This window comes from Martes martes, assembly GCF_963455335.1.
Source record: "Martes martes genome assembly, chromosome: 2".
NCBI classification, from domain to species: Eukaryota; Metazoa; Chordata; class Mammalia; order Carnivora; family Mustelidae; genus Martes; species Martes martes.
In genome coordinates, this window is record NC_137889.1 from 59,100,844 (window position 1) to 59,245,022 (window position 144,179).

The 144,179-nt window shown below is 47.9% G+C and overlaps 1 protein-coding gene across 2 annotated transcripts; it reads left to right on the forward strand.

Moving 5' to 3' along the window:
• Positions 1-3,211: 3,211 nt before the first annotated feature.
• SCARA5 (scavenger receptor class A member 5) lies at positions 3,212-121,053 on the forward strand (the record flags this gene model as incomplete). Of its 2 annotated transcripts, none has more annotated exons than XM_080797598.1 (8): positions 3,212-3,335; positions 28,798-28,926; positions 70,940-71,614; positions 81,986-82,066; positions 84,143-84,241; positions 86,263-86,319; positions 110,201-110,395; positions 118,907-121,053. In XM_080797598.1, 8 exons carry the CDS (start codon positions 3,224-3,226, stop codon positions 119,041-119,043), a joined length of 1,485 nt encoding a protein of 494 aa, XP_080653724.1. In that variant the 3' UTR covers positions 119,044-121,053. The 2 variants fall into 2 exon arrangements, with proteins under 2 accessions (XP_080653724.1, XP_080653723.1); XM_080797597.1 differs by having other exon boundaries at positions 3,224-3,335; positions 110,198-110,395; positions 118,907-121,045.
• Positions 121,054-144,179: the final 23,126 nt, after the last annotated feature.

A 144,179-nucleotide genomic window follows, 5' to 3' on the forward strand; every position in this document is an offset into this window, starting at 1 on the left:
AGGCTGGAAATAACTGAGTGGCTGGCAGATGCGCTTCTCCCCTTCACAGAGGTGATGACCTGAGGCTGAACGAGTTCAGCGGATTGGGCCAGGTTCCCAAGGAGTAGGAAGTGACTCCAGGACAGGACCCCGTGTCCTCTGAGCACCCCGCCCACCCCGCCCAGACCTGCCTGGGGTGAAGCTATGGATGTCTATGTAGCATCAAGACATCCCTAAGAGGACAGTAAGGTGTCCCGTTCCTGGGGGAGGAAGGCCCCATCCTTTGACTTGAAACACAAAAGTCCAAGCTCCTCGAGATTTCTCCTTATGTCACTTTGGCATCCACACCCTGCTCATGTTTCTACTGTCCTGGTCCCCTCCCTTCCTACTCTCAGATCCTTTCCTTGGCCCCAGGGCTCCCACTGACCCTCTTCACTGCCTGGTTTCGAACCCCTAAAGGTGGTTCCTGAGAGGGACGGATACATGCTTTCTGGACGAAACAGCCCTGTGGCTGGGTCCGTGCCCTGGGTGGGACGCCTTTCCCTGGTGCCTCACCCTTGCCTGACATCATTGCCTCTGGCCTCTTGGGGCCTGCATTGGCTTATCTTTAAAGCGGGAGCAACACACTGATGCTCCCTGACCCCCTCACAGTGGTCCTGGTGGGGCAGAGAGATCCCAGATGACAATGGGGCATGAGGACACGCAAGGCATACACATCATCTCTATTATCACCACACTTGGCAGTGAGTTTGCACCTTGCTTGAGAGCACAAACTTGGCCCCAAAGGCAGTAAGACCAATGATCGAAGGGTTCAAATTCCTGCCCCTCATTTCCCAAGAAAGAAAAATAGTTCAAAATAAAACCTGGGGCAGACAGAACATTCTTAGGTTTCCTTCCCAAGTAACAAACATTAGCAGAGCTGGCCGAACACTTCCAATCTCATCTCACTCACATCTGGCCTCTGCTCGGCCCGGGGCCTCTCTTCTCAACAGGCTCCCCAGGGCTCCTGCTCCAGCAGCCCAGGGGTGGGGAGAGGGGTAGAGAAGGGGCCGCCCTATAGACACATTCCAGATAAGGAGCCATGCATTCCAGCTGTGGCCCAGGGGCTGATCAGCAGAGGGGAAGGTGGAAATGAAGATGGGGCTAACTGCCTGGCCCAAGCTCATCTCCACACCCCCACCGCCAGCATGGCAGCACCCCACTGAGCAGACCTCTGGGCAGCAGCGCCTGTTGCCTTTGGCAGAGAGAGGATTATCGCTTGCAGAAGAGACACTGGCCTCCTGCTTTGCAGCTCCCCAGGCCAGAGGGAGGGGTGCAGCACTTAGTGCTTGTGAAACAAGGGAGGGTCCCCTGCAGCTTAGCAGCAGCAGAGTCGCTCGGGGGCCCCACCTAGAGGCTCACAGTGGGTGGAGAACTTGGATGGAGCACGGGTGTTGGGAGGTTAACAAACCGGACATAACTGCAGCACAGAGAAGTTGAGTGGGAGAGGTTTGGAGGCTCCAGGGAACCCCTGGGGCAGGGAGGGGAGATCCTGGCAGAGCTGCGAGCTCCTGCTGCCCTCATCTCCCGCAGGCTGAAAAAAAGGCCCGCAGAGGCTGTGAACACCCTGCCCGCCCATGCATGCGTGCATGTGTGCATGTGCGCATGTGCGCACCCTGTGCAAACCGTGCGGCATCTCCTTACTTGAAGAAGCCCCTGTCCGTCCTTCCTGGGCCATTGGAAGGACAGTTGTATGGCAGCTGGCCCGGTCTGACCTCTTCTCAGCCCTGAAGTCAGAGGTCTCTGGAGACAAACGTCAAGCCATGAAAATAGGGGTTTAGGTTTGACTCTGCCTGCCAGAGCGGTTCAGCCAGGCTCCTCTTTGATTATCCCTGTTTACTGACACAATGCCAATGCCTCCTCTCCCAGTGCCTAAAAAGAGGAACTGATTGGCTGCTCCCTTCAGGCATTGTGCCCCCCCCCCCCCCATGCCACCTGCTAGGTCCCTGTCATCTTTCTCAAGCGATAGACCCCTGGCTCTGCTCTCTGGGCCTCAGAGTTGAATTTGCTCCACACCAGTCCTGGGACCCATTCATCCTCCCAGCAGCTTTTATCTTCCAAAGAATTTGCTCTTAAAAATGGATTTTTGGTTCAATATCCAGAGAGTCCAAGAGTATCAGGACCAAAGGTCAAGCTAAACTTATGGCTGGAACGGAGCTGACATTAGAAAGTAATTTGTCAAATCACTGAGCATATATGAAAAAAAAAGAGAGTAACAAGTGTTTTATGTTAAATAAACACTTTTTAATTTGGCTTCCAAAGTAGGTTTTTCTTATTACACAAAGAATGCAAACACGTTGTAGAAAACCCAGAATATCCAGCAAACAAAAATAAGCACAAAATCCCCACAATCCCCACCAGAGTCTTCTGATACAGAACAACCCGGAACATCTCCAGATATAATCTTTCTTGTCACGTACTCAGGACACGTGTGTATATTACAAAATGGGATGGCATTGTATACACTCCGGAAATGGTGCTGGTTTACTTCAAATAGAATGCCATTTTCCCAAGTCAATGGGTACATTCCTAGAACACCATGGGGTAGACTCTGAGCCCCAGTGACCTAGCTTCAGGAGCCCATGCAGATTCTGGCCCCTCCCCTGGTCTCAGGCTGCCCAGGTCTTAGTGTCCGGGGGACTTCACCAAGGCTGCCTGCTCCTCGGGCTTGCCTGGGAGATGAATCCCTACTGCAGTCCCACTGCAGCAGCTCCAGCACCCCAAAGTGGGAGCAGCACCCCAGCTCCTTTGGAACATGCCACCTGGTCAGCACATTTGCAACACAAGAGCAGGAGCCTAAGTCTCTCTAATGTGCGCAAATCTCCAGAGGCTAGGAGATCACTCCACTGGGGTCAAGAGGCCCCTCCAGGCCCTACCGAGCATGGCCCTCAGGGCCTCTCTGGCTCAGGTTCTGGCCCCAACCAAGGGCTGTTGAGACGAATGGACGGATCCAGTGATCAGAAAGGTCCACAGGGCCTCGGCCTTCCCAAGCACCGAGGAAGTTGGGCGGAGACTTGGGATCCTGAGGACCTGGTAGATGGTACCCGTCCATGAGGGACTACTGGTGTTCAGGCTCAGAATCTTGGGGATGGGTGCCTTGTTCGGTGCGTTCATTTCTGTCTGCCTATAGTTTATTCTCTCTCCCCGCCCCCTTCCTCCCTTTTCTCTCCCCTCGCTATCCTTCCTGCTGCTGCTGCAGATCAGAATGGAGAACAAAGCCATGTACCTGCACACGGTGAGCGACCGGGACACCAGCTCCATCTTTGAGGAGCCCTTTGACGGCAGGAGCCTGTCCAAGCTGAACCTGTGTGAGGATGGTGAGTGTCTCTGGCTTCATCTTACACTGCAAGCCCTGCCCTGCCCCCCATACCCAAACCTGTCATTGCCCCAGGGCAGCAGTGACTCCCCCCCCCACCCCAAGTCTAATACTTCCTATATGGAACTTCATGCTTTGAAAGGTCTTTTAATTGACACATCTCTACATATCTATGTGACCTGCAAGATGTGTATCCATTTCACAGGTGAGCTGGTGGGGCTGGTGTTTAAGGATCGTACAGCCCGTCTGTCACGGAGGCATTCCAGCACTGAGTCTCCTGACTCCTAGGGCAGGCTTTTTGCCTCTTTACCTTCCTCTCCTCTGAGTAGGTCAGGTGGGGTCAGGCAGAGGCATCTGAGCTAGCGAGCCCAGACCTCAGGTGAAGAGCCCCCAATCCATTTCCCAAAGTATCTGTGAGGAGAGAGCATACCTTGTCAAGGTGCTCAACCTCCCTCTAGGTCTGAGGCTCCAGATCAGGCCTGCAGTAGGGAGTTCCCCATGCAGTGACCCACTGCATCTGTGGGAAATGGTTATTTGCTAAAACTGAAAATTCAACAGATGCTTCCTCCAAAGGAGCCCAAAGCACCTTGCTAACAGACGGAATCCTGTATACCCAGGACCAGCTCGACACTTAGTAGGTGCTTAATAAATGCTTGCTACATGAATAGACACACTCCTTTTTGCAGTGAGCACAGGGGAGGACAGTATTGTTCCCACTTCAAAGCTGAATAGAATGAAGGTTACAGAAGAGTCTCATAAAGACTTATGGCCAATTAGGTAGAGACAAGCTGTCATAGAGTTCTCCAGAGAAACGGAACCAAGGGGATATATATGTATATACAAAGTTTTATTATGAGGAATTTGCTTACATGATTATGGAAGCTGAGGAGCGTCACAATCTCCAACTTCAGACTGGAGACCCAGGAAAGTGGGCAGTATAATTTGATCTGTGTCAGAAGGCCCAAGAACCAGAGGAGCCAATGGTGTAAACTGCAGTTTGAGGGCTGGAGAAGATGAGAGGCTATGTCCCAACTCTGTGGGCAGGCAGGAGGCAAGAAGCAAATTGCTCTGCCTTTTGCTCTCTACATGCCCTCAACTGATTGGATGCGGCCCACTCCCACTGGGGAGGGCAATCTGCTCTACTGAGCCCACCAAGTCAAATGCTGATCTCATCTGGAAACACCCAGAAATGATGTTTCACCTGTTTGTAACCAGTCGAGCTGACAGGAATTAACCACTACGCAGGCCTTTATTCAAGGCTCTTTCAAACACCATGTTTTCTCTCCACTCTGCTAGCTGCCTTTGTCTCAAAATTACTCAAAGACAGAAACACCTCCCCATCCTGCTGTAACTGTGTCTCTCCTCCTACAAGGTGCCAAGTGCTGGAAGGGCAGTTGGGTAGCTCAGAGATGCAGGGATCGGGGACAGTCTCAGCAGGGAGAGGAGACAAGCTTTGGGCTCCTGACCAATAAGCCCCCACAGCCTGCCCCAGTAAACTGCCCACCACTGTAGCTCTTCTTCTGAATTCCATTCAACAAACATAATTGAGGATCTTCAATGTGTCAAGCCACGGGAGGGGTGCCAAGGATGCTCCAAAGAGAACTTGAACCATCCTTGCCCTCCAAGGGCTATGATCTCAGCCGAAGGGACTGGCCTGGGGATAACTACCCATAACATAAAGTAGGCAAAAACATGTGTCAGCATGGTAGTCTCCCCTTTATCTGTGGTTTTGCTTTCCACAGTCTGTTCTCCACACCAAACTGTGGTCTGGAAGCAGATGACCCTCCTTCTGACCTATTATCAGAAGGCCAATCACAGCCTAATGCCATTACAGTGTCTTGTGTCATTCACCTCACTTCATCTCATCACATAGCCATTTTAGCCTCATCACAAGAAGATGGGTGAGTGTGTATAATAAGATACACTGATGGAGAGAGAGAGACCACATTCACATAACTTATTACAGCATACTGTTATGAATGTTCTATTTGTTATTTGTTATTGTTGTGAATCTCTTACTATGCCTGATCTGGAAATTAAACTTTATCACAGCGTATGTATATAGGAAAAAAACAGAGTACATACTGGGTTTGGTACTCTCGGTGGTTTCAGGCATCCACTGGGAGTCTCGGGAGTATCCCCTATGGATAAGGAGGGGACTTGGGTACTGAAGTTAGGAGAAGTATTTCCAGAAAAGGCTTTAAAGACTGAACACAATTTTGTAACAGAAGAGGAGGGTGGGGAAGGGAGCCACCAGCTGTGTCACATCAAGCCAGGTCAGTGTTTCTGTCAGGTTCCTGTCTCCTGGGAAGACTGGGTTGCTGGCCAGTGCTCAGCACTCCCCCATCCACATAGACCAAGCTGGCTTTCGTATCCTTGATCCCGCCTACTCCCTACCATCCCCTCAGGAAAGAGGACTGGCTTGGCAAGGAAGAACTGGGGTACAGCACAGTGGGGGAGTCTGGAGGACTATTAGGGCCAGCCTGGGGTGCCAGCTGGGGCAGGGCAGGGACCCCAGGGCAGGGAGAGGCCAAGGGTTAGAAGCATCACCAGGCCTCATACCCCTTACATCATCTTGCTGTCTTTTTCTGCACCCGAGATTTAAAAAGACCATTTGGACCAGAAGGACTGAAAATAATAGTAGTCTCAGTGACTGTGCCTTCCAGCCCCCCAGCAGGGCAGGGATCCCATCAGAGAACAGTTTTAGAGCCCTGCCAGTAAGAATCCTCAGGGGTCTCCTGAGGCCCGGCCCTCCTGAAATATGGACACAAGTGGGAAGATGAGAGGTGGAGGCTGACTCACCCCTCCAGAGCCATGTGACCTGACTGGGTCACATCCCTCTCTGGACCTCAGTGTCCTCATCTGCCAAATGGGGGCAGGGCAGAGGGGAGGTCTCTGTGAGGTTCTGTCCAGTTCTAGAATTGTGTGTGTGGAAACAGATCGGGTCATTGCATTCAGGGTGTGGTCCTTTGAAAACTTAAATTGGAACATGAGGCTGCCCTGAGAAAGCTCACAAAACATCCCCCCTCAATGAGAGTAATAACCCAGGTGCTAACAGTAGCCAGGGAGGCTGCGGACATTCACCTTGACCCTGCTGGCATACTCACCTGGGGCCTGTGCTCCCCGGAAGGTTGCTCTTCCACCTCCTTCCAGTCTTTGCTCAAATACCACCTTCCCCATCAGGCTTCCTGTCCCCCTGCACTCCCGGCCCTTGCTTCTCTTTTTCCTTTCTCCCACAGTCCTATTCCCCCCAACACATTATGTAATTCTTATTTTATTATGTTTATATTCATTGTCTGTTCCTTGAGGGAAGAATATAGGCTCGACAAAAGCAGGCACCTCTGTTTTGTTCACGGATGGCTCTTAAGCCTGGCACATAGTAGGTGCTTACTAATTCTTTATTGGGTGAATGAATGGCTGAATGAATGGACATTGGGTCCTTGAAATCTAAAGGTGGCAAAACAAATACATCCTAAGCCTGATCTCTAAATTGTCTGGTCTCCCCCACTCTTCAGTGACCTGGCCTCCAGGCATGGGGGTGGGGGGTCGGTGTGAGGAACCCAGAGAGACCCCAGTGTTGAGATGAAATCAGCCACCTAAGCTCATGGGTTTCTGGTTTGACTTTCCCCACCTTCCCTTTCATTTCTAAGAGGAAACCAGTAAGCTCTGACTTGGGGAAATTCAAGCCAGATTTGATCTGTTTCCCCAGGATTTTGTTCTTTGATCCTCATCTCTGGAGAGTGTAACTGGAGAGGGAGAGGAAGGGTTGTGGGGGGAGAGGGAGGCTGATTGGAAAGCAGAGGGGGGACAGAGATGGGGAAAGGGAGGGAGGCGGGAGCTGCCTCATGGGCCCTGGGTAGATTTAAACAGTATCGTCTGGTAGGTCTTGCAGGGCTCTGAGTCCCTTCCAGGATTTTCCCCTTAAAGGAAAGTAGATGGGGAGGAGAGGTAAGTGTCTCCTCTTAGCCCTGGGGTTATTAGGATCTGCAGAAGCCAAGTAGCAAAAATTCAGCCCAGATATTAAGGTGTGACTCAGACTTGAACGCAGGGGGGACTTTAAAGACATTAGGGCCTCAACTTGTTATTTCAGGGGTAATACACTGAGAAGCCCCCTCCCCTCCTCTCCCTCCTCCCTTTCCTAACTTGTCTTCTCTTTCCCTCCCACCCTGTCTTTATCTCTCCCCTTCTTTCCCTGTAGCCTGTGAGAAGAGAAGGGGAGGGGCTGTTACCTGCGTTGGTTCCTCTGTCCCCTCCCTAAGAGGCCGTCTGGCCCAGTTTCCGAACTGTGCATTGCTACACCCTTCAGGCCCACAGTCCCTGCTTCCCCATGTCTAGGGACTTCTCCCCACTCTGCACCCCTTGTTGGGCCATGTCTCAGGACCCCGCCTGCTCCCTTGGGTCTGAGCTGTCAGCCTCCCCATCGGAGCTGCCCTGTTGACAGGCAGGCCCCAAGGGCAGGGCAGCCCCCTCTCTGTGCCACCCCAGGGGAATAGCTTCCCTTCCACCCGTCTCCCTGGAATTGCATGGAAGGGCTGATGGCAGAATGCGACCTCCAGGGTCCCCGCGCCCAGCTTCCCGTGACCTCCACGACCACTTCTACCTCCTGTGAACAGAAACCCAAAAGGGGGCCTTTTGGCAAGCAGCTGGACCTGCTTGCCCCTCTCCGCTCTTCCCTCCACTCTCACCTTCCCGGGTGGTGCGGCCTTTCCTTTCCTGCCTGCGTAGCTGTGGTCTCCTCTCCTCTGTCTGGCGCCGGGAGGCGGAGAAGGCGGAGGGCGCGTGTGGGTGGTGTTTGGCCAGGCCTGGCTCCTCCACGGCCCTTCCTGAGGGCCAGAGAGAGGTGTTAGTGTCAGAAAAATATTGTAGTCATGCTCACCCCGTGGCCTCAGACACTCCACCACGCTCGCGGCGTCATCCGGCGGCCACAAATGGGAGGCTCGCGGGGGTAATGAGTTACACATGCTCCTGGCCTCGCCCCGACGCCTGCAGCCAGGCTGCTCGCGGAGTGGAGGGCCCGAGGCCCCCGTGCCGGCGTTCCTTCCCCCATGAAATTCAATTATTCTCCTCGGGGAACCCCCTCATCTGCCTTCTCATCAATCAGAACACCCTGGTTCATCTTGGCGCAGCTTAGCGCTGCCGGGAAGCCGCCCAGGGGCAGGGGTGGGTTTCCTGGGCGGGTCTGGCAAGGGCCCCCGCTGCGGAGGGTCACCGCCCTCTACAGGTTGGACAGTCCTGCCGTGGAGCGGGAGGAGAGCCGAGGTATTAACTGGTGCAGCGACTCGGGGTTTTATCCATCCATGTTCCCCAGGGGGCGGCCAGGCCGGGTCTGGATGCTGGGTCTCTCTTGCCCGAACGGGCTGTCCCTCTGTAAGACGGGGAACGGCCTGGGGAGGTGACCGGCGTGTGGACATTGCAGTTTGGCCGGTCTGGGCTCAGTGCAAGAGTGTCTTGTGTTTTGCGCCCCACTCCTTCATTCCCCTAGGCCACCATCCACCCGGCCCTCTGCCTCGCTGGGTTGGCCATTGGGGAGCAGCCCTGGCAGGAGATGGAAGGATGGAAGGCAGGGAGGGCGGAAGATTTATTCCCCCAGGTCCTGCCTTAAGGGGTCATCTTGGGCGGCCAATGTCCTTCCACCAAGGTCACTGCCCCTTATCAGCCACCCTCTCCACCCGGTTTTCTCCTTCCAGGGTCCAGCAGCTCTTCCCCTCCTTGACCGTGGGGGCTGGGGTGGTCGCATCCAGAGGGCACGGCTCTAGCCGTGGTGGGCATTTCACACCCTGGCCACACTTTGCACACATTCCTTGATTAAATCCTGGGCCATCTGTTTCACTGGGGCCTTGACTTTCTAATCCTCAGTGTCCCCATCTACAGAATGGGAATGATGTTACCTCATGAGAGCCGTGGGAGAATCAATTGACATAACCCACGTAAAGCACCTTGTGCACAGTAGACTCAAGATACACATTTCACTTCCCTGCCCTTTGGGGAGTCCCCTGTAAATCCTGGGGAAGTGAGGAGGAAGGAGAGCGAAAGAGGAGGTCAGGAGAAACTGTGGTCTCCCCACCCCAGGGTCTCCCGGAGACACCCATATCACTTCTTAGGGTGTCTTAAGGCTGGTTCTTACCTTCTGCTGAAGAAACCAGAGTTTTGGTTAGGGGAATCCCTCGTGAAGCCTAGATTTTCGGGAAAATCAAACAAAGTCTTTTCATCCTGGTCCCCAGCTAGTAGAATTGGTAGGTGATTTTCTGGACCCTGAGGGCTGCTGGTTCTGGGGCATGTGTGAGTCTATCCATTCCCCACCCTGATCAGAGGCAGGAGGCTCCCAAGGGCCTTCCTGAGGTTTGCCACCAGAAGAATGAAGGGATGAGTTCCATTGTCCCTGGGTGGAGGCTGGTGTCTTGTGGAGGGAAGAGTGGGAGGAGCCCAGAGGCCCCAAGGGCTCCTTCCAATATAAGGGGGCACAAAGGGACCCTCTCCTCCCTTCCCTCACCCAAGCCCCCAGCCCCTAACCGTGGCATGCCATGCAGCGTTACTCTAGGGAGTGAGGGCAGGGAGGTTGGCTCTGAGGGGAATGGTGCTGACCTGACCCCTGGCCTGACACACTCCAGAGTGGGGGTGCCGGGAGGAGGGCTGCGTGTCAGCAGCACCACATGTGGGAAGGAAGCTGCACAATGTACCCTGAGTAAGGGTGCTGACCGGGCATGGCTATTCCTCATCACATCACCCACTTCTCCCCACCCAGAGACCCTGCTCAGATGGTTCTTGGCCTTCATTCCCTTGCTCATTCATTCATTCACTCATTCTTTTTTTTTTTTTTTTTTTTTTTTGGTCCTCATCTTTCAATAAGAAAGGTGCTTTGCAGGCCCCCTACAAGGGCTTTGTCCTGGCCACATGCAGGGAGAGGGGCCAGGAGGCATGAGACATGGTCCTGTCCTGTGTCATTGCACTGTCACTGTGGTTAGTCCGTCCCCTGCTCCCCCCGCCCCCTGCCCCCATGGTAGACCAGCAAGACATCGATCCATAAGCAAAGTTTACTTACCTAGAGATGATCCAGTGGGAAAGACACTCAGAGTTTGGACCACGTGGTTGATACAGAGCAGATACAGCCTCACTCGTCCCAGGCACCCTAGTCCAAACTTAACATCCTTAATGGTCTTGTCTTTGCGGGGATGGCATTGCATGGTGGTGAAACCCCACAGCCCAAATCCACAGGGTGAATTCCAACCCTAGCTCTGCTGCGTGCTGGCTGGGAAACCCCAAGCCTGTCCTTAGCCTCAGCTTCCCCTCCTCTAAACCGTGAGATAATAGCCCCCAACCCAGGGTTATTGTAAGGGCTACCTGAGTAACTCCACATCAAGTCCTTTCAACAATACCTGATATATACGGAGCCCTCCATCCATGTTTGATCATAGGAGAAGTATGGTTGCATCCCTCTATTTTTCTGCTTCTGCCCTGGGGTCTTCCCAAGGCACCCTCCTTCCTCCACATTCTGTGTTCTCAGTCTCTAGGACAGTCAGCTTCATTCCCACCTTGTTCCCAAGTTTATCTGGTATTGCTTCCTGGTGTCAGACAATAAACAACATGACTGCTGCCCCTTGAGTCTAGAAGCCCCAGCTTCTCTCTTTCTCTTTCCCAGGCCCCCATGGTCCTTGTCAGCCCCTCCATTCACACTATGCTGCAGCTGTGTCCATTTGAGTCCTTCTGGACCATAAGCCCCTTGAGTGCAAATGCTGTCTGCTTTGAATTCATCTTAATATGCCCAACACAAACACCTAGACACAAGACACCATAGACACAAGATGCCCAGCACTGTGTCTTGCGTATGGCAGGTACTATTGCTTGTTGAATGAATGTATGCATCCCTGTTCACCAAATCCATAAGTACCAGGTGAAGGAATGCTTAAAGAGGTGAGTTTAAGACAAAAGCAACAGTGACTTCATTCATCCTAAGATGGCAGGTTTTATGGTACTGCTGGTGCATGCGGAAATAAAAGGTCATGGTTCCTGCCCTCAAGTGGCTTAAAGTCCCCTGAAGACACAGACAGGTAGACCAGTACTGCATTATAATTTGATTCATGCTGTAATGGAATTGGGTGCAAAGTATAGACAGAGGGGAGAAGAAGGGGCCCTAAGTCGGCCTGGGGGAGAAAGGAAAGCGTCCTGCAGAGATAGCTGCTGGAGTGAAATATGGAAGGGCAGAGAGCAGTATGCCTGCTAGAAAGGGCAGAGGAGGGTTCCCCAGTCAAGGGAGGTAGCACAGAGCTCAGGCTGAGGAGGGAAAGTGGTGGGAGGTCCTGGACATTCACTTTTTTGAGCTCTGCTAGGCCAGGCACAGCTCTGAGCGTTTGACAGGTATGAGCTCATCTGATCCTTATGCCAACCAGTGAGATGAGTCCATTATTATAGCCAAGTGATACATGAGGAAAGCAAGGCTCAGAGACCTGGTAACTTGCCTGAGCTCACAGTTAGGAGGGACTGGTGTCTTTGTTCACTTGGGCTGCCTTGGCAGTCCCACAGACTGGGTGGCCTATGAACCACACACATTTGTTTCTCACAGTTCTGAATGTGAGATGTCCAAGTTGAAGGCACAGGCAGATTCCGTGTCTGGTGAAGACCCTCTTAGATGGTCTCTACATAGATGACCATCTTCTTATTGTCCTCACGTAGTGGGCGAGGAGAGGGAGCCCTTTGGGGTCTGTTCTATAAGAGCCCTGATCCCATTCATTGAGGACTGGACCCTCATGACCTGATACCCTCCCACAGGCCTTTCCTCCAAGTATCATCATGTTGGCTGCAACAGATGAATGTGGGGGGATACAAACATTCAATGTATAACGACTGGAATCAGAATTAACTGAATCTACCACCCACACTCTTAATTGTATTGAATCTAAAGCCATGGGAGGTCTTTTGTCACTTCCATAGGAATTTGGGTCTCTAGAGGCAATAGGAGGCCAGCAAAGGGTTTCAAAAAAATGAAAGGGGAAGGTCTCATTTCCATTTTTAAATGGCCACTCTGGCTGCAGGAGGACATTCGATTTTTCCAGCGTTACCTCTGCTGAGCCATTTCGGTGGGTGGGGGGAGAAGCCAAGGTCCAGTGGATTAAGTCTGGCTTGAAAGAGAGAGTGAAGACCCAATGCAGACTCTGTTTTCCCAGTGCCTGGTCGGGAGGTGGGGGAAAGACTCAGCCGGGTGGTAGCGGGGAGTGTCAGGTAGAGTCGGGTCAGATAATCTAGGTGAGAAATTCTGTGCCTCCATAGTGGTGAAAGCAGTGGAGGAGGGGAGAGGCCACACAGTGTTTAGATTAGTGCTAATGGGTGGACAGTGTGCGGGAAAGGAGAGGAGGTCCAGGGAAGGGGCTCTGCTGAGAGCCATGCTGAAAGGCCTAAGAGCTCAGGAGATGAGGGGGCAGCAAAGGAGGCTGAAAAGGAACAGCTAATGAAAGAATCACATGAGTGTTGAGCCCTGGAAACGCAACCAAGTAGAAGTGTGACCAACGGTGCCAGTGTTGCTGAAAGGTCAAATTGGAGGAGCACTGAGCATTGGCCGTCAGACTGAGCCACTGGAGATCCATGGTGACCTGACGTATTAGTCAGCTTGGGCCACGTAACAAATGGCCACAGACTGCATGGCTTTAACAACAGCCATTGATTTTCTCACGGTTCTGAGCACTAGAAGTCTAAGATCTTGGTACAGGCAGGGTCAGTTCCTCCTGGAGCCTCTCTCCTTGACTTGCAGTTGTCTCCCTTGTTGGTGTGTCCTCTTGTGGTCTTTTCTCTGTGCACACATGCCCCTGGTGTCTCTTTGTGTGTCTGCCTTTCTTCTTATGAGAACACCCGTCAAATTGGATTGGGGCCCAATCTAACAGCCTCATTTTAACATAATCTCTTTAAAGCCTGTATCTCCAAATACAGTCACATTCTGAGGCAGTGGGGGCGAGGGTTTTAACACAGGAATTTGGGGAGGACACCATTCAGCCCCTTATACCTGGCAAGAGCACTTTTGGCAAAGTTAGATGGGAGGAGGCTGAATGGAGTGGGTTCAGGACAGAACAGGAAGAAAATTGAATGCAGTGTGTCCTTGCGATTCTTCCAAGAAGTTCTGCTGTACAAGACGACAGAGAAGTGGAGGGGAATGGAGATCAAGAACGCGTTTTGTTTTATTTTAAGATGGAAGAAGTAGTATGGTTTATGCGACGGAGTGATGCTCTGCAGAGAGAAACACTGGCTAAGTAGACGTGCTGGAATTATATCCTTGAGAAAGTATGAGAAGGAATCTGATGTGAGTCAGCAGTTGTTGGCTCAGGCAAGAGCATACACGGTTCGACTACAGTGACGAAAGGGAAGGCAGAGTGCTAGGGCCTGGACTCAGGTCAGTGGTTATGGTGTGGGGAGAGTTTAAAGAAAGCTTTCTTCTCATTGCTTCTGTTTTCTTAACTGGGAAAGCAGAAGTGAAGATGGAGGAGGAGGCATGAGACAGGTGTCCAGGGATGAGCATGTGGTTGGCCTAGGAACAGGTGGCAAGCCCCTGGATAGGATCAGAGCCCACTTGGGTCTAGCGGTCACGACCTTAAAGTCAGCCCAGCAAGCATGGCGGCGTGGTTTTCTGTTTCCGGCTATGCTCAGCTTTGTGGAAGGCAGGGCAGAGCCACAGAGTTAGCTCTAATCAGATTTAGTTTGGCCAGGTGTGAGGATGCCAGAAATAGGCAAGGAGATTGAAGGTGTGTCTAGCAAGCGAATAACACAAATCATGAAATGTAAGTGGGAAAAAAGAGGGAAGGAAGGACTGAGGGGGGAGATGGGGGAGGGGGTGGGAGGCACGCAGTAGGGTCCAGGTGAAGTCAGGGAGTGCCAGAGTCAGAGTTCTTGAGGGAGCCCCCCTCAGGAAGACAAGAGAGGTGGTAATAATGTGGGACGTTTGAAATGGAGATTAAGAAAGAGTTTCGATTATTGACAAAACCAATAGAAATTAAATGTGAGCCACATATGCAATTTTAAACTTTCTAGTAGTGGCTTAGAAATGTGGAGACACAGATGAAAGTAATTTAGAGACATTAATATATTTTATTTGCTCTAATATATCCAAAATATTATCATTTTGATATGTAATCACTATAAAAAAACGATTGAAGTATTTCTATTTTTTTTCCCATGCTGAGCCTTCACAATCCACTGTGTATTTTGCATTTCAAGCCCGGCTCAGTTTGGCCCACATTTCAAATGCGTCAGGGCGGAGGTTGAAATCAAGAGAGGAAAGGAGGTCACGAGGAGTTTGAAATGGAGACTGAGAGGGAGTGAGAGTGAGAGCAGAGAGGGGAGGGGTGAGCTGATGTCCCTTAGCAGCAAGAAGAAGTGTGCAGTTGTGATGTGAGAGTCCAAGATGGGGGTGGGGGGAGAACATTCTGGAAATAGCAGTGAGGAGCAAAGAAAAACACCTATTGTACCCTTAGGCCAGTTGTATGAGAATAGGAGGGAGAAAGCCACTCTTGGGAAGGCAAGGGAAATAGGTTTCAATTAGAACAAAAAGAAGAAAGTGAAAGAAATACTCAAAGCGGAGGTTGACAAAATTAGAGATTTTTTTAGAGGACAGGCTGGGAGGTCCAAGGGCTGCCCCGTGGGAAGGTTTCAGTATCTGGGCAGAGAAATGGCCAAAGGAGGATAAACAAGGCTGTTTGGGGATTTGCGTGGGTGATGGGGAGGCCAGAGGGTTCTGGGGCTTCTGTGGGGCTGCTGGAAGTCAGGACCCAGGACTTGGTGAGACTGGTCATGCTGGTTTCAGCAGAAATGGTTGGTGAGGCTGTGTTTGTAGGAGGGGTCTTGCCAGGAGCGCACAGAGTCCTAGGGCAACCTCTCTGCCCACCAGGGTGACATGTGGACGGGGTGGGGGGCCTCGTCCTACTGCCTCAGCAGCTCTGGAGTTCATTTTGGCTCTTGTGAAGGTGAGGAAGCCAGGGGAGGCCTGGGAGGGGTTGGGGCCGGTAGCAGGATGGTGAGAAGTGATCATAATGGAATGATTATATGGGGGCTCCCTCTGGGTGGGCATGTGGCACAGGCAGGCCCTGTGCTCGGGGACTCAGTATATTGTCTCCGTTCAACCTCAGTACATATTATTATTCCCAGTTTGTGGATGAGAAGGTGAAGTCTTAGATGAGGTCAACTGCCCAAGGTCACCCAGCCAGTCAGAGGTGGAGCCTAGATTTAAATATGCCAGGCTGTCTGGTCCTTAAACCCCACCCTCTGTGCAGCTCAACTCTTCCCTCCCGTGCCGGGACTTGGGGCCCCTGTAGGATCACTGCTGGTGGCAGTGAGGGCTAGGAGCGTGGGTTCTTGGAGTTTAAGGTTTCAGAGGTGGAGACATTCTGGGGGATGACAAAGCCAGGGTGGGGCCGTGGGAATAAATGGCAGCAATGCAGGAGACAGATGGAATGAATTATTCCAAGAGGTGACGTTGGCAGGAAATAGATAAAGTGCAAATAGGCCTGGACGAGAGCACAGGGACAGGGTCTTAAATGGCTTCAGAGGGAAGTCTGGGACACAAACCTCAAGGCACACACGAACCTCTCAGGTCAGAGAAGTGCCTTGCCCTCCCCAGCGCCCCTGCCCTTACTACCTTGTGGGACATCTGGCCTGGAGTCTAACTGCCATATGCAGATTCCGCCGTGGGGTTTGGAAGATATAAACACAGCTGTGAGGACGGGGCCCAGCCCTGCAGACGTGGTTGCTGGTTAATTGAGGCTCACAGAGCTGCTGCGGGGGTGGGGTGAGGGAGGGGGCGTGTGATGATCCCAGCCTCCGCACAGTGTCCCGAAGCCTCTGTGCTCCTTGGCCTTCCCACTTCCTGCTTTCTGGCTTGAGATCCATTCAAGTCAAGAAATCCAAGATGTTCCGAGTGCCCACGCAGAAGCCTTGTCTTTAGAAATTGCGGTTAAGAGAGGAGGATGCAGGAAGGCGGCTGGCTGCTGGCCTCTCCCGACACCTGGGTGTGGGCTAGTCTCTATCATCCACCTGTCACCTTGGGGGGCACAGGGAATCTAACTGATGGAGGAGGGACTAGGAAAAGAACATACTAGAGACCCAAAGGGGATAGATGGCAGCCATCGGCTCAGCAGGGGCAGACTGAAGAGAGTTACTAAGGGCAAAGGAAACTGAGGACAAGCTTTCCTGATGAGGGCCATACACCCCAGTTTGCACGAACGGTCTTGGTTTATGCCCGCTCTTCCCCCCTCTTTTTTTTCTTAACATATAATGTATGATTTGCTTCAGGGTACAGGTCTGTGAATCATCAGTCTTATACAATTCACAGCACTCACCATAGCACATACCCTCCCCAGTGTCCATCACCCAACCACCCTATCCCTACCCGCCACCCTCAGTAACCTTCGGTTTGATTCCCGAGATCAAGAGTCTCTTACAGTTTGTCTCCCTCCCCCAGTCCCATCTTGTTTCATTTTTACCCTCCCTACCCCCTATGACCCCCTGCCCTGCCTCTCAAATCCCTTGTATCAGAGAGATCATATGATAATTGTCTTTCTCTGGTTGATTTATTCCACTTAGCATAATAGCTCCACCCACGTCATTGCAAATGACAAGATTTTGGGGGTTTTGATGGCTGCATAGTATTCTTGTGTGTGTGTGTGTGTGTGTGTGTGTGTGTGTGAGAGAGAGAGAGAGAGAGAGAGAGAAAAATATCTTCTTTATCCATTCATCTGTTGATGGACATCTAGGTTCTTTCCACAGTTTGGCTATTGTGGACATTGCTGCTATAAACATTCAGGTGCACATGCCCCCTCGGATCCCTACATTTGTATCTTTAGGGTAAATACCCAGTAGTGCGATTGCTGGGTCATAGGGTAGCTCTATATTCAACTTTTTGAGGAATCTCCATGCTGTTTTCCAGAGTGTATGCCCGCTCTTTCTGCATAGTGATTAATAGAGCACAATTTGCTCTTAAAAAGTTTCTTTGTTTGAAGATGATCTCATGGTTTGTCCATAAGTGAAAGTGAACTTGACCTTGTCCCACTTGCCTGGTGAGTTGTATTTTGGCGTTTGGGTTCTCCAGTACCGTTTGACTTCCATACACTCTGCCAAGTGTGGGAATTCATTTCTTCATTCCAGAGTTATGATGACCCCGCAGCTCTGACCTAAGGATATCGATTAAGATGTAAATGCAACGTCTAAAGTATGTTAAACATTTCCAGGGTGTCCAGGGGGAGTTGCTTCTAACATTTAGGCTTATATTAGGGGTCCCTGAAGGGTGTTGATGGATAGAGATAAGAAAAGCGTGGTCTTGCCAGTGGATGGATGTGGACATGAGAAGATGTGGATGTGGACATGGACGTGAGAAGATGTGGACATGAGAAGAGCCTGCCCACCTGCCTTGCAGATGCCCAGGGCTGCCCCTGGGACTTTGGCTTGTTGAGTGTGCCCTTTCCCTGCCCTCTGCAGATGGTCCTCCTGGTAAAGGAGTTCTGTTTTATGGTCAGGAATAAATGGTTGTTCTCACGACTCTATTTATAGAGAAGTTTTTAAAGTTCCAACGTTCTGTTTGTAGCTAGTTTGGATCCTTGATTCTAGGAGGTGACATGCCCTTTTTTGAGGGGCAAAATTCCATCAGCGAAGGAAACCCAGAGATGGAACAGCACTTGGGTACCAAGGTGACTCGAGTGGTTAGGGGATCAGTCCTACCGCGAGCTCCCTGGCTGCAGGTCCTGTGTTGGGGTAAAGCTGAGATAAGGGAGACAGCCATGGGGTTCTCCTGATTCTCTCCACATTCTCCTGCATGCACTTGTCATTGGTCTAGCACGGGCTAGCTGAGGGAAACAGAGCTTCCCTTTCCATGGCCGGACTAACTGGTCCATGCAGGTGGAGTCCGGGAATCAGCAGTCTTAGCCACTACCTCTTGCTCAAGAAATGGTTGCTGAATGAATGAATAAACTGTCCTTAGGCTCCTTCCCCTAACTTCCCCATTATGTGCACCAGGACCCCAGCCCTGGACCTCACATCTCCTTTCAACAAGGCCAAAACATCCCAGCCCTGCCACTTTGGGTAAATTATCTAACTTCTCTGAGGCTTAGCTGTATCATCTATAAGACAAAAGTAATAATACTTGCCTCCGTAAGTGTTGTGCTTAGAATTAAATGTTATCTAAGCGCTCAGCCCAGAATAGGTGTTTGGGGGATGGAAGATGTTATTCTGTTGTGTCCCATTGTTGGAGGTTCCAAAGCAATTTTAAAATGTAGGGTTTGGGGAGCCTGGATGGCTTAGTCAGTTAGGTGTCTGCCTTCAGCTCAGGTCATGATCCCGGAGTCCTGGGATCGAACCCTGCATTGGGCTCTCTGCTCAGTGGGGAGCCTGCTTCTCCCTCTCCTTCTCTATCCTGCTCTGTCTACTTGCACTCTCTCTCTGTGTCAAATAAACAAACAAAATCTTTTTTTTTTTACTTCTTTTTTTTTTTAAAGATTTTATTTATTTATTTGTCAGAGAGAGAGAGAGAGAGAGAGTGAGCACAGGCAGACAGAGTGGCAGAGGGAGAAGCAGGCTCCCTGCGGAGCAAGGAGCCCGATGTGGGACTCGATCCCAGGACGCCGGGATCATGACCTGAGCCGAAGGCAGCTGCTTAACCAACTGAGCCACCCAGGCGTCCCTAAACAAACAAAATCTTAAATAAAATAAAATGTAGGCATTATTATAATAAATAAATATAATATAATAAATAATAAATAAATAAATAAATAATGTAGGCATTATATAATAATAATATAATAAATATAATAAATAATGTAATAAATAAATAAAATAAATGTAGGCATATGGTGAGGCCAACAGGTCAGGGGAGGACTGCCATTGAAAAGATGGCTTGTGAGGCTCCTGAGTGGCTCAGTCAGTTAAGCATCTGACTTTTTATTTTTTTTTTTAAGATTTTATGTATTTATTCAACAGACAAAGATCACAAGTAGGCAGAGAGGCAGGCAGAGAAAGGAGGAAGCAGGCTCCCTGTGGAGCAGAGAGTCCGATGCGGGGCTCGATCCCAGGACCTGGGATCATGACCTGAGCCGAAGGCAGAGGCTTTAACCCACTGAGCCACCCAGGCACCCCCCAAGCATCTGACTTTTGATTTCAGCTCAGGTCATGGTCTCAGGGTTGTGAGATGGAGCCCTGCAGCAGGCTCTGAGCTGAGCAGAGTCTGGTTAAGATTCTTTCTCCCTCTCCCTCTGCCTCTCCCCACCCACTTGCTCTCTCTCTGTCTCTTTAAAAAAATTAAAAAGAAATAAATATTAAAAAAAAAAAAAGATAGTTTGTTGCTCACACCACCCCATGCCACGGAAGGGCTTGGGTGGGTGAGACAGTGTGAGTGAGCTTGGGATGCAACAGCTTGAATCATTTTGGTGGACTCTGCGACCTACAGCTGTCCCTGGTTGTCTGGTACCCGGCTCTGGGCTGAAAGGGCAGGTGCTCAGTGGTCTGGAGGGAGGAAGTGGTAAAGGAGGTAGTGGTCGGTCATATGGGCTGTTGTCTGGTGGTCACCCCATGCCACAGGAAGGGCTTGCCGGCAGGTGAATGTCTTTATTTGGGCCATCCCTGGGAGGGGCAGTCTCCGCAGTCAGCAAGGCCCCAGGATGTTTAAGTACCAAATACAGAAACTAGAAAACATGGTTATTACAAAGGCCCAAATAATGGTTTGGTGTACCCAGTAAATCTGCATTTAGTTGATGAGTGTCATTTAACCACAAACAGCCAATAGATGTTAACTGAGCTCCTGCTCTATAGGCCAGGACCTGTGGGATACAGAAATGAGTCATAGACGCTGCTCTCCGGGAGCTGACCCTTCACGAATCTATATTTTTGTGAGTTGATTTATGGAATGACTGTTCACATTATTACCTGTACATAATTGGCCAGTTTCCCAACAAAGCTCTATGATGATAACCGTTGCTGGTTCCAGACCTTAGCAGGTGACAAAGTGTGAGTGGATCCAAGGTCCATCATCTTCGCTCCGATCCACTGAACCCCTTTGGCGGCTCAGCCAGCTCTGTTTTCCGAGCTGGAGGCTGCTGAGCCTGTAGGTTTCAGGGACACTTCCTGCTCGGTCCCGTGCAGGTGACATGCATTGGGATCTTAGCCTTCCTCTTCCAAACCAGATACCCAGATGGCCCTCCCAACTCAACTGGGGACACTGGGGGAATGACACAGGGGTTGTTAAATGTATCCATTCCTGCCCTGAGGCTAGACCCATTCACCAGACCGAGGTGACCAGGCGATGGGAGGGAGGTTCCTCCAGCGACCAGGGAAGAGCAGGGACTTACAACTGAACAGAGCTGAGCCCTGGCTTCCACACTGCAAACACATCATCAGATGACTTATTTCCTCTGACAAGGGGCCAGGAGAAGAATTGGGAATCTTTTCGAGAGGGACCCAGGGCCACTCTGTAGGAGTGTCTTTTGGCCTGAATTTAGGCAGAACCCTAAGCCCGCTGTTTGAGTGACTACACTGACAGCATTTCTTCTAATCCATGCCCTGCCATGGTGGGCAAGAGTGGGGCATCTTCTACTGACCCAGGACCCACTGCTGCTTCCTGGGGACTCCATGGCCCCTCCCTTCCTCCTGGGTCCCTGAAACCCGCCAGCTCACCTTGACTGCCCTCATCTCCCCTCCCACCTGGCTTTCTCTCTCCATTCCTCAGCCCAACTGCAAAATAACAGGCACCCCAGCCAGAGTCCCTTCCTCCTCCCACTTTCCTCCTACTGAAAATAAGCACACAAGCCCTTGTTTTCAAGAATTTTTATGCAGAGTAACTTGGGAAATATATAGGGACTGAGAATAATAACAAATACTATAGGGACATTACAAAATTGCAAGATATCTCTAGAAATATGAGAAGAAACTGTCCTAGATCATCAGAACATCTAAACTGAATTAGCTCTGGCCATCCTGCCCTCCACGAGGCTCCGTTTCCTAGAAATGGATGTGAATGTCTCAGACTCATCTGATCACGCAGAAGACCGTGGTCACCTTTGCCTGCCACTCTTATCTGCCTCGAGGACTCAGATCTGTGGGGCCACCAGGCACAGGTGACTGGTGTTCTCTGGATAACAGCTGGTGGTTCAGGACCCTCCCAGACTTAGGTCAGGTTCGAGGGCTGGTGCATGGCTGTCCCCCGTGGTGTCTCTGCCTCACACCCTCCTCTTCCCTTTACCGAGGGAAAGCAAAGAGTGTGCACATTCAAGCCAGAAAAGGGACAGCAGCTTCAAAGACAGAGGTTATTTAGGGCTGCTGAGTACAATGAACAGTGTGAGTGGTGAGTAATCAGAGTGAGGATGATGAAGTCAGCCTTGGGTGGTTTTAACAAGATCCTTGGATGAGATGAGCCCCGAGGTCCCTCCCAGCAATCAATCCTTATTTCCACCTACTGTTTATGAACTGTGGGACCAAAGAGAACAAAAGGAAAGTGACTGAGTGTTTGTTGTTGGTAAAACTGAAGTAGGTGACCGCTGAATCACTTGCATCCTGTTTTCTATGTTGTTTGGAACCCAGTTCTTTGGAATGAAGTAAATACTCACTTTTATCAATTTGTATTTTTTTTAAATGGGAGGAAAATAAATTCAAACAGGTAACTCCTCAAACGCACTAAACTTATGATTAAGAAATTGAAAACCTATTTTTTTCAAGGAAAGGCTAAACTGATGATAGGGATAGCTCAGAATGTTTTCCCGTGTCTCACAGTTAACACAAGACAGAGGCAGGCTTTGAACCCACCTCTACAGGGCCCCAAACTCACGCTTTCCCCCGCAAGTGTATGAAGAAACGGGAAATCAGAATTGCCAAGGCTCCCACCACAGTGTGTCCCTGACACCAGGGACCATCTCCTTCTCAACTCAGCAGTCTGGGGATGAGTGGCTTAGAGATAAATTTTCCTTTTTTGTCCCTTAACCCTTGCTCCCATGCCCCTCCCCACCCTTAGCACACAGTACTTTAGCCCAAACTTTTTGCAGGGTCAGGGAGGCAGGGAGACTCTCGTTGCCATGATTAAAAGGAACCTTCACAATTTTAACCTGGGCATAATAAAGCTGTTTGAGAGAACTGCATTTGAATGTATCTTATTAAAAAGGAATCAAAATTAAAAATCTAAACTAAGCTCTTACAATAGTGAGGCTTTCATGGATTTTCCAAGAATGTGTCTTCACATTCTCTTTTGATATGACAAATGCCTTACTCCCAAACTGTGTATCTCTGTGCCATAGATGTGTGATTTCATCTGGAATCAGAATCAGAAGATGCAGGGGTGGGGCTCAGGCCCCAGGATGGCTAAGAAGTTCCATGCACGATTGCCCTACTCAGCCAGGATTAGCGTCAGTTCAGCCCTAATGAATTGCTCCCACAGTTTACCTACATGGGCTCTACGTGGCAATCTGATGCCGTGGGTGTACAAGGAAAGCCAAGATTTTGTTTAACTTAATTTTAAGAACAAATTTTTGCTCAAAAATGTGTTTTCACAGCCATCAGAAATGTATCAACTATTCACATAAGACAAATGTAAGACAGGACCTTTGCAGCAAAAATAAATGGTTTACACATGTCTTCATTCCTGCAAAGAACCTTATTATGGTCCAACTGTGTGCTGGTTGAGGGGTAGAGAGCAGTCAATGAGACCCACCTTGCCCCCAGAGGACCTTTTAGACACGTTGGCGAATAGGTGTAAATAGACAATTGTGAATAATGAGGTTAGTGCTAGCGATGTGGGCAAGGTTCTGACATCATTCTTTCAGTGGCACCTAATCCCTAATGTTCTACCTTCTAGAGTATTTTTTTTTTTTAGATGTATTTATTTGAGAGAGAGAGAGAAATAGTGCAAGCGGGGAGGAGGGCAGAGGGAGAGGGAGAATCCTCAAGCGGACTCCATGCTGAGCTAGGAGCCCAGTGTGGGTCTCAAACCCAGGACACTGAGATCTCGACCTGAGCCGAAATCAAGTCAGCCGCTTAACCAACTGAGCCACCAAGGGGGCCCCTAGAATATTCTTAATCTTGAACATCTAAAAAGTTTGGCTTTGCTTCTCTATAAAAGAATTCTCCTCTATAAATGAAACCAATTTCGTCTTGCAGTTTGCCTGTTGTACTGTGATTTAATTACTCTTACAGAAGTGGGTGTTTCTCAGAATGTGGCTATATACAGTACAGTCATACTCAAGAGGACTTTAAATGATATGCAGGTATAAATTTGTTTTTTTCAATAGCTAGGGGATTTATTTTAATGTGTCATAGGAAGATACTAATTGTCCACTGACAATGATACAAAGTGTCCTTCACAAATAAGTGAAAGCTCAAAAAAAAAAAACCCCAAAAACCAGCCCAGAGATACTGGACTGTTGCAAAATTGCGCAGGCAACATGCAGACAGAATGTCTGGAGGTGGGGAAACCATCGATCTGCTTCCAGCTGATCAGGAAGCCATAGGCCCCATGCTGAGATAAACAACATCTTCCAGCCCGGCACTCAGGGGCCTGCTCTGCAAGTCACTGTGCATTTATTTTTTGGTTTCTACTTGTTTCCTTGGAGCCACTGGCTTTGCCCTCCCCAAGCCCCCTTGGTTTTCTGATCTCCTGCGAAGCCAGGCTCTCTTCAGGAGGCTCCTACAAGATGGAAAAACCTTTCTCTTGATTCCCCTAGATCTTGGCAGAGTTTTTTGTTTGTTTGTTTTGTGTGTGTGCCATTTTCTCCCTCAATCTGGTCTTGTGTGTGACCATGTCGGCAAACAACAGCTATCTTTAATAACTAACAGCTTTGCCTGCCACTTTGCTCATAACTGTTCTCACATGGAGGAAGAAAGTTTCCTTCTTAAAGTCACAGTTTTCAAATTTATAATAGCTGTAAATCAGACGATGACGCTGATGGGGAAGATAGTGGATTCTAACTCATCTAGAAAGGCCTGTCCTTCTCAGCCCTGCTGAGTGGCTGCCTTCGTCATGCACAATCTGGGAACCCCACACAGAATGAGTCACTGTCTCTGCTGTGCAATACTGGACTTGTGCCATCCCTCTATTCCACACCAGCTTCGTTCACACCTGTGTAACCGATGCCTGTTGACATGCCTTCTTCCCCTCAGATGTGAGCCTCTGAAAGGCGGAGGCCATATTTTAATTTCTCATTCAACAAATATTTTAAATGCCTGCTACGTGCTGGGCCCTGGGCTAGGAACTGGGAAGATGGAGGTGAACAGGGTGACACTGTCTCTCCCTCATGCAGCTTGTCATCTTTCCCTTTTATGTGTCTGTCAGAAGTGTATTAGCTATCTGTTGCTGCATAACAAGTTACCCCAGAACTTAGCAGCTTAAAACAACAAAGATTTATTATCTTCCCAGTTTCTGAGGAAGCCATGGGTTTGCAAGGAAAGCCCAGATTTTGTCTACTTTTTCAGATCCAAATTATATGTTTACATATATATGTGTTTACATATAATCTGGCAGGAATCTGGGAGCAGCTTAGCTTGGTTCTGGTCCGTGGTCTCTCATGAGACTGCTGGCAAGATCTTGGTCAGAGTGTGGTTATCAAAGGCTTGATTTGGCTGGTGGGTCTGCTCCCAGGCTTACCCACATGGGTCTCAGTTCCTTACCAAGTAATCCCTTCACTGGGTGTTCATGACATAGTTCCGGCTTTCCCCTGAAAGGATGTTCCAAGAGAGAGAAAGTGAGTAAGGAGAAGCCGCTGTGTCTTTTGTGCAATCTCAGAAGTGACATACTATCACTTCTGTGGGTCACACCAACCAAATCCTGGTGCAGTGCTAAGGAGACTACTTAAGGGATAGGGTTCAACGAGAGCCATCTTGAAGGCTGGCTACCACAGTAGGACAATTCATAGTGGGTGGTCAGTAAATGCCTGTGAAAGTTTTTACCTCAAGAATCCATGTCAACACTTTTGTTTTTTAAATGGACTTTATTTTTCAGAGTGGTTTTAGGTTTACAGCAAAATTAAGTGGAAAGTACAGAGCATTCCCATATACTCCCTGCCTCCACACATACACAGCCTCTCTCAACATCCCCCAGCAGCATGGTCCATTTGCTAGAACTGGTGAACTTACATTGACCCATCTCTATCACCGAAAGTCCTCATAGTCTATGTTAGGATTCACCCTTGGTGTTATGTATTCAATGGGTTTAGACAAACATACAATGGTATGTATCCATCATTATTGTATAATATGGAGTAGTTTCACTACCCTCAAAATCCTGTCTTCTCCTCCTATTCATCTTCCCTTTAGACCCTGCCTTTTCCAGAATGTCATGTAGAATCATAAAGCATGTAGCCTTTTCAGGTTGGCTTCTTTCACTTAATAATATGCATGTAAGGGGCACCTGGGTGGCTCAGTGGGTTAAAGCCTCTGCCTTCAGCTCAGGTCATGATCCCAGAGTCCTGGGATCGAGCCCCACGTCGGGCTCTCTGCTCAGTGGGGAGCCTGCTTTCCTTCCTCTCTCTCTGCCTGTCTCTCTGCCTACTTGTGATCTCTGTCTGTCAAATAAATAAATAAAAATCTTTAAAATAAAAAAAAATAATATGCATGTAATTGTCCTCCATGTTTTTACATTTTTCTTTTCTTTCTTTCTTTCTTTTTTTTTTTTTTACAAATAAGTGAACATATTTTTTGCCTTGGTTTTACTGACTGTATCATTTTGGAGTGTTTTTAATCTTCCAATAAGCCTAAATAATTTAAATGGTTTACCCAGCTAACATGCTGCTGCCACATTACTTTAAAAAGTCAGTAAATGTGTTTTAAGCAGACTTAGTAACTTGTCTTTCCCCTGAATCATCTTTTTTTTTTCCCCTTACAATCACATTCTCTAGCTAACTTGCCAGAATCATTCACGTTCTGCTTGTCTAATGCATTTGTGGAAAACCTCTGTTTGAAATTCTTTTTTTTTTTTTTTTTAAGATTTTATTTATTTATTTGAGAGAGAGCATGAGCGAGGAGAAGGTCAGAGGGAAAGCAGACTCCCCATGGAGCTGGGAGCTCAATGCGGTACTCGATCCCAAGACTCCGGGATCATGACCTGAGCTGAAGGCAGTCGTCCAACCAACTGAGCCACCCAGGCATCCCTCCGTTTGAAATTCTTATATGTTATACTGAAGGCAGATTTTGTTTAATGTACAAAGTTGAGTCTTGCTAAAAAAATGATGCTCTCTAAAAAGGGGAGGCCTGTGTTGTGCATTAGTTGATGAAGGGACCTGTCACCAGTGAGTGCTGGCTATTAAACAGAAGCCTCAGATAAAGGGGAAGGGGACCTTTCTTTCTTGATGGGAAAAAATAGAACTAGATCATTGCAATTTGCCCCAACAAAGGCAATGAAGGAAGAGCCCAAGATTGGTTTGGGATAAACGTCAGGATAATGGCATTTCAGCACAGGAATCTTCTGAGCCTTCGCAGCAGTTAGGCAGCCACTGGCATCATCTAAAGAGGAATCGGGGAGTAGAACAAGAGGGCTGGGACAGTTGTCAGGATAGCAAGAACTTGTATTTGTGTAGTATCCAATGCTGTGCCTCCTGTTCTGACTCTCTAGGAAAACCACCTCATCTCTAATAAGTTGCAACCAGGGACCCATCAGTTCTCATGAGAACAACAATAACAAAAGGCAAAATGCAACAAAAACCCTTCAGATTCAGGAGCAAAACAGCTTATAGAGTCTGTTGTGTAAAAGGGATAGAACATTCTGGAAAAGGAGACTTAGGGGACGTTAAAAAGATGTACTCTTCTTGAGTCTTAGTGGAAAAGCAGGTTAACTTTTCAAAATTTGCTAACAGTTAAGGGGTGATGAGAATGGTGTTTGACTTTGTATTTCTTTGACAACTTGCTCTAAATTGTACATGACGTTTTATGGAATTATTATGTAATTGTTCTGCTTAGCTGTTTGAGCAGCAGTATTTTTAGTGAAATGGAGTAAATGCGTGGGAAAATGTTCTTCACTCAACACTGCCTCTGGGGAGCCAGGACACGAGTGTGGTCACCTATGCTCTCACTCCCGGTAACCAAACCTCCCAAAGGCCCCAGAGGTGGTCATGGTACCCGAAAGGTAATGAATAGCCCTTGAAGCATCTCACTGGCAAACTCCAAGTTGCCAAGGAATTACAAACATCATTACATCTTTAAAAACATTTCGGAGGGGCACCTGGGTGGCTCAGTTGGTTAAGCATCTGCCTTGGGCTCAGGTCATGATCCCAAGGTCCTGGGATTGAGTCCCACATCCGGCTCCCTGCTCAGCAGGGAGTCTGCTTCTCCCTCCCCCATCTTCCCTTGTGCTCTTACTTTCTCACTCTCTCAGATAAATAAATCTTTGAAAAAAATTTTAAAATAAATAAACATTTCATAATATCAATTATTTTGACTTTTTTCTCCTCCCACATCTTCCTCCACGTCTAGCACACTCCAGTTAGTTAGCAACGTTGTCCATCCCAGGAGAGGGAGAATAAGCATAATAGAGGCATGCACGTTTTGGAAAAAATGCCCTCTACCAATTCCTGCCTGCCCTGCTGGGAGTCAGGGCAAGACAACCTCTCTTCTTTCCACAGTCCATTGATGAAGCAGATGGAAGTTAGTGACTTCCCGGCGTCTGCCCTGGCCATCTGAGAAGCGTGCCTCGAAGGAGGGGTCCATCTGTAAACTGAAGGGGTTGGACTAACAGATCCACGAGGTCCTGTAGAGCACTGATATTTTTTGCCGTTTCGTATTGGCCAGAAGCTGATGAGCCTCATGTAGCTTCACGGAATGAAGTTACTATGACTTCCTGTTAATCTAAACCTGTGGTTGCTAACGGGTGGTCAGATCTGGCATGTAAGCATGTTTTGTTTACATTCCCTAGTGTTTTGTAAGTTTTTCGTCTTTTGCATTATTATTATTTTAGTTGTCAGCACTTTGAAAATAGGGCAATTTCGCAAAATTCCTTCTGGCTTGTCTTGAAAATTCTGTCCGGTAACACCTGGCCCTTACCCCTCCATCACAACCTCTACCACACTGGGTGTGAGCTGTCAGGTTCCCCAGGCCAACGTGACCCTCTTTGCTCATTTCCCTCCCTTTCTGGCCCCTGTAGAAGTTAAAGTTTGCAACCCCTGTTGTAAATTTCCTCCATATTCTCTGGGTTCCATGGGACAGTGATGCTTCTGTAAAGGACATGTATTGCAGCCTATCTGAGCTTTTTCTCCTGCTTTTACTGGCTCCAGGAGAGTGGGTTTGTTGGGCGCATGAGCTGTGGGCATGCCTGTCTGGCTTGTTTATGAATGCAGAGGGTGGGAGGAGAGCCAAAAGCTCAAAAGCTTGTCATGTTCTGGAAAGTTCCCCATCGTTACAGCTGCATTACAGATGTGCAGGTGTATGAGAGGTTCTGTGTGAGCATCTCCATGCATCAGGAGAGATGAGACCAAAAGAAAAAAAACACTGTGGGGTGTTCAAATGTTTTATTTTCGTCTCTTCTTACCTTTATTGTCTAGGCCCATGCCACAAGCGACGAACAGGAGGCTGCTGCACCCAGCTGGGCTCCCTGTCAGCCCTGAAGCATGCTGTCCTCGGGCTCTACCTTCTGGTCTTCCTGATTCTCGTGGGCATCTTCATCTTAGCAGGTAAGGGCACCCTTTCCTGGTCTGGCCTTTAAGGATGCAGCAGGAGGTATGCAGGGAGCAAGAACAGGTGGGAGCCTGAGAGCTGGAGCCTCTGCTCTGCATTTCCCTAGTCATAAGCCCGAACACTGCGCCTGTCACCATGGAAACCACAAAGAAGGACACTGGCTGGTATTTCAGACCAGCGCAACTCTTAGCAGCATTGCCCGTTTCATGTGGGAGTAGGAGTTGGCAGGGACTATGTGATCTTGGGAAATCCTGAGTCCAGGAGCAGAGACCTATCTGTTCCCAGTGGCTTCTGACTTTTCCCACGTCACCAGGTGACTTGTCCTTCACACTGGTCCTCCGTGGAGCACTGTGCCGTGGTTTGCACAGAGCAGGCTAAGCCCCTTTTCCTGGGGATGATGAAAACAGTCATGAGACATTTTGCTGCTGAGGCTAATCAGAGTCATAATACACCTGCTGTCATAATACACCTTTTGCAATTACTGGGAGTGGGATGGGTTTGCCCCAGGCCAGTTGGGTTCTTCTCCCTGGTTTCCATCTGCAAGACAGGCTGGTCATATGCTGGAATTGGGAGCACATTCTATGGCCAAGACAATGCAGAGCTCATGGACTTAGAAAGCGATCGAATGGAGGACCCCCATGTTTTGAGCCTCCCAGCTCACCACTCACAGGTTACCCCACCGTGCTATAGATGGTGTAACAGAGAGAGGTTGTGGTAGTCTCTCCTAACTCCCACCCACCTTTCTCAATGGAGGTATGTAGGTGTTGATAAAGTAAAGCCAAGGGATCATTTATTTCACCCTCACCTGTCCTACATGGATGCCTGCTTTGTGTCAGGTTCCATGCTAGGAGTGGAGACACAGCCAAATGAGACCCATGGGCTTCTTTCTGCGGGCTCCCAGTTGGGAAACAAAGCAAAGGAACATAGATAGAGCCCTGTTCTAAGGTAGAATGTAATAGGGATGATGATGGGGACCGTATTTTGACACAGCAAAGCTGTGGTCATCTACAGGAGGCACGTGCGGTGCAAGTGTGGGTGTTGCACGGAGTGGGGTTAGTCAGAGCAAGGCTGCTGGCCAGGCTGAGATGACTTCGACTGTTGAGGGTGGGGTCCTTGAGTTAACTCTAGGACAGGGATCTGGAGGTTAAGCACTTGCAGATGACCCTTCGCTGGACATCATGAGGCAGATGCCCTGGACCTCACCGGTCTTGTCTCACTTCCTGTCAAGTGAGCATAGTCAGCTGGGCCCTGTGATGGGATGTTCAATGCTGCCCTCACCTTCGGGATTCTACACTCAGGGCAAAGGGCATCATTAGGCGTGTCGTGTGTCCCACCACCCATTGACCTGGGGGTGGAGGGGGGGCGGCCAACAGCAACATTGAGAGAAACTCATGATTCATCTCAAGGACCCAGGGCTAATATCCAGCCAGAGGATGATTTGAACATGTTCTTGGGCTGCTCAGTGGGTGATTGGGATCTGGGTTTTGTGGTCTTGGCAGCCACAACCATAACAAATTTCCAGAATTTTTGGAAACTGTTTCAGCCCAACAGGAAAGCTAGGCTATGGTATTACAATCCCTCTGCTGAATAGGAACTTTTAGGTGACAGAAGAGGGTCTAGAAGAGAAAGCCAGACAAATGGGGAGCCTGGGGCAGGTCTCTGGAGCCTGGAAGGCCTGGAAGGCATCATCTCTTGGGAAGAGGAGACCTGCCAGGGAAGGAAGGTTCTCGTCTAGTGCCTGGAGGGTTGCCATATGGAAAAGAGCAGGCATGTTCTGTGTGGCCTCAGAGGGTAGAAGTAGACAAATGGGTGATATTGTAAGGACACAGATTCCCATTCAAAACAGAGGAGAGTTCCTAACAAGTAGTGCTGCCTGGCATGATGCAGAAAGACTTTCCTCCTGGCTTAGTCAACTCGAAGGTTGAATGGGATTTATGATGACATCCTGGAAGTTTCAGAAGGGCGGGTAGAACATGGTTTTCCAATCTAACCAAAATGTTGCCACACCTCATTAGCTATTCTGTGTGGAAACCTGAGGAGGATATTGATCATTATGATTACCTTTGAGCCTGAAGTTTCTGGGTACCGGATTTCCTATGTGGCGTGACAGTTTGGGGTAGATTTGAACTAATCTGATGAAACAGAGCATCATACTTTATCTCTTGGCTCTGTATCATGGGCACTGTTCCTTCCCCAGGTTCTTGTCTAGAAAATCATGTGGGCCCCTGGGAGGGGTTCGGTGAGGGTAGCCAATGAAAAATATAGTCACCAGAGCCCTCTCCCCCACAGAGGGGACTTAGGAATGTGGTGGACAAGTCTAGGGTTCTTTAAGGAGGTCCTGCCTGACCTTAGGTAGGAAATTTCTTCAGATTACCCTGATTCAAAACCTCCAGTGGTGCTCCTTTTATGAAAATAGCAAGACCATGGGGAGATCCATGATTCAGTGTCAACCAGAGCTTGCCTGGCCTTCCATTGGTTCTGCTGTGGCTGCTTCCCCATCTTGGGCAGAACATGTTCTTGATTGCCCTGCTGAGGTCGCCTTGCACAAGAGGTGCTAAGGACTGAATTGTGTCCCCGCCCCCAAATTTATATGTTGAAGTCTTATCCTTCAATGTGATGGTATTTGCAGGTGGGCCTTTGAGAGGTTATTAGGTCATGAGAGCGGAGGCCTCATGATAAATTAGTACCCTTATAAGAAGAGATGGGAGAGGAAGGTGGAAAGGGAAAGGAGACAGAGAGAGAGAAAGATCTCCCAAGTGAGGACACAGAAGAAAGGAGCCATATGCAAGCTAGGAAAACAGTCCTTACCAAAAACCAAATCAGCTCACACCTTGATCTTAGACTTTCCCGGTCTCCACAACTGTGACTGATAAATGTCTATTGTTTAAGCCACCTGGTGTTTTGTTTTAGTAGCCCAGACTGACTGACACAGGAGGATCTCTGTCTGAACCACTCTCAGACTTGAAGGCCTCCTTGTTGACACAGAGATCATACATCCTACAACTGGATGACAAAATCATCCACTGCAACCAAGTGCCGTGTCTGAAGAACTGGTAAAAAATGACAGGGGGACAAATGCTTGCTCTTACCATGTTTCAATATTGCGAAATTATAACCTAACTACAGAACAACATTACTTTTATAAAACCTCACAGGAGACTTGTCCCAGTTCATCTCTTCATCCAAGTATTTGAAATAGAAGGTAAATACTATACCTCCTATTTATGCATCGGCCTTGCTTCCCCTGTCTGATCCAGCCATCTGGATTTAAATTATTTTCACCCAAACTATTTTCTCAATTGGACTTTCTACCCACCATCTACCTATCTGTTCCTGACCAGCATCCTCTTAGGAACTTTCCTGACGTTCCCATAATATCGCCAGGTTTTATGCACACAGCCTTCCAACATCTCTCAAGGAGGCTGCGTCAGTCCCACCCTGAAATTCCTATAAGACTTTCTATCTCTTCAAGTCATTGCTTATGACCTGGACTGATGGTTCCCTATTATGTTTTTTTTGTGTTCCACATTCAGTTTGGGACAATATTGACCATCAGGCTTATGTTCATGGACAAGAGAGTTGAGAATGGATGGTCATGGGGTTATGAGGTCCTTGGTCCAGCACTTTAGGGAAGATGTGATGGAGTGAAAGTGTTAGAGGAGGTTCACTGTTATTCATGACTATTCAGGGACATCACCATGGTGACAAAGGGTGGTCATGAAGAACAACGTCTTCCACCTTGCTCCTGTCATGACACTACTAAGGAATTGCAGTTCCTGCTGTAAAAATGTAATAGCAGAAAGGGGAAGTGCAAACATCTCGGTCTCTGATTTCTCGGGAAGCTGGAGTTTTATGGCAACGTAGACTACAGAACTAGAACAGGGAGAGTTCCTGTGAAATGGGTTAGGATAGGTATTGCAGGTTAGGGTTTCAACACATGAATTTGGGAGGACACAAACATTCAGTCCATAGCATGGGAATGAAAAGGATAATGAGATGTGATTTCTACTCTGGGAGGGTTTAAAATCATAAGCACACATACACGTTAGGACAGTATGATGTAGCTAATTCTATTTGCCAGAGGAACATCTGCTTATGTAAAGGGGGGAGGGTCTGACACCCAAGGGATAGAGTGGCTGGAGACAGCTGAACACCAAGTGATCCAAATGTCATTTGAACTGAACACCCCTTTTTTTGATCACCTCATTCCAAACAGGTCTTTGACTCTGAAATCAGAGAACAGTGTGCTCAGAGCCCATATCCATTTATATGGCTGATTACTGATTTCATTATGCATCTTGGAATTGAGAGTGTGATGCCCTTGGACTTTATTGGGACCACTTGTTGGAAATGGTGCCATGAAATTCTCCTCTGTGCTTATCGTAGGGGTGCTGTTGAGGACGTTGTTCATTCCATTACACAACATCAACACATGCGAAAATTATTTTCTGTCTTAGTTTCAGAAGGAGGTATGCTTGCCTTGAGGAATTAGTTTGTTTTCACCTTAAGGAGACTGTGAATCTGAAAGTAATTAAAGTTGCTTTCAATTAATGCAAACCAAGAGTGAGCTCTGTCACCCTACTACAAGATGTATGAATTTGAAGGTAATTAAAATGAAAACCTGGAGACAGATCTGTGGTCCTCCTGCAGCTACTGTATAGACTTTCCAGAAAGCATTTTTCTGTTAGTCTCGTTCCTACCTCTATTTAGCATCTCACACCCGTCCTTCTTTATCTTGTTCACATCTATTATCTTACTGTATTTTCTGTATCCTTGTAAACTGCTGTTATCCTTTTTGGAACAAAGAAGGACGTTATCACAATTTTTGAAAAAAATTCTGCCTACTCTCTTCAATTCTGCAAGTGCATGATGTTTTTAAAAATGCAAATGAGGGGTGCCTGGGTGGCTCAGTGGGTTAAAGCCTCTACTTTCAGCTCAGGTCATGATCCCAGGGTCCTGGGATCGAGCCCTACATCAGGTTCTCTGCTCAGCAGGGAGCCTGCTTCCCCCTCTCTCTCTCTCTGCCTGCCTCTCTGCCTACTTGTGATCTCTGTCTGTCAAATATATAAATAAATAAATAAATCTTTAAAAAAAATAAATAAAAATGCAAATGATAAATGAATGAGTGAATGAATGAATGAATGAATAACAGAGACATGGAACCTTGGAGGAGATCTTATTTGTTGGGGGGAAATAGGATTATTTCAGTTTTAGTCAAGTATTTAAATGGCATGGTAAATACAGGATCACCACTCAAGGACATGGGACTGGTGGAAGAAGTACGTAATTAATTGTATCATTACACATAATCACAGTGTATACTGTGCTGGCATTATAGCATTTAGGGAGAACAGGAAGACAGGCAGCCTCACACAGTACCATATACTGGGTAACGCCGTGGACTTTGAAGACAACCTGGGTGGGTTTGAATTACCTCTTCTCTGTTACGAACTATGAGACGTTGACCAAGTTACTTGATCTTTCTCTAATTGACTTTCATCATCTGAAAATGGGGAAAATAATTATGCCTGCTTCATTGGGTTTTATGAGACTGAAATAAGTTAACATATCAAAAGCACTTTGAAAAGTGGCTCCTGGCACCCAGTAGGCACACTAGAAGGAGTACTGTTGTTATTATAGTGGGAGTACTACCACTACTATGGGTATTATTACTCTTGGTTTTTTTTTTTCCTGGTTTTCTTTGCAGTCAATTAAGCTTGATAGTGGAAACTGAGAGTCAGAAAAAACTTGGGTTTAGTCCCAGCTCACCCATTAACACTCTGTAATCTTGGGAAAAATCACTGTCTGAACCTTAGTACACTTAACTGTAAAGTGAGCAGGTTGGACTAGGTCAGTGTTTCCCAGACTTTTTGACCATGACCTACGTTAATAAATTTTACATCACAACTAGTTCACACATCCCACCCATAATCCAACTAACCCTAAATCTGTGATGAATGCTGATGATTTTCTAGTCTATTCTATACTCTTCATTTTTAAAAAAATACTGACAACCCTTGCATTCATGTCGTGATCCACAAATGAGATACAAGCCATCATCTGAAAAACAGTGGGCTCCATGGGTCTTTTAAACATTCTAAGTGAATAGCTATAGGATATAGGCTTTGAGGGGAAATTTCTGGGTTCACATCCGGCCTGTGCCACTGACTGAATCTTAGAGCAAAAAATTTAACCTCTCAAATCCTCAGTTTTCTCATCTATCAAATGGGATGACAATAGTATACCTACCCCATAGGGTTGTTGTAAAGATTAAATTAATTTATGCATGAAAACTCTTAGTGCCCGGCACATGGAAAGTACTAAGTAACATTAGATATCATCATTATTAGTGTTGCTATTTAACAATATTGTTATTACCATCATTATTAGACAGTCAGAGGAATTTTGTTGTCTGAACTGCCCAGGGTTAGAAGTGTGCTTGTTTAGACTGAATGCCCACTGGTTTTGTCTATAAAGAGAGCTTGGTGTGCTTGGTGTGGTGGGAGGGTGTGCACCCATAGCCCACCCACTTCTAGTAAACCCACAGGGGAAGCCTAGAGCTTCCTAGAGTCTGAGGGATCCTGGACTTGCCGTGACAGTGCAGGGCTCAGCATGCCAAAAAACAGGGTAGGGTTTCCAGCACTGCATCTCCTTGGGTGGGGTGGGGGAGAGGGAGCCAGCCAGCTCCCCGAGAACGCAGCCTTGGAAGGGGTCTCAGAGGACATCCTGTACGACCTCCCTCCCTCCCAGGGCGAGAACCTCCCTCCTGACTTCCCAGACAGATGAAGTATTGCATGTCTATTGAAGAGCAGCCACAAGTGACAGGAACTCTTGCCCAATCCTCCTCCAACGGCCCACGCATGCTGTTTCTAGCTCCTCCTGCAGGAACAGCTCCTAACAAGGCTTCCTTCTCATCCTCATGATTGCTCTTCAGAGAGTAAAGAGGCTAAGGGAGCCTCATTCTTTCAACAGCGGCTCCTTAGATCTGATTAGGAGACCTGCGTGTGTGTGTGTGTGTGTGTGTGTGTGTATGTGTGTATGTGTGTGCACGTGCCTGTCTTCACACTTGGCATGTTATGTAGAAATCATCAGTTTGTGTACCTGCTCCCCTTTGTGGTCCAAAACAAACCTCCTTTAGGTTAAGGTACTGTGTCGTGTTTGGCCTTGTGCTCCCGGTGCCTGACATCAAGCTCTACACATAGTAGATACTCAGCTAATGTTTGGCCTCCATGTAATGGCCATCCTCCCTCTCCCACCTCCACCCAACAGATTTTCGTGGAAAACACAATTAGACACAGCACTGTCAGTGTGGTCTGGCGAGGGCACCGTGTGCCGGGCTGTGGCTCACTTTGCTCTAGACACTGCACGTATGCTGATGTAGCCTAAATTTGCACGAGCCCTGCTCATGGTGACTCATAGTAAGACACGACACTGCATCCAAATGATGGGATACTATGTAGCCATTAATAATCACGGCCCTTCGCCAACGCCAGATCTCTTTCAAAGGAGATATCGCCTAGGGGGGGCTCCTCCATCGTGGGTCAGTTTGACTGGTTTTTCTGGTTTTGTTGTTGTCTTAACTTCCATGCAGATCTTGTTAGGAATCCCAATTAAATGTCATCACACTGGGTTCTGCCAAGTATTGCAGCCTGTTGGATCAGTCTGAATCTGGATTTGGACAGCTGTCATTAAGCTTTCCCTTTCAGGCTTGTGTCATCAGTCACATCTGAGCCAGTATCCCAACGCCGTCTCCGTTCCATAGCCTGCCGCCACGTGTGCAGGGTATGACCGAAGGCACACCAGCATGCACACATTTTATTGTCCTGTCAGGCGGGATCCCCTCAAAGACACCTCCCCCTCTACCAGCCTTCTTCCTTCAACCTAGGCCCCAGTGACCTGAAACATTATCTTTCCCCCTGCATCCCACCTTGGCAGTGTGAGCCTTCCCAAGCCATCAGCGCTTTTCCAGCAGAAGGGACTCGGGGCTCTCCCTAGCTCCAGGCAAGTGAGAGGGAGAAAGAGGAAGAGAATTTTGACATCCTGACTTCTCCACAGAAGATTCCAGGACCCAGGATGAAGAACCTGTCATACCTCTCTTACTTATGCAGATGCTTCTGACCACCCCTAAGGTGAGAGAAGTGGGCATGAGGGAAAGTCCCCTGCAAATCTGACACTATACTGTCTGGGTCTTCAGTCAAACTGTTACAAAATAAGAGAGGACAGTGCAGAGGACCTATCTCAGCTACATCTCCCTGGAATCCTTCCTCTAGACAAAGGCCTAAAGATGACTATTGCCTGTTTTGGCCAATAAAGTTTTATTGGCACATAGCTGTGCTCATTCATTTATGACATATATTGTCTATGGCTGCTTTCAAGCTGCAGCGGCAGAGCTGAGTAACTTAAACAGAGACCATATGGCCTAATAAGCCAAAAATTGTTACTCCCTGGCCCTTTACAGAAGAAGTTTGCCAACCTGCCTTTAGGTTTATACTGACCACTAAGCAGCCCTTCAATCTTTCACCTCTGGATTGTGCTTTATGGTTTTCAAAGACTTTTCACATATGACATGTCATCTAATTCTCCTAACAATTGAAGGAATCTAGAAGAGAGTCCATAGGTATCACTGAAGAAACTGAGGCTCAGGGGAGTTGTGCGTGTTGGCTCCTGGTCCCACAGAGGGGGAGCGGAGCCTGGACCTTGGATGATAGGATTGTGTGCAATTAGTACTTCTCTTACCCAGTCTCCTGCAGGAGGCATTATCTGTGGTCCAGTGGCAAAGCTTCTGGGCACTGGAGTCAGCCTGCCAGTTTACACATCTTGGCTTTCCCACTTACTGTGGGCTCTTGGGCAAGTTATTCAAACTACCTGAAACTTAGCGTCCTCATCTATAAAGCAGAAGTGATAACACTCCCTACTTCTAAGTGTCATGATTAGGATGAAATGAGTTCTTCGATGGAAACTGCTTATAATAGTCCATGGCACATAGTAGGAATCATCAGTGTTTGTTAGGTGATTTTAATTGAATATAACTCCCTCTGACGGTATCATAATCTAGCCCTCATTTCATCATGCTGTATAGGAAACATCAGGAGAGACTTGTCAGCTGCTTTGATTTCTGTCCAAGGAGCCAGGATTGGAGGAATTTTTGGAGGCACTGTGAACGCAGCACCCAGATTTTGCTCAGAAGATGAACTTTCTTATTTAAGCAAGAGTGGATGGCAATGGACTTGCTTCCTTCGGCAGCTCACATTTCCCTCTGTGTGGCTCAGCCTTTGTACTTTCAAAACCTGCCTTTCTGTCTGCCTTATGGTTCTATCTTCTGCTTGCATGTGCCCAAGCTATCAAGTGGATGTTGTCACTAACTGATGACTTTGAGTTTGGGCTGGGATGGAAGCCGAGCCGCTCACAGGCTCTTGTTCTCCACCCTGTTGGAGAGAAGATAGAAACTCTCAGCATTTCTGTTAGGATTTTGTAGGCATTGTGCATTTTCTGCCCCTGCCCAAGGGCTTAGAGCCCTCTTGCATCAAATCCAAAACAGCAAGCATTTGTTGAGTGCCAACAATGTGCCTGGCACCGAGGCACAGGGAGATATAAAGAGTGGTCCCTGACATAAATACCTTACCAACCGGAAGAGCAGATGTGAAAAAATAAAAACAAACAACCCTGTAAAATACGGTGCAGTTCAAAAAAACAGATGGTTTAGAATGAGGCAAACCAGAATTCAAATATCAGCTTGATCACGTATGAGCTGTGACCTGGGGAAATGATTTAATACTCACTGAAAAAAAAAACATTAAAATGGGGACAATAATGATCGCTTGCCAGTATTGTGACGATTCACTGAGCTAACACATAAAACGCCTTGCACAATGCCTGACTTATGCCAGGGACTCAATAAATGTTTCCCTATGAATCTCAAAAAAGAGGTACCAACATATTCAGAGAAGTTCTAATTTAATTCAGGGAAGCAATCCATTGGTCTCCTATGGTGCTCTGCTCCCCTCTGTTTCACCTGTAAATCTTGGAGTAACAAGGAGCTCAGTCCTTGGCCCTCTTCCCTTCATTCATTGAGCTGTCTTGCTGGTGCCTTTCATCAAATTCCATATTTCATCTCTGTCCTCACCACTGACCTTGGCCGCAAATCCCAAACTAAAATGTTCAATTACCTACTTGTACCATCCCCACTTGGCTATTTCATAAGCATCTCAAATTCAACATGGGAAGAGAACTCTTGATTTTCCCTCCCAAAATTGTTTCTCCCCAATTCTTCTCCATCTCCGTAAATGACACCAAGATCTACCCAGTTGTATTAAACAAACACCAAGGCATCCTTCTAGATTTCTCTCCCCTGCCTCCCATGTTCACCCTATCAGCAAACTCTGATGGACCCTGTCATCTCTCACCTGCACCCTTCCAGTTGCCTCCTAATTGTGGACAGTTACCAAATAAAAATACAGGATGCCCTAATAAATTGAATTTCAGTTAAATGTTGAATAATTTTCCAGACCCACGAGGAAGGATAGCAAAGCAGAGAGCTTCTCACATAACCAGCTAGTCTCAAGTCTGTGGGGATGTTGATGGTGGTGGTGGTGTTGGTGGTGTTGGTGGTGGGTCATGGCCCTCCCTGTCTTTCTCTGTTTCTAGGAGAGGTTGGTGGTGGCCCATTGTTATGGCCTCCAGATAGATGGTATGTTTTATCTTCTTAGAATAATGTCCACCTTTCACCCATGGCCTCCATTTCTAAGAAGTTCCTCAGAGATGGGAAGTTGGCCTTCTTGGCACCAAATGCCCTTCCAGCTGGGAGCCCCTGTGGTCTGATGGCTGCCAGGCATCCCTGGGCTCCTGCCCTTCCCTGTGCAACTTGCAAGAGCCCCATTCCCTGAGATCCTTTTTAGAGCCTTTCAAGGGATACAGGGAACTCGGTGGGAGGGTGGGAAGCCCCTCTTGCAGTCCTATCCCTCAGCCTCCCCTCCTTGGGAAATCCCAGAAGAAAGGCAGGCCCAGGCTCTGCTCCAGCTCAAGGATCATGGGTGGCCTCTCCCAATGGTCTCTTGCCGTGCTTCTCTCTAATGAGAGCACCTTTCTGAGCTCAGCTGTCATCTAGTAGCAACCTGGAGCCAGACCCCCTTTTTCCAGAGATCCCCATCTCGAAGAGGGGTCTTTGGGACCCCCCTCCCTGACTTAGCACCTGCAAGAACATGGGGAGGGCAGTGAAGGTGACCGAAGTGACTCCTAGGAGGCAACAGTGCCAGTTCCCAGGACGGGAAACGGGGGATTCATACAGGGCCGCCCTGAGTCACCCTGGGAGGGGTTTCTTCTGCACAGGGCTTTGTTGCTCCTTCTTGCCGCTGTCAACAATGAGAAGGCCAGTTGTCCTCTGTGAAACATTTCAGCATATTATCTGCCAGAGTTTTGGAAAAACTGCATCTTTCCGGGAGGAGTCTGGGGAAAGGCATCTCTTATTTACCCATTAACACTGTCCCTGACCATTAGCTGGGGCCACTGAGCACAAATAAACAAGCAGATTGCCTTAAGGAAGTCAATGTCCTGTCAGGATCTATAAAAGCAGTTTATATCCTTTGGCTCAGAAATCCTACTCCATTGGCCCGAAGGAAATGATTACAATGAAGGAAAATGACATGTATATAAAACTCTTAGCAACGTTATGCATGATCACTCAAAACTGGAAAAAACCTAAATGTCCAACCTCAGCAGGTTGTTTAACTCAATTATGACAAAACAACACAAAGGAATATTACATAGCCATTCCAAATGCTGACTAATAAGCAACATGGGAGAGTGTTTATGAAGTAATGTTAGAGGAAAACACACTGCCCTATTGCTTTCGTGCCCTCGGTGTGCAATGTGCAAGCAGACACGGTACAGAAGGAGGGAGGGGGGGACTGGGAGGAATGAAAGCTGCTGGTGGCGTGAGAGGCTTATTGGTACACATTCTTCTCTTTCAATTTCCTCTAATGTTGGTGTTTTAATAAAGCCATCCTTTTAAAAAGCCACAGGAATCCTTCTGCAAGCCTGAGAACATGGCACCTAGCATGGCTCTCACTGTCCTGGAGCCATCAGCCTACGCTCAGGTGGGGCCAGCGGGTCTCTCCTTATTTATTCCCCAAATGTGTGCATGTGCTGCCCCGACCTGGGTGTGGAGGGCTGCCAACAGAGGCTCCCTCGAGACCAGGACCAGAGGACACCCCTGCAACAGATGGAGAAGCTGGGCAAGTGCCCCTGGGGCACGCAGAAAGGGAGAGGCCGAATGACAAAGGAAACCAGAGCTGGGAAGGATTAGTCCTGGCCTCAACTTTGTAAATGAGACCAAGAAGGGGGTGGGGAAGTGTCCTGCTCCTCTTTCCCCTTGCTTCGGGGGCTGATGCGGACTTGCATCCCAGGCTCTGGAGGACCCCAGACTCCTGTTCCTCTGGGAGGGCTCTGTCTTCTCGGGCACCCTCCTCAGGGGTCCCAGCTATCACCTCCACCCAGACACATGCTTTCTGGAGCTTCCCTTGGTTCTTGAAGCTCTCAGTGCTTGGCGAAATGATTACTTCGTCTAATAACTTCTACCTTCTTTGGGGGTGAAGTCATTTTTCCAGGGTAATGGGAATAAAGTCAAATGCTCCAAGTTTCTCTCTGAACTGGTTTTCTTTTTCTTTTTTCCTTTCTTTTTGTCTTTAGCTCCCTGCCCCAGCTTTATTGGGTAATTGACCAATAAAAATGATATATATTTCAGGTGTACGGCGTGATGTTTTATTTACATAGGCATTGTGAAATGATCACCACAGTCAAGCTAGTTAAGCTAATCAACCTAACCATCGTCTTGCATAATTAGGATTTTTTTAAAAGATTTTATTTATTTATTTGACATATAGAGATCACAAGTAGGCAGAGAGGCAGGCAGAGGGAGAGAGGGGGAAAAGCAGGCTTCTCGCTGAGCGGAGACCCCCCCCCGTGCGGGACTCCATCCCAGAACCCTGGGATCATGACCTTAGCTGAAGGCAACAGCTTAACCCACTGAGCCACCCAGGCACCCCCATAATTAGGATTTTTTTGTGTGTGGTGAGAAACCGTCAGATCTACCCTTTGGTAAATTTCAGGTATACACTACATCTTGTTAACTACAGTCTCCACGCCATATATTCGCTCTCCAGAGCTTATCCATCCTGAACAGTGGCACCTTTGTATCCTTTGACGAACATCTCCCCATGTCCCCCACTTGAAGCCCGTGGGAGTCACCACTCGGCTCTCTGTTTTTATGAGTTTGATTTTTTAGCTTCCACATATAAGCGAGATCCTACAGTCTGTCTTCTTGTGTCTGACTTACATCACTCAGCATCACGGCCTCCAGGTTCATCCATGTTGTCTTAAAAGGCAGGATCTCCTTATTTTTCACGACTGAATGATATTCCACTGCGTGTCTGTACCACATCTTCTCTATCCCTTCATCCGTCTGCAGACACGGTTGAGGTTGTTTCCATGTCTTGGTTGTTGTGAATAAGGCTGCAATAAATATGCGGCTGCAGATACCTATCTCTTCAAGTTCTTAATTTTATTTCCTCTGGGTATGTGCCCGGAAGTGGGATTGTTGTTCCAGAAAGTAGTTCTCTATTTAAATTTTTTTGAGGAACCTCCCTAGGTCGTTTTCCATAGAGGCTGCTCCAGTTTGCATTCCTATCAGCTGCACACAGGGCAGACTGTTTTTTTTCTGACTACCCCCTCCCCCGCAACATGCCCACCTCCTTCCATGTTAGGAGCATACCTCAGTGCTGTGACCCGTGTTTTCAGGTATGTACCTCCTTTCACAGATCCTGCCCCCTCGATTATGTTCTGAGGACTTCAAGTCCCTAATTCTTTTTTTTTAATTAACATATAATGTATTATTTGTCCCAGGGGTACAGGTCTGTGAATCATCAGTCTTACACAATTCACAGCACTCACCATAGCATGTACCCTCCCCAATGTCCATAACCCAGCCACCCTATCCCTCCCCCCACTTGCCAGCAACCATCAGTTTGTTTCCTGAGATTCAAGTCTCTTATGGCTTGTCTCCCTCCCCGGTCCCATCTTGTTGCATTTTTCCCTCCCTTTCCCCACGACCCCCCGCCCAGATGGCAACTGCCTTCTCAAGCGCTCCCTTTGCAGTACTCCTGGGCACCTCCGATTCAACACGCCCAAACCCAAGCTCAAGTCCATCTTTTGGATATATTATCATTTCTTAACCAAATCCCTGTTGTTGGATGCTAAAGTTTCCAGCTCAGCCTGAGGGCTGGGACACAACAGTTGGTTAATGAAGATGTTCTGTGGCTGACCAAGTCCAGGAGGGTGCAAGATTGCCCTTTTTAGCCCAGTGTCCAGTGGAAAAGGTGTGGGAAGAGGGAGGGCTCCTGCGGCATGTCACCTGTGCCCCTTCACTCTGGACTTTGGCACCACTCAAAGGGTCCCTTTCCTGATCCTTGCCAGAGCCTCTCTGTTGCTTTGACTACCTGGTTCCATGGGCCCCTTCCCCCTAGGTCTTTTAGATCCCTCCTCTTGGCAACATACTTCACCATCCCACCCCCCTCCCATCCTACTGCTTCCTCCTAGCCTTTGGTCCTGGTTATCATCTTTGGGGGCCATCTGGTTTCCCTCTGGATTAGGCTGCAGAAAGAGGGAACAAGATAGTATTAGTTTCCTTGAGCTAGTGTAACAAAATCTCACAAACTGGGCAGCCTAAACAACAGAAACTTATTTTCTCACCATCAGGAGTCTGGAAGTCTAAGAAGAAGATGGTGGCAGGTTTGCTTTTCCCCTAAGGCCTCTCTCCTTGGCTTACCTTCTCTCTATGTCCTCACGTGATATTTTCTCTGCATATACATCTCTGGTCTCTCTCTCTCTCTTCTTATAAGGACCCAGTCCTGTTGGATTAGGACCCCACCTTTATGACCTCATTTAACTTTAATTACTTCCTCAGAGGCCCTTATCACAGTGCAGATTAGGGCTTCAGCATATAAATTGGGTAGTGGTGGAGGGAGGTACATAATTCAGTCCATAACAAGAATGAAAAAAAAAAAATCCCCCACTAGTTCTACTTCAGGGATCAGATGTTAGTGTGCATCAGACCTTGTTCTGCAGAAGTGGGCACCAGCCCCAGGGCTCAGGGGCCAAGGTCAGCAGTGCTTTGCTGGGTCTACAGCCCATGACCTTAGGTGGTAGCCTCAAAGGCAGAGAGTTACTGTTCACCACCTTTCCAAGGACTTTGGTCCATACAAACTGGGATCCCTAGCTAGACCCTCATATTCAAACTCAGGTTGATTAGAAAGTGACTGTCCTCATGTATTAGTTTCCTAGGGCTGTCATACCAAAGTACCCCAAACCGAGTGGCTTAGAACAGTAGAAATTTATTTTCTCCCAGTTCTGGAGACAAGAAGTCCCAAATCGAGGTGTAAGTAACTGTACTTCCTCTGGACACTCTAGGGGAGAATACTTCCTTATCTCTTCTAGCTTCTGGTGGTTATCAGCAATCCTAAGTCCATCTTGGCCTAGAGATACATCTTTATCATCTGTGCATCTGTCTTCACGTGGCTTTCTCCCTGTGTGTCTGTGTCTCTATATCCAAATTCCCTGCTTCTTGTAAGGACATCAGTGGTATTATTTAGGGCCCACCCTAATCCAGTATGACCTTAACTGGATTATACCTGCAAAGACCCTCTTTCCAAAGGCCACACCCACAGGTTCTGGGTGGACAAGAACTGGCCGGTGGGGGGGGGGGGGAGCATTATTCAATCCAGTACACCAGGGAATGTAAGCACACTTTTCCTGGTGAAAAGCTTTGAAAGGAAGAAAGCATTTGGGACTTGCCCTTCTCCTGCAGAATCTCAAGAAACCTCTCGGTTTTGCATTTTTCCATGATATGGTCAGTCAGGTGCGGCAAGAGGAGGTAGAAGAGAGGTTCAGGAAAACAGAGTTAATAGTACTCACAAGTCTTAAGGACACAGTGGGAAGCAGCAGGGTGGGCAGGAGGTAGAAGACAGGAGCAGGAGGAGGAGTTCGGCTGTGGTCTTCACTGGGGTTTCTGCAGGTAACAAAAAATGAACAACGGTTCAGGACTGGCTGGTGTGAATAGTTTTGGTGGGCTCTGGACTCTCTGGGTGGTCTCCAGTTGCCTGGACCTGGACCTACAGATGCTTAGGACAGAGGAAAATTTCCTCCCGGGGTGCACCAAGCCCCCCAGAAGAAGTGTGCCTCTGGATGGGTTAGTTTGCCTGTCAAAAGCACGCTCTTGCTGGGGCCCTTTGCTATCTCTAAGAACTGGCTAGCCTAGGGAGAGGCAGTCTCTCCCCTGCCAAGAAGGTGTTTTAAGATGTCAAAACATTAGAATATACAAGAAAACTTAAAATATGTCCAATACACTCTCTCTTGTGGGAAAGAGGAAGGACCTGGCTGCCTTGGTCCCCAGCTCCTATAAACTCATGCAGTCTTCTGAGCATTCTGGCAGGCCTGTGCTCACATTCTAGAGGGGACTTCATCTTCTGCTTTCCCTTGTGGACACAGGAATGTCCGTGGCTGCACGGGGAGGATAGGTCCCCACTGGTCTCCACTGGTGGTCCAGCCTCTGGCTCTGGGTTCCCGCACTGCCACTGGCTATGTGACCTCAGGCAGGAGGCCTTGCCTCTGGGAGGCTCAGGACCTGGTCTTCTGGCACATCGGTGGTCACCAGTTACTGGCCTCCGACAAAGCCCCTTTCTACTCTTCAGAGGTTATGCTCCCTTTAGAGGGACTCCAGGTTGACAGTTTCTGAACTGGACTTTTGAAGTCCCATCAACTGTGAAAATTCTAGGTCCCAGGAAGCATCCTTGCTACCTGATCCTGCCCCGTTCCCCTTTTGTGTGCATTTGGCACGTTTTTCATGCTGGTCTTATACAAAGGCCGGTGGTTTCTACGTCTGGCTGTCCAGGAAACCACGACCTCCATGAGCGCGGGGCCATATTTGAATACCTTTGTATCATCCACACTAGCGTCGATTTTGGAATTACACAGACTGGGGGTTCTAATCCCTTATTCTTCCGTTTTTACTCTGTGACTTTGGGCAAATTACTGAAGCTCTTTGAGTTGCAGTTTCCTTCTCTGTAAAGTGGGGCTCTTCATGCCAACCTCTGAGGCACGTGGCCCTTGAATGAGACAGTGGATGCAAGCACCACCATTCCTCTTGGAAAGGAATCCCAGTACAAGGGAATCCTCTGGTCATTCTTGGTGGGAGGTACATAATAAGCGGCTTAGTCCATGCAAACCTATTCTTTTCTCATGGAGCTGAGCACTGGAGTAGACCTTTGTTAATCTCAATGGGATTGATTGAATGAGTGCATAGATGGTATCTGTTCACATATATTTGAGGGGGAAAAAATCAGAATTGAGGCTCCCGATGATGGACAAGGTTAGTGCTGCCTTGAAAATGGCTGCCAGGAAAATGGCCTGGAGCCCCTACCCCTTCCCCATACTTTAGAGGACCCCCTCAGTCCCAGCTGGTCACATCTGATCCCACGAGGTGAGGAGGAGTCCTCGGGACTATGAGAACATGCCCTTGCAGAGCCTGTCACCCTTTTCTCCTGGGCCATGCTCCAGGGACCTGGCACCATGGAATTTGCTGTCCTGCAGGTCCAGCTGTCTTCTGGGACACCAGGTCATCCTGCCGAGGGTCCATCACATTGCTGGCCAGAGGGCGGCAAAGCGGGAGCCATTGGCAGGTGTCATGGGGCAGGGGGATGGAACTTGGATGTGCAGCCAAGCTTGGTGTCCCCAACCTTGGGCGTAAGGCTCTCCGTGGTACAGAACTGCACAGGGGATGGGAGGGGGCCTGGACCGGGTTCTGGGTAGGCATACGTGTTTCTGGCACCTCTGAAGTTGGGCCCTTGTCAGCGAAGCCCAGACACGGGTCATTTAATGGCAATGAATGCGTTTGGTGTCACTGCCTCGGACCAGGGGGCTGGCCCCCAGTTGGCAGTGGCAGTGTGCTAAGCCCTTCCCTCCTTGGGGGCTCTGGACCTCCCCTTGCTGCAGGGACTCCCCTCTGAAGCAGCCAGTGGGAGGTGATGCTCTTGGCCTGGGTCTCACCCTGGGGGAGCAGGACGATGGTGTGCTGCTAGGGACCCCTAGTGAACCTCATCACTGGTTAGTTTGCATATCAAAAGCTTACTCCCCAGCCCTGCCCAGCCCAGCCCCGTGGCAGCCTGATCTCCCTCCTGCGTGGCACCAGCTCACGCAAGCCCCAGGACTTCCAGCAGCTTCCTTCTGGTGGCTGGGACAGCAGCTCCTCTGCCATCCCACCCCTGTGCAGCCCCCAGCTCCCCTTCAAGAGCCACACCCACGTCCACGAGCCTCTCCGCGCCCCAGGCCCTGGCAGGGGAGGATGCAGCCCCGAAACACTGTGTGTCAGGCAGGGGCTTTTCCCATCTGGCTCTGGTTGCTGGGAGCATAGCAGTTTCCACAGGGAAAAGCTCTTTTAATGGGATGCGGTCGAGGCTGAAGGAGGTCAGCTGGGGGTGAATCAGCTCATCTGCACTCTTCTTGCCTCCCTCCCTCTCTGAGTTCTCCTGCAGCCCCAGGGCCTGATTCCCCCAGCCACCCCCTGTGCAGTGCCCAAGCCCCCCGCCCCCCGCCTTCCCAAAGGTGGCAACTGCTGTCCCCCACCCCCCACCGCCACCATAATATCACAGTACTGTTACATTTCACATTCGTTATGTCACTCGATTTTCACGTAATACTGTGAGCTAGGGACAGTGAGCCCCATTTACAGGTGAGAAGATCGAGGCTCAGAGAGCCTGATAGTCTTCATAAGTGAACAGGTGTTCAATAAATGTAAATGGCACCTGCAGCTAAAGTCTGAGCTGGGACTCAGCCTCTGGTTTAGAGAGCTCATGCCCCGAACACCCACTGCCCCTGCCTGGTTTCCCCCTGCCCCCGCAGCGAGGGAATGCGGATCAGCTTGAAACCAGAGCTCTGGGCCAGGCAGGAACGGCTCTGCTCCCATGTGATCAAAACAGGCCTGGCTCTAAGTCTTCCGAAGTCCCCTGTTCTGTCCGCCACACACTTGGCTTTGGGGCAAGAAGTAGAGAGGGAAACTGAGGCAAACCTGAGGGACAAGGAGGGTGACTTTCCACAAAGAAGGCTAGTTCCAAGCCAGTTCTCTGTTCTACCCATGTGTACTGATTCCCCCAGCCCGGCCATGTGGCTTTTCATGATGTCGGCCTCTATTGTGCATATTATCCAAACAAATCGACAGAAAGGACTGTAGTACCACATTGCCCATTATGAAGTAAGTCAAGGATGGATTTTTAAATTTCCCTGATAAAACTGGAGGTTAGGGAGAAGTTCCCATTCTTTTCTATAGCCCAAAGCTTTTGATTTAACGAGGCATTTGGGGCTGGAATTTTTTTTTTTCCTCCTTTCTGTCTTGGAAAGCGTCCCACAGCTGGAACCGTGAGCTCTCAGCTGTTTGTTTTTCTTCCTTGGAGAGGGACTTGGGAACGTTACCCACCAAACCCCACAGGGGAATGGGCAGTTTGAAGGGCGTTCAGGCACACAAACCCCAAACACATGAGCCGCAGGCTGCACCCTTCCTCCTGGAGGCTGAAAGGCTGGTGGGCAGTCCTGATGTCCCCAAAGAGCAGGGCCAGTTCCAGACCCCTCCACCTGACATGTGATGACCGAGAAGGTGGGGGAAGGGAAAGAAGATTCCAGCCCCCGGGCCCCAGGCCAGGTCCTGAAACTCCAGTTGTGCAAGCGGAGCAGGGCTGCCCGGAGCGACTCTCAGTGGGCCCATTTATCATGTGGCCTTGGGTGGGACCGGGCAGAGCCTGAGTAACATTTGCCCAGAGTGCTTGCCTGCCGGGACCCAGCCAGACTCTTCCCCCAAGTCCCACCCTCACCCTAGGGGGCCCCTAGCCCCAGGCCTGATCCATCTTCCTGGCTCCACACTACCCCAGTTCCTCTCTTTAGTTCCCCTTTAGAATTGCTTTTATTGTGGTGAAATAGACCTGAAACTTACCATTTTAACCACTTTTAAATGTATAGTTACAGGGTGATAAGTACATTCACCTGTGCAAATGTCATCCCCACCCATCTTCAGAGCTCATTTCATCCTCCCAAATGGAAAGTCGGTATTTTTTAAACCCTGATTTCCCATTCCTCCCTGCCCCTCTTCCCACCCATGGCAACTACTCTTCCATTTCCTGTCTCTGTGAATTTGACTACTCTGGGTACCCCATGTGAGTGCAATCATATCGTATTTTTCCTTCTGTGACTGGCTAATTGCACTTAGCATAATTAGTATCTTCAAGGTCCATCCATATTGCAGCCTGTGACAGGCTTGCCTTCCATTTCAGGGCTGCGTAATATTCCTCTGTGTGTCTACACCACATTTTGTTTATTCATTCATCCATCAATGGGTTGGTTCAGCTACTAGGTTTGCTTCAGCCTTTTGGCTATTGTGAATGATGCTGCCATGAACACGGGTGTGCAAATACCTGTTTGAATCCCTGCTTTCAATTCGTTTGGGCGTATACTCAGAAGTGGCCTTGCTTGCTCTTCTGATTTTTAAATCGGCTTGCACTTGAATTTCCAACGGGACATTCTGACCAACCTGAGACCTCTGTTTCCTTGGGAGAGACAGAAGAGGTTGGGAGAGCATAGAGAAGGAAAGAAGGCACTCGGGATCATGAACTCCCATTATCCCACAGCTCTCACAGGACTACATCACTAAAACAGGAATGGGGCAGGGTGGCTTTTGGAAATGCAGATTTGCACAGCCTGCCGTCTCCTGAATCAGAACCTCCGGGCTGTAATCTTCAAGTTACTTGGGTACTTTTCTGATTTGTTGCAAGTTTTAGAGCTACTGCCTGAAAACTGGACATTCCACTCACTGGGATGAAGATGGCAAAAGGTACCTCATTAGAGTCTCTGGTTCTGGGTACTCTGAGGGTGTCAGCCGTGACCCCTCCAGCACATCCAGCCTCCTGGATATCAGATCCTGGGCTATAGCTGTGTCTTTTCCACTTCCTATGAGAACACTAGTCATATTGGATCAGGGCCCACCCTAATGACTTCATCTTAATTTAATCACCTCCTTAAAGAACTTTTCTCCAAATATTGTTAACATGCTAAGGTATTGAGGGTTGGGACTTCAATATACAAAAATTTTTTTTTGCCAGGGGAGGACACACTTTAGCCCACAACACAATCCTTCCCTCCTTCATTCCTTTCTTGACTATCTTAAATTCTTTGTATTGCTCAAACAAAGCGATACCATCAGGAAATAGAGTAAAAAAACTATTTGTAATTCCACTGCTCTAAGAAATCAATTATTTTCAACAATCCATTTTCTCTTTCTTTCTTTCCTTCTTCTTCTTCTTCTTCTTTTCTTTTAGAGAGAGAGAGAGAGAGGATGTGTGCAGATACCTGTGTCCTGGGGTAGGAAAGAGGAGCAGGGAAGGGCAGAGGAAGAGAGAGAACCTTAAGCAGGCCTCACGCCCAGAGCAGAGCCATATGGGGGACTTGATCTCAAGACCCTGAGGTCTTGATCTAAACTGAAATCAAGAGTCAGATGCTCAACCGACTGAGCCACCCAGGCGCCCCTGCAATCCCAGTTCTCATTTAATCCTCTGTGTGTGTGTGTGTGTTCATGGGTGCTTGCTCAGTCTTATAGCGCATGCATTTCCCACACTGTTGCATAACAGACCTCATAGCTGTCATTTGCGGGGCTTCGTCAAAGTCCGGTTAACTGATATACCCATGATTTAATTATTCCTGAATTGTTCATTCATGATTTTTCCATTTTTCACTTCTACAAATAAAAGGGCAATGAGTTTCTTTGTGCTATATAGTTTCCCTTCTTTTGGATTATTTCCTTAGGGTAAACTCCCAGGGGTGAGATTATGTTCACAAAGGATGTGAACATTTTTATGGCTCTTGATGCATCTTGCCAAATTGCTTTCCAAGAGCATTTTACACTGTCATCAGCGATGTATAAACATACTAGTTTTCACCGTACTCTTGCCAGCATGATGTAGCACTGTCCCATTATTTTTAGAGAAATTTTATTTGTTTTATTTTATATCTCTTCAATAACTAATGATCTCATAATGTTTTTCATATATTTGATTATTCATTATATCACCTCTTAAGGGAACTGTCTCTTTAAGCCCTTTGCCTACTTACCTATGTGAGGCCAAAACAGATCATTATTAAGTATCTACCACCTGTTCACTACCCCTGGGTGCTATGGGTGACCAAGGAAGTGTAAGGCTTAGTTCTTAACCTTCCAGAAACGTACAATCAACGATCACATCTTATTTAGTTATTGCTGATTTCTTTGTCCCGATCCCCTGCTTTGCACGTTGTGCTCAATAAATTTTGTTGAACGTAGTTCAATCCCAGATAACATGTTTATGTTCTTTGCGGTTCACAGAGATCTGCATTCAATTCAAAGGAATGCAGAACCAGAATCCAAAATGAGTCTGCGACCCAGGGAGTTAGCCGAGACCTTAGAATTTAATATGGATGGTCATGAGATTCTGTACTATAGCACAGGGAAGATGCGCTTGATAGCAGTTTTTAAAGCAAGGTTTAGGGTTTGATGTTGGCAGCATGAGTAAATGTATGATGTGGCTGCTCACCAAAAGCGATCACAGTAGTACTCATATTAATAGAGGTATAGTATGGAGAATAAGGGAGGTGATAGTCCTCAACTCCACAACTTCTCAATGTTTGTCTTTTTTCTTTTCCATTTTTTTTTTTAAATTTGGAAACATTTTTGTTGGGTCCATGGTCAAAGGAACAAGACTGATACAAAACGAAGGTCAAGCAAAGCTTTGTTTCGCGCCAAGCATAAAGAATCAGACTGACCGGCCAGGGCCATCCCTTGCAAAGAGGTGACGACCCCTCTCTGCCTTACAGACTAGCTTTTAAGGGCAAAGGCCATGTAGTTGGGCCTGGCCACGCACAGGTGGCCAATGAGATTGTAACACATAGAAAGCTGCACAGTCCTCCTAGGTCACACATAAGTGACCAATTGAATTACTATTTACCCTATAGTGGATATTTGAACTAGCCTATCACCTTGGTCAGAATGGGCTCCCAAAAGGCACCCAAGGGGCAGGGCCCATACTCCTTGGTAGCTAGGGAGACAGTATGCACCCCCACTGATTGAATGCCTCCACCTGGCCTGACCCACCCTTGTATTTGGGCTTTGTTACCTGGGACTGGTTTCCGGGACTTGTTTTTAAGAAGTACGTTCCCTGAAGGAGGGGGCAGGGTCAGGATGGAGCTGCTCTGGCTAAATAGGCCCTTACAATTTTAAACCTACAGAGAAGTTGGAAACATATAATAAGCGCTCATATATCCTTCATGCTGGTGCATCAACTGTTAACACTTTGCTACATTTTCCCTTCTCTCCTCTCCCTCTCTCTCCCTCTCTGCAAGTCCCCCCCCATTGTTATTACTATTTTTATTGTTGTGGAATCCTTTGAAAGTAAATTGCAAGCTTCACCCCTAAATACTTTAGTATTTACTCCCAAGGGCAAGGGAATTCTCTTATATCACCCCTTAGAGTTGTTAAATTCAGAAACTTAACTTTGATATGATTACAAACACATAATCCATAATTAACTTTCTTCAATTGCTCCAGTAATGTTCTTCATTGCTTTTTTTGTTTTGTTTTGTTTTAATTTGATGGAGGATCCGACCCAGTGTCAGGCATTTAGTTATACCATGTCTCTTTGGTCTTCTTTTATCTAGAATGGCTTCTAGCCTTTCATTGTTTCTCACGACATCAATATTTTTGAAGAACATAGGTCAGCTGCTTGCTATAATGTTCCTCAATCTGTGTGCATCTGATTGTTTCCCCATGATTGGATGTAGATTACACATTCAGGGCAGAAATACATCATAAAACCTGCTCAATGCATCACATCAGGGGGCATATTGTATCATTTTTTCCCTTTATTGGTAACATTCAGTATGATCACTTGCTTAAAGTCTTTATCTACTGTAAGTTATCTTTATTCCCTTTGATATTGTGTGGATACCAACCATCTTTTTTCACTCAATGATTTTAGGATCCGTGGATAATGCTTTCCTGACTCCACTATTACAAAGTTGGTCCTAAGGTGAGGGTTTTTTTTCTAACCATCCTCAGTGTTGTTTTCCTGTCTGGGCACTACAGTTATAGCTGAATGTAGACTGTGGGGTGCTGGAATTGGCTCCCACTGTATGCATCTTTTCCCGACTCCATATTTAGTGACATCACATCGGCAGCTTGAAATCAGCCATAGTGGGAGTATTTACACCTCAGAAATTGGCAAATGCTATAGAGTGGGATTTTTGTTGTTCCCCTGGAGGACAAGTTGTTAAACCTTTACACTGATGGAGACAAGCTGAAACACATTTAAAAAAATGACTCTGTTTGTGGAGGGACTAGAAACCTTAAGGAAAGGAGATCTGTCTTCAGATATTTTTTTTTTTTTTTTTTTTTTTTTTTTGTCTTCAGATATTTAAATGACTCTCTTGTGAGGGATCCTCCCTAGTTAGGAGGTAACTCCTTAACACATCCCACACTCCCTCCCACTGGGCACTCCAGCTGCGCGTGAGTCCTTGAAGGAATCACAGGCATCTCCCCCACATGCTTTCTGTGGGAAGCTAGTGGTGTGGCAAAGAACGTGGAGGCTGTAGGTCCCCCTCGAGAAGGGATCTGGATGCTTCACCCTCTGATTCCAGAGGAAACAGTGTGGATGCAGAGAGGTGTGAGGTGCAGAGGACATAGAGTTCATGCTAAGTGGCTTTCATGTTGGTAAAGTAGGTACAGCTTTACCTCAAGCAGTGAGGGCTAAAGCAGGCTTGGGCACTAGGGGGCTTGGAGAAGGTTTAGAATGACAGCTAAGAGATTTTTTTTCCCAGCCCACCAACGGACTCAAAGTAGTTCAATGCCAGGGATTTTCAAACAGCATGAGCCTGGGCTAAGTCCGCATACTTCTCCAGTAGTATTGTGAGGTCCAAGATGTAAAGCAAGGAAAGGAGTTACAAGCAGTTGCGTTGGGTTTATCATTGATGTGTAGAGAGGTAGGCAAACTCCCTCAGAGGCCTGGGACATTGGAAAGCAGCTCCGAATCCAGGTCCAACAGTGATTCAAGTATGGCCAGAGGGGAGCAAATGGAGGAGGGTAAGTTACCAGGATCAGTTGTGAGAGACCCAACAAGCTTAGGGGTGGTTTGAAAAGAGGGGAGTCGATGTTCTGGGATCTCTTGTCAAAGTACCAAATGATTACACGTCCTGGGGTGAACAGTACTGGGGGACACTGAGGGCAGAGAAGGTGAAGAGCTGTGTGTTTAGGTCACCAGAAAGTAACAAACACGAAAAAGATCAAGGGCATGACAGTGCTTTGTGAAATGTAAACCCCTATTTGATGTTCTGTAATGAGTACAAATGCCCACAGATCTGACTGTCCGTGAAGAAAGAGAGGGAGGCTGGAGCAGAGGGTGTATGTGAATACTAATCATTTGAACTTGGACAGGGCTTTGCAATGTAGGTGGGGTTTTCTTTCCAGACATTTTTTCTCAAATGAGATAATATCTGTGTAAAACACATAACTGAGTGCCTGGCCCATAGTAAGTGCTCAGTTAAAGTTTATTCTTTTCTTTAGTCCTCACAGCAATACCCTACGGTAGACAATGTTAATTCTATTTTTAGATGGAAAGGAAGAGACTCAGAGATGAATCTTAGTTAAGTGATGGGCAGGCCTTTGGATTGTAAGTTCAATATTCCTTCTTTTCTAATGCGTCTAAGGGCCCACCTAATTCTTAGAATCTATGAAATTCTAAAATCTGCTTCTTTTATATCATCTTTTGACCTTCACACAAAGCTGTCAGTTTTTGAAACTGACATTGTAAACATGACATGTAGGCAGTGTTTTTTTTTTATTATAGTATGTTTAAAGTTGTTATTAAAATTTTTCCCTATTGTAGGAAGGCTCTGAATTCACATGATATCACATTGGAACTGACGATTGTCACTGGCAGGATTTCAGATGCCTCTTTTGCAATACTGTAGATACCCAAGCTAATAATTCAAGATGCTCTGGGGACCAATAAATACTTCAATGTAACTCTTAGTCTTAGTGTCAAGGTTTTTCACTGGAAAAGCTCTGTCTGTTTAGGTGGAAATGCTTTTGGCATTATTGTCAGTGACAATTTGCAAGGACGGGTGGATGGATGGATGGATTAGACGGATGAGCGGGTGGGTGGGTAGAAGAGCAGGCGGTCTGATAGAAAGCGATGGGACCTGGGTTTCAAGAAATACGAGTCCTAGCCGCGGTTCTGCCACCAACCATCTAGATGACCTGGACCATATCATATCCCCTTTCTCAGCCTTCACTTCCTCATCTGAAAATGAGAAGTAAATGATTATTCAGGTCATTTTCAGCTCAAAGCATCTTATTGCACCGTGAGTCTGATTTTGGAAGAACGGCAACGTGAGAGATCTGACACGGGGCTGCCAGCCTCGTGTTTGGAGAAGAGGAAACCCAGTAAGTGCCTAGATTCCTGGCAAGTGTGGCCCAGATTCCTTACATGCCTCTTAGAGAGAATCATTTCCAACCTCCTTAAAGTACTTTACGACAGGCTCAACAAGGGAAGAAAGATGGATTTGAGAAAATCGTCCAACCAAGAGCCGGGTAGAAACCCTGGGGGACTGACATGGAGCTGTTTGAAAACAAGCACTTATGGAACAAATTGTCCAGAAAGATAGAAACAAAGAAGCACGTTTGCTGCCCTCACCAATGTCAGATTAGGGCCTCATGTGACTGGCTGGGGGCAGCGAGACTCCCATAACTCCTGGAATAGGCTCCTGCTAGAGCAAGGGGGGTGGACCACGCACTGGAGTAGGGTAGAGTCGGATAGCTGGGGTTGAAAGCAGGCTCTGCCATCTACCCGCAGTGTCGTCTCCAATGAGCCACTGAGTCTCCACAGGCTTTCCCTGTAAACCTGGACACGTGAACATGTTTTGTATTTTTATTCTGAATTGGTCAGTCAGGTGATGACACAAGAGGGGACAGAGGAGAAGCTCAGGAAAGCAGAGTTTAGTGGACATCTGGGTCCTGGGGATAGGAGGTACTGGCACCCACGCAAGGCCACGTGGGGAAGCAGCAGGAGGCCGAGGGTGGGCGTGGTGGGAACCGGGAGAGCAAGACCTTTATTGTGGTTTCTGTGAGAAAGGCAGGGCAGCGCAGGGAACGTAATTTAGGATTGGCTAGTTTCGATCTTTTTGGTGGACTTTAGGCTACAGAGTGGTCTCTACTTGCCTCCTCCCTGTTGCTGGGATGATGGAGGCAGAAGAATACTGCTTCTGGGGGCCAGAGAGAGGAGGTATGGCTCCAGATTGGACAGCAAAGGCGTGTTCCTGGCTGGGCCCTTTGCAACCTCTAGAATTGGCTAGATCCAGGAGGAGCAGTTTCTCCCCACCTAGAAAGGTTTCTTAAGATGTCAAGACATAATATATAGGAAACAATTATATGTACACATATAATACTTAAGTTTTATATAATTATAACATACATTTAATTTATATATCTGTATACATTATACATATATAATATTTTATCTATTTATCTGTTCATATTTTATATAATTATATATTTCATTATATATTATACATCTATAATATTATGTATATATGTAATATATTATACAATACAGAACACATATCATCTAAAATTGGACATATGAACAATGATCTCAGAGCATCACATGAGATAAAATAGTTAACAACATGCAGCCCACGGTCTGGGACTAAGTAGACACCTGTACTCAGGAGTAGCTTCCTCTCTTCCTCCATCCAGCTCAACAGATGGCCCATCTTTACCTCTCTCTTGACCTGGGGCAAGAGGGTCCTTCTGTCTAGAACCCTGTCTTTTAACTGTGAAGTAAGGAACGGCATCCAGATGCTTGCCAAGATAACTTTCAGGCCTGACGTTGCCCCTTGCTTATTTGATTCCTGCTGAGAGCTGCCACGCACATTTGTGGGTCAGAAGGGCAGGGACAAGAGGTCCCCCTGGGGGACTCAGCAAAGGAAGCTTGGAGGTTGGAACAATGTCATCAGATTGAGAAAGAGATTGGCCACACCTCACAAGCACAGACCTCAGTTCCGACACAGTGGCCAGCCCTGGAGAGTCTTTGTAGAGCCACACAAGTATTCTTTCCAATGACCGACCATGGACCCAGACTTGGGTGAGGCAAGGAGAAGGGGCATGCTCTTTAAGGTCATAGAACACAAGAAATGTCTGTTCTACCACATACACACCACTTTTTCAAGATTTTATTTATCTAAGTACTTATTTAGCGGGAGCACATGAGTGGGGGAGGGGCAGAGGGAGAGTGAGCATCTCAAGCCAACTCCGTGCTGAGCCTGAGCCTGACATGGGGCTTGATCTCACAACCCTGAGATCATGACCTGAGCCAAAAATCAAGAGTCAGAGCTCAATTGACTGAGCCACCCAGGCACCCCCCTGCATATAATTTTCACACTGATATGAGTCTCGGGCCTGTAGATCAGAAACTCTAAGTTGCCCCATGACATCTATCTCTGAGGACTGCTATAAAAATGAAATGAAAATGAAAGCGTCCAGCACGATGCCTGACAGTCAGTAAGGGCTGGCTCGGTGAAAGTGACCCCTCTTATTTTTTTTTTTTTAAAGATTTTATTTATTTATTTGACAGACAGAGAGCCCAAGTAGGCGGAGAGGCAGGCAGAGAGAGAGGAGGAAGCAGGCTTCCGCTGAGCAGAGAGCCCGACGCGGGGCTCGATCCCAGGACCCTGAGACCATGACCTGAGCCGAAGGCAGAGGCCCCAACCCACTGAGCCACCCAGGCGCCCCTCTTTTTTTTTTTTTTTTTAAAGATTTTATAGTGACCCCTCTTATTAAATATTCTGGGCCTGATTATTACATAAGCAGAGGATATTTGTGCAGTAAGTGCTGAAATTATCTCATGTCAGTTCTTAATAAAGTTCAAGCCATTTGTTTGCTTCTAGAAATATGTAACTGGTCAGTTGGCTAGCCTCAGTGATGGGATGAGATTCTAGAGAGGAGCTTTGGCTTTGTGATGGGTAGATACCATGTTTGCATAAAAAGGGTCATGCATGAAGGGAAATGGGGAGGTGTCCCTTTATTTTTCAAATAGGATGAAAACTGCCCAGGATAAGAGCAAGTCTGGGCTCTAGAAGAGTGGTGTTTACACCCTTCATTCTTGCATTGTGTCATTACAGATTGGTGGCTTGATTATATTGTTTATCTGTGGGGACTTTAGCTTAAATGCTGAAATGATACACTAGGAAAAAATCAATGTATCACAGGCAAGTTGTCACTTTTCTCTAAACGGGACTCCATTTTCCACGTGTGCTTTGAGAACAGGCTTTGGGTTTGTCAGGAGAAGTTTTTATTGTTTCTAGAACTATATTCAGTGACAAAGTTTTTGAAGGCCACTTCCTGGCACTAACTGCAAGAATGGACCAAGCTCCACTGAAGTCTGGAGAAGATTCCCCACAAGAGGATTTTTAAGTTTCTAAGCAGAATTGTCAGACCCCAAGTGTGTGTGACCCACAGGTGGCAGGGATTTGAAGAAGCACTTGGTAGTCAGAGCCCCCGGCAGCCTGGGCCCATGAGGCTCACAAGAGCTGCAGTTTAGGTCCTTCTGAGTCTGCGGGCCTGTTTCCATCTAAGGGTATGACTAAGGCTTGGAAATCAGCAGTCACCGCTACTCTCCACCCCGCCTTCCTCCCAGTTCATCTCCAGTAAAGGGCCTCACTTACCACTTGTCATAGGTTAAATTGTGTTTTCCTCAGAATTCCTCTGATGAAGCCCTAACCCCCAGGATTTCAGAATGTAACTCTGTTCGAAGATACGGTCTTTAAATAAAGTTGCTAGGATGGGCTCTAATCCAATATGACTAGTGTCCTTATAATAAGAAGAGAGGAGGACACAGACACACAGAGAATGAAAACCAGGTAAGGACCCAGGCTGTCTGTCTCCAAGCCAAAAGAGGGACCTCGGGAGAAATCAACCCCACAGACACCTTGATCCCAGACTTTCAGGCTCCAGAATCGGGTGTCTGTTGTTTAAGCCACCCAGCCTGTGATATTTTGTGATGGAGGCCCAAACAGACACAGACACCACTTACTTGTGTTTTCAAAAACTTACCTTCCCACCAAAAATAAATAAATAAAATAAACAAAGACCAGAAAGAGAGAGGGAAACAACAACGAGTCATCCACAGGGACAATGTATAGTAGACCTGCCTGTCCCTAGATCACCCATTGAAGCTTACTGAGGGATTTCAGGTGCAACTTAGGATAACCACAAGCAGTAATCTCACTTACAGCACTTGGTTATAACATCATCCCACTTCTTTTTTCCATAGTGCTTGTTTGTTTTCCCCCCACCATGATGTGAAGCCAAGAGGAGAGTCTAGTGGAGAGAGAGGCTCTGGAGTTGGCATCAGAATACCCAGGCTCCCATCCTGGGTTCATCCTTCCCTGGCTCTGAGATTTGGGGAAGATTGATTTAATTTCTGTAAGCTTTAGCTATTCCATCTTCAACACAGGGCAAACAATGCCTATTTCACAGGTCGTTTTGAGGATTAGGTGGCATGGGGTGGTGTATGGAGTGACCAAGGTATAGCTAGAAATCTGACAAATACAGATTGACTAATGTGGACTCCAGACTCTTTCGGAGTCTGACCGTAAAGGCAGAATACCACATTTGTCTCTGTTCTATGCAGTCCTCTGTCATTTGTAATCATTCACATCTATTACAGTAACTTTGGATTTCAGTTTCGTCATCTGCAACGTTACTCTTGCCAGCTTTGGTCATCTGCTGTCGGTCATCAGCTGCGTATTGGCTCAACAGGGCTGAGGATTGCGTGTCACCAGATGCCAAGTCATTCAGTGGTATTGAAGCCTTCCTCTTTGCCAGCCTCCCATTCCAAGAGGCCTCCAAGTTCTGACAATGTTATTTCTTCATCGTGCCTTCTCTGTGCCCTTCTTCTCCATCCTGACAGGCATGGTCTTGCTTCTAGACCCTCTTCTGTCACCTGGACCACAGCCTTCCTACCCTGCTTTCCTCCTTGAGTTCCTGACCTCCCCAATTCATTCTCCGCTTTGCTGATGGGGGCATCTGACAAAAATATAAACAGAAGCCGCCCCTACCCCTGACTCCTGAAGATTGTCCGCTGATTACACTAATCGTATCTACCTCCTTCAGATAATCTTTATGTTGGGTTTAACGTGTTCTGTTCCCAAGGGACATTTTGAAACACAGTAGAACAGAAGAATTTTAAACAGGTTTCTTTTGGTGTGCAGTTTTCTCCCTAAGTAAATGATAAGTTTTTTTATAGCAAAGTTTGCATTCTAGACTTCTCTGTATTATTATCACCCAGACCCGTATAGGGAGTCAGTACCTTGTGCATGGGTATTGAATGAGGTAATGCATGAATGAAAAATGAATATCCTAATTTCAAATTTATCTGTGGCCTCTTGGGACAACAGGGAACCAAAACGCAAAAAAAACAAAAAAACAAACAAAAAAAGATGGGAAGAGAGCCAGCCCCCTAGTGCTGAGGGAGAAAGGGTTGCCTCTTGTCTTAGTCTGGGATATGGACATCCGAGCCTGAGACATGTGCTTGGAAGTTGATTGTGAGAAGTGATCCTGGCAAGTGGCAGTGAGTGGGGGATGGGGAAGATCAGAAAGAAGGTTAAAGCTAATACAAGGATGCGTCCTTGAGTTGGTCTCCACCATGGCCACTGGGGGCCAGTCCTGCCAGGACATCTAATGAGCAAGGGCTGCAGAATTGCCTGTCTTGTGAAGAGCTTTTATCCACCGGCCCCTGACCCCATAGGGCAGGTTTCCTCTGAGGATCAAGGCCATTCATGGATGCTGTCCAGGTGGTTTTCACAATTTTCACAATTCTGAGAAGTCATAGAAGCCCTGGAGGAGAGCAAGAGAAGACAGCGTGGATGCAGTGAGGTGCTGCCAGGTTTCACTCGCCTGCGCGTGGCTCCCTGTGGCTCTGGGTGGATCAAATGTGGGCTGAGAGTGTGAGGCAGGGCCCAAGGGCTGCTCCGTTCATCACTGCTCATCCAAGCCCTTCTATGTCTGAGAAGAGAGGCAGGCGCATGCTCTCCATCTCAGAATCATTCACTCAATCATTGACAGCTTATTCACTGACCGCCTACCAGGTTCAAAGTTCTGTTAGACACCACGTTGGTCTAAACAGCAAGTCCCTAATTCCACTTGCGAATTCACAAAGAGTTAGTCTCTTTCCTAGATGTATGCATGCCATCGAAACACTGCGTTTCCTGACATCTCTGGTTGTGATTTCAGATGCTCTTAGTCTTGAAATGGGAATCCTGGTGACAGTCTCCTCAATAGGAGTCTTTTGATTTATAATTCATCTTGGATCTCATTTCCACAGTAACAGGCGGTGAATTATCAGAGACTCCATCTGCTTGGACCACCAAAGGGAACCCTTGTGCCAGGAGCACAGGGTATCCAGCCACACCTCTGCAGAAAGTAATGAATATATTGGTAGAAAAAACATATTGGTAGAAAAAAATATTTTTCTTCCTTTGCGGTTGTGCCAGGCCATCCTAATATGAGCATCTGTGGCCATTGGCTGGCCATTAGCCAGCATGGTCCGTGCACCCTCCAGTTCGCAGTTTGGGCTCACCGAAGGGACAGAGACAGGATCTATTTGCAAAGGCTGCACATCTGGGTTGCAGCCAATCCCAGTGGGCAGGTGGTCCTCGCCGTTTGCCTGTTTGTTGGACCTTGCATGTGAGGCTCAGAACTGGCTACCTTTGCTTGCTCCTGCCTGTCAGTGACCTGATAAAGGCCAGTGCAGGTAGGCTGTCAGGACACCAGACCTCAGCAGGCAAAACTTGTCACCCTGAGAGCCACTGGCTGAGAGTCTCCAACCCGACAGGGCATCAGAAAACACAGGCCACCTGCCCAAGGACAGAGAGCGTGTCTGGCTTCTTTCTCAAGGGGCCCCATGTTGCTCTGAGCTGCAGCTCAAACCTCCTGGCTCCCGGCTCCCTCTTATGTATTGGTAGGGGCTGGGGGCGGAGGGCCACCAGCAAAGAAGAATTTCATGTCCAACCTGTAAATGTTTATCCCGGGCATCCTGCTGAGCTGGAAACAAGGGTGTATAGTACTTAAAGATAGATAGATAGGTAGATCCATCTCACCAAAAATGTACCGATCTGCTGCCCTCCTCTTTGGGTTCTTATGAGTGTCCCCCAATACTTCCCTTCCGCATCTGCTTCGCTTCCCCTGCCTCAGTCCTTCCCCATGCCCACATGTGGCCAAGGTCAGGCGCTGTTGAGCACCCCCTCCTCATCTGGTGAATGGCTGGGTCTAGAATCCAGATGTGACCTTGCAAGAGCCCCAGGACTCTTGTGGCTCGCCCTGACTGTACTGCCAGCTGTCCTGGGATCCTGAGCCCCTCATACTCTCTCAGCCTCAGCAGGCTCCATTCCTTTATGCCTCTAGCTCCAGGACTGGCTCCTGCTTTTGGTGCTTGCGACGAGCCTGCCCTTCCCAGCTCTGCCCCTCGAGGCTAGGCCGTACAGTCCTGCTCACTGACAGGTCTCATGGCTGAGATGCCCTCATCCTGCAGGTGGTCCTTTTGATGACACCTATGTGACTAGCTAAAGACCCCCCCACCCCGGTGGTCCTGCTGCTGCGCTGAGACCACCCACTGATGGCCCAGACTCACTCTGCTCAGGCTGCTACAGCTTAAACAACAGACATTTATTTCTCATGGTTCTGGAGCCTGGAGGTCTGAGATCAAGGTGCCAGCATGGTCAGGTTCTAGTGAGAGCTCTCTTCCTGGTTTGCAGACAGCCATCTTCTTGCCGGGTCCTCATGGGGTCTTTTTCTCTCCTTACAAGGACACTAAGCCCAGCATGAGATCCTCAGATCAAGCCCCATGTCAGGCTCTCTGCTCATCAGGAAGCCTGCTTCTCTCTCTCCTCTGCCCCTCCTCCAGCTCGTGCTCTCTCTCTCGCTCACCCTCTGTCTCTCAAATAAATAAATAAATAACTTTCAAAATAACTAAATAAGTAAATAAACCTAAGTACATCCCAAAGCCGCCCCCCCCCCCAAATGCCGTCCCACTGAGGATTAGGGCTTCCGGCATTCATCTCCTGCGGCTCCCTGGCAAAGTACCACACTTTCTCAAAGCCCAAGAAGTGAGAAGTGTGAGAGGAAAGCGCCAGCAGGGTTGGGTTCTTCCGCAGGCCCGGAGGGAAAATCCACTTCCTGCATCTCTCCGAGCTTCCGGTGGCTGCCGACTGGCCGTGGTGTTCCTACTCTTGTGCCCCCATCTCCCCAGTCTCTGCTTCCATGTTCCCATGGCCGCCTTCGCCATGTTGTGGATCTTCGTTTCTAAGGATGCCAGTCTCTGGGTTTAGAGCCCATGCTCATCCAGTAAGACTTTACCTTTACTCATGACATCTTCAGATAAGGTTCAAATAAAGTCACATTCCGAGGCTCCAGGTAAACACAGATTTGAGAGGACACTATTCAACCCCCGACAGTACTCTAATTTTAAGTTATACGGAAAAAAGGGGTTATTTTGTTGTAACTCCTGCCTGTGTCTTCCCCACTCAACTCCTTGAACAAGGGCCTGGGGTCTATGAATACACACGGTGCCTGCCCCCCTGGGGCTCTCAGGATAACGGGAGAGGCTGATGGATATGATTAGCTCCTGCATTGCATTTATGGTGATTATTAGTATAATAGAGGTAAAAGTGACAATTCTATCCAGCTGAGAGTAGAGAAGGCTCTGGGAGGGCTTCTCAGAAGTGTGAACTAAATGATGGTTAAGACAAATAGTTATGGAAAGACAAGGCATTCTAAGAAGAGGGACCAGTTTGGCCATAATTCTTGAGGTGATCCTTTCAGGACCTCTTATAGGACCTCACAGTTTCCCCACAGAAGTAAACAGCTCACCTGGTGTCTGGGTTGGGGCTGCCAAGAAGGTCCCCCATCTCTCTATAAGCGATGGGTCCCTGGCAGATGGCCCATTGAACATAAGCTATACAGAGCCTCTTGAAAGGCTGAGCATTGTTTCCTGGCCCGTCTGTCTCTTTGCCAGCCACAAATGTGAGGACATTTATTTGACCAAACCACATGACTGTCTCCAGTGTTGGCACAAACCTTCATGGAGTACTTTAAACTGAGAGCTTAGATATGGAGAAGACTGGGAGACCACATGCCTCCCTTGCACCGAGGGAGCTCATTGTCTGAGGTGGCATTACAGAATGTCTGTTAATGCGCATCGGTAGCACAGGGCCTCCTCCTCTCCCCTCAGGACACCAGCCCACCCCAAGACTTGTCCTGTCATCACAGTTGACCTCATTGATTTGTGCGACATCAACGTATATGTATGGCTGGGGATTCCACAATCTACACTTCCAGCTGCAAACTCTCTCCTGGTTGGGGCCCACTTCCAACAGCCTTCTGGACACCTCTGCTTGGAAGTACCTTAGAAACCTCACACAGTATGAACCAAACCTGCTCCCCTCAATAGTCACCTTGCAGATCTGCCCTGTTTTGAGCACTTCTCACTGCACACTGCTTGGAAGATTAGATTGGATATGCTAGTCCTAAATATTATTCTCTGTATCCCCAAGAAGGTGGCAGAAACCCATTCTCTATGCCTGTGTAGTTCCTGGTAACTGGATGTTAAAGACACCCCATGGGCTGAATTACCCTGTGCCCCAGATTTGTATGTAAAAGCCCTAATCCCCAATGTGACTGCATTTAGAGATAGGGTTTTTAGGGAGGCCCTTGAGGTTAAATAAGGCCATAAGGGTGGGACCCTAATCAATAGGACTGGAGTCCCTATAAGAAGGAAGAGACAGCAGGGATGCACATACAGATAAAAGGATGTAACTAGAAGACACATGTCTGCAAGCCAAGGAGAGAGGTCTCAGGAGAACCCAACCCTTCTGGCACCTTGATCTTAGACTTCCAGCCTCCAGAACTGGAACATAAATGTCTGTGGTTTAAGCCACCCAGGCTCCAGTGTTCTGTTAATGGTAGCCTGAGCCAACTAAGATAGACCTGCCTGGGATTTAACTATTCAGGGTTGCTATACGGGCCCCAGAAGATAAAGGGTTGTTAGTTTTCTCCAGGACCAGCTACATAATTCACAGGGCCCAGGGCACCAATGAAAATGCAGGGTTCCCTGTTCCAGAAACAGGAAAAAAAAACGAAAAAAAAAAGCTGTTTCTTTTCTTCTATTGTTTCACCACCTGTAACATTGGTTTTTATTTGCTGTTTTCAAAGACAATAACAGGCACAAAGATTCTCAGGCATGAGTACAGATCCTCATAGGAACTGACTGCACCCTGACATCCACGAGGGCAGAAGAGAGGGTTGCAGGGGCCCCCAGGGTGGGAGTAGGAGGCCAAGGCCTCATCTCAGGCTGGCGGGAGGTGGGGCTGCACATGAGCTGAGGGGTCAAGGCCCCATCAGACTTCACCTACAAAGACTCCAAGAAAAAAATTCTCAAAATTTCAAGATGGCAACCGCAGGGCATGAAGCCGCCAGCACAGTGCCCTTCCGGCCTGGAGCCCTGTGGGCCGGCCCGGGGAATGCCCTGAGGCTGGCCTGGCTTCTCTCCCGCATCTCGACATCAGGGGAACCCTAATAAAACTGTGCATCACTCTTAAGTGCTAAAGCTCTACTGAGATCTGAGACTGAGCAGGCTGAGCCTGCTTTCGTGCTCTGCTACCTTCCTACGCTTCTTCACCTGAAAATGGGCACAGTAATTCCTACTCCGTGAGGTTGTTGGGAAGAGAGAATCTCCTATAAGAGATAAGAACTGAGTTTGGCAGGAAGCAGGTGCTTAATAAATGTCATCTGCTGCCCTTTCCCATATAGATTTTGGAGTTCAGCATGTGCTGGACTATCCCAGCAGCAAGTGGAGAGGGACCGTGGCCTGGATTAAGGGACCCATGACCCCGATTCTTCCGTATTTTACACTCCCGGCAATCTTTTTTTTTTTTTTTTAAATATTTTGTTTATTTATTTGACAGAGAGAGAGAGATCAGAAGTAGGCAGACAGGCAGGCAGAGAGAGAGGGAGGAAGCAGGCTCCCTGCTGAGCAGAGAGCCCGATGCGGGACTCGATCCCAGGACCCTGAGATCATGACCTGAGCTGAAGGCAGAAGCTTTAACCCACTGAGCCACCCAGGTGCCCCATTCCCGGCAATCTTTTGACTTTTTTTTTTCATTCTTATATGAAATTATGAATACTTGCCCTGTCTACCTCCCAAGGTGAGTTATGTTGAAAATTAAGTGCGGTGATGGATGTGAACTTTCATACAAAGAGAAAGTGGCCCAAGGTTTAGGCCACTAAACATCAAACAGAATGCTTGGCTTTCTTCCTCCTGGCCCACACCAGGTCCTCTGCCTTGCCGGCATGACAGGTATGCCAGAGGCATTTGGGAAAGACAGCCCTGAGGTCAGTCATATCTGGAGCACCTTCACTAGACCAGCACATGATTTTTGTTTTCATGACTATAAAGGACAACTATGGAACTATGGAACGGAGAGCTGACTCGGGGCCGGGGTATAGGTGTATAGGTAGGAAGGCAAGGCTCGATGGCTGTGCAGGTAAGAAGGCTGCAGGAGATGTGTGTGAGCAAGCCTCCTAGTCTCAGGTGCAGCCTAAGGCAGCCCCCAAGGCATTCATCGTATATTAGTACACTATTACATGCAGGAATACACAAATTAGGAGTCAGCCCTCAGTGCTGCATCAGAATCCAAATTTGAATGTCTGCATGATTCCTGCCGAGCAGCCTGACTCCCGCCTGGGTTTACAATGGGGAACTCACTACCTTCCAAGCTTAGTCCACATTTGCCTGTCTGTTAAAAAATTGGTTCTGTGCCTTCCATCCTTTAGTGGTACTGCGAAGGGGTCAGGTCAAGAGCCAGGAACTCAGGAACCACCCTGCCTGGGACCCAGAGTCGGTCTCCTCCCTTTCCTGGTTGTATGACCTCGTGAGCTCCTTAACCTCAAGTGCCCCGGGTTCCTCGTTCGGAATATGAGGGTCCTCGTAATACTTATCTCATAGGGTTGTTAGGTGATCGGGTGTACTCATGTGAAAAGCACATCGCAGGTACTCGGGAAATGCCAGTTATGGTTGTTACTCTATAATTTCTTGTCCCCCTTGTGAAAGTATTAACGTCGAGGAATAATGAAAGCACGTTAAAAGAAAATATGCCAGGCAGAGAGATAAATGAACTGTTTGCATAAACATGAATTAGGAGAGTCACACTCAAGGAAGAATTGTTCCCTGTTGAGGACAGCAAACATCTGGAAGGAATTAAATGGGGGAAAAGGGTGGGTGGTGGTGGTGTGGGGTGAGAACACGCTGTGACCGTTGGAAGGAGATAATTCATTCTGGGGTGGGTAAGTGAGCACAAAAAAAGGGAGGCTGCTCTGGGCTTATGCAGCATGATTTGATGCCCAGAGACTATTTACCCCTCCAAGTAATTTCTGTTCTGATTAGCCTGGGTACCTAAAATATCAAAACCATTCCTTTGAGCTGATGTATTACCCTGAAAAGGCCACTTCTCAAATGCAAATATATTAACATAAAAAATAACAAGGTACTGTTTAGCATCTGTGCAATTAACAATACGAGGATTGGGGTACTCAGCTGCACTGATTTTCTATCTGCCTGTTTCAACAGGCACCCCAGAACATCTATGATGGACACATGAATAGATGTAACTTTGGGGGAAGTGATGTGGCTGGAGTTCTTTAGAATCACAAAAATGTTTATACCCTTTGATCGACTAATTTAACTTCTGGGAATTTGTCGTCAGGAACATTTTCAAAACAAGGAGAGACCTTTCTGTATTTATTGTCCATGACTGAAAAAAAAAATATTCGACGGTAAGAGAATGGGTGAATTTCAACACACCCCCTTGGTGGACTCTATGGGGGCAGCCACCAAGATTGTAATTACAAAAGAGAGAGTGATGGGAACATGTTTGTAAAATAATCATACTAGGAAAAAAAGAAAAACAACTCCGAAATCAAATTGTAAAGAATGGGGATGCCTATGGGTGGAGCCAGAAAAAGAAAACCAATGTGCTTTGTTGGAGGTTGTGGAATTGTGGAGGAATTATTTTCTTTCTTTTATTTGGGTGTATGTTGACATTGGTTGTGCAATGAACAATAATAAAAGACCCAAATGAACTCTCATGGCAGGGATAGCCCACTGTCAATCAGCCCAGTTTAGGCTGTGTGACTCTCCTAATTCATGTTTAGGCAACTGTCAGCCCAGTTTCCTGGACAGAGAGAGGGGGCCCCAGAGCTGGCAGGTTCAGGGGAGGGGGGCCGCTGAGCAAGGCCAGGACCATCCGAAGGCACAGAGCATCTGTCAGGCATGGGCACCACCTGCAGAGGGAAGGAGGGAGCAGGGAGCCAACAGAGAGGGGGAGTAAAGGAGACTGTCTGCTTCATGGTGTAGGCAGGCCTGGTACTTAAAGCAAGTAGGTTGCCCTGTTCCCCTTAGTCACTCACAAATCCCACATTTCAAACCAGAATTTGCAAAGCCCAGAGTGTTCTTTATTGCAGCCGATAAGCTGTAGTGTCTCTTTGAACTCCAGGGGCATCACAGGCAGGGACTGTAACTAAATTATCAGCCTTTCGGTTTTCCAGCCACACTCTCTCTAACACTTGCCAAACAATCTGGGTCAAATACTGGACAAACACACTGGTTTTAAAATCAAATCCTGGCCTGTGAGGATTTCTTCGGCAGACAGTTCCTGGGGTTACTTAGGTGGTGTTTGGGTCATGGGTTCATTTCCCCAGACCCTCTACTTTTACCGACAATGCTTCAGCTACGCTTCCAGAACATGGAGCAGTGGCGGGAACCGTTGGACCAGGAGGCAGAAAGCATGCCATTAGGCAGTTCACTTATACTGTCTTGGCCTCCGTGTTTTCACTGGAAATTGGGGAAAATTTTTGCCGAAGACTGCATAGACCCCAATCCAATGGCCAAGGTCTGAAAAGCGCAGACAGATGAAGCTCAACAGAGCCCAGGTCTGGCCACATGACGTGTGTCATGCCCAGAACGAAGGAGACGATCCTTCTGCCATACTTCGCCCAGTGTGTCCACATCTTGGAAAACCACAGTCAGATCAGGCACCGCCTCTAAGGGGATATGGACACCCTGAAGTGGGGGCAGAGGAGGGCGGCCAGGATGTATGAAGTTTCAGAACCTAGTCAGGAGAGAACAGATAAAGGAAATGCAGATTTTCAACCAGAAATTTTGAAATTCTGGAGACCTGTCTTATGGAAAAATATTTTCACTATGTCTTTGTGACCCCCCAAAGGGCAGGATTAAAGGATAGAAACTACAGGAAGGCAAATTTCCAGTCTGAAGAGAATGCAGGACATTCTAACAGTTAGAAGTGATTGAAGGCAGAGAGGCAGGTATAAGCAGATTGTAAAGATTGGGGATGCATGTGGATGGACCAAGAAAAGTAGGTGCCAAGTGAGTGACCACTTGGCATGTGGTTTTCTTGGAGATTAAAGTTCCAGGGGAGGGAGAAGCTGAGATGGGGACTTCAAGGCCCCATCTAGCACTTTGGGCTTCTGGATCTAATCTGAAATGACTTAGCTTCTCCAGAAGCATGGGGGCAGCCAGTCTCCGTGTAGCTCAAGCACCCGCACAACTATCTGCCCCCTTTCCTGCCTGAGGTTCTGGAAGAGAGCTATCCTATCCCAATTTCTCAGTGTTTGAACAGGCTGTGGACAAAGTTCCCTGCTGTGCCAGTTCCAAGATTTCCAAGGCAGAATTCCCTCTGGGCCTCATCTGCCCCCACCTTCCACCCTGTCCCACTTTTACTAGTAGTTTCCATTTCTCTGGTGGTGGTGGGTACAGGTCCGGCCAGTGCACAGCAAACAGACCACAGGCATCCCGAGGCTCCTAGCACCAGGGTTTCTGGTATACCTGAGTCAGTGCGGTCCGCAAGCTTCTACGAGGAGACACCAGGTTGCAATGAATAAGAGGCACATCCCTCCCCTCAGTATTGTAAAATAGCTGCTTATCACCAAGAAGAGGAAACCTCTGGAGAGGAAAGAGCGAAAAGTCACTGAGATGGGTTCTTTGCTTCAGCAGGGAAATAGACGATGTAGAAAAAGGATTGGAGGGGGCAGAGAAGAGAGGGGAAGAATATAAAAGCATCTTTACCTGCACAGAGGGGCCCTTGCCCCGGCAAGGGAAGGGGTGAGGGGGTGGGACCCTGAACCCAGGATGCTGGGAAGTACAGTGTTGCCCAGAACCGGGCTGAGTCCGCTGCTGGCATGGCTCCTTCAGTCAGTTCTGGAGCAGACTTTGTAGGGAAGCACCCCGGTTCTGAAGCAAGCAAGCCCTGCGGGGTGGAATCCTGGCTCCGTGACTTACTTGCTGTGCTATCTTGGCGGACTTTAAAAGCTCTTGCCCTAATGGGGGATAAGAATAGCATCTGCCTCCTAACGTTGAGAGGCTAATACTCAGTATCTTAGGACTAGCCACCGGAAACTGCTGATATCCAGTCGTGTTTTGCATATAGAAATGACAATAGCACAGGGACTGACCTCAGACATAACGGGGAGCTGAGTACGACTAGTGCGCCCCCTAGAATGATCTCCGGCTCTTTTAGAAACGCCAAAGCCCAGGTCACACCCCAGACCAATTCAATCACTGTATTTGTGAGCGGGACACCTCACCAGGTGAGTGTAATGGGCAGACAAGTTTGGGGACCACTGGCTTAGCACAGTGTCTGGGGTCTGTTAAGAGTCCCCCTCTGCTTTCCCTTCATCTGTCATTTCTTGATTACCTACTGCATGCCAGGCCAGCCTCTTGGGACCCGGGACCCTCCCCAGCAGAGCTGACCTCTCCCCTTCCCCCTCTGCAGTGTCCAGGCCCCGGAGCTCCCCGGACGACCTGAAGGCTCTGACTCGGAACGTAAACCGGCTGAATGAGAGCTTCCGGGACTTGCAGCTGCGGCTGCTGCAGGCGCCACTGCAGACGGACCTGACCGAGCAGGTGTGGAAAGCCCAGGACGCGCTGCAGAACCAGTCGGACTCGCTGCTGGCGCTGGTGGGCGCGGTGCAGCGGCTGGAGGGCGCGCTGTGGGGGCTGCAGGCTCAGGCAGCGCAGACGGAGCAGGCGGTGGCCCTGCTGCGGGACCGCACAGGCCAGCAGAGCGACGCGGCGCAGCTGGAGCTGTACCAGCTGCAGGTGGAGAGCAACCGCAGCCAGCTGCTGCTGCGGCGCCACGCCGGCCTGCTCGACGGGCTGGCGCGCAGGGTGGGCGTCCTGGGCGAGGAGCTGGCCGACGTGGGCGGCGCGCTGCGCGGCCTCAACCACAGCCTGTCCTACGACGTGGCCCTGCACGCCACGCGGCTGCAGGACCTACACGTGCTGGTAAGCAACGCCAGCGAGGACACGCGCCGCCTGCGGCTGGTGCACAGGGGCATGGAGCTGCAGCTCAAGCAGGAGCTGGCCCTGCTCAACACAGTCACCGAGGACCTGCGCCTCAAGGACTGGGAGCACTCCATCGCGCTGAGGAACATCTCCCTCGCCAAAGGTAGCCGCATGGCAAACTCGAGCCCGCAGTGCCCCTGCCTGGGCCCTGCCTGTTGGTACCTTCTTCCTGCCTGCCTCTCCCCGAGGGCCCTGGAGTACCCCACCCCCCCACCTCCCCCAATCCACTTGCTATCAGGAGTCAATGCCCCGTCTATTAAATCCTGCCCTAGAGGACCCTGGAATTTTCTACCCAAAGGGCCTGTGCCCCTTTCCCAGCCTGTGTGGGTCTCTCCCCTGGCTAACCCTAACCTCCCTTCCACCTCCAGGAGAATACACTCAGCGTCTACCCACCCGCCTCCACCCGTGAGAATGGCCAAGGGTGGCTAATGGGGGACCAGGTCGTCAAGAGCTTGGCTGTGCCAACGGGAGCCTCCAAGTGTTTCTGGCTGCAGAAAAGCAGGGGTCAGGCTGCAGGTGCAGGCCGGGAGCAGGGAGGCGCTCCTTCAGGGTCATGGTGTTCCATTGCATAGAGCACCCAGGAATGGTAGAATCCCAAATTTGAACTTGGCCCTCCAGGCCAAGTTATGAAGTATGTTCATCGAGACGGAAGAAAATATTTTATTTTATAATTTGTTAGCTTCATTTATAACTCTTAAATATGATGGCGGAAATGTGTAGGCCTCCACTGGTATTCTTGCTTCAGGCCTACAGACTCGAGAACCAGCTTCCCTCTTTTCCAGGCCTAACTGGTCCCCTACCCCCCCTCCCCCATACCTTCCTGCTGCTATCTTCCCTGCGCATCAGAGGCACCTTTCGTGAGATGCACGTTTCCCACTTCGCCCCCCTGGTCAGAACTCCACCATGGCCCCACAGGTTCTGCCAGATTCAATAAATACTCCTTAGCTTGAGAGTAGGCAATAATGATATCACGGTGAACACCAATTGTGTCAGGTACCGTGCCTTGTATGAACCATGCCTTGTATGATGCCTTTTCTTTTTACATTTTCATTGAAGTATAGTTGGACACGCAGTGTTACATTAATTTCAGGTGTACAGCATTGTGATTAGATAATTCTGGATGCCTTATGCTATGTTCACCACCAGTGTAGCTACCGCCATATAATGTCTTTTAAAAACAACGGTGAGTGTACTAATTTGTGAAGCTGCTCACAGCCACATGCCAGGAGGTGATGGAGCCAGGATGTAGACCCAGGCTTTTCTGATCCCAGAGCTGGTGTGCTCTCTATTGCACACCTGACCCCAGCCTGACTTCCCTGCCTTCTCCTCTGACTGTTTCCATCTACCAGAGGTTACAAATGGAACAGTCTGTAGGGGCAGGTTGAGCAATGTCCATGAGTAAAGTGACCTTGGTGTCCAGGGAGTAGTAGGAGCTAGGGCAGGTCCACTTCATTTGGGCCAGGCTGGAATATGGACCTGGCATTGACAGAGTCTTTCCCGTTTTTCGTAAGAAACCAGAAACATGGAATATTCTAGAAATTGTTCACTTGCCTAATTCTGTGGGTCATGTATAGTCCATAAACAGCCAATTTCCACCTCCCTCCCCCATGAGAAGCACCTGGTCCAGTGGGACACGTCTTTCACCACTCTGGAGACACAGCCTGTCCTTCCCACAGCCTTAACTACACTCCAGCTCTTCCTCCTACTGCAGCGCCTCCTTCCTCTTCCTCATCCTCATCCAGATCCCACTGATCCTTCAGATCTCACTCAAACCCACCTCCTGCAACCCTGCCAGCCCCTCTAGCTCACTGAAGCCTCCCTCCTCTGAGCTTCTCTGCGTATTAGAGCGGAAAGTAGGAATGATGGGGTCTCCCATTCGCATAGTCCTTTCCAGTCTACAGAGAGCTTTAGGGTACATTATTTTGTTTTAAAGTGGGTCCCCACGACCGAATATGAGGTTGGTTGAAGGCGGGCTTTGTTATTGAGGGCAGGGTAGGATTCCTGCAGAAAAACAACTGAGGCTCCGGGAGGAAATGCCTGATTTACACAAGGCCACACAGCTGGTAATGAGCTGACCCAGGACTTTTTGTTTTCAAACAGTTTTAATGAGGTATAATTTACATGCTGCGGGGTTCACCCATTGAAATGTATAATTCAATGATCAGGCCAGGATGTTGAACCCACTGGCCAGTGCTTACCACACTGCACTCCACCCCGACCCACCCCCCGGGTTCCCCCATGCTTCCCCCAGTGCCCAACAGCACAGTAACTGGGACCCCCTAAATGTTGATGAAGCAACCGTTAGATCTTGAACTGAACCTGGACAGTGAGAGCATTGGTTTTCTTGTCTTGGGATGCTCAGAAATCAAAGGAGGACAGGAGGTAGAATTTGTTCTTCTAGATCCCCACCACTGGGATTTTAGTTTTTCCCGCCTTCTCTCTTCCTCCGCCTCCTCTGCCCACAGCAGTCTGTCAAGTAGTTACTAATAATAGCGATGGTACCAAATTATGACCCACTCTGAGCCAGACATTAATTCTTTTTTTTTTTTTTAAAGATTTTATTTATTTGACAGACAGAGATCACAAGTAGGCAGAGAGGCAGGTAGAGAGAGAGGGGGGAGGAAGCAGGCTCCCCTCCGAGCAGAGAGCCTGATGCGGGGCTCCATCCCAGCACCCTGAGATCATGACCTGAGCCGAAGGTAGAGGCTTTAACCACTGAGCCACCCAGGCGCCCCACAGACATTAATTCTTTAAATAGCCGTTAAAGACTACAGATCCTCACATCCTGTAGAACGGTATTACTGTCCCCATTTTATAGATGAGAAACTTGGATAACTTTCCCACTGTTTCTTACCCAATTGGCAAATGGCAAAGTCAAGGTCTGAATGTGAGTCTTTCTGGTTCGGAATCCATGTTCTTGTCGCTGACCATCCTGCTTCCAGTGGTGGGAAGTTGCCAGCTCTGAGCAATGAAGGGAGAAGAGAGCATGGTCCCTTGGACTCCATTTGGGGGTTCTTAGGGGTAGTCCCCTCCCCGCCACGTCCGTCCTCTTGCAGTCAGCAGACATCACCATGCCTCCTGGGGGTGCCTCCTCCTGGGCCTCTCTGAGCATCTCACAGCTTGCCTGCTTCTATAATTTGCAAGTGCCCTCTCCTTGGCTTGGACTGAAGCCGCTCTGGGCATCCATTCGTGAAGGTTCTTCCAGTGCGATTCTCCAAGGAGTCTTTCTTTGGTTCTTTTTTTTTTTTTTTTTTTTTTTTTTTTTTTAAGATTTTATTCATTTATTTGACAGACAGATCACAAGTAGGCAGAGAGGCAGGCAGAGAGAGAGGAGGAAGCAGGCTCCCTGCTGAGCAGAGAGCCCGATGCGGGGCTCGATCCCAGGACCCTGGGATCATGACCTGAGCCGAAGGCAGAGGCTTTAACCCACTGAGCCACCCAGGCGCCCTCTTTCTTTGGTTCTTAAACTAAGATTCACACTCCATTCCCTGGAACGGGAAGTTTCACCTCAGTCCTGCCCACGCCTGCCTTCCAGTCCTCGAGCTTTGCCTTCTCGATGGGCTGCGGGACTTTGGGGATGAATGCCCCCCAGTCCCTCTGGCTCCCAGGATCACCATGACATCGGCACTTCCCTTTCTCACCTTCTCCCTCTCTCGTAGTTGTCAGGGACCCAACTGGTATGATTCCCAAGGATTCTACTTGATTCTACTTGACATACCTTATGTAATTACCACTCAGCTTTAATGAGACAGAATTCTACCCTGGCTTTTGGATAAGGGTTGTGTTACCCACTAAACTTCTAGGCATTTCCATACTGCTCTCTGGAATGGCCTTTCTGCCCTGACTTTGTTCAATTCCTCTCTTAGTCCTTAAACACACACACACACACACACACACACACACTCACATTCGCAAACACAAACACACACTCACTCTCTTCCACTTTTTGCCCTTGGCTGCAGAACCCACAAATACTCAACTATGCGTTTTTTTCAAACATGACCTTATTTATATTATATTATATTATATTATATTATATTATATTATATTATATTATATATTATTTATATTATATTATTCTGTTGACCCCAAATGGCTTCATTCTCTCACTTCATTATACAGTTTTCTATGAATTTTGTCTCTGGCTTGTCTTTTATGGACACTCACAGCAGTGCTTTCTGTTTTCTGCTTTGGATTTTCAGTATTAGTTATGTCTGTTGAAATCTGTCTGTGGTTGGAAAGAAGCAGAGAACTTAGATGATCAGAGTGTGAAGACATCAGGGTAGGGGGTAGATAACCAGAGAGGGGAGGTCTCCCAGAGTGGGGAGATAACCAGAGAGTGAGGGGTGGTAAAGCAGGAGGGAGGAAATATCCAGAGTGGGGGACATAGCAAGAGGGGGGAGATGACCAGAGAGGGGAGGCATACCAGGAGTGGGGAGATAATCAGGAAAGGGAGACATCCAGGAGAGGGGAGATAACCATAGCGGGGAGACATCCAGGAGGGGGGAAATAACCAGAGAAGGGAGGCATCCAGGAGGAGGAAAGTGTGAGCCAGGCAGAAAGGCTGGACTCTCCACCATATTCAGATGGCCTGTTTGCTAGATGGACGGTTACAAAATCACAGAGCCTTACAGTAGTAACAGGCTCTGCAATCAGCTAGTCCACTCCTCTTGTTTTACAGTTGAGGACTTGAGGCCCGGAGAGGGGGACATGACTTGTCCAAATCAAATCCCAAGCCGGTGGTCCAGCTGGGACTTGAAAATCCATCTCTCAGTTCATGAAAACAAGCTGTTGGCAGGGCAGATTTATGTGTGAGCTGCTTTTTCAAGAAAACACACCGTGCAGTGGAACGCAGCAGTGTTTGTAAAGGGCTGACGTGATGGAGGGAGGCCTCGGGTCCTGGGCTCCAATTCTGGCCTCTAGCGTGCAGGGACGTGTTGGAGGGATCGAGGATCTCTGTGAACCGGCCCATTTGCAAAGAGCGTTTCTGCCCCACCGAGGCCTGGGAAGCATGGACTGGGCAGCAGCTCCCTGGGCTGGACGGGAGGACTCTGTCCTGTCGCCTTCCGCATCACCCTCTCTGCTGGAAAGGGAGTGGAGAGCCTGGCCTGAAAGCACACAGTGGCCTCAGCTTCAGGCTGTGAGGTCCGAGGAGAGCTAGCCCCACAGTGTGGGCTGAAGTGGGGGGTAGCCCCTGTGGGTCTGGGCCGAGTGTCCCCCAGGCTGGGCAACACTGCTGATGGGCACTGCCCCACACAGTGAAGGAAGGGGGAGAGCATGCAAAACCCTAGAGGCGAAGCTGACAGCCCAGGGCCCCAGTGACATCAAGGGGGGACGGAGAGTAATTAACTGAGGGACTCCACCTTGGTCAGTCGCTCTGGGATTAGCGTGTGTGGTGCAGTGGGCAGTGTCTGTATTATGATCTTGGTCTCGGTTCTGCTGGCTTCAGGCCCACTTCATCAGCTGTCCCTGTCCCGTTTCCAGCCCAGGCATGTCCCCCACCCCATCGCTCATGCCAGGATCCGGGAAGGGAGAATGGATTGCTTCTCCCTCCCTGTTGGCTGGGCCCCAGAAGAAGCCAGTGCTCAGTCACATATGCTTCGTTCTGTTCAGGAGAAGTTTCCAGCTGGTGTAGCCCAGGGGCAGCCCTCTCAGGGGGCAGAGCTGTACTGGGGGCAGTGAGGGAGGATGGGGGAGGACGGGACTGGCCTGGTGGGTGGGCTCTGGGAGGACACTCTGGGCACAGGGCGCAGGGCCGGAGCGTTCTCTCCAACCTCCTCCACCTCCTCCTCCTACTTCTCCTCCTCCTCCCCCCCATCCCCCATGTAGGAGGTGGACCAACAGAGTAGGAGGCCCCGCTCCTCCCTGTCCCAGACAACCTCCATGCTCTGGCCTGCTCGAGTGATAGAAGAGATGAGCAAGTCACAGTGTCAAGAGTCAAGAACTTAAAAAGTTCAGCTGGGTACCATTAGGACCGCTGATACCGTAACAGCTTCTATGACTGCCCAGAACTCCTTAGTGGACTCTCTGCGGTGTGTGAGGCAGAGGGCCTGAACTCCTTGGGGACCACGGTGCAGGATGAGTAATGGGTCCCAGGAAGTGGGCCCAGGGTGGCCTGCCCAGGTTCAGGGGTGCTCCCTTGAGAAGTTTGTCTACAGTCATGTCTGAGGGGCCTTCCAGCTCTTAGATTTGGGGGCTCTGCCCAGGGGCCCTAAAAGATCAGAATGGGTATGCATGGAGGTGAGCGTCAGGCCTGAGGGGGACGGGGCTTTTGGAATAGAAAAGAGCTGGTGGATGTCTGGGGACACGTGAGAATGTTTTTGCGGAGGTGAAAGGAAACTTGTGTCTGAGTCTGCAAACTGAGTTTGCAGAAGGGGTTGGGTGGGGAATCTGCAGGGGTCTCCGATAGAGGGGCTATGACCCCTTGGGCTATGAGGGAGCTCAGAGACGGTGAGTTCACTAGCTTCTGACTCGATTCATGGGTTTTCGCGAGACCGCAGGCAAGGAGGTCTTTTTTTTTTTTTTAAGATTTTATTTATTTGACACAGAGAGAGAGATCACAAGTAGGCAGAGAGGCAGTCAGAGAGAGAGGGGGAAGCAGGCTCCCTGCTGAGCAGAGAGCCTGATGTGGGGCTCGATCCCAGGACCCTGAGATCATGACCTGAGCCAAAGGCAGAGGCTTAACCCACTGAGCCACCCAGGCGCCCCGGCAAGGAGGTCTCTAAAAAGGCTGGGAGCAAGACCCGGATGAGCGTGGTAGCTGAGAGGAAGGAGATGGAGGCATGACATGGGAATGACCCCGATGGTGAGCCTTGGTGAGCAAGGGGGTGTGGGGACAGAGAAAGGGGAGGAGTCAAAACAGGCTCAAGATTTTTGGCCTGGAAAAAAAAAAAAGATTTTTGGCCTGGATTCCCGGAAAAATGATAAGAAGTCAGACCCCAGGTGTGCGTTACCCACAGGCAGGAGTGATTCAAGAAGACCTTGGTCGTTGGAGCCCCCAGCAGCCTGGCCCCATGAGGCTCACACGGGCCACAGTTTAGGTCCTTCAGAGTCTGCGGGGCTGGTTCCATCTAAGGGTATGATTTAGAAATCAGCAGCCACCTCTGCTGTTTACTCCATTCCCTCCCAGTTCATCTCCTGTACAGGCCCTCAGGAACCACTCATCCGTGTCTTAAAAACTATACCCACATCATGTAGGATGTTTCCAGACCCGCATCTCCTTAAAAGAGCCAACCAAGCTTGGCACGGTGATTTCAGGGGCAGCCCAAGATGACCATACATGGTGGTCTTGGGATAGTTCTGATGAAGCGTTATGAAAGGGGGTAGGGGTACAGATGGTCAGCATCTTTGCCACTCAAAGGTTACCAAGCCCCTTTATATCCAGCATGTCATGTAATCCTCTGACTCCTCAAATGTCTGGGAAGGAATTTTTTTTTTTTTTAAGATTTTATTTATTTATTTAACAGAGATCACAAGTAGGCAGAGAGGCAGGCAGAGAGAGAGGAGGAAGCAGGCTCCCCACTGAGCAGAGAGCCCGATGTGGGGCTTGATCCCAGGACCCTGAGATTATGACCTGAGCTGAAGGCAGAGGCTTTAACCCACTGAGCCACCCAGGCGCCCCTGGGAAGGAATTTTAACTTAGATTTTATAGAACCAGGACCTGAACCCAAGACACTCCATATTCATACTCAACACCTACCTTCCGAAGGGTCTCCACCACCCTGAGACCCCCTCCCCAGGGCCATTCCCTGGGGAGAGCATTACTCCTGGGAAGATCATACATTGAATCATGCCCACAGGAGAACAAATAGAATACTAGTGCAGTCCATTGCCTCCTTGACCCACTTGATTCTGGAAGCACTGAGTTCCACGTGGGGAGGGTGGAGGGACAGAGGAGAGTGACAAGGAGGGGAGTGTACTGGGCACTGGGAGAAGGACGTCCTTCCCAGGGACAGTTCGTGGAGTGCAGACATCCAGGCAGCCCTCTGACCTGACAGAGATTGCTGGAAGAGGGGCGGGAAGCTCATCTGCTCCTTCCACTATGCTTTTCCTTTGCTTTCCTTTGTAATCTGAGGTGTGTTCTAAGCCGGTTCTGTGTCTAAATGCTGTCATCTGAAAACTGGGATTGCTATAGCCAGGCTCACTTTGCTTTTCTTCGTAGAAGAGAGGAAGATGGCCACAGAACCCAGTCCCCTTTAAATGATTTGTGTGTGTAACGCATGCATTTTTAAGTTGTTGATTGCTTTTTCCCCCGTGTGTGTGCCATTGAATCATTAAAGAGCTGTCAACTTGGGTTAGGGTCTGAGGACAGTGCCAACTTTTGGAACGTATCAGTACATCTCGATCTTGGCCGCCTGATTGTTTTGTATGTATTAACACCCTCTGATCTCATTCATTCATCAAATATTTATTGTGCAATCCATGGCTGCTATGCTGTGAGTGTACATGTTTTGGTTTCCTAGGGCTGCCGTAACAAAGGACCACAAACTGGGTGGCTTAAAACAACAGGAATTGATTCTTTCACCATGCTGGAGGCTGGAAGTCTGAAGTCCATGTGTCTGCGGGGTCACGTTCCCTCTGTGAGCTGCAGGACACAATTCTTCTGGGCCTCTTCCTAACTTCTGATGGTCGCTGATAATCCTTGGCATTCCTTGGCCTGTAGACATGCGGCCTCCCTTGTCACATAGCGTTCTCCCTGGGTGTCTGTCTGTGCTTTATCTTCTTCTAAGAAGCCCCACCATTGGTTTAGGACCCACCCTGCACTGGGTTAAGACCCACTCTGCTCTAGGATCATCCCCCTCTTAACGAATTACATCTGCAAATGACCCTACTTCCAAATAAGGTCACATTCTGAGGTCTCAAGTGGACATGAATTTTGAAGGGATGCTCTTCAACTCAGTACAATGCCATGGTTTTGGCATTTCCCTTGGTCTTTTTATGTCACAAGGCAGCAGGAGTGGGGGCTTGGTGTCTGGATCTTCACAGCTGGGACAGGGATGTCTGGGTTGGAGCTGGCAATTTTGTTAGTAAACAGAGAACATGTAGAGTTATGAGTGGAGGACAAGGCAGGGTGAGATAAGTGCACGAGATTGACCTGGTGGGCAGAAGGCTGGGGTATGGGAAGGTCTAACTGTGTTTTGGGAATGGGGAGCTATCTCCTGTGACAAGTGAGGCAGCAGGGATGGGGCCAGAGAGACCGGAGTTGGAACCTGTGCTCCTTTTCTCATTACCCAGCTGTGTGGCCTAGACAAGTAACTTCAACACTCAGCCTCATTGTGGGACTGGATCCAGTCACATAGGCTGGAATCCCTGCCACAGTGGCGCCTGGCCCTGGAAGAGAGCCCCGCTCAGGAACAGTTAGACCCGCTTCCTCCCCTCAGGTGTTCAAGCCAGAAATCTGAACCTGATCCTGGCCTTCTCCCCCGCCTTCACCTATGTTTAGCCAACGTCTGTCTGTTCTGTCTCCACACAGCCACTCACATCCCTCCAGACCACCACTTCCCTAATTCAGAGTTCCACCGCCTCCTACCCGGGTGCAGCCTCTTAGTGGCCTCCCTGCATCTGTGTTCTCTCCCATCCTGAGCCGTTTTCCAACATGGCGGCCTGAGCCATCTTCTTCCTGTGCAGATCAGATCACACTCTTTTTTCCCTCATGCCCCACTGTGGCTTCTGGTGCCGTCAGGGTCAAGTCTAACACTTGAGCCAGGCCTCCAAGACCCCCACTTGTTCACCCTTCTCATCCTGTCATGTGCTCCCAGCTTCTAATCCCACAGTGGCTCTCATGTCTCTTTCTTTAAGCTCTTGTAGGGATTGTTCCTCTGCCCAGAGCTCTCCCTTTCATTTTGTCTCAGTCAGTCCAGGCTGCTCTAACTAAATACCACGGTCTGGGCAGCTTAAACCTCAGAACTTTATGTCTCCCAGATCTGGGGGCTGGAAGTCTGAGATCCGGGTGCCTGAATGGTTGGGTTCTGAGGAGAGCCCTCTTTCTGACTTATAGGTGGCTGCTTTCTTGCTGTGTCCTCATATGGCCAGGGAGAGGGAGAGGGCGAAAGAGCATTCCAAGCATGATGAGGGAGGGAAGGAAGGAGCAAGAGTACTGTCTTGTGTCTCTTATTGGGGTCCCTATCCTCACGACCTCATCTAAACCCGATCACTTACAAGGGGCCACCTTCAAACACCATCACATTGAGGATTAGGGCCTCAGCATATGCATTTGTTGGGGTGGGGGGTAGATCAGAGGTATGCAGTCCTCCCTTTACTTAGCCACCTTCTGTTACTCCTTGAGATTTCATTTTAGATAACACTTCTTCCAGGAAGCTTTCCCTGATTCCCCCTGCACCCGTATAAGACTAGGCTAGGTGGAGCCCTGTGTGCACTCCCTTCTTCTCTTGAACAGGGAGTTTTTGTTTCTTCTACAGGTGTCCTGTTCCAGAAAGCTACCTTCTAACTTTGGTACCATTTGTAACCCTTTCAGGACCACCGGGCCCCAAAGGTGATCCGGGAGATGAAGGGAAGGAAGGCGAGCCTGGGATCCCTGGATTACCTGGACTTCGAGGTGACTGGGAAGCCCCAGGAGGAAGCTGCACCTACGAAGAAGGGGAGGGTGCCCCCATTCCATACCTGGCCCTCTACTTTCTTATTGACATTGGTGATGGGGTTCTCTGGGAGAGTGCCCACTCAACCTACCTTCAAATGCCCTGTTCTGTCAAGAGACTGATAGGTTGTAGGTATGACAATAGGATGGAGCAAACACTTCTTCATAGAAAGTACCAGGATCTGAAGGAAAGGGGTGCACGAGAGGCTCACAGTTCCCTGAAGCCACTTCCCACCACAAGAGTCAGGGTTCACATGACCAAGACCTTCAGAAGCATTGGAGAGTGTTCTGCAAGTGTGTTGTTTCCTGCAGTGTTTCCCAAGTCACCAGACCCTGGAGGTTCCCTCCTGCTTGCTGATTTTGCCCAGATCAATGAACGCGCAAGTGACAGCTCTGAAGGTCCAGGGGCTGGCAGGGACGGTGGCTCCTGGCCTTCTGGAAAGAGGGCGTTCTTCTTTGACTCATTGTCTCAGAAGTTCCTGTCCTGTGACTATCAGACTTGGCATCCCAGTCTGTTCACTTCTGAGCCTCTGCTGTGAGCAGCATTTTTCTAGAGGAGTGCAAAGCCTTCTAAACGATGCAATAAAAGGGGAAGTTTATTCGGGGAAAGATGTCTGTTTATGTCAGGAATTGTATCTCTTAACTATCCTCTTCCTAAATCTTGAGGAGGTTGTGAACCAGAGAAGGGGCAGAAGATAGTAGAAGGAGAGCCTGTGACCTGGCCTCCAGCCCTGGCTCCCCTCCAGGGGAACTCCCCAAATTTAGAACCAAGGATGCCTAGACACTCACAGGGCTGTGGAATCTCCTTTTCTGCCTTATTGAATTATACAATGGGGAGGTCTGGGCATATCTCATACTAGATTTAGAATTCTACGGCAACAAGGCGGCTGGACTCCAAACAGGTACCTTGCATTAGGCAGGAGAAAAGAAACCAATCAGCCCTTCTCTGAGGTCCCACCATCCTCTGGGGCCACGCGTCCTCTTCCAGACATCTGATGTTAGCTCTGGAGAAATAATTACTGGAAGACAGGTTTTTCCAAGTCACGGAAAAAGACCGGAGAAAGCCAAGTTCACATTCAAAGCAGGAAAGAACAAGTAATCAGTTAATTAAGAGTTCTCTGCTTTACAGAGATAACTGTGGGCTTAGGTCAGGCCTCTGGGGGCACAGGGCTCTCACTGGGTGAAAGCATTTGTTGATTCTGGCTCTCCGTGGTGAAAGGCAGGCAGTGGCCACAGGGCCTTGTGGCCAGGAGCCCCGGGGCCTGATCTGCCAGCAGGTCATCCATCCCATTTTCTGGCCTTGCTGACTTTCTCCCTCCTCCTCAGCCTACGGTCCCCTTTGCTATATCTCTCTGGATGTATAGCATGGAAGGGATCTTCATGGTTTTTCTCTTAAGGAGGATGGGGTGCTGTCTCATCTTCCTCCTACCCTAAATGCCAGTAAATCCTTTTCATCCAGCATGAGGCGAAGCTGACTGACCACAGGCTTTCAGTTCAGAAAGGCCAGGCCTCAGATCCCGCCCCTGCTACTCTCTGCTGTGTGACCCTGGGCAGGTTACTTAACCTCTCTTGGCTTCAGTTTCCTCCTCTGTCACATAGGTGAAATAATACCTCAATTTATGGTGAGGATAAAATGAGATACTTTATGAGAAGACTCCAGAATAGTGTCTGACTCATAGAAAGTACTCAAGAAAAAAAAAAGTTTGCTGAATTTAAATCTCCAGCATAGCTAGAGGTAGAGGGACATCTCCCAAATGGATAGGGCACCACTGCCCACTCACAATAGAATTGGACCTTTCAGGGGGTGGCAGGGAGAGAGGTCCAATCTAACTGGATAAAAGATGCCGGTGGGGAAGGCTTGTGCTGACTGTTCGGACAATTGCTTTGGCAGCATCTTTAAGTTAACTGAGAGGAATCAGGAAGGAAAAGCTGCAGCAGGATGTCTGGTTGAGGCAGACTGCTGGGCCGGATCATGACCTGCAAACACCCTTCCACTTCTGAGTCTGATGCTCTACAACTTGTCCTCTGTCTTCCCAGGTCTGCCAGGGGAGAGAGGCACCCCAGGACTGCCAGGACCCAAGGGAGATGATGGGAAGATGGGAGCCACGGGACCCATGGGCATACGTGGGTTCAAAGGTAATAATGAATCCCCGAGTCCCCATGTATCCTTGCTCGCCACTAGCCACCTGGGCACCAGTGTGGACACTGGAGTGGATGGACAGGATCTGCCTTTTGGCTCTGCCACTGACCAGCTAGCTCAGTGACCTTGGGCAAGTCACTTAGCCTTGTTAAACCTTCATTTCTTTGTCCTGAACCCAGAAATCCTCACGATACCATACTTCGCAGGGCTGTCACGAGGATGACACAGGTCATGTTTGTGTGAAAACCTTTTGTCCGCTCTCCAGTGCAACAGAAATGCAAGCCAATATCCCGGGGGGTTGCGGGTCAGTGGTGTAGCCAAAGGAAGCCAAGCTGGGAGACTAGGCTCACAGGAGAAATGGGCGGCTGCAGACCCAGGACACCCACCTCCTTCCCCATACCCCCAGATTCCCAACAGTCCGTCCCATGCTTTTGACTCCCCCAGTATTTGAAACTTCAATTCAGTTTTCAGATTTGCAATGCCAATTGTGTTCCTGCTGAATTGGTTTTCCCCCTGAAGGCAGTCCCCTCGTTCATTGTTAGGGGGCATCCACGGTATTAGTCAGTGCCTGGCTTTCCACATTCTCTTCAAGAGCGCGCGGACTTCTACCGTGATTGCAGGGCAAGATGAGGAAGTCGGGTGCTGGTTTCCCCGTGTTGACCTCCTCCCCTGTGAAGATGAAAACGAAGAAAGAGGGGTGCCTGGGTGGCTCAGTGGGTTAAGCCTCTGCCTTCGGCTCAGGTCATGATCCCACGGTCCTGGGATCGAGCCCCACATCGGGCTCTCTGCTCGGCAGGGAGCCTGCTTCCTCCTCTCTCTCTACCTGCCTCTCCTCTCTGCCTACTTGTGATCTCTGTCTATCAAATAAATAAATAAAATCTTTAAAAAAAAAAAAAAGAAAAAGAAAACGAAGAAAGAGTACTATTCATCATTCTCACCCCGTGTCTAGGAGGGTCTCTGAATCTTGGATCACTGGGAACTTTTAGGCTCCTTTCTAGTGATTAAACAGGCTGACATTTTCCTCCCTTTTACGAAGGACATTTTTTTAAAAAATGATTTTAAAATAGACTACAAAAGTAGCACATGCTTGTTAAAAAAATGTGACAATACAGAAGTATGTAAAGTATAAACTAAAAAGGGAGTCCCCTCCCCAAGTCCCTTATGCTATGACTCTTTAGAGTAACTACTATAAACACTTTGGGGCACACCCTGCCAGATCTTTTACTAAGCATATTCATATTTGCGTATATGATTGCCTTGGGTGCTTTGTTTTGTTCTGTTTTCAAAACTTGGATCACATAGGCATCCTTCCCTGGAACTTGCTGGCTGGCTTCTTGCACCAGACAATATGCCACAGGATTTTGACTTGCAGATATCTTTCTGGAAGTACTTGGAATAGAATTCTCTGGTCATTTTAGTGCCCCCTCGAGTGGTGTCAGGACCTTCTACTTCTTTGGAGTGCAAGATGCTAGCTGGAAAAAGAGCTCTGTCCTTTCAACCATATCCTGAGAAGGAAATTCTCCAGTTTCCCCGGAAGCTCTCCCTCATGTTTCCCAGACTCCCCCACCCCCCACGGTAAATCTGCCTGACGTATAACCTCTGTCTTCCCAAAGTAGCTGAAGACCTTCCCCTGTCTTTTCCTCCTGTGCTTGTTATAGCAAACTTGGCCATGTACTTCTAAAACCTTGACAACTTACTAGAAATAGCTTTGCCCTGTCTTGTTCCCATTGAATACCACCAGCCTGTGCTGGTAGACCCTGCTCTTCCACACTTTAATTAAGAGGAACAAAATTTCTCAGGTGAACCCCCTGAGCTCTTTCTGGGGTGACCAAAGCATGCAACATAATTGACTCAAGCTCTTATCTTTCCTTCCCTGCCAGGCCCTCCAGGGCTGGGGACTCCTGCTGAGAATTTCTCAGGTCTTGGGTCTTGGGTTAATTCATCTCTTGCACATAATATTTTATCCATGGTCAGGATTTATTTCCACTCTAATGTCAATTTTCCTCCTCTGTGTCAGGTGACCGAGGCCCAAAAGGAGAGAAAGGAGACAAAGGGGACAGAGCAGGGGATGCCGGTAAGGACATTCTACTGGGGTTACTGGATTCTGGGGCAGCTGGCATCCAAGCAGCCCCAAACGTTTGGGGGATGGGAAGTTGGAACCATGGGCCAGGGCTCCAGTGTCAGAGGAGCTCCCCACCCCCACCCCCAGTTTCAAGGCTCTACTGGCCCAGTAAGAGACAGCTATACTCCAGGGGACACAATCCATGCTTCCAGGCATGGTATAAGCCCAGTGGTTGTATGGAATGATCTGGAGGCAGGCTGCCTGTGCTTCCTCCTGCCGCTTCATGAGATAGCTAAATAATCTCTGCACCTCAGTTTCCTCATCTATAGAATGGGGATAAGAGGAATCCTTACTTCACAGGATCATTGTGAGAATTAAATGAGTTAATTCACATAAAGTGCTTATTACAATGCCTGGACTGTGGTTAGGACTCAGTATGTGTTGAATATTATTATTCTGTGTGATACCCAGAAATTAGTTCAGACATGCTGACTTCCCTGGTGCTTACATGGGGAAAGGTGCAGAAGCAAAGCAGAATCCCTTTTGTTTTCCTCCTTTGCCATGAACTGAGCAGTGATGTTGGAGATCTCATAGTTGGGCAGAGCACCGAGTCTAGAAATGGCGGTCTTTCTGACGAGGTTCTCCCTCACATGTTGACAAGGGAGGCCAGCCTATCTGGTTATGGCACTCTTTTCTAGGGTTTCTTCCCCCTACTCCCCCCCTGCAAAAAGGGCTACATATAGAACCTCAGAGATATTATCAGAGAAGAATGAGTCTCCTAGCCAAGTTTTAACAAAATACCAGCATATGGTATTTGCTGGATTCTGGAATGCTGCCATTCCTGGTGAAGCCATGAGCAGATGATCTCCTTCTAGGGTATCTGTGCTCCAGTCCTGGCTCTCTAGGAAGACCGGGCCTGGGGAAAGAGCACCTGCACCCAGGTTCTGCTGTGACATTCAGGGACCGATGCCACTGCACATTCACACACTAGACCCAGACCAAGGGTTTCCCAAAGGCTGGTCTTTAGTTCTAGGAGTAAAATCATACCTCCATCCCAGTCATGCAGGACCAAGAAGGAGACCTCTCTCCTAAGTAGCACCTTTTCCCAAGATCTCCTGAAACTTGAACTTGCCTCCTACTTCCTCTGGCCTTCTCTTGCCCAGGGTAGTGATTCAGGATCAAACAGGAGGGGTGCCTGGGTGGCTCAGTCACGTGATCTGGGTGGCTGAGTCACGTGCCTTTGGCTCAGGTTGTGATCTGAGATCGAGACCTGAGTCAGTCTCCCTGCTCAGCGGGGAGTCTGCTTCTCCCTCTCCCCCTCCCCTAGCCCACTTGTGATCGCCCTCTCCCAAATAAATAAATAAAATCTTGAAAAAAAAAAAAGAATCAAACAGGAAAAGTGTACGTGACAGCACTTTGTCACTCTGAAGCGAAGACCATACCTGAGGACAAGCTATGCCTAGGCTTCCTGGGCTCACTACATCCACCTTACCTCAGATGCTAGAATCCACAGAATAATTCAGGCGGTGTAGCCTTTCTAGTATTGTCCTTAGCCCCTTTCTAGAGCAGCCATGGATTTAAGTGGGAGTGTCCTGGCTTGATGAGGAGACCTGGTGGACTTTGCTAGGAGCCAAAAGGAGAGTTTTGAAGACAAAAGAAGGGAGTCTGGCTGTGATCTAGGACATCTGCGACAGATCCGAGTCGCACTTATCTAATGGACTGGGCACTGTACTTTGTCTTTGGGGTGCTGCCTTCGGCTCTGTGTGGTGACTGCTTTCTGAGGGAAGGCTGCCAGTGTAGCTGAGGAGGACTGTGGCATTTAGCTCTGTGAAATAAGAAATTCCTGATGGGGGGGCAGGCAGGGAAGAACTGTGGAAAGATGACCTTTGAGAGGGAGATTGGCAATGCTGCCCGCATAGCAGGGGGTTCTTGTCAGGAACTCTTTGGCAACTATTCCTCAGTCAACTTGAGAGGAGAGAGGAGGTCTCCGCTAGCCTGGGAAGAGGTGCTGGTTGCCAGTCACCATTAATCCAAAAAAGACTCTTTCATTACTATTTACCTCGCTTCTCTGGGCCAGGCTGGCTGGGCTCTGCGATGGGATTGGGCTGTGGGGCCGAGGGCGCAGTGTGGGGAGCTGAGCCACAGCAGTGTGGGGCTCCCACAGGCGTGGGTGGGGAGCAGGGGGGGAAGGCATCGTGTCCACTTGGCCCTGGAGTCTCTGGACCGCACCACAAGAGGCTGATGTCAGCTCAGGACAACCCGTCCCCAGGGAATGACAGCGTTCTTTCCTGCCCTGAAGAGGCTACGCCCTCTGGAGCCCAGAGCTCAGATGGTGGCCTTGACGCAAAGCTCTAAGCTTTTCATGGCAGTCTCCTGACAGGACCCAAAAATATCTCCATGGGTGATGGACCTGGAAAGGGAGCTGGCTCAGCAGAGACGGCCCCCCAGATGGGAGGCTTTACACAGAGTGCAGAGGAACATGGGAGACGCATAGGAAGCCTAGGATGTAAGTGATGGGCCAGCCAGCAGCCTCTGCTTCCGGAGGTTTTCAGTGGAAGGCAAACTCTCCCAAGGCAGGAGCTGAGGCAGAACAGAAAAGCCAGGCCTCTGGCTTCTCCGATTCTGGAATGGGATCTTAGGACCCCGTCTTGAAGAGTCAGCCCCTAGTGAGTCCCTCACCTAGAGATATGGATTTAAGGAAACCTTTGACTTAATTAGGGACCGCCCCACACGAGGGGCGGGGGTGCTGCTTTCCCACGGCCTCCACCCCGTGGCCTGATTCTGACCACACCAAACCCAAACTCCGAGTTTGGTTTTTAAGGATCTCCAGCCCAAGAGGCGTTAACTGGATCCCTGGGACCCAGGCTCTAAGGAGGAAGCCAAGGATCATCTTTCAGGAAAGTGGAAATTCTGATGAGCACCGAATGCCCGCTTCTGGGAGGTTCTGTCATTCCCAGAGCCCAGGCCAGCCCCACCATAAGATCTAAAGGGAGGGAGAAAGGACTCAGCACCAGAGCTCTGGCCTCCTCCGCAAAGGAACATGGTGGAAGAGGAACCTTCCTCAGGTAACCCAGCCTGGGGAAGCTTTACCAAACACCTCCCACCTTTAGCAGCAAAAACCTAAAGTTCCAGCAGGTGGGGATATTACTACATAAAGGGATTGATGAGGGACCCAAGTCACACACCCCACAGGTCAGAATCCGAAACTGGGGGCTTTCCTTTGACAAGGGCGTTAGAGAGGATCTCTTGGAACCATGTTTTGAGTCAATATTAAAATATTTTTCAGAATAGAATCTTGCAATTGTTTACCTATGCTTTGATTTGGAGTCATATGATTCTAGAGCCAAATGGGGTTTCAGGCCCACTCTCTCCTGTTCCTGAGCACCCCGCCCCCCACTCCCCTACCCCCTGTTCCTTGAACAGGGACCATGAACAGAGAGCTGGAGAGAATCCCCGCATTCCGTGGCCAGGTCATGGCTCAGACTGAGTCTAGAATACAGATCTCCTGATTTCTGCTTTACAAGAGGTCAAGTTTTCTTTTCTTTTCTTTTTAGGCAAGGCTGATACCAGTCGTTCGGTTAGATGTTTGGCTTTTGGGAATTTGGCTTTTGGGAATTTGGCCAGGAAAAAAAAAGTTACATATACATATCTCATATGTTACATATACATATCTCATACATATACATAACATATACGAATGTTACATATACATATCTCCTATTTGTTTTACCTTCATATATGGTCCATTTGCAGGAAAAATAAATAATATTTTTGTAGCTCGGGGGCGGGTTAAGGATCCAGTTTTGTTTAAGTCTCACAGCATGAATTTAAAGCAGGATATAAGTTCCAATTGTTTGAAAACTTTTCCTCAATTTGGTTTCCCGTGGAAAAAGAACATGCAGAATGACCCAGGGGTAAATTCTAAGTCAGTGCTTGCTGATAGTTCTCAGTGGCATCTCAGAAAACTTGAAAAATGTTTAACACGTTGTGTGTGTTTTCAGTATTTAGGAAAGTAAGTATATAGGGGGGAAGAGCAGTGAGCCCCCTGTTGTGTAGTGTAAGCTCAAAAGAAATTAACTGGGGAGTGATTTCTAGGCAATTTTTTCCACAGCTGCTGAAATATTTCTGTCTCTGTGTTAGAATAAGGAATGCAAAGAGTCCTTCGGAGTGCATGAATTCCCTTCCTCCCATCCCTGCACTTACACTTAGCTGCCCCAGGGTCCCCGGGGGAATCCGTTTGGCACCTGAAGTTAGCATTCTTGCTGGCCTGGAGAGACAGAGCTTCTAGACCTTTTATATGCAAATACATTTCTTTATTAATGTAACTGCGTACAGATCTGTAATTCCTTATACAACGTTAATACCACAGCAACAACACACTCTAAAAGTAAACCACACTTCTAAGAAAAATTAACCACTCACATACTATTACCATCAGCCGTGTAGCTCGTACAGAGAGGAGTCAAGTTTCTGTGCACAGTATTTCACTAACTTCTCACAGTACTACTCAGGAGGCATGGCTCTGTTGCTTTCGAGGGTGGGAGAGGCTAATGGTAGAGAAGAAGGAAGCTGCCCAAGGTAACCAGAGGTAATAAAGAGCAGAGCCAGCTTCTAAATCAGGCCTGTTAGGCCTCAAGCCCACTCTCCATCCTTTGCTGCCTCCTGGGACTACCTTTTATTCTCTCTGGCCTTTGACAGCATGGGGTCCTCGCGGCCACTGTCTATTCTCAGCGGGTTTGATATGAAAGTGCTAATTCTCACTTCGAAGGTCTTCTTTCCTGTCTCAGAGTTTGCTTACTTTCACCACACCTTGGCTGCCTGTGGCTCCACAATAGGCCAGAGCCCAGTTTTCACACCAGGGGTTCTGCCTCTACCAGCAAAGCGCTGTCCTGGCCTGCTTCCCCTGTTGCCTCGGACTGGGTCACCCGAGCCCACGGGCCTGACTGACATAACATCCATGGCTGCACCGGCACACAGCAGGCCCTGTTCCCTCACACACTTGTTCGGGTCACATAACCCTTCCTTCCTTCTTTTTATCCTCACACAGCGTGGGTGGGACAGATGCATGTGTGGAAATGGGGACAAGTTTGTGTGTGTGGAGATAGTCAAGTGTCTCCTCCCCTAAGTTTATGTCTAGTGACTGAAAATACACAGGGACACAGGGTCCACTTGGAAAAGGTATCCCGTGGAAAACCCTGCTTTCAGTCCGGGCTGAGGCAGAGTGGGAGACACCAGAGAGCCAGAAATGAGCAACCAGGACATAGATAGACGAGAGAACAGGATAGAAACTGAGCAGGAATGACAGAGACAGCAAAAGCCAGAAGCCCGTGGGTCAGAAACTGGGGCTGGTGTGGAGCAGGCCGTGGAAGGAACCGGAGGTGAGACAGATTGACCTCCCTCACTTCCGTTGTAAAGAAAAGACAGAAACGTGACAGGAAGGAAACATTTAGGGAGGAGAGCGTTGCTTTATTCTCTTCTTTGGCAAACTGGTACTGAGGAGTCAGGTCCTCCAAAGAGGAGTCAGGTCTGGCCTCATCTTGAGGAGCTCACTGTCTAGCACGTGAGAAAGACTCACAAACGCACGATCACAGTGGCGTGTGGTGAGGACTATCGTAGACATTATGTTTGGAGGTGAATCCTGCCTGCTCTTGTGGGAATCACTTGATGAGGTGTCTTTAACAAAATGGCGTCCAACAGGTGGGTGTGGAAGGCACAGGTATTCTAGGTAAAGAGAACCATGCATGAAACAGGAGAGCATTGCCCAATAAACCCAAATAGTTTGGTGAGATGAGATTTACGGCCAGAGAGGTATATGGGGGGTGAGTGGTCAGGAGTTTAGGGTTGACCTCTGGGCACTGGGAAGCCAGAATGGGTGTAAGCAGGGAGTGACACGGCTGTAACAGGAGGTGACTGGCCAGGGGGAGAAGCACACTGGAGCTGGGACCAAGGGGTCACAAGTCGAGGTCATGAAAACGAAGCCTCAGCCATCTGCAGTGACCCTCAACTCAGACCAAGGCCAGGCTCACAGTAGGCAGACTCTCCCTCCCCCTAGAAAGTCCGTATTCCAAGTCCACATTTTTCCGCTGCTTTTGCTCCTTCTCTTGGCTGAGCTGCTCCTCTTTTAGAAAGTCCTCTGGAGAAGAAGATGAGACGTGAGCTCTAGAGGAGCAGCACAGGTTGCGGAGTCACAAGCCCGAGACCCAAGTCCCCTCTGGCCCCACTGGCAAGGTAGCACAGAAGCCAGGCCCTCAGCCTCCCCTACAGCAATGGCCTCATCTTTTTTTTTTTTTTTTTTTTTTTTAACCTCCTATTCTCTGCAGAGGATGGGATCTGGCCTACCAGACGTTCTGGTTTGCCAAGAGTTTATCTTAAGCCTTCCAAAAACAAATCTACCGACTTTCCCTGAAAGCTTCCTAGTGACCCCTTCCAGGAGAGCTTTAAATCGCTATGTGCAGAAAACTGTTCAATTCAGATTAATCCTTGCTGCCCTTGGTGTGACTGGCTTAAAATAAATTCAAGAGGGCCTGGAGAAAACAAAAGACCTGGCTCCTTTAAGAAACCAGGTGTTAGAGTGGCGGTGGGGGGAGGGGGGAGGTTGGAGGGGAGCTGCCTGCGAGTGGTGGAGTGCTTGGCATGGAAGCTATTGGTGTCTTCTAAAAGGGGAGTGAGTAAGAGCTGCAGCCCGGGTCTGGTGAGGAAAACCTCCTTGGGTGAGGAGAAACAGAGCCCCTGTGCAGGAATGGGTGCTCTCTGGGAAGCAGAGGGGTGCTAAGAGGTCATTAGCAGGCTTGCGATAAGCTCATTCTCACAATAAAGTACGTTAGAGAAAAGAAAATTATAAGGAAGGGAATAAACATATATACACGGAATGGTATCGTATTTAGTGGAAAATATCTGCATATAAGTGAACCCACGCGGTTCAAACCCGTGTTGTTCAATGGGCAACTGTACCCCGATTCTGCAGACAAGCTAAGTGAAAGCAGGACCCAACCGAGGGCCCTTGCCAAGGGCGAGCTGGAACAGAAGCAAGCCCCGGTTTGCAGCTAATGTTAGGAATTTGGGATGAGGTGTGTCAGTGAAATTTGGGAAGGTTTGCTCCTTCTAACTGGCCACGTGTGGGGCTCTTTCATACTGCCAGCGGAGGTCGGTTGTTCCCGAAGCACCTACTCATTTCACGGTGAGCGAGCAAGGGAGTGTCGCATGCCGTGCCTTCATTGCTCTTATTACCCACATTTAGCTGACACTGCTGTCTTCATCCTTCCAAGAGGAGTCTAGAAGCAGCCCCCACAACGACTGGCATTCTCAGTTCCCTGGCAAACACATGGTGGTTTCTGGGATTTGCCCCAAAGAAAACTTTTTTTAAAAAAATATTTTATTTATTTGAGAGAGAGAAAGAGAGAGAGAGCATGCGGGGATGGGCAGAGGGAGAGGAAGAAGCAGAGTCCTCACTGAGCAGGAAGCCGGACATGGGGCTCGATCCCAGGACTCTGGGATCATGACCTGAGCTGAAGGCAGACGCTTCACCGGCTGAGCCACCCAGACGCCAGTGAAGAAAACTCTTTTAGTAATACAAACCTCAGGCTGAAGGTGAACAGCGAATTTTCTGTAACAACACCATCTTGGAACCATGGAAGAACTGAAGTTCTGGTCTTTGATGTGGGTTTTGTATGAAGAAGTTTTCAGTTGAGGCATACATTAAAACCAGGCATGGTTAAACTGTTTATGGAGAAAGCAGCTCAAACAAACTTAGGAATTGTTCTTAATCCCACCACCCTGCTCTCCCTGGTCTGATGTTGGAGGTAGAGCCTGCCCAAGGCCCTGCAGATTGAACCTGGGAGGTCTGCCTGGGGGCTCTGTGACGTCACTGAGTCAGCCATAGCCACCTCTGTATTAAATACGTGGCTCTGCTTCACGTCCTGCCCTTGGACAACGGCGAACACCGCTGGGGTGTCCTTGGAATCAGTTATCGAGAGGGACTGACTTCCCTGAGTCCTGGCCTTCTGCCTGTCTCCGAAAGCACGCCGTTGTAGAGTTCTGATGGGAGAAAGAGAAGATGAAAGCGGGAGGCCAAGCCTGTGGACATCCTGGGAGGTCTTGTGGGTGGTGTGGTGTAGAGGCAGGGGTCACGGCTGGCTTCCTCACTGACTCAAATGCTGGGCCAGTCCCTTGCCACAGTGCCTCGGTCCTCCCCACCCCCCTTCCCCCCTACCCCAGCATGATCCTTGGGTCTTAGGTTGAGTTCAACTAGTTCTTGAGAATCAAGCACCCCAGTCACGGAGCTCACACGTATTTCTGAATAACTTTCTAAAGCGTGTACCATTATCCCATTTAACAGATGGGGAAACTCTGCTGAGAAGTCAAATTACTCGCCCAAGGTCATAAATCTAGAAAGTGGTGTACGTGGTGCTGGAGGCAGGTTCTGCCTTCAAGAAGTTATAATAGCAGGGCTGGGAAGCATCCTAGCCAAGGACTCTCAGACCCCAAACTTGAAGGAGAATGGAACTGAGAGAGGAGACAGGGCAGGGTGGGGACATTGTGGGTGATGGCAGAAGGGAAAGTACCTTTTTAACAAAGGCCCCCCGTCCTGGACAGGGGACCTGGAGGTAAGGGCGGCAGGTCCACAAAGACTATAGAGGAATCCCATATAAACTTTGGATCCTCCTACAGCTACAGGCGTGATAAAATGAGAGTTCGGTGGCTTTGACTTTCTCCCAACTCAACTGCATTTCTTTCTCCTCCTAAAGGCCTGTTGCCACTCACTGACCCTTTACTGCCCTTTGAGATGCCCAACAGCAAAAGCAGGGCAAAGAACTCTACCTCTCCACTGGGCTGCGCAGTACATTCCCATAAATCTCCTTCTGGGCATTCCCACTATGATGGGGTGAGCTCCTGGTTCAGGGCTGGGCAGGAAAAGCATTTATTGTTTGATCAGACACATCAGAGTGAACTTCTATGAGGAGCTGGGCAGCCATGAGCAAGGCATTGGAGAAAGAAAATCAGACCAGACTAGCTCCCAGTTTCCCAAAGAACAGGCAACAGAGTTGGGAAGACCAACGTTAAAAACAGTTAAAAAAAAAAAAAAATCCAGTGTACTAAGCTCAGTGTTAACTTGGGAGTATCTGTGCTGCTCTTTCTACCAAGCAAAGGCCCAAGCGCCCCATTTGAGCCCCAAGTACAGTGGTCCCTGGGGCCGGAGACAGACCCTAGTGTGGCCACTTTATCGTGTAATACTTCCTTCCCTGACTCTCAGCTTCCCCCCCCTGGAAAATGGGTATTGTAAGTACCACCCTCTCAAGGGGAGGGCTGCAAAGATCAAAATGAAACCAGGGACACAAAAGTGCTTTGAAGAGGCACAAAGCACCATATTAAGTTAAGAGCAGATTACCACTGGGAAGTAACATTTTATAAAACACACCCACAGGCCAGACCGCATTTTAAAAGTGATGCCCTCCAGCAGAGCCTGACCAGAAATTCCTTAGTTTGCTTGTGGGATGGCTTCTGTCCTTCCCATAAGGACCACATTTCCCACAGATGTCAGGAAAGAGAGCAGTGTCCTGTCTAGAGAAGGCCGGAGCCCAGTGTCCCCCACCTCAGGGAGGTGGGGTGCAGAGCCCCTGTGATGAGGGCTGGCGGGGCTGTGGGGAGTTCTTTCTTCACAAGAGAATGAAAAGTTCAACTTCCTTAATGGGCAGATGGTCCAAATTATCCCCAGGGCTCTACTCTGCAGCTGCAGAAAATCAGAGCCTATTTTCCCAGCCCCGTGTGTTTATTTCTATTCTACACAACCTCCTTTCTTTTAACTTGTTTTGCTTTGGCCTGGAAGGCAGGATAAACAAACGGAAGAGAGCTGTGATGTTTCGGACTCAGGCTGGGTTTCCCTCCTCTCCTAGTCTTTAGAAGCAAAGTGCCCTGGGCTCTGGGGGGCCCTTCTGATGCACAGCCAAGGGGGGTCTCCCGGAGCCCAGCCCAGTTCTGTTCCTGGAGCCCAGCAGAAAGCTGTGAATCCCATTCATACATCTGATCACTCACTCACTCAGTACAATGGGTTAAGCCCTGTGCCCACAAGTGAGGACCGACCACATTTCCCACAGATGGGGACCACAAGGGTGCTGAACAGTTTTCCCTTTCACGGAGCTTACCCTGATGTTTACACATAGACCTGAAAGAGGGAATGACGGTATAATATTGCTAATATGTGGGGAGTGTGTGTTGGGGCGACAGATCAGGGAAGCCCTCCTGGAGGAGGTGATTCCTACGTGTCTTACAAGGTCCCACAACTGGTAAGTTGTATAGGTGGGGCTTGATCCCCGATCGGTTCTTCATGCAGTGTTTCTCCACCCCGAGGAGCACAGATATTACCCAAGAATTGCTCAAAGCCCCTGCAAGGCTAGATTTTAAAGCATTCCCCCATATTCCTACCTGCAACCCAGGCCTCAGAACCACCTTAACACCAAGGCTCCTTCCCTTACTCTTTTTTTTTTTCTTTAAGATTTTATTTATTTATTGACAGAGAGAGAGAGAGAGAGATCACAAGTCGGCAGAGAGGCAGGCAGAGAGAAAGGGGAAGCAGGCTCACTGCTGAACAGAGAGCCCGATGCGGGACTTGATCCCAGAACCCTGAGATCATGACCTGAGCCGAAGGCAGAGGCTTAACCCACTGAGCCACCCAGGTGCCCCTTCCCTTACTCTTAAAGACACTAATTCCTGCAGACCTCGTGGGGCTGCTGGGTGGTAGGTGAAAGGCACTTTTTGTAAGAAGACAGTCGTTATTAAATTTTGTCTGAAGTATTAGCCTGGTAGTCGGCTTTGTGGTTTGAAAATGAAAGGCCTTTGCTCTTCTCCTTGGCTCTCCTTGGCTCTCCCTGGTATCCGCTGTGTGATCCTGGGCAAATTGCTTGGCTTCTCTGGGCACATTTCCTCCTCTATGACGTGAGATCCACGATAAACTCATGGATCTGTCGTGAAGAATCAATGAGAGAATGCACATATTAATCACTGTGCACGGCGTCTGGCATGTCATAGGACCTGCGTGTGTGTTAGTTCCCTTCAGAGCCCATCCTTGATTTGAAATCTCCGGGGGCGCTGTCTAGAGCATGGCTTGGCCGTATTTGGGTTTGGGGCAGTTCTGAGCCAGAGGCAGACAAGGTCCACAGGCAGTAGACATTTCTAAGCCTAGCCCAGCCCTGGAAACCGGTTATGAGATGGCAGCCACTGGCCATTAAGCTGTCCTCTCAGACCTGCTGAGGGACCCAGTGATGAAACCACTCCCATGGTTGTGTTCTCACGAGACGCCAGAGAAAGAGGAAGATATTCTGCCTTTTGCTTCCCAATAACTGTGAAACCCGAAGCATATAGAGGAAAACAAGGTAGGGAGTCATCTGGATGAAAACCCCTGGAGCCATCCAGAGATGCCAGCACACTGTAAATGAAACCAGATCCTGGCTGTAAACTCCTAGAACGGGCTCCCACGGGAGGCAGGATGAGCCCCTGTCAAGACCGGTACAGAGTGGAGAGGATTCCTGTGTTTAAAGCGGGATCAGGGGTTCAAGACTGACTCCAGGGCTCTTTCCAGTTCTGGGGTTCAAGGATTCAGAGCCAGGCGAATCTGGACTAGACCCAGCCTGCTTTGGGAAATTGCTTTTCCTATGTATATATTTATAAGGCAAAGAGAGCAAAGAAACATTTGTTTCGAGAAGCAAAACCCCACCTATTAGATTTGTAAGGTCTGTGCTTGGAGCCCCAGAGCAGCCTCAGCCAGAGCGCTGCATTCCTGGACCATTCTGAAGCTGCTTTGCTTCAAGAGTCACATTCAGCTTGCATTAGTGAGCAGAAAGTTGCTGACAGCAGGAGTCAGACTGCTGCTGACGCCCCTATCCCCCTCCCTTAATATACTAAGAAGCCAGGAACTGAGCTCTGGGGAGAGCAGAGGAAGTCAGGAGATGAATCCAACTGGAGGGGTGAGCCCCCCTGCCCCCACTCCCCACACAGCAGGCTGACTTTGCAAAGAAGCTTTCAAGGCTATGATCCCAGCTCACGCCACTGTCTACCAGCCCTCCTCAGCAACCCATGAAGACCTCTCAGGGTTGACCCACAAGTTGCTGGGCAAAGTATGGGACAGCCAGTGTGGGGCGGGGGGGCAGTCCCAGGGACGGGAGCCCCTGATGTACCAAGGTCTTCCCATGTGATATGGCTTCCAACCACCCCCATTATACCCATTTTAAGAAGAAGGTAGGTATAGAGAGGTTGAATCTGGCCAATAGTGGAGCCAGAATTCGAACCCTGTTCCTGAGTCCAGAACCAGGCTCCTTCTACTTTCCCCTGTTGCCTCCCCTTGGGGATTATCACCACTGTGTTCTCCTCCATCCTAATTCCGATATCCACCCAGCACCCAAGAAGCAAGTAGCTAACCAGGCCTTAGACTGATGGTTGGCATTCCCAGGTTCTCTCTTTGGGCATCTTTGGTAGCAAGGACCAGACTCACTGGGTCACTTCAAGTAATGGGGGCTTATAGTAAGGCCGCTGGGGAAGACTTTGGAAGATCAGGAATCATAATACAAACAGAACTTGCGGAGTCTAGGATGCAAAGGTCATCCAGAATCCAAGGCAGTTCTGGGGGCCGCAGCAATTGGGGTTTGTGGCTTCAGTCTATGTCTCATCTCCAACGTGCCTTATTAATTTCAGTGCCCCAGCCTCTTCTTGAGGCTGCTTCTGCTCATTTATCTCCAGATCCCCCCAACTCACGTTCCTAAGGGAATCTGGGTGGTCCTGCTAATCATCCTCATAGTGGTCCGAGGTCTCGAGCCAGACCAGTCATTCATGGCATTACCCATGTGTAAGGAAGTGCTTGCAGGCGGGGAGCGTGACGTACACCTTGACCTTGTCTAATGCCAGTCTTATCACATCTGATGTCAGAGATAAAGCTGGATGCTAGTTAAAGTGGTCAGAACAGATCTTAAATTAGTAACATACTCTTGCAATAGGGAAAAGAGGCCAGTGTGAACTGATTTCAACTTCCACTTGTACAGAGGAGACTGGGTGATTTAAAGAGAGAACGAGTGAAGAGGGAGGGAGTGAGTAGAGATTCAGAAGAGTCAGAAAAGTGAAAAATGACAAAAAGCAGGAAGGAGGTGGGTCCCTAGAAAACCCATCTGGGTTTGCTAACTGGTTCTTATCCAAGTTAGGCTCCTTCCCTCCCACAGAGCCTGGGAGGCAGGGCCCTATCTTCAGGTGTTGCCTGGAACAAACAGTAAATTCTTTTGGAAGCCTTGAGTTTTCTAAGGCAGGCATGTTAAAGGAGGCTGGGGCATTCCAGGGATATGGCCTTGAGCTGTTAGTAATTATGTTCTGTTTTGTTCAAGAATTTATGGGTCAAAGTTGAGGCCTCCTTGAGAAGACTCAGGAGCCTGCCTAGGGTTTGGTCAAGCAGAGAATCTTTGTCACTGATGTGCCCTCAACAACCCTGGGCAGCGAGTATGACAGGTGAAGACATGAAGAAAAAGTATCTTAGTGCCTCTAGACTTAAGAACACTAGCACTGTGGCTTGACCAGCCCCCTCAGTCCCCTCCTCCTCCTCACCATGCCACACCGCCTGCCTTGGATCTCTCGTGGTGCTTGGCAGGGGTGGCCTGGAATCACCTCATAGCATTTTTGTGCCCCAAGGAGAAGCATGGGTAAATGCCTCTGTGTCCCCAGGACTGGGTCAATACTTAGAGATCGAGCAGCAGTAGAGAGTCTACAATGAATTACAGAAAGACAGCCCAACTATATGCAACCCAGGACCAGGGCCTCCAGTTGGTGTGTGCATGGGGAGCACATGACCTCTATCCTGGGGTAACACCATTCCTGCCCAAGCTGATGGGATCAGTGGATGGGCACAGGCCCATTCTGCATAGTCAGGCACTGAAGGTACTAGAAGCAGAGATACAGGAAAGATCCAGAGAGACGCAAGAAACATGAGGCATTCAGCTGGGGATTCCAATCATACCCACTAGCAAAGTCATGCATCCATCAACCCATCTGCCTTCCATCCCACCCGACACTGACTCAGCATCTTCAGCCAATCCGGCACCATATTAAGTATCAAGGGATCATGGACAAACAAAGCCCCATTTCTCTGCCCAAGGGAACATGGGATATGTATGTTTCCTTAATTCTCAGAGACCCCAGGCTTTGCTTGAGCTCTCTCAAGCAGTGCCCCAGTCTGGGGAGTGCCAGCCTGCCACCGTCTTACACCGTTCCTGGTGTAACCTCAGACCCGCTAACTGTGTTATGGCTTAGGCGGTACTGAAAATGGCCTGTGTTGGAAGGAACAGTGGTCTAGAAAGGAAGGGATCTGATGTCCCGGTGACTGCTGGTTCCTTCTTCTCTCTGAATGTCAGTTCCCTCATCTCTAGGTGAGTGTTTGGACTTGGGAGGCCTCTGCCAGCTCTGACATTCTCTGCTCTTATCTGCCATAGCCCATCAGTTCATTAGTCAGGTTTGAGGGCAAAGACGACACTTATCCATCCTTAGCCCCTAGTATAATTCTGGAAGGTGGTAGGATTCCAGAAATGCATCTGGATGGATAAGTAAATGAATCATTAAAAAGAGAAATACATACATTGATGAAGACATGTATAAAGAACTAATAAACATAATGCCTCTTCAGCACCCCAAATCTGTGCACAGAAGGTAGAATCACTGTGGACTTCAGTAAATATTAGCACCGTTCTCAAAAGCTAAGGCTGGTTTCTCTTTCCCCCGCTCTGGAAACAGAGACATGGTCACCTTCAAATACAAACTCGGCAATTGCCGTGCTTCACAAGGGCATCCCCGCACTCTTGGTCCTCCCATAAGACATAGGAGAAGTCAAACTGTTCTGCGAATTGAGGGTAGAAGCATTATAATTCAAGGGTTAAAGGAATTATTTTTAATGTGACTCTCCATCAAAAGGCATCTCGCATCAAAGTCATAAGGCAGAATCAGGGAACCCCCCCACCCCGACCTCCCGAGAGAGCTTAGAAAGAATGAGTGATCTCATGAAAAATGAAGAAAGAACGGTATAGACAGAGAATTGGCTCAAGGGTTAAGTCTCAAGGTCAGGTCCAGCTCTTCTACTCACTCCCAGCTATGAGATGACCATGGGCCAGATCCATCATCTCTCTGAGCCTCTGTATCCTCAAGTATCACACAAACAGTTTGCACTGTGTGATCTCCAAGTCCCAGGCAGCTGGCAAATTCTAGGCTTCCCCATCGTTTGAGACAATGTGACTAAAATCAGCTCTCTGCAGTTGTCTGTAGTCCCCTACTAAGCTTGAGGAAGACATTGCTAGAGATAGCCCCAGAATATGTAAAGGTTCCCAGTCCGGACACCATGGCTTGTTCTTCCCCACGCTCTGACCCCATCTGTGCCTCAGCACCCCCACCCCTTGATGGAGGGGCCAGGCTAGGACAGGAGTGGGTCTGGAGTCCTCCTGCAGGGCCTCGTGGCAGGTCCCAGCAGTGGCCTGGGTGATGGGCAGGGTCAGTAGAGCAGGTCAGGGAATGAGGAGGTGGGTTCTGTGGTCTGGAGCTGCAGCTAGGCAGAAAGCTCCAAGCAGAGATTAGCACCACCGATGCTCTAGAAAGTTCGTTGGAGAAATGCTTGGTCCTTTTGATCTGGGAGAGGGCAGGGAGGCTGCCCAGCTGGAGAGAGCTGGTCTTCTGCCCTGGGTTCCTGTTCGTGAGCTTCCTCCCCTAGGCTTACACAGCCAAAGAAGTCACCCAGACAAAGAAGTCACCACTTCCGATATGAGCTTTTTTGAAAGCACTCTTCTCTGTCTGCTTCTCTATATAAAAGAGGAGCACCTCTGATCCCAAATCTGGCAGCAGGGCCAAAAGACACAGAGGCCTGATCCTGTAAACATCTGGATGTCTCTGCTCTGGGGTTGTACTAGGAGATGCTCTGCCCAAGATTTACTGGGCCAGGGACCAGGCCAAGCTCTCAAGTCAGAAAACTCTCCAGGTTGTCCTGCAGGTTTTGGATGGGGAACAGGGTATTTCCCTTGACCTCGGATTTTCCAGAGTGTGCTCCTTTTGCAAAGTACTTGTGGTCATGACTGCCCTTTCTGCTTGCAAGTCATGGGCACATATCCAGGTAGGGTCTAGTCTGCAGGGTAGAGACCCCAGAACAAGAGACCTCAGAGGGTTCCCTCTGTGAATGAAAATCAGATATCCACGTAAGGATTGGTGGGGGGCAGGGTTTTCAGTGGGATTGTTGATTTTCATTTTGCTCAGGAAGGCTTTTCCAGGGCCCCCCGAGGTGGGATGTAAGGAAAGAGGTAAATGGTGTAGGGAATGGTGCCTGAGTGGCTCAGTCTGCTGAGGGTCTGCCTTCCGCTCAGGTCTTGATGCTGGGGTCCTGGGATGAGACCAATGTCAGGCTCCCTCCTCAGCGGGGAGTCCACTTCCCCCCTCTCCCTCTGACCCTCCCCCTGCTCATGCTCTCTCTCTCTCAAATAAAAAAAAAAAAAACCTTTAAAAAGAAAGAGGTCACGGGGCCTGTCAGACAATGCAAAGGCAGTTATTAAGGGAGTCACACGCAATTACAAAAGCCTGTGGCGGTCAGGAACACTCTTGCCCTTTGACCTCTACCGGGCCAGCCCTCTTTCTGTTGGCCTAGGTGTGCCTGAGTTTTGTACCATCCAAAATGTCTGCCTACCATTCTCCTTTCCTGTCGTGTACAGAGAGGTTTCTCCTTGGCCTCAAGTGGCCCCACACACTCCTCGGGGACCACTTTGGGCGGGTGTCTGAGGAAGATGCTTGCTCCCCAGACTTACAATAAGTGTCCTGGGTGGAGGTCACAAACCAGGCTGAAACTGCCTCTCCGGCACCATGTCTGGTTCTGTGGGGGCTGACACGTCTGTGTCAGAGTGTTTCTGAGGGGTGGCTGGTTGCTTGGTGGGAAAGCTTTGCCCTGGGGCAGAAACTGCTGGGAAAAGGCAGAGTTCAAACCCTCTGCCCACAGAAACCCCAACCTTACACCGAGTCATCACATCCTTCCCAGGCCAGAAAGGGGGGCCCTGTTGCAGTCATTTGGTGATTTCCCCAAAGCCTTGCAGGAGGTGGCCGCTCAGGCCTGTGGCCATGCCTGCCTGTGGCCTCCCCTGCCGCTCCTTGGGAGGCCAGAGATACTGTCCACGGAACAGCCCCTGGGATGGTCCAAGGCCCTACATTGGGGTGGTTTGCAGCATAATCAGTTCAGATCTCAGCCTGTGGTTTTCCCAAGGGAATTATCCACAGAGCTGAGCTTTTATTACATGAAAGAAAAGGAGGCAAAAACCAGCCTGAGTGGCAAGTTCTACAAAACGGAACTAGGACAGAATTTTCGTTTTGTTTCGTTTCCATGAGTCCAGGGGAGGTCATGTGGATTTCAGAATCATTTTAATTCTTTTGGGGCATGCTGCATCCCATGAGCGGGTGACTGTGTTCAGCCTCCATTGTGAGGAGAAACCCTGAATCTGGAGACTCTGGGAACAAGTTACAGGGACAGGTTCCAGAGCTCAAGGAGCCAACCTAGGGTCTGGGGGGTGGGGTAGTCCTCAGGGCCGCAACTTTGCTTGGCTTATGCGGATTGTGGGGCATAAACCAGAGAGACAGCCTTGAAATTGATGCTGCGAGTCTCGTAATTATGGTTACCACATGTGTCTAATTTTTTGAAGTTGTCCTATTTCCAAGTATTCCTTTGCCTCTTCCATATACATCGAAGACTCCTGGGAATTCCAATATTTCAGCATCCAGATGACATTTTCCAGATTTCTTCCAGTACCCACCATATCATATGACAGACCACATCCTTATTTTCTCACTGGAAATGTATGGTCATTGTACCAATCGCCTCGACCTGCGGTCCAGAACCTAGGACCATCCCACCAGAAGAAGCCATTAGTGAATGAGTGAGAAGAAGGGGCTGTGATGTCATAAAGCGGGTGTTGGAGCTGTGGGATGCCCTGATGGCTGATTCTCCGGGCTCATACCAAAGCCCTAGGCTCTGAGGAGCTATGTCTAATAGACAGGACCCGCCCACCTTGGTCTATTATCTGAGTTCATTCATTCATGCATGCCTTCATTTTGCAGAGCTTGGACATCTTGACATGTAAGCACTGTATCAGGCCCTGTGATCTCTCCCCAGAATGCTCACAGCGTCCTAAGAAGACAGATAGGCAATTATTAGATGAAGTGATAAATACATCCAAAGAAGAGGCCCCCACCAGGTGTGGGGTATGCAGGGAGGATTTTTGAGAGATGGGACATGCAAGCTGAAATTTAAAGGACAAGAAAAGCTGAGGCCAGAGCACAATGAGGGTTTTGGTTTTGTTTGTTTGTTTGTTTGTTTGTTTTTTGAGATGGGGAAGTACATGTACTCCTCTGTCTCATTCAGATCTCTCCTGAAGACCTTCCTTCTTCCCTCCCATCCAAGGTGGCGCCTCCCTTCAGTCTCCATTCCCTTCCTTGTTTCTCTCTCTCTAAGATAGCATCTTCCCTCATTCTTCATTCCCTTCCCTATCTCCAAGAAGGCATATCCCCTCATTCTCCATTCCCTTCCTTGTGTCCCTGTCCAAAATGGTGCCTTCCCTCACTCTTCATTCACTTTTTTTTTTATTTTTTTTAAAGATTTTATTTATTTATTTGACAGACAGAGATCACAAGTAGGCAGAGAGGCAGGCGGGGCGGGGGGGGGGGGGAAGCAGGCTCCCTGCCGAGCAGAGAGCCCGATGTGGGGCTCGATCCCATGACCCTGAGATCATGACCTGAGCTGAAGGCAGAGGCTCAACCCACTGAGCCACTCAGGCGCCCCTCACTTTTTTTTTTTTTTAAAGATTTTTATTTGTTTATTTGACAGACAGAGATCACAAGTAGGCAGAGAGGCAGGCAGAGGGAGGGAGGGAAGCAAGCTCCCTGCTGAGCAGAGAGCCCGATGCGGGGCTCGATCCTAGGACCCTGGGATCATGACCTGAGCCGAAGGCAGAGGTTTTAACCCACTGAGCCACCCAGGCGCCCCTCTTCATTCACTTTCTTATCTCCTCACCTAAGATGACATAACCCCTCACTCTCCATTTCGTTCCTTGTCTCCTCAACCAAGATAGCACCTCCTCTCATTCTCTGCCCCCTTTCTGTGCTTCTGTTCCTGTCCATGCACTCATTATTACCTGGCCATAGTTACTCCCCCTGGCCCCAGCTTTTCTGCTAGTCTTTCCACTAAAATACCAGCCCTTCCAGTGATGGGTATTAAGGAGGGCAAGTACTGCGTGGAGAACTGGGTGTTATATGTAAACAATGAATCATGGAACATTACGTCAAAAACTAATGACGTACTAAATGGTGACTAACACAACATAATAAAAAATAATTAAAAAAATAAAATAAAATGCCAGTCCTTGAGGGTAGAGTATATCCATAGCTCCTAGAACAGGACGAAGTCTTTAACAGATGGTTAGTCATTTATTTTTCTACACAAAGACATGAATGAAGTGAATTCGGGCTGGCCTGAGCAGGGAGGATATGGGGGAACTTGAGCGTCAGCCTTGGCTTCCTGGGTCGCAGGCGGCCTCTTCCTATTGTTTTGACCTGACACCCTGAACTGTGCCTGGCCTGCTCTGAGACCCACAACATTGTCCTGTCACTTCTCTCTTCTACTTACGACCCCACACTGAGTCTCCTGTTGGAGGCTGGCCTGGTGTGGCCCACTGCCACCGTAACAGGCTGCTGACAGAGGCGAGGCAGGTCTGTGAGAAATCAGGGCTGACATCTCAGCTTCGGCCAACCCACCCAGGGAAAGCCCCCAGCCAGGGGCCAGGCCTCATTTGCTGCTGCTGCCTCCGGCTTAGCTTGTCATTACCGCTCCCTGGGGAGTTTCTCTGTCTCAGACTCAGACTCTGCCTTCCAGCTTCTCTCCGTGTTTTCCTTCTCCAGGACTCCTGTGTTCTCTTGCTCTTCCTCAGCCTTGACAGCCTGGTATGAGCTTGTGTTTTCAACAAATCCATATGAGGAGTATGGTCAAGGATGAAGGGTGTGTAGAAAATGCCATTTAACATTTCAAGAAGCCTTCCAGAGTCATCCATCTGTGATCTTTCAGCGCCTTGAGAATGCTGTGGTTTTCTGGTGACTTCTTTGGTTCCCCTGTACAGAATATTCTTGGGGTTTCCCCAGTCCAGGCAGCACTTAACAGACTTGTGGCCAATTCTAACTCCTGTCCTTCCTCATGTGGTACAGACGTGGGGTTTATCAATCCTGCCATCTCCTCCAGGGGCCTGTGAAGTCACAGTGATCGGAAGGGGAGATCCCCCAGCCCACCTGGCCAAAAAAAGAAGAAAAAAATGGTCTGAGAGTGCAGGACTTACTGGGCAGGGAACTTGATGGGATTTGCTGTTTTCTCTGGCAGTTCACATAAAGGTCTTTTCACCATCATGGCACTCACGTGTCACCGTGTCAGGGTACAATGATTTCACCACCACCCTACATGCCCTACATGTCCCAAGTGGTTTCTGGCTGCAAAAGGAAAAACAGAAAGGAGACAACTTTGACCTCTTACACCTCTTCCCTGGCCTTAGCATCACTGAACACTGGAGCTGGAAAAAACCTTACAGATCATCTACTCCCGTCACTCCCAGATGCCTCTGTGCATACATGTAATACCTTAAAATCATGGGGGACATCTCTAAAAATTACAGATCCCTGACTCCCACCACTGAGCCTCTGATCCAGTAGGTCCAAGTGGTCCCACGAATCTGCATTTCACAGCCATTCTTTTTTTTTTTTTAAGATTTTATTCATTTATTTGACAGAGAGAGATCACAGTAGACAGAGAGGCAGGCAGAGAGAGAGAGAGAGGGAAGCAGACTCCCTGCTGAGCAGAGAGCCCGATGCGGGACTCGATCCCAGGACCCCGGGATCATGACCTGAGCCGAAGGCAGCGGCCTAACCCACTGAGCCACCCAGGCGCCCTGCATTTCACAGCCATTCTTAATGATTTTGATGTGTGACTAGATTTAAGACCCAACGACCACTCGGATATCTTGCCAAGTGAGGAAGTTCTGGTCCCCGAGGGATGAAGATCGCTACCCCACCCCTGGATGGTGAAAAGGCCTTAGAAGACACATGAGGGGACCCGAGCTCCCACTAGTAACATTATTATTATTTTGACCTGGCACCCTGAACTCTGCCTGGCCTGCTCTGAGACCCTGACACTAGCAGCATGAATGGCCTGGCACTGTGACCTCCCAGCCAGACTCTCCCCAGTTTTGAGATGATCTTAAGGCTTGTTTCAGCTGCTCCAGTGTTCTTTGAGCCCCCCAGGTAGCCCCCTGGAGAAATAACATAATGCTTCATCCTGCAAAGGAACGAGTCTTCATTCATCTGTGTAGCACATTTACTGTTCATTTCCTAGAGCCAGGCTCTGTGCTAAGTAGAGTTTATAGACGAAGGTGATAGAGTTTCAGCCACGAGAGAAGGAGGAGCAGCCTAGGATTTGCTGAGGGTCTACAGTGTGCCAGGCACCATGCTCCGAGCCTTATACACATGACTTCATTTAGTTTTTTCAGGATTTTATTTATGTATTTATTTTAAGAGGGGGGGGGGAGGTGGGGTAACTGGGTGATGGGCATTCAGGCGGGCGCGTAATGCAATGAGCACTGGGTGTCATCTGCAACTGATGAATCTCTGACCTCTACCTCTGAAACTCCTAATACACTCTATGTTAAATAATTGAATTTAAATAAAATAAAATTAAAAAAAAAATAAAAGAGAGAGAACATGAGCAGGAGGAGGAGCAGAGGGAGAGGGATGAGCAAACTTTGCGCTGAGCATGGAACCCTACATGGGGCTCAATCCCAGGACACCAAGATCATGAGTCCAAAATCAGGAGTCCAATGCTCAACCAGCTGAGCCACCCAGGCGCCCCCACATGGTTTCATTTGGCTACACAAATGGGCTACACAATAGCCCTACCAGTAGTCCCCATGTCACACTTGGGGACATACCCTTAGACAGTCTGTGAGTCTTTCTTAAGGTCATTCAGTTAGAAAGAAGAGCCTTCTATGTGCCAGATGCTATTCTGAGCTCTTCATGGATTGTTGCCACATCTCACAGATTCTGTGACACACAATTTCACATCTCTGAAGTCTGGAAGCATCTCGCAATTGACGTAACTTGCCACTGTCACTGGCAGAACTTTTTCCTTCTTAGTAGCACATATAATAGTGATGTGCCTTACGAAAAGGACATCTTATTTTTTTTTAGGATTTTATTTATTTATTTGAGAGAGAGGGTGTGTGAGAGAGTGCATGAGAGGGGAGAAGGTCAGAGGGAGAAGCAGACTCCCTGTGGAGCTGGGAGCCTGATGCGGGACTCGATCCCAGGACTCCGGGATCATGACCTAAGCTGAAGGCAGTGGCTTAACTAACTGAGCCACCCAGGTGCCCCAAAAAGTGCATCTTAGATTTGAGGAACTACTGTCCCCCACTCATAGACAGTGAGTGGCAGAGACAGAATTCACACCCAGGTATGTCTGGCTTCACGCATTCATGCTCACAGCCTAGTGGGAAAGCAGGCACAAACGCCGGGACTTAGGGCTGAGACACTTCGTGGGGACGTCCCCAGCTATTGGGCTGTACAGCAAGGCAGCCTGCTGGGAGAGTCTGGATCCTCCCTTGGTTTTCTGTGTTCCCCCTGCCCTCTCCTTCCTGGCAGGTATGACTGCTGGTCACCAGGTCCCAAAAGGTGGAGAGAAATCCAGCAATCACACTCCTTTGGGATTTACTCAAATGAGTTCAAAATTGATGTCCACAAAAAACCTGCACAGGAGGGTTCAAAGCACCTTTATTCATAATTGCCAAAACTTGGAGGCACGTGTCCTATAGGAGGTGAATGAACACATAAAGTGGGGCCCAGCCAGACCATAGAATATTCTTCAGTGTTCTAAAGGAATGAGCTATCGGGCCACAGAAAGACATAGAGGAACCTACATGCATACAACTAGGTAAAAGAAGCCAATCTGGAAAGGTTCCATATTGTGTGATTCCAACAGTATGACATTCTGGAAAAGGCAACACTATGGAGAGGGTAAGAAGACCAGGGGCCACCAGGGGCTGGGAAGTGGGGAGGGAGGAATAGGAGGAACACAGAGGATTTTTAGGGCAATAAAACTACTATGTAGGATACTGTAATGGTTGCAAACATGTCCTTAGACATTTGTCCAAACCCATAGAATGTACACCAAGAAGGAAGGAACCCTAAGGTAAACAGTGGACTCTGGGTGATAATGACGTGTCAGGGTTGGTTCACTGATTTTAATAAATATGACCCTCTGGTGTGGGCTCATAATAGTGGGGGGAGGCTTGCTTGTGTAGGGGCAAAAGGGAGACGGGAAATTTCTCTGGGAACTTAAAACTGTTCTGAAAAAATGAAGTCTATTTTTTTAAAGATGTATATATGTATGTATGTATTTATTTATGTATTTATTTATTTGAGAGCGACCTGGCACACCCACCACAGCAGGGAGTGGGGCAGAAGGGGAGGGAGGGGGAGAGGGAAAGAATCTCCAGCAGACTCCATGCTGATCACAGAGTCCCATGCGGGTCTCGATCTCACCACCCTGAGATCATGATCGGAGCGACAACGGAGAGGTGGAGGCTTAACTGACTGAGCCACTCAGGTGTCCCCCAAAAGGAAGTCTATTAAAAGGAGAAAAGAAAGGTAGAGAGAAGCAGGCCGATTAGGGGCCAGGGGAGACCCAGACGGGTTTGTTCTGGTCTTGGCCTGAGTCCCCTCTGGCCTGTGCAGGGGGTGGGGTGGGGGGTCAGAGGAAAAGCAGGGCAGGTCCCTGGGCGGCCCCAGGAGTGTCCAGAGCACAGCAGTGACTGTGAGCTGCTCCCAGCAGGTAGCGTGGAGGCCGTGATGATCCGGCTGGTGAATGGCTCCGGGCCGCACGAGGGCCGCGTGGAGGTGTACCACGAGCGGCGCTGGGGCACCGTGTGCGACGACGGCTGGGACAAGAAGGATGGCGACGTGGTATGCCGCATGCTGGGCTTCCGTGGTGTGGAGGAGGTGTACAGGACAGCTCGGTTTGGGCAAGGTAAGTTCTCTGGGGGAGAAGGAGCCGGGGAGAGGGCCCAGAAGTCTTCATCGGTGTCCTCCCAGAGCCCAGGTGCCCCCCACAGCAGTCCCAGCAGGGGACACCTGGCCTCTGCCCCCCATACTTCCTGCAGTGGGAGGCTCGCTGCCCCCCAGGCAAGCTGGCACATCCTCACACAGTTCTGTTTATTAGAACATTCTTCCTTGCTTTGAATGGACTTCCTTTTATTTCTTGTCTCCTGTTGAATTCCCCTGTGGGCTCTCATTCTCAGCCCAGCGTCTCAGGTCCAAATCCACTCCCACTTCGCTCTGTTACATTTTTCTGATGGTGCACAGCGAGTGTTGAATACTTATATAGTGCCCATTGTGGGCCGGGCTTGGTCCAAAACACGTTACAAATATTCACTCCTTTAACCCTTACAAGACTAGGAATTAGATACAGATATCATCCCCATTTTCCAAATGAGGAAGCAGAGGCACAGAGAAGTTGAATAACTTGCCCTGGGTCCCACAGCTAGCAGATGGCAGACCCTGGGTTCAGACCCTAGCTGGTGGCTTAGGAGGCCAGGCTCTCATCCATTCCACGGGCTGTCCCTAACCACCTCTGGGTCTTTGCTTCTTCAGATGAGTATCTCCAGTAATTCTGTCTTGTCTTCAAGTGACAGGATTTCTAAAGCCTTCACCATCTTGGTTGCTTTCCTTTCAACACACTCAAGCCCGCCTCCCTTCCTGCCGATGGTACAAGACACTGTGAGGGAGGGGTGCAGACCTCCTCTGGGCAGATGGCTCATTTGAACCATCCATCCCTTTCCAGCTTTGAGGAGGACAGCTCTGCCCAGCTCCAGTCCCCACCCATGGCACCGTGTGTGTCCCTCAAGCTAGCTCCCTGCGTTAGTCTGCTGGGCTGCTGTAACAAATAGCACAGACCTGTGGGGCCGAAGCAACAGAAATTTGTTGTCTCACAGTTCTGGAGGCTGGAGGGTCCACAATCAAGGTGTCAGCGGGTTTGGTTTCTCCCGTGGCCTCCGTCCTCAGCTCATTCGTGGCCATCTTCTCCTTGTGTCTTCACCCGGTCTTCCCTCTGTGTGTGTCAGTGTCTCTTCTAAGGACAAGCCATCTTGGATTAGAACCCCCCACAACGGCCTTGTTTTACCTTAATCATCTCTTTAAGGGGCCTGTCTCCACAGTGACATTCGGGGGTGCTGGGGCTTAGAACTTCAACACAGAAATTCAAGGGAACACAGTTGAGCACAGAGCACTCTGTACCGTGGCCTGCTTGCTGTGACCACCACCTGAGCGACACATAAAATGGGGTCACTCGTTACACACCTACCGACATGTGCTAAACATCCATGGCACCACATACACCTCCACACTCAAATACAAAATTCATGTTCACACACGCTTCTTCCTCCATCAGACCTTGAACTCCAAGAAAGCTGTCTGGACTCCCAGCTAAAACAACAGTCCCACATGCACTGCACGCAGGACTCCCCACCCCGCCAGGAGGGTGTGCTGACCCCGTGGCTATGTGATCTTGTTGCTCCTTCACGGTGGGTCTTGGCCTCCCCGTCTGTAACTTAAAAGGGCTTGCGGACTCTGTGATGTGCCTTCCAGCTCAAGCCCCCTGGGACCTGGAATGTTCCTGCTCACCTGTCAGGAGGACCCAAGTTCTGACAGGTGTGGGGAAGGATTTGGAATGATCCACTCGCACTCAGTTGCCAGGTCCCCCTTATGACCTGTGGAGGAACAGCTGGCCCGGCCATGGGGCCTCCTTGGGTCATGGAGGGAAGCCAGGCATGTTCCCTGTCGTGCCCGACACTGACACCATGGCTGCCCGACCCACTGTGCCGGGTGACTAAAGGGATTCACGGTGTGGCACTGTGGCGTGAGGGGAGGGTCTGATGCATTGTCTCCAGAGAGAGAAACAGAGCCACGTGGCACTCTCCACTCCTCAGTCAGCATTCACCTCCTCCCACCAGGGGCTGCTGCCCCTCTGATTCAGAATCTCAGCCCAGAGACCTCTGGGCACTGTTACAGACTGAATGTTTGTGTCTCCTCCGAATCTACAGACAGACATCCTAACCCCCAGCGTGACGGGATGAGGAGGTGGGGCCTTTGGGAGGCGATCAGGTCATGACATGATGGGACTTGCGTTCTCATAAAAGGGACCCCGAAGAGTTCCCTCTTCCTCCTTCCCCAAGGAGACACGGAGAAGTAGCCGGTCTCCATCCCAGAAGAAAGCCCCCCTCAGACCCCAGTCAGCTGGCACTCAGAGCTCCGGAGCTGGGAGAGACCCGCGTCTCTTGTTGAGAAACCGCTCAGTTGATGGTACTTTGTTACCGCCCTCCGTGCAGGCAGAGATGATCCTAGTGACTGAAAGTGACTCTGGGTGAAATCTGTTGTGACAGCTGGCAGAGAGCAGCTGTCCAACCCCGCCCGTCCTGGCCTCTCCACCCAAGGCCAAGGCCGGGGCGCATGGGGAGCTCCCAGAGTCCAGCTCCTTGGAGGCCAGCCCACTGGGAGGGAGCACTTTCCTCCCACTGAAAGCTTCGGGCCGGATTGCCGCCTGCTTTCTTCAAGGAAAAACGCCATCTCAATTTACATGAGGAACAGGAACTTGCGTTCCCTTCTTGGCTTCAGTGAGGACTCCTTCCTAGTGAGTGGAAGTCCAACTTTGTCAGGGAAGAAGTAGCAGAAACTCTTAGAGAAGCCAAGACAGGTCGTTATGTCTTGGGCCGTGTTAGTCCCAAACGGACCCATGCATGGCCTCTTTCATCCCCCCTTGACCTTTGTAGCATGTGACATGTGGAGAAGCCCTGAAATCACCACTTTATTATTTTTTTTCAAAGATTTATTTATTTATTTGAGGGGGAGAGGGGCAGAGGAAGAGAGAGAGAGAGAGGGAAAAAAAAAATCTCAAGCCGATTCCTCTCTGAGCGAGGAGCCCAATGCATGGCTCGATCTCACAACCCTGAGATCATGACCTGAGCCAAAACCAAGAGCTCACTTCCCAATGGACTGAGCCACCCAGATGCCCCTGATATCATCACTTTAAACCAGTCAGTGCAAAGTCAGACTCCCTTCCCTGCACATATCACATCTGCACTGTTGTTTCCCCATCATGGTCTAGTCTTATGTGATGTTGGAGACCTCGACAGGTAGGCTGGCCAGGTGTTATGAGTGGACTCATAGTGGGGACGAGAAGGGGCTGACCCCGCTGAGGCTCCTCTGAGTCCTCGCCCGAAGCCAGGCTGCTCTGCCTACTTCCTCAGCAGGTTCTAGGCGCCTCCCCTCAGAGGGCACTAGGCTCAGTGCTGGGACACAGGCCTAGTAACCGTCCTCTCCAGCCTCAACACGCACAGCATAGAGGGAAGGGAAGGTGTATTTACTGACTCCCAACAGCATGGGAAGGGCTCTCGTGCCGTGGTGGCTATGGGGGCAGAGGGGAGGGGATGCCACCTCTCTGGGCAGTGCTGGGGCTGTGCCTCAGATTGGGCTACCCCTCTGACCACAGCCCTCTTTCCCACTAGGGTCTGACTCCTAATCCAGGTCTGCTCATCCCCAGCCTCAGTCTCCCAAGCCCTTGCTCCTCCCTCCATGGACTGGCTTCTCTCTGTGCCCTCTGGGTGCTTCCTGCCCTGCCCACCAGGACTGCTGGCCTGTCCCCCATCCCGCTCTCTCCCTCTCCCCACCCCTTCATGTGGCCAGTCCCCGGGTCCCACAGATTTTTACCAGCATCTGGTAAGGGCTCTCCAGTGTCCCTTGATTCTGTCCCTTGCTCTTTGTCCTCAGTGCTCTTGCCTTAGGAGCCCAAGCGGGGTAGAGCAGTGGTTAGGAGCTCAGGCTGTGGGTCCAACCCAGGTAGAATCTCTAGGCTTCCCCTTCCAGCTGGTGGCTTGGAGTAGATTTTATCACCTCCCACAGCTTGAGCCTTTCCACGTTAGAAGGATTGTGGCACTTGCTCGATGAGATCATGTGTGTCAAGCAGCAAGCAGACCGCGCGCGCAGGTGTGCTCGCTCCTCTGCTCTGTGTTGGTTGGAGGTCAGGTGCCAGTCGGCCTGGGCGTAGGGGTGGCCATGACCCTCCACCAATACTTCCTCACCTCCACCTCCAGCCCAGCTCCTGTCACCTCCCTCCTCGTGGCTGCCAGAGTCCTTACTGAAATGAGACCCCTCCTCCTCTGCCTCCCACCTCCCTCTCACCCCCTAGCCACACATGGACACTTGTGTTCTCTGAGCTCCCATGGCTGTTTTGCATTTCCTTATCTTCTGAGATCAGTCTGGAATGCCTTCCCCTCCTTCTTCATCTAGCTAATACCTATTCAGCTTTTAAGATGAGCCCAATCATCAGCTCCTGAGGGGAGCTCTGCTGGTGACTTCCAGACCCACCCTATTCCGAGCTCCCCTGGCGTCCTGTCTCTATCCTGGCACCTCCTGAGCGCTGATGTGTGTGAGAACATCTTGAGGGCTTTACCTTCACAGTTCCCAAACCCAGGGCTGTGACTCGGACTTCATGGGTACCAGCTAAATGTGAGAGGGTAGGAAGGGAGGGAGGGAGGGAGGAAGGGTGGGGGGACAAGGGAGGAAAGAAGGAAGGAACTTCTGTGCCCACCTAACCTGAGTCCTCCCCAGTAGAATACAAGAAGCTTCCAATCCCTGGCCCTTCTCTTAGGGGTCTGGCACCATGGAAGTTTCCCTGGACAGGGCTCAATCATCAAAGTATCTGTTTCTCCAGGGAAAAAAGCAAGGAAATCACCATGTGGGAGAGTCTTAAAGATGTTTTTCAATTTTGAATAGTTGAAGAGAGAAGGAATGCAGATGGAGAAGATGGTGGGGGATGGGTGGAAGGAGCTCCAGGAAGACAGGGGAGGAGCCAAACATAGCCCAGCTGGGAGGTAGTCTTGGATCTGCAGAGAAAATCTTTCTGGGAGACAGACAGACAGAAGACGTGAGATTGGGCACAGATGCAGACAGGTTTGTAGGTGAGAGCGCAAGGGATGGAACCGGTTGTGTTCACTTCCAGTCATATTATTATCTCTAAGACAAAATCCAAATACTGGGAGATGGCTTTGTGCATGAGTCAGCAAACATGAGAGGGCCAGGTAAGTAAATATTTTAGACTTTGTGGGCCAATAGTTTCTCTCACTACTCCACTCCACTCTTGTAGCAGGAAAGCAGCCATAGACAAAACATAATCAACCAGGTGGGGCTATGTTCCAATAAAATTTTACTTACAAAAGCAGACAGTGGGCCGAAGTGGCCCACAGTTTGCCACCCTTGGCCTGGTGTTCGTGCTGGGCACTGCATCCCTGTAAGGCACGAATCCCAGATTGCCTGCAGCTCAGAGGCCTGGGTCATGGTGTCTAGCCCTTAGTCATTATGGGACAAGTCACTTAATCTTTCTGAGTTTTCCCATCTCTTAAATATCTATTGGATAAACCGTCCTCGTTACCTCTGTGTGAGGCTTTGAGGGGAGCCTGAACTGCAAATAAACATGTAGAAGCTCAAAAGTTAGTTCTGTGGGGCAGAGATTTTTGTTGTTGTTCCATCATTTTTTTTGTTTGTTGATGTAGTCCAAATACCCAGAATAGCGCTGAGCTTGGAATAAACATATGTCGAGTGAATGACTGAACAAATGAATGAATGAGGAGGATAAAATAAAATCTCCAAAATAAAATATAATAAAATAAAATAAAATAAAATAAAATCTCCACCTACTCATTCCCAACAATATCACCTTCAAGCAGCCCCTAGTGTCTGAGTGTCAGAAGACCTGGCCTCTGATCCCGACTTTGCCTCCTCAAGATAAAATGTCACCCTACTGCTTCCTTTTTCTGACCCCAGCAGTGGGGTGCAGAGCACCCTACCCTGCTTAGTTATCCCAGGGCTTTGTTCGGGCGCTTGTGGAGACAGCTATGTGGAATTACAGACCTCATCCAGAGAATGGCTCCTCAGACTTGAATGTGTGTGTGAATCATGGAGATCCTCTTTAAAAGATTCTGATTCAAGTCTGGGCAGACGCAGACCTCTGATTTCTAACAAGCTCCCAAGGTCATGCTGACCGCTCCTGGTCTTGGGGCCACACTTTAAGTCCTCAGATATCAGTTCTAAAGCTAAAGTGACGATCGGTGCATAGAGTGGGATTTCCAGGCTCTGACATGGCAAACCGCGGGGCTGGTTCGCAGGTTAACCGGCCATCGCTATCCAGCGCTGTTGATTTAATGACCCTACTCTTATTTTATGAGCTCTTCCATGACTGAACAATAGCCCGAACTCCCTGGCAAAAACACCCACCAGAGTTTGAAGTTTCCTGAGCCTATGTACGCATTTGCGTGGGTTACCTTGGGCCTGTTCTGTATTTGTCAGTTTCCTTTATTGGCTTCTTTATTTGTTTTGGGTGTGACTAATCCCACAGAGCTCTTGGGCCTGCAGGCTTTTCCTGGGTAATTTGTAAACTGATGTGTTTTCCAGGAGACATTTAATCTGCAAATTATTGCTCGGCCTCAAAGGGCTTATTGTGTCAGACGCACAGGGTATCCGGGCCAGGGAAGAGGCTCTTGTGATGAAGCAACAGCCAAGAGAGCGGAAGGAGGCCTCTCCTCCTCCCAGCTCTGTCCCCACGTTCACCAACCACTCAGCCATCCCGTGACAACAGACGCCGGAAATCCCTGCGTAACAAAAATTCGTCTAAACTACATAGCTCCTGTGGTAGACTTTGTGGGCAGCAAAATGGGTTCGATGTTTCCTGGATGTTCTTTGTGAAGAGAATTCTTCCATGCAGCTCAAGAGTGCATGGCGGTTTGAAGGTTTTTATAGTTGTCCCGACAATGCCTCTGAAAGGAGAAGTTGTCTGGGTGCTGAGAGATGGGGCGAGGAGGAGACAGGGCTAGTGCCAATCCCTGAGCTACCTTTTTTACAGGATTTTGGTAGATTTCAAAGTGCTTTAAAAATCAGGAACAATTTATTGCCTCATCCGACTTGCTGGGGTTGACACTGCTAGTTTGTGACCTTTGACCTCACGCTTTTGGAGGCCAGCTCATAGACCTAACGAGCTAGGGTCCTAGAGTGACCAACAATCGTGGTTTATCTAGAATGTCCCTGGTTTTCGCACTGAACTTCTCACATCTTGGGAAGCCCTTCCAGTTTTACAACTGAAATGGGTCCCAGGGGCTGGGAATTGAATCAAGATCTATCCTACTTATTGTAGATCCCTACTTCTCAAACTTCAGTGCATAACCTCTTGGTTAAAATGTAGATCCTGATTCAGTATTCCTAGGTGGGACCCAACGTTCTGCATTTCTAATAAGGTCTAGATAATGCTGATGCAGCTAGTCCAGGGCCACACTTGGAACAATCAGGCTCTAGGCCACTGCTTCTATGGATGTCCTAAGGTTCAGTCATATTTCCAGAGGGCTCCCAAATGAGCTCCCTTCATCGGGGGCCCAGCATGGCCCTCAGCACAGAGAACACGCCAGAACCATGAGTGATGGTTCTGCCAGTTGATCAGTGGGGGCTCCAGGTGACTTGTGGTGCAGCCCAGGCCCCTCTCCACTGACCCCTCGGACCCCAGACAGTCCCTCTCTTTTCCCTCCTGGAGCCTCACCCAGCTGCCCTATTTCTCTGACATTCAATGCGGAACTTCAATGCCAAGTTTCTAGCTCCCAAGGCTCTGGAACATTCCTGGGAAAGCTAACTAAAGCTATCAGACCAGCAAGGGTATCCCCTAGACTAGCTGTGGGCAAAACTCTAGTAGATTGTCTTAGGGACCTTACACATTGGGAACTGGCCTAATTCCTTCTGATTAGGGATGCTTCTGCCTGTCGTTAAATAAATGTTTGGCTATAATGTTAAATTTGGGGATCCCCTGCCATTCTAGCACCACTATTTTGGGCTCGTAGGATGGAACCATCTGCTGTGAATTTCAAAACATCGGAGGTAATGTTGACACTGACCTATTTGGATATGGGGCACTGAATCTGTCTCATCTAGGATCTGTTGGACATTGTCCCTCAGATTAGGCCATGCTTGAGTACTCATCAACAAAGCCTGATAGAAATTACATCTCAAAAGCCATGAGGTGTTGCAACTAAAGCGTGGACCATACCAACTTGACCTTGACTTCAGACCCTGCCACTTAGGAGCTGAGCAACCAAGCACCAATTGCATCCTGAGCCTCAGCCTTCCATCTATAAAATGGGTGCAGTAATGTTGATCCCACAGTCCCATGATGGGGATGGAGGAAGATCAGATGTGAGATGTCTGACACGTAGGATAAATAAATACTGCCATCACCCCAGTTACTGTTATCCTGGCCTCAAGAAACTGAGCCTAGAAAATGGGTATCTGATCTTGGTGGGGTGGAGAGGGCAGGCAGGCACCACTAGATTTGAGAATTGCTGGCAGAGCCTGGGATAGTCTCATCAGGAACAGACACAGCAATGCCCCTTTTTGTCTTCTGTCCTGCTCTCCTGCATGTCTGCTGAGAAACTGTGTTGACTTGTCCCCACAGGCACAGGGAGGATTTGGATGGATGACGTTGCCTGCAAGGGCACAGAAGATTCCCTCTTCCGCTGCAGTTTCTCCAAATGGGGGGTGACAAACTGCGGGCACGCTGAGGATGCTGGGGTGACGTGCAACAGACACTGAGAGTGGGCATGGTCCACAGTCTGGGCCCTGCTGCCGAGCCTCCTTCCTGCATTCCTGGGGCGGAGTCATCACTTGGGACCTCATCTCTGCCCTCCCCAGCCTGGCAATCCCCAGACCCCCATATCCCTGTCCCAGGACCATGGTGGCCTGTTGTTATTCTCCTCTTGGACATCAGCTCCAAAGTGCAACTCTGGGATCTACTGCCTGTCTCTCCCTTCTACCAGGGTCCCTGCCTGTGATGCCCTGGTCAACTGGACAGCCATTTTGCCCAGCCTTTCCCAGCACCATGCATTCACCGATACCCATGCTCGCCTTTGGTCTGTTGCCTCAAGGCTGAGAGTCTGCTGGAGAGAAATTCAGCAGGTGGAGACAGGAGGGACGTCCAACAGGTCATTTACTCTTCAGAGTAATTCCATTAGTTAGGCCAAGAGTTTCAACATCTTCCTTCCCAGCAAGAGACTATACCAAATGATTCATTCTTTCCTCTTTGCCTCTGCACACCATTGGTTAGTTCAGGAAGTGACAGAGAGGACATGCCCCAAGTAGGAGGGAGAGGGAAATGATAGCCGCTTCAGGAGACAGCCTGGCTTTGGGGAAGGGCAGTGACACTGACATCCACGGAGTGACTACTGCACATACTACATAGTATCTTGGGTGCTAAATTCATTTATCCACTTTGCAGCATTCCCACAAGGTTTCTTAACTGCGGTAAGACCTTACCTCTAGGTAGCACTCAGCTGACCTGTTCACCTGGCCAGTAAGCTGGAAGATTGAGAATGACTATAACCATTGTTTCTACCTGAATGCTAGCATGTCTTTACTCGGCTTGAGCAGGGAGCTTGGGGTGTAAGGCATGTGGGACGACAGGGTTCCATACTCCAAACCTACAGAGTATAAAATCAGACAGAGACTGGCTTCCAGGCCAACCGCCGAACTAGGAGGAAGGCTTATTTGGAGGGTGACATGGGGGCTGTCTGGGTTAAACTGAGACCAATACTCAGCCTTCTGGCAGTCAGGGTTAAGGCCAAGTTACTTGAGTCTCGGAGCTGTTTGGAGGTGATGGTATTGAAGCTTCCAGGATGTTTTGGGTGTGCTCCTGTGATCAGGACACATGTCCTAGTGGATCCTATAAGGAGATGGGGATTCCCCATCATCTCTGGCAGAAGAAGGAGCCATTGGACTCTGCCAGTCCTCAATCGGCTCCATTCTCCTAGTGACAGGGAGATCATATTCTGCTTTTGACATGAGGAGGAGGTCAAAGCAGGCCATATACATGTTGTAGGACTAGGGAAGTTATATGGTAGTAAGTGGGTACTCACCTCCCTTGGGGAGTCACAGACTGAGGCAGGCCTTAGATACACAAATACCTGTCACATGGGGTGAGCATCAGCTTGGCTGGGGAAAGTGACACCTGGGACCCTCCAGGTGTAGGATCAGCAAAGTTCCTGACTGACAACTAAACCAATATGTGCTATTGGTGGTTTTTTGCTTACAATATGCTTGTTATCCATTAATGTCCTAATGATCAGAGACTCTTCTGATCAATTGCTATGTTTACATAACACGCATGTACTCATGCATCTTTTTCCAGAACCAATATATGTATGCATATATAAACACGGCACTCTTTACTACATAGCTCAGAGCATTACAAAGTTTGCGTTAAAAAAAAAAATACTGAAGGTAGAAAGATGTCACATTGAACAAAATAAATTCCAACTCAGTTCTGGCAAAGAATCCAGTTATCCCATCAATGAAGACCCATAAAACTTTCTTACTTGGTCTTTTCATTTGGGGAAACACAAGTCTTGTTTTACATCAAATAAAAATCACAAAGATAAGTGTTTGAACCTTAATCGAAAAGTCTACTAGTTTACATATTTACTTAAAAGGACATGGAAATAACCATGGACCTGGATTTCAGGGACTAAAAGAAATTAGGCCTGGCCTAAAATACATAAGACCTTTTGTAAGAAAGAATTTCAATAAAGCTAAGAACATGTCACTAACAAGTTTTGTGTCCCATTCTTTCTCCTGAAATTCTGGTGAGTGTGGGAAGGACTGGTAAAAACTGGATGGTCTGATTATTTCTCACTGAGGATTGGTAGAATGGGCAGCTTATGAGAAGCTGCCTTCAGGGGTGCCTGGGTGGCTCAGTTGGTTAAACTTCCGACTCTTGGTTTCAGCACAGGTTGTGATCTCGGGGTTGTGAGATCGAGCCTCATGTCAGGCTCTGATCTGGGTGTGGAGTCTGCTTGGGATTCTCCCACTCTCCCTCTCCCTCTGTCCCTTTCCCCTGCTCACTCTCTGTTGCTCTCTTATAAGAGAGAGAGAGAGAGAGAGAGGAGCTGTCTTCGTACTTCTGGAGGACAATAAATACAGTTTAGACCAAGAACATGGTGGAACATGACATCTCAAGCCTTAGTAGGTAACCTAAGGAAAGTGTCCCAGACAACAGAAAAATCAAGGCCCAGCTTATAGGAGAATTGCATTTTTATTAAGTCAAGGAAAGAACACCTATTTCCTCACATCTCCAGAGTTCTTACTTAGGAATGAAAGGGTACTTACTATAATTATCTTCCCTTTGTTGTAACCAGAACATTGTCCAAACTGCTTGAGACATATAATTTCAAACATTGGACAACATGGAACACAAGAATGTGATCCTTGAGAAATGACAACAAGTGAGGTAAGCCTACCCTGACTTGAGCTCTCTGTCCAACTGTGGCATACTTGAGGGGAGCCCTGAGTCCAGGAATCTCACTAAGATGAAGAAACAAAGATTGGAAATAGGGGAGGCCAAGGTGGTTGGAATTTGCAGGGCGTGGTGTTCAAGAGTAGAGAACAATACATAGAAGTTTCCAGATAGGTTCATAGGGTTCCCTCGGGGTGTCAGCTGAATAACAATCTGTGTGAAGCCCATGAGACCAGCTAAAACAGCTTCTGAGGAAAGTACCATTATCAGAACTCAGGCAGAGCTGAGAATCATTTGAGTTCCTTCCTGGCCGAGTGGGAGAATTACCTAGGGGACTGAAAGTCCTTCTTGAAAGCCCTTTAGCCTATTTTAGTTGGGGGAGGGGAGGGTGAGCTGGTAGAGAGGGATAAATAACAAAGCTGCAGTCAAAACCCCAACTCCACCCCAAAAAGGAGTGGAAGTTGGAGGGAAAGAGAAGAAAAGGAGGGAAGGGAGTGGGGTATCCTATGGAGGGTTGAAGGGAGAACCATTCCAAGAAGGGAAAGACAAGTGATTCACACATTTGACATTTTATAGAAATGTTAGCATGACGGTCATAAACAATGTAACTGGAGATACTAGGGGGTGCTTAGGTTGGAGAAAGTTGTGGATCCTTTCCACATACCGAGTCCACTAGAGTGGTTGGCTTAACTACCGCACACATAGGCCCCAAAGGTTGGTTCTCACTAGCATTTGAGATGAGGACATTAGTGGCGCCTTAGGGACATTAGACAGGGCAGAAAGAGAGAGAGCACTGCCCTCCTCCATGAGGACTGTTCCTAGTACTGGCTGAGAGAAGCTGAAGAGGAGCAACGAAGAAATAATTCCAGAAAAATAACAAACAGCCTTAAAACAGACAAGTCACCAAAACAGAAGCCTTGGTCTCTTCAACAACCACTTGAGTTGTAGTCCCAAAGAGCTGAAGAGCATTCCCTGGGCTCCTTGCCTGGCCCACTTCCCTCTCAGTCCCACCTATGTCCACACAGGGGTGTTTTCGTGGACCAGACCCATTTGGTTCCTGCCCTCATGGAGCTTACATTCTAGCTTTTTCTTTCTTTCTTTTTTTTTTTTTTCCCCAAGATTTTACTTATTTGAGAGAGAGAGAGAGTGCACAAGAAGGGGAGGGTCAGAGGGAGAAGCAGACTCTCTGCTAGGAAGGGAGCCCGATGTGGGACTTGGTCTGGGGACTCCAGGATCATGACGTGAGCCGAAGGCAGTTGCTTAACGCCCTGAGCCACCCAGGTGCCCCTGGCTTTTATCCTTTTAACAGGCTTTCGGCATGACATTAACCATACAAGAATAATAATGTCCCCCAACAAGAAATGTGCAGCTGAAAGGGACAGTAGTTGTTTGCCAAGCTATTAACACAGATCACATATAGTTCAATTGTTTAAAAATCCATCTTCCTTGCTAGTGAGATAATAATAGCACAAGTGACACTGGTTATACAAATTATCAGCAATAGGAAACGGGGACGAGTAAACAGTAAGTTGTCATGCCATTTGTTCAAAATAGTAGTAGATAAGCCAAGATCATATGACAGAAACCGCGGCAAACCTCCCTGGAGCATTTACCTTCGAGGCTTTACAATAATGAACCCCGGGGGGGCACCTGCGTGGCTCAGTCAGTGGTTAAGCGTCTGCCTTTGCCTCAGCCTCCCTGCTCAGCACGGAGCCTGCTTCTCCCTCTCCTTCTGCCCTTCCCCCCAGCTTGTGCTCTCTCTCTCAGGTGAATAAATTAAAAATCTTCAAAAAAAAAAAAAAAAGAAAAGTAAAGTAAAGAATGAATGAACTCTCTGAATTTTTAAGCACTGGTTCTGTTCTAATCATCCCAATTCCCTGGGGGTGGAGAGAAGACTTGAGGTCCTGGGAGGATCATCCCATGCAAAAGTTAGGATTTGAATCCAAGAAATCTTAAACACAACACCGAATGTGACAGAAGCAGGCATGGTACAAGAACTTGAAGAGGTTAATCTGAGGATGGTGGAAATGGAGATAATAGCTCAATTATGAATACACAATATTTCCACCCTTGAGTCAGTATCCTGCTTACTGAAACACACAGTTCTCTATTCGGTTACCTACACTAAAATGATCCCAATGAACCCCTACAGAAGGAACCCACAGCAAGCCTTTTAACAAAGACCAACACACACAGAACAATCACAGACTTCCTCTGACCCCCAATGGACTCTCTCAAGAGGCTGGAGACTCCTCCTTCCTGGCCCGATTCTGGAAGATCTCAGGTTTTCAGAGCCTTTGAAGGAGTCAAGCGAGGGTGGAGTTACAGAGCTCCCAGGCTCTGTCCTCCTGCTACATCATAAAAGGAGTCCATCTGTGATCCAAAATGCTTTGCGTGTCTTTCTTTCTCTACCCATTTTACTCAGCACCTTTGGTCTTTCTGAAATGATTCCTAAAATCTTCCCTCACAGCAAAGGATTTCAACCCAAATCATTTTCGAGTATCATTTCTTCCCTCTTTAAAATCGTTAGACATATTTATTTATGCTTGTATCACAAATCAGACTGAAGAAGAAGTTGTTTGACATTTGGAGCTCTATAACCTTATGCAAAGAAGAATGTCAAGCAGGTCCCACCACAGCACACGCTAATCATAGCAAATGGGGTAACATTTCCCAAATCAAGATTAAGAACCATTTACTATTTATGCTGAACAGATTTCCTGGGCCATCCAGTTCCAATCAGACAAATATCTTATTCCTTCCATATCTTTCTGAGACATAGTGCATGAGCATAGAAAACCAGAAAGTTAAGGACTCTTTCTTAAAGTCTAATCTTTTGAGGTCCTTCCTGGACAGCTTATTCCTGGACAGTAGAAGGCAAAAGGCAGATAGGATGTCTCCCCATTTACAGAGAACGGGGTGTGTCAGAAGAGATGCGTCAGACTAGAACATGAGCTTAAATGGTGGGGGAAAGTGGGCCAGAGGGGCTCAGTCAGTTAACTGACTGCCTTCAGCTCAGGTCATGATCTCAGGGTTCTGGGATTGAGCCCCAAGTCGGGCTCCCTGCTAGGCAGAGTCTGCTTCTTCCTCTGCACCTCCCCCTGCTCGTGCTCTCTCTCTCTCAAATAAATAAACGAATAAAATCTTTTTTTAAAAAAATGGTGGGGGATAAAGTTGATTTACAGTAGGAAATTCAGAACAGGAGTTGGGTTTGTTAGAAATGATGTAACCAACTTTTCTGGAGCTTTTAGTGAGGAATTAGAGTTTTAAGTTGGGAACCAGAAACTTCAAATTCAGTGGTATAAACAAACCCATAGAAAGACAATTAGAGAGGGAGATGAACCATGAGAGACTGTGGACTCTGAGAAACAAACTGAGGGTTATGGAGGGGAGGGGGTGGGGAATGGGTGATTCTGGTGGTGGGTATTAAGGAGGGCACGTATTGCATGGAGCACTGGGTGTGATGTATAAACAATGAATCTTGGAACACTGAAAAAATTAAATTAAATTAAAAAAATGAGTAAAAACAAACAAACAAACAAAAAAAAGCAACACAATTAGAATCAGGGCTCTTATTATAAATAGCAGGAGTCCCTCTCCTACAGTCAACTTCTTGTCTACAATTTCAGGCAGTAGTACCTTCTAATGACAAGATTCCTCATGTAAGAAACAGGATGTTTGAGAATGTCGTTTGGTGATTGTTTCGTATACTTAGTTGACTAACCTCCTAGGACACTGTGCTTTCATTTAGGGTCATCTCCCATCAAATGTCTTAGGATGAGCTTTCATTGGAACGACACTGACAATATAAAATCCAGAGCCATGAGCTTTCTATTCATTCCAGTAAATGTCAAACCAGTAGTCTTTATTAAAACAGTTACATAGAATATTTGCTCATTGCACTACAATGATGACCGTAACAAGCAACATCGGACGAACTGTCCAGTCACGTACCTGCTTCTCTCAGTGTGGCGTAATGCCCATTCAAACTCTCACCTTTTACAAAGATTCTGTAGTGATTCCTTGCCTCCTTTAGAGTGCAAAACCCTGAACCTATGGACCTGGGATATCAAACCAGCTTGGCCTCCAAAGCCCTTGGTACTTTGCAATGGCCGCTCTGAACATGTGTGTCGATGATGAAGTTCATATTCTCTCAGCTCCAAACCCATCCTAACACTCAGCTTTGGGATCCTTTGTGATCCCTGGCAAACTGTACTTCCTCTTTGTGGTCTCTCTGTGGTCCTCTTCACGTAGGCAGCACCAGAGGGAGACTGCGAGGCCGGAGGACAGAGAAGGACTTGATCCTGTCCGCTCCTCTCTGCCATTCCAGGGAGAAAGCTGTTTCCCCTCTGAGCTTTTCTTGCTGGCTTAAGGTTTTTGTAGGCATCACCCCAGCAAGACATCTTCCCAGAACATCTGGGGGGCCTTCCTGTAGCGTCACCTGGATCCAGAATACAGTTCTCCCAGGACTGTAGAACCAGCCTCGTCACGGCCTCTCAGAGACACCAGCACTGGCCACTGAGATCCTGCCCAGGGCTCTGTGCGGCAGCTTGTCAGGACCCTTCTCTAAGGCTCCCCCTTAGTTCCTCTGGTTCTCCTAGCTACAAGGGATGGTGGTTGCTTCCTATATTTGCTACCACAATGGTCTCATAGAATTCCCCTTTAGCACTTTCAGTTTTCTGGTTAACAGCTTTTTATCTTGAATATTCTTTCAAGTAACTGGTATGGCTTTGCCCTCTGGCTGGACCCCATCACTACAGCAATCGAAGCTTAAAAAATCATTGCCAGGGACTCCTTCCTTTCAAGATAGCCACCGAAAGCCACCATTTCCTCTGGCCAAGTTGCATTTTTAAACACTTAAACAATCAAAAAATAAAACACAAAACCCCCAGATTTTGAAAAACAGCAATAAGTAAGATTGGCTCTCCCCTCATTTGGACTCAAAGAAGTGGAATTGAAATGCGGAAAGTACTTACAACTTGCAAGGTTGTATTGCATTGATTGCAAAGCAATCCGTGAAAGCAAATGAATGAAATGAAAGCAAAGCAATCAATGGCCTTAAACCAGTTCTGTAGGTTAGTTTTCCCATTTTATAAAGAGAGCGACCTTGAGAAAAGATAGTAACGACCCCAGGGTGACAACCAGTTAGTGGCAGAGTTGGGACTTAACTCTCAAGATCTAAACCCAAAGGCATCCCATGTTGCCTCCACAAGCTAGATGGCGTGGACCCGTCCCTTCTCAAAGGCAAGGAAATGAGTTAATTGAAACTGAATCCATATGGTACAGTTCTAGAACACAGGAAAGCCGGTCTTAACAACGAAGAAAACAGCATTCTTTGCCTCCAGAAAGCTCTCAATCTAGTGGGAAAAACAAGATAATGCCCATGTGGTCTTCATTAGTGCAACCCCAAGGAGTGGTGGGAACCACGATGGGGTAAGAACGGACCTCTCTTCTGGCTGGTGTGAGGAACAGTGATCCTTGGACAAACAGGTCATTACCAGCTCTTCTTCAGTAGTCGGTAATTGACTCTGATATGGAATATCAAGAATGTAGATGTGAGGGGGAAGAAAAGGAAAGAAAATCGAGAAAGGAAAGGAAACTCTACTTATTGGATACCTAATAGCTGACAGACAGTGTGCTACATGTTTCACTTATGTGAAACATAAGTTTATTTATTTAATTTACTAAATAAATCCTCACGGCTACCCTATAAGGAGTAAAATATTATTATTCCCATTTTAATTCTCACAGCTACCCTATAAGGAGTAAAGTATTATTATTCCCATTTTACAGATGTAAAAACTGCAGCCCAAGTAACTTGCCCGGTGTCACGTAGCTCTGAAGGGGTAGAGTTGGGTTTTAAGCTCCTGTCTAGATGAAGGCCGGGGCCACAGATCTCGAGACAAGATGTTGAACCTGAGAGATTTAGGAAATGATGCTTACCCTTGGTGCTTCTGGCTCTCCGTAAAGCAAGATGGAAGATAGGAAGTTGATAAACCAAGCATCTTATGCCTCAGGCACACTGCTGATGCTTACAGAGAAGGAGATAGGAGTTCCTTAGGGTAAGAAAATTAGATTCAGTCTCTTGCTGACATTTGTGTTACCGAGTTAGGAAGGGGGAGACTGTCTGTTCTTTGGTGCTTTGGAACGTAAACTAAGGAAGAATTTGCTGAAAATTTAAGCAAACGGGCATTTATTTGGGCAATCAGAATTGCAATTTCAGGAGACAGAGATTTAGGTAGAAACCTAAACTGTGTCTGAGGATGACAGAGAGAGGTAGAGTAATAAGGCAAAAGGTTACAAGAGCAGTTCTCCTTGACATCCGCTATGTAAAACGGATTGAAATTAGATCAAGTGGGGTTGTTTGGGCTAATATGCAAATGAGGGGCTGAAGCTTGTTAAACTGAACTGACCCCTTTCTGAGTGAAGAATGGGGACGATCCAATTGCCAGGGTAAAGAGGGGGTCACGTCCAGACTGAGGGCTTGTCGCTGTCTTTAAAGTTCTAAAAGTTCCTAACTCTTCCTATGAGGACGTGCACCAATTCTTCCCATATGGCCTCCTGACCCTACTTTTAAAAAGACTCTCTTAGCTGGGCTTGCTTGCTCCTTTTTGAAATCTTCTTTTACACTAGTGAAGAGTATGTCTATCAACCTATGGTATGTCCGTCCCACTCTTATTCATAGCCTATCATGAATACACCCCGAGTCCAAATATTGCAGCAAAACCTGTCTTCACTGCCTCTGATGGCTGATGTGTGGGCCAAGGCTGTCTTGGATGGTCACCCTCATGCCTTCTGTTCACAGGGAATGTAAACACCAACACATCTCTGTTGTTTATCTTGACTGGCTCTCAGAGCACAATGCTGGCATAATGCCAAAAGATCCCCTCCCTGCCAGAAGGGAAAGCAGGGAGGAATAAAGGGGATGGAGGTGCTGAAAACCCCACCCTGCGTTAGTAGCACTTCTGAGCTGCATAGGTGAGGCAGGCCTGTTAGTAAATGAGCAGTCTCCTGAGCAAATACATTCAAGGTCATGTAGGTCTCTATTCAAGGTATATAACAAGAGCCCCTTAGACCTCTTAACAGCCAGTTAATTGACCCTTCCCCTTCTTTTTTTTTCCTTCCTCCCCTTAAACAGTCTATGCTGTGCCTCATGTATATTGAGAAGCCTAATTTATATTAAGAAACTAAACGATGGTCTACTTTTAGGTTTCTTAACTTGTGTAATAGCTGGAAATAACACATCCAGATGCTTATTGAACCTTTTCCTGAAGACAGGCACTCTGCCAGGTTCTGGAAACGTAAAGTTATAAAAGACAGTCTGTTCCAGCCAGGTCTCAAATGAGCCACTCACTACTTGATCTAATCAGCTGTGGCCAAGCTAGAGGAACCAACGAGAGAACACAGACACATGGTATGGACTCCTCTACCTTTGCGTTAAGGTTTCTGGAAAACTCGGATGAAATATAGATGAAAATTGAAGTGAAATTAGAGATAATTTTTCAGTGCCAAAAAAGCCATCAAGAACTTGAATAGTGCAATGATCTCTAAAGAAATAGAATCTGCAGATGGTTTAATAGGTAAGTTCCAATAAACATTCAAAGAACAGAGCTTGCAAGTCTTATACAAGTACTTCCAGAGAAGGGTAAAAGAGAGAACATTCCCTCAACTCATTTGATGAAACTTGGACAACCTTCATGACAAAAACAAAGCAAAAATGTATGAAAAAGGAACAATTACAGGCCGATCTCACCCATCAACATAGATGCAGATATCTTAACAACATATTAGCAAATGGAATCCAGCAGGACGTAAAACACATTCTACATCATGCCAAGTTGGATTTATCCTAGGAATGCAAACTTTGCTTAACCTTAGAAAATCATTACTGTAATCATCACATCAACAGACTAAAGGAGAAAACGTGTATGGTTATCTCAATAGATGAGAGAAAATCCAGTATTTGTTAATAATGAGAACTCTCTGCAAACAAGGATAGATGGACACTTCTCCTAAAGGTATTTATCAGAAGCCTGTAACACACATACTTAGATGCAAATATTGGCAAGGTTCCTTTTAAACATGAAAAACAAGGTAAAAATGTCAGCTATCTCTGCAAACTCTCAGCAACACAACAGACCTTTGAGCTGGCCCAGTAAGAAGAGAAAAAGAAATAAAAAGTGTGAGGACTGAGAAGAAAGAAACAAAGCTAAGTATTTGTAGATGACATGATCTTTACACAGAAAAACCAGACTAGGGCTGAGTTATTAGAATTAATATGGGAGTCAAATGAAGATCAAAAGAGAGGTAAACGTGCAGTCCTTCGTTCTGTGGTCTGTTCACTTTCAGGTGTACTCCTAATTCTGAAATTTTACAGAAATGAAAAGTTATAATCCAGTGTTAATTGTTAAGATCCTCAGAAGATACAAATAGCAGCTGATTGCTCCCATGAAATGTTTAAACAGATGGACTCATCGCCAATAACTTTGGAACACAGGCCATCTCTCTAGCTGCGTCATGGTCCACTGCCCACTCTCCTACCCCAACCACTCTCTCTACCTGACAGGCTCAATGCCATTGCCTCTGCAGAGAGAGCTCTTCCTCCCCTACCCCAGTCCCACCCCTCACTAGTACTGTCCTTCAGGTCTCAGCCTATGCAGGACTTCTCGGGGAGGCTTCACTGATCCCCACACTAGAGTATGCCCCCTTTATAATCAGCTACTCTGCTCCTCAGCTCTTTCCCTTCCATACTCCTGTTCCCATTTGTCCATTGTCTAATTCCCTCAGTAGACCGTCAATTCCACAAGGGCAGAAACTAGTTCTCCACTAGGTCATGAACACCTGCTAGAGGGCCTGACAAACACTGGATGCTTACTACCTGAGAAAGAAAGGAAGATAGAGAGGAAGGAAGACAAATCTCCTTTCTGCATTAGAGAGAGAAGAAAGAGAACTGGTATGTTGGGGGCTGGGTGGACAGATGGCAGATGGTTGTGGGGAGAAGCCGGTGTGGGCGTTACCTTCTGGGGAAACATTCCCATCCCACAGTATTTTAGAATATTATTATTTCTAAAGTCCACGTTGCCCAGTAGCAGTTTCCCAACTACAGACATAATGGGATCCTCTCTAGAAATTCCATTATCTAATTTGTTATTACTGATGACTTGCATTGCTGGAAAAAAATATTGGTAGGCAGAAATGTTAAAATTCCCAAATAAAACATCTCAATGGTGAATAACTACAGTTTGACATCATTCATTGGGCAGAAATTTTATTATAAAGTGGGGGAGCACTTGGTAAAATAGAAAGATTATGGAATATGGAATTAGAAGACCTGGATCCAAGTCTTAGTTCCTCAACTTACTGAATGAACCTCCAGCCTCAGGATCATCATCTAGAAGCCAGGATATTTTTACACACCCTACATTATGAAGATTCAGAAATATCCTTTAAATCGCAAGTCTTTTACAAATTCTAAAGTGATATGCAAATAATGACATTTATATAATAACTTGAAAGACTTTGGCCTTTGGGTTACTGGAAAGAGGGTCATTCTAATTTAAAATTATAGGAAATTGATGGGTAATGCGATACAATACAAATGCCCTATTAAATAAATAAATTCTGGGACCGAAATAAACCCTATTTCCTCGTATTACATTGTTAAAGTGGTGATATCAATCACCTATTTACCAGAATTGTTAGGCAAACACAGGATTTTGAGTTTTTTTAGTCACTCCATGGGAATCTACTCGAGACAAGGGGGCCCCTAGGGTCTGGTTCTTTTCTGGAAAAGCAGACATTAGGAATTTGTGGTGCAGACAGCTTCAGAATACACTTAGTAGCCCACTGCACTGCAGCTTACTGGGTAACAGGCAAAAGAACTTAAGGGACTCTGATGGGCTGGAGGATAGAGTGGATAGCGAGTTAAGGGGGAGAGAAACACTCTCTGTAGTTCCCACTTCTCCACTGAGACCACTCTTGGCTCTCTGGTGACATCTTCAGGCTAACGAGAGAATGGGAACTGAAAGCCTGAGGGAAAGAAGGGAATGTCTAGGGCCAAAATCCACTAGACTTCTAAAGCCCATCATCATGTGTACATGAATCCCCTGGGGTGTTTTGTTCAAACCTGGCTGTTCATGTGGTAGGTCTAGGGTGGGACCCAGGATTCCGCAGGTCCGTCTCCCTGGTGACGCTGCGACGATGATTGGCCACCACCAGGTCAAGTAGCAAGGCTCCAAAGGACTTTGAGAGAGCATTGAGTGTCAGAGGAGGAAAGGATATTAGAGGTCATCTTTTTGCATCTCCTTATTTTACAGGTGAGGAAGCTGAGAACAGAGAGAGAAGGCAGGCACCACCACAAATGTGTATAACTTAAGATGTTTCCGTTCTCTACACCTGGCTCTCTTGTCTGTACCAGCAAATGATGGAGCTGAGAAAGGCTTTCCAGCTATGATATTTAATGACAATATCACTTGCGCAAAGCTACGCTATTAAGACATGAAAACAGCTATTTCACACCATGGATGCCTTTTTCTCCATTTCTCTTTGACATGCTCCTGGCTGGGGGAGTAACCGGTTCTAGATGAAGTAGAAGTTGCTCCTGGTTCCAAAGGAAATTGCTATTTCCCAGATGGTAAGAGCCCAGTCCAGTTTGCTGAAGGGGAGTCCAGGTCAGAAATCACCACAGGTTCTTCCTGCTGTTGTCTCTGACCGCAACAACAAAGAAAGGCCAACTCCCAAAACAGTCACTCCAAAGCATCATCCACCAGCCGCGAGGTTGCCTCAAGCCTGACCCTTAACACTGGCCAGAATATTCTCTTCTCTGGGTTTTGTGGACGCCCCAGCTCATGCTGCAAATTGCTCTTTGTCGCCTTGTTATTGGAGAAATAAGCAGAACTATTGATTTTTTAATTCAAGGACATTTAGAAACACATTCAGCACACTCTCAACTGTATTGGGGGTAATTGGTCCAAGTTTTGGAATGAATTACCTTGAGAAAGCATCTGACACAGCACTTTATAATCCAGGACCTTGGAATGGATTACCCCCAGACCATAGTTAATTGGCAGAACATGGAAAAGAAGCACTGACTCATGAAATTCATTAACATTATCATGTAAAGTAATGGTTAAGCTCTATGAATTCAGAAATGCAGAAGTTGACACTTGTGTGTATGATCTGGCGTGGATCGTGGAAAACTCCCTGATCTGGGAAGCAGAAGATAAGGGCTCTTTCCCTGAATCTGCCGCTTACTAGATGTGTGTCCTTGGGCAAGATCTTTAGCCTCTCCGGGACTAAAATCTACTACATTTGCAAGGTGAAGGGGTTGTATTTGATGATCTCTCCATTCCTTTCCAGCTCCAATAACTTAAGACCTCAAAACCTGCAAGAGACAATTCAGAATTTCTACACAAGAAAAATGTTGCTAGTAAGAGCATTCTTGTGCCTTAATGCTGTGCACAGAAATGTCTATTCTGCCTGAGAACTGTCTACACAGCTAGTTGCCTGTCATCTGGGACCTTGATCATATTTAGCTGTTTCCTTGGCAAATGGTGAGACAGGGAAATGGAAGGGCGCCCTGAAAAAAAATGGCTCTTTTTCTCCTTTTCCTGCTTCTGTTCTTGCTAGGACATGAACTCCTGCCCCACACATGACTTATAGTACCTGTAATAAAATGTCCTCCTTATAGAGGTCAAGGAGTCAATGATCTCTTTGGAGTCCTCCAGCATAACAGATACCATCTAAGGAGTGATCGGGCCAGGTCATCATGTACATTTTCCACCTTAACCCAAGATCCCTGGCTCCAGGGCGTAAGTGACCAAGGGGGCTAGACCTTTGAGCACTTGTCCTTGTTCTGACTCCTGGATGACTGAGAAGACATGAGCCCTGGAGCACAGTCATCATTAAAAACCCCAGAGCCCAAACAAAGATGAGACTCCTTCTCCTTCTCCTTTCTGCATCTCCCAGAAGCTCTTTCTATCTGCTCTCTCTCCATCTTCCATAAATACTGCTCTCACTTCTTGCTGGCTCGGGTTTGATTGCTATACTACATGTAGCGAAGGACCCTCTTGACTGGTCCTGTGGGACCCCCTCTGGGTCCTGGGACCCAGCCTGCCTGCCTCAGTGGCACTATGCCTGGCACAGAGAGGGACCTCAGAAATGTTGAGTAAGTGAATGAAGAGTCAAGTCTTAATTTAGAAATCCTAAAATTCTCACCAAGTGTAAGAACACAATTTCCTTGATCTTCTTCAAAATCAAATCTCAGATGATGACTCCCTTCAGTGATATTATAGTAGTGATGTATGACTGGGAAGCCTGAGTGGTTCAGTTCGTTAAGGGTCTGTCTTCGGCTCAGGTCATGATCCCAGGGTCTTGGGATCGAGTCCCTCAGTGGGCTCCCTGCTCAGCGGGGAGCCTACTTCTTTCTCTGCCTACTGCTTCCCCTGCTTGTGTTCTCTCTCTCTCAGACAAATAAATAAATAAAATCTTAAAAAAAAAAAACGTAAAAAAATAGTGATGCATGATGACAGATGGTAGCTACACTTGTGCTAAGCACAGTGTAATGTATTAGAAGTTAAGTTGCTATGTCATACACCTTTCTAGCAATTTGTAACACTGCGGGTCAGCTATACTCAAATTCAAAAATCAATTAAAGAAAAATGGCCTGCTGACTCTATTTCCTCAGTTCCCACTCCCTTTCTCATCATGTTCCAATCTGACATTTACCCTTTTAGGGACACTGAAATAGTCCGAAGCTTACCAGTGACTTCCGAGTTGGTACAATATTGTGAAATAGGCAAACTTGGTGTTGGTCTCTGGTTCCTGGGGCAGAGTTCCCAAAATGCTTGTAATTTCCCGAGTGATAAGGATGAGAGGAGGAGTCTCTTGGTACTCATCATAAGTCCCCATTCAATCATACCTATTTATGCTAATGAGGTGACTCTTAGAAAATGAGGACTGGTTACCAGAGAAACCGACCATTTGATGTGATGGTTGGGAATTTTAGCCCTACTCTGATCTCTGGGAAGGGGCAGAGGAGGTAGGGATTGAGTCAATCACTAATGGCCAATGATTTCAATCAATCGTGCCTAATAATGGAACTTGAATAAAAATTCTAAACAATGGGACTGAGAGAACTTCTGGGTTGGAGGGTGGCATGCCCGGAGAGGCCATGGAAGCTCCATGCCCCTTGACTCTACCTTGCCCCATGCATCTCTTCCATTTGGCTACTCTTGAGTTCTATGCTTTCGAATAAACTGCTCATCACAAGTAAAGTATTTCCTTGAGTTCTGTGAGCCATTGTAGAAAATTATCAGTCCAAAGGAGAGAGTCATGGGAACCCCTGATTTGTAGCCAGTTGGTCAGAATATGGGAGGTCCAGTCTTGCTATTGGCATCTTGTGGGACTGAGACCCTAAACCCCTAACCTGCAGAGTCTGTGTTAACCGCAGGTAGTTAGCAGAATCGAATTAAATTGCAGGACCTCCCATTGGTGTCTACAGAGAATTCAAGAACTGTGTGGTGTAGAAAACCCACATGTTTCGTGTCAGAAGGGTTGTGAACAGAGTTGGTAAACCAGGGTTGTGAACAGAGTTGGTAAACCAAATGGGTCTTCTATAGTGTTTATTAAGTATGGTCACTCACCACCTCTATTGTTCACTCTTCCTTTTGTGACATGTTCACTTGGCTGCTTCACACCACACTTTCCAGGTTTCCCTCAACTTCTGTGGCTGCTTATCTTCAGTCTGCTTTGCAGGCTCACCCTTTCCCCTGGCCACTAAGTGCTGGAATTCCTCAAGACTCAGTCCTATAAGCACTCCTTGGACTTTCAAGCAGCTATAGGCCACTGAAATCTTCAGACCAGATGTCTCCTCTGAACCCCAATATAGCTTATATATCCAATGGCCTAAATCATCACCCGCCTGTCACAAAGTTAGCCCATCAGGATGGCCAACTTACCAAAAGAAAATAAACAACCTGATTAAAAATTAGGCAAAAGATTTGAACAGACTCCTGAGCAAAGAAGATAGACACAGGGAAATAAATGCATGGAAAGACTTTCAATGCCAAGAAAATCACTGCCCTATAGACCCATTAGAATGGCCACATTTTTTTAAAAAACAAAAAAATGACAATATCAAATGGTGATGAAGATGTGGTATAACTAGAATTCTCATACTTCACTAGTGGGGATGAAGAATGACATAAACTTTTTAGAAAATAGCTTAGCAGTCTTTTATAGTTAAACATACCCTTATACAAACCAGTAACCCCAAGCTGGGAATTTACTTTAAAGAGATGAAAACCTATGTTCACATAAACAACTGCACATGAATCTTTTGTGCAGCATTATTCATAAATGCCCCAAACTGGAAACCCAAATGTCCTTCAGTGGGTGAGTGGTTAAACAGATTGTGGTATACCCATACAGTGCAATACAACTTATGAATTTTTTTAGGGGCACCTGGGTGGCTTAGTCAGTTGAATATCCACTGCTTGATTTCAGCTCAGGTCTTGATCTCAGGGTCATGAGTTCAAGTCCTGCATTGGGCTCCATGCTGAGTGTAGAGCGTACTTTTCTAAAAAAAGCAATTTTTTAAGTTGAAATATTGATGTACACAATACCACGGATGGATATCACATGGGTTACGCCAACTGAAAGAAGCCAGGCCCAAACGATTATATGTTGCATGATTCCCGTTATCTGACACTCTTGAAAAGGTAAATTATAAGACCCAAGACTGTATCAGTGGTTGTCAGGTTTTAGGAGTAAGAAAGATTTGACTACAAAAGACAGCAGGCAGGAATTTGGGGAGATGAAATTAGTATGCATCCTGATACTAGTGGTGGTTATGTGAATCTGGGCCTTTGCCAAAATTCATAGAAATGTATATTCTTCCCCCCCTCCAAAATCCCTGAACTTTATGTATGTCAATTTTTAAAAATTATAATATAATAATTCTAAAACCGAATCCAGGATCTACAACTAACTGTGACCACTGTCACGTGATGGCCCACTGCCTTCTAGGACACTCTAGTGCAGTGAACATCACAACATTGCCCAGATGGCATGCTGACAGCCCTCTCTCCTGCCACTACATCCAGTGCATTACCCATCCCCCGGCCCACAGCCCCCTGCACGTACACCTCCCAGCTCCCCAACTCCTTGGGCAGCTTCAGTACCTTCCCAGCTCGTCACACCATTTCTACTCTTGTCTGCCTGCAACCATTTTCCCATACAGTGGGCAGAGAAAACGTTAAAAAATACACACTTGTTGTGTTCATTCCCTTGAGAAAAATCTTTCAACAAATTCCCTCTGCTCTTAGCATTAAATTCAGAATCTGCTTGGTCTGGCCTGTGCCTCTCTCCCCAGCTTCAGCTGGTGCTTCTCCTCCCCTCTCCCCCTGCATTCCAGCATGCTGACCTTTCCCTTCACCAGCAGCATCAAGCTCTACCAGGCCTCAGTCTTTGACTCACTCTTCCTTGAGGCTAGCAGTTCTTCCCACTCTCCACCCTGTCGCATTAACTACTAGTCATTTGTTTAATTTCAACTCAAACGTCCTTTCTTTCTTAAGGACTTCTGAGATCCCTCTAAATGAAGGAGCTTTTTTTTTTTTTTTAAAGTAGGTTCCAACAGGGGACTTGAACCCATGACCCTGAGATCAAGGCCTGAGCCAAGATCAAGAGTCAGATGCCCAATCGACTGAGCCACCAGGCACCCAGCTTTTTTTTAAATGCTTTCATATTACCCTGCCATTCTCCTTCAGGGCACTTCTAGCAATTTGTAACAAGAATGAAAATTTCCTATCTGCCTAAGATGGTTCTCAGATTGTGGTCTTTGGAATGAGAATCACTTTCTCCCAGGAACTTACTGGAAATGCAGATCTTTGGGCACAATCTAGACTTTCTGAATCAGAAATCCTGCAGAAGAGGTCTTGAACCCTGTATTTCAACAAACTCTCCAGGTGATTCCAAAACACAAAAGCTTGAGAACCACTATCCTAGTAAATAACTGACTATTCTATGGCAGTGCTAGTGAATAACCACAAGAACTGGGGTTAAACCTGTTTTAATCAAGCATTACTCACTTGGGCACCTGGGTGACTCAGTTGGTTAAGCATCTCAGGGTCCTCTGTTGGGCTCCCTGCTCGACAGAGAGTCTGCTTCTCTTCCTCTCCCTCTGCCCCTCTCTGCCTCCCAAACTCATGCTCAAGCTTTCTCGATAAATAAATAAAATCTTTTAAAAAATGGATAACTCACTGGAATAACCATGCTTTTTAAAACTAATTTAATCATTTGTAGCCAATCAGTGATTAATCATCATGATTGTCATCATCAATAAAAATAAACCCTTATATTTGCATAGTATAACCTAATTTAAGTCAGCTTTGTGTATTATTTGATTTTGTTTTCATAATTGCCCAATGAGTTTTTTTTTTTTTAAGATTTTATTTATTTATTTGAGAGAGAGAGAGAGACAGAGATAGGGAGAAGGAGCAGGAGCTGGAAGGAGAGGGTTCAGAAACAGGCTTCCCACTGAGGAGGGATCCCAACTCAGGGCTTGATCCCAGGACCTCAGGATCATGACCTGAGCCAAAGGCAGATGCTTAATCGACTGAGCCACCCAGGCACCCTCTGCCCTATGAGGTTCTTGAGGCAGTTATGATCTCCATTATGTAAAGACCGTGAGGCACAGCAATGTTAGGTGAATTGCTTAAAGTCACATAGTTTGTGTTATGGTTTGAATTTTTGTGTGTGCTCCACTTGCCTGCCCAAATTCACATGTTGAAATCATAATGCCCAACATGATGGTGTTAGAGGATAGGGCCTTTGGGAAGTGATTAGGTTATGAGGGTAGAGACCTCACGAATGGGATTAGTACTCTTATAAAAGAGACCCCTTAGAGTTCCCCAACCTCTTCCCCTATATGAGAATGCAGTGAGAAATCTGCACACCTGAAGAGAGTTGGCACCCTGGTCTTGGATATCCAGCCTCCAGAACTGTGAGAAATAAGTTTTTGGTATTTATAAGGTACCCAGTCCATGGTGTGTTGTTATAACAGCCCGAATGAACTGAGATAGCTGGTAAATAACAAAATTAGAATAAAAGATTTCTGGCTTCTAGTCTAATACCTTGTCTCAGTGAGCTGTAGAGAAATGTTTTCATGTACAATGACACCTTGGTAGCTGACACTGAAAATACCTTTTTATAATAGAGACATGAAAAGTTAAGGATTATCTCCAGGTTATTCTCGTCATCAAGAGTATTATACTGTTAAGTGACTCTTTGCTCTCCTATTTATGCCACTTGAAAGAAAACTAGGAGAACTAGAAAGAGATATTGTGGGGTGCCTGGGTGGCTCAGTTGGTTAAGTGTCTACCTTCAGCTCACATCATGATCCCAGGGTCCTAGGATCAAGTCCCACATCAGGCTTCTTGCTCAGTAGGGAGTCTCCCTGTGCCCGCCACTCTCCCTGCTTGTGCTCTCTCTCTCTGACAAATAAATAAATAAAATCTTTAAAAAGAGACATAATGTGTTCCACTCAAGGAAATATTTTTCTAGTAGCTAAAATGGGGGAGCTTCAAGGGAAAAAGTCCAGAACCCCAATCACCATGTTAGAGAAACTAAAGAAATTTTGACAACAAAATCTGCAATGATTTTGCAGACAACAAAATCTGCAATGATTTTGCACTTCTGACACAAAATTGACCAGAAGTGCAAGAAATTTGACTCCAAGATAGGATTTGTTACTCATGAGAATGATGCAGACCAGCAGCATATCCTGAAGCTTATTCAGGTTAGAAAAGTAAATAAATCTGTTTAATTTTATTTTGGCCATTATTCCCCAAACTTAAAAAAAAAAAAGTCTGTTTTTGCCAATCTCTGCCTTTGGTTGGGCTGTTTAATCCTTTTACATGTGATGTAATTATAATAAGACAGGATTTAAGTCTGCCATTTTGCTATATTTGCTTTCCATATCTTATGTCTTTTGTTTCTCTATTCTTCTATTACTGCCTTTTTTTGAATATTTTTTAGTATACCATATTAATTCCCTTTTTAAACATTTCTACTCTATTTTAAAAGTTACTTTCTTAGTGGTTGCCCTAAAAATTATAAGTAACATCTTAATTTATAACAATGCAGTTCGAATTAAAACCAACTTAATTTCAATATTACACAAAAACTGCTCCTACACAACTCCATTTCCTCTCCACTTTTCTTAGTATTGTTACTGTCATCATACAAATTACATCTTTATATTATTGTGTACTCACAGTACAAATTCATAATTATAGTTGACCCTCAAACAACATGGGTTTGAACTGTGTGGGTTCACTTATATGTGGATTATACAGTATACAGTACTGTAAATATATTTTCTCTTTCTTATGATTTTTTTAATAAAAATGTATTTATTTATTTGAAAGACAGAGTGCAAGCAGGGGGAGGGGCTGAGGGAGAAAGAGAGAGAAGCCTCAAGCAGACCCCCTTCTGAGCACAGAGCCTCACAGGACGACCACAACAACATGGGGCTCAATCCCAGGACCCTGAGATCATGACCTGAGCAGAAACCAGGAGTTGAACACCTACCTGACTGAGCCATCCAGGCACCCCTTCTTTATGATTTTCTTAATAATGTTTTCTTTTCTCTAGCTTACTTCACTGTAAAAACACAGTGTATAATACATATAACATACAAAATATGTGTTAATGAACATTTATGTTATCTTCAAGACTTGCAGTCCACAGTAGGCTATCAGTAGTGAAGTTTTGGGAGAGTCAAAAGTTACATGTGAATTTTTGACTGCACCCCTAACCCCCACACCGTTCAAGAGCCAACTGTATTGCTTTATACAACTGTTTTTTAAATCTGGTAGAAAAAAAAGAAAGACTTATGAATAAAAGCCACATTACATTTAACTATGCAGTTGTCTTTACCAGTGCTCTTTATTCAAGTTACTGTCTAGTATCTTTTCATTTCAGCCTGAAAGACTGACTTCCTTCAGTATTTCTTGAAGACCACATTTGCTCTCTTCCTGTTTTCATTCTTTTTTATATTTTCTTTGCATTAATGCTCACTATTTCTTGAGCATTTTTCTCATATTCTCCTTTAGTTCTTTAAACAGTTGTCTTTAGTTCTTTAAAAATATTTATAATAACTGGGGGTGCCTGGGTGGCTCAGTTGGTTAAAAATATTTATAATAGCTGATTTAAACTCTTTGTCCAATAATTCCAACATCTGGTATTCCTCACACTTACTATTGACTGCTATTTTTCCCCCTGTGTATGGACCACACGTTCCCATTTCTTTGCATTCCTCACAATTTTTTCTTTTTGAAAATTGGACTTTTAAGTAATATACTATGACAACTCTGGAAATTGGTGCTGACCTAAATAAGGAGGTAAACTGAGGCAAACTCAAAAAGATGAGTTTCTATGGGAATTGCAGAGGAATTGCATTTCAGAACAAGTGATCTGTAGCAAGCTATAGGTGAGTCCACTAAGGCAGGGAATGTAAAGGAAGAGTTCACTTAGAGTCAGTTAAAGATAAAAAATAAAAAACAAATGGACACCAGCCTTGAAAATTTCCCAAGGATCTAGAATCAGTTCAGTCAAACATACAAAACTCAATTCAGGGGGCACCTGGGTAAGTCAGTGGGTTAAGCTTCTGCCTTCAGCTCAGGTCATGATCTCAGGGTCCTGGGATTGAGTCCCACATTGGGCTGTCTGCTCAGCAGGGAGCCTGCCTCCTCCTCTCTCTCTCTGCTTGCCTCTCTGCCTATCGTGATCTCTGTCTGGCAAATAAATAAATAAAAATCTTTTAAAAAACTCAATTCAGCCCACTTTGTGAGATCAGTCTGACTTGGGTCATCTCCCATTCATGCCCTGGAAAAACTTTCCAAGGTTGATATAACTTAAGATTTTATTTATTTATGAAAGAGAGGGGGCAGGAGGGAGAATGGGCAAGAGCAGGTTGGAGGGATAGAGGGAGAGGGAGAAGCAGACTCCCTGCTGAGCAGGGAATCTGACACAGGGCTTGGTCCCAGAACCCTGAGATCATGATCTGAGCCAAAGGCAGAGGCTTAACTGATGGAACCACCCAGGCACTCTGACATAAGACAACCTCTGATCACCCTCTCACCATCTAAGAAAATTCCAACACTATCAGTTTTCTGTAAATCAGACATTTATAGGAAACCAATATCTTAATGCTTAACTTTTGTCTTTCTGAGGGCACATGAGTGAAATTCTCCATTTTATATCCTTTAGTTTTATTTTAAATTGAAATTCTTTCACATGATCCCCCTCCTTCCATTCCACAGGGTTTTTTGTTGTTGCTGTTTGTTGTTATTGTGACTGTTTGCTTAGTGACTTTCCTAAGTGAATTCTGTAAAGCCTGCAGTTGGTGTGTAACCATGGAAGTCTCTAGTAGGTTACCGTAGTGGTCAGCTAGTGGACGGATAGGAATACTTTGAACCAACAAATCTTGCAGTCTTTGCCCAGAGGCTCTGAGTGGCATTTGGGAAATGCCTTCAGTGTTCTAGCATGCAGTTTGCAACACCGCCTCTGCCTTCACTCCCTGCTTGCATGGGAGCTTCAAGGTCAAGCAGAGGTGAGAGATTACAGTCTTCACAGGACTTTCCTGAGCATGTTCACAGCCCTGCACATGTATGTATGTGGTTTTCTAGATTCCCAGGAATGTGTCAGAGCTTTTCAAAGCCCCTGTGGAAATTTCATTTCCCAGCTTTTCTTTTTACAATTTTTGGTCAGCTATTTGTTTGCCCCAACTGTTAGTGCTGCCAAAGCCAGCTGTGATGTTAAGCAATTGCCACTAATTGTTTTCAACAAATGCCCTAGGGAAAAGGCTGTTCACACTGAGCAAACTCTGAGTCAGATCAAATAAAGACAAGCCCTGCAAGTGGGTGTTTCCAGGGAACTTCCAGTCAGGTCAAATAATGACAATGCTCTGGGAATGGGGCTTTAAGGGGAGGCAAACACATTTTCCCCTTCAGTGGTTGCTAGTCTGCTGATTCATGGATACCATCATTGTGAGGTTGTTGGTTTTCAGGGCTACCATGGAGCTGAGGAGAAGGGAATGGGATAGGGCAAGTTAAAGTGCTACACAGTTCACTCTTATTACTGAGATTCAGCTGTCTTTTTTTTTTTTTTTCCTAATAAAATCTCCTCAGACTGTTGCAAATCTTTAATATCCAGAGTTATAAAAAGGTTGTTTTGGCAATATTTTAGTATTCTCACTGCTTTAAGGAGGAGTGGGTTTTTGTAGATCTTCAATACATCATTCTAGAAGTTGGACTCTTCAAACTTTTTTTAAATAGAACTCTTTTTTTTTTTTTAAAGATTTTATTTATTTATTTGACAGACAGAGATCACAAGTAGGCAGAGAGGCAGGCAGAGAGATAGAGGAAGCAGGCTTTCCACGGAGCAGAGAGCCCGATGCGGGGCTTGATCCCAGGACCCTGGGATCATGACCTGAGCAGAAGGCAGAGGCTTTAACCCACTGAGCCACCCAGGCGCCCCTAAATAGAACTCTTTATACAACATCTATGAATATCCTATTAACAATATAATATATAATATACTATTATTAATAGTATTAGCTAAGATTTATTGACTGGATATGAAATTCAACCTTTACAACAACCATAATAAGCAGTTATTATTATTATTTTTACCATATCAAATAAAGAATATGGAATATATAGATTAGATTAATTGTTCAAAATCACAAAAGCTAATAAATGGCCTTGAAGAAGCAAACTGTTATGTTACAGAGAGGGCCCTGTGCAGGGAATGGCAGGTAGCCTGTAGAAGCTGAGGACTTAAGTCATACAATTATAAGGAACTCAATGCTGCCAGTAACCAGTGAACTTAGACAAGAATCCCAACCTCAGATAAGATCACTGCCCTGCAGAAGATATGAACAGACACTTCTCCAATGAAGACATACAAATGGCTACCAGACACATGAAAAAATGTTCATCATCACTAGCCATCAGGGAGATTCAAATCAAAACCACATTGAGATACCACCTTACACCAGTTAGAATGGCCAAAATTAGCAAGACAGGAAACAACGTGTGTTGGAGAGGATGTGGAGAAAGGGGAACCCTCTTACACTGTTGGTGGGAATGCAAACTGGTGCAGCCACTTTGGAGAACAGTGTGGAGATTCCTCAGGAAATTAAAAATAGATCTTCCCTATGACCCTGCAATTGCACTGCTGGGTATTTACCCCAAAGATACAGATGTAGTGAAAAGAAGGGCCATCTGTACCCCAATGTTTATAGCAGCAATGGCCACGGTCGCCAAACTGTGGAAAGAACCAAGATGCCCTTCAACGGATGAATGGATAAGGAAGATGTGGTCCATATACACTATGGAGTATTATGCCTCCATCAGAAAGGACGAATACCCAACTT